The sequence below is a fragment of the Citrus clementina genome, unplaced genomic scaffold, assembly GCF_000493195.1.
Source record: "Citrus clementina cultivar Clemenules unplaced genomic scaffold, Citrus_clementina_v1.0 scaffold_5, whole genome shotgun sequence".
Lineage (NCBI taxonomy): Eukaryota > Viridiplantae > Streptophyta > Magnoliopsida > Sapindales > Rutaceae > Citrus > Citrus x clementina.
Genome location: NW_006262201.1, coordinates 22,888,067 through 23,016,664, shown reverse-complemented (window position 1 = coordinate 23,016,664; position 128,598 = coordinate 22,888,067). Strand labels below are relative to the sequence as shown.

At 33.5% G+C, this 128,598-nt stretch overlaps 3 protein-coding genes and 4 pseudogenes across 5 annotated transcripts; 6 read left to right on the top strand and 1 right to left on the bottom strand.

Annotated features, from left to right (window-relative positions):
* LOC18041797 overlaps window positions 1-3,397 on the top strand; it is a 10,745-nt pseudogene extending 7,348 nt beyond the window's left edge.
* A 10,579-nt stretch (window positions 3,398-13,976) lies between these two features.
* LOC112098240 (disease resistance protein At4g27190-like) lies at window positions 13,977-19,065 on the top strand. Its single transcript, XM_024183927.1, is given in 4 exon segments — window positions 13,977-16,859; window positions 17,043-17,504; window positions 18,006-18,842; window positions 19,003-19,065. Coding segments are annotated over 4 exon segments (4,221 nt in total). The 3' UTR covers window positions 19,042-19,065.
* Window positions 19,066-33,499: 14,434 nt separating this feature from the next.
* On the top strand, window positions 33,500-40,174 carry LOC112098036 (annotated as a pseudogene).
* A 15,589-nt stretch (window positions 40,175-55,763) lies between these two features.
* Window positions 55,764-62,721, top strand: LOC112097691 (probable disease resistance protein At4g27220). Of its 3 annotated transcripts, XM_024183017.1 has the most exons (6): window positions 55,764-59,078; window positions 59,333-59,812; window positions 60,283-61,116; window positions 61,248-61,343; window positions 62,074-62,100; window positions 62,413-62,721. In XM_024183017.1, exons 1-4 carry the CDS (start codon window positions 56,187-56,189, stop codon window positions 61,284-61,286), a joined length of 4,245 nt encoding a protein of 1,414 aa, XP_024038785.1. In that variant the 5' UTR covers window positions 55,764-56,186; the 3' UTR covers window positions 61,287-61,343; window positions 62,074-62,100; window positions 62,413-62,721. The 3 variants fall into 3 exon arrangements, with proteins under 3 accessions (XP_024038785.1, XP_024038787.1, XP_024038786.1); XM_024183019.1 differs by lacking the exon at window positions 62,074-62,100 and having other exon boundaries at window positions 62,437-62,721; XM_024183018.1 differs by lacking the exon at window positions 62,074-62,100 and having other exon boundaries at window positions 62,413-62,430.
* A 1,255-nt stretch (window positions 62,722-63,976) lies between these two features.
* Window positions 63,977-100,947, bottom strand: LOC18040971 (annotated as a pseudogene).
* Window positions 100,948-103,109: 2,162 nt separating this feature from the next.
* Window positions 103,110-108,198, top strand: LOC112098434 (annotated as a pseudogene).
* An 18,091-nt stretch (window positions 108,199-126,289) lies between these two features.
* Window positions 126,290-128,448, top strand: LOC18040969 (disease resistance protein RPS2). The gene is made up of 2 exons (XM_024183635.1): window positions 126,290-128,212; window positions 128,443-128,448. The coding sequence occupies exons 1-2, from the start codon at window positions 126,290-126,292 to the stop codon at window positions 128,446-128,448; spliced, it is 1,929 nt and encodes a 642-aa protein (XP_024039403.1).
* The last annotated feature ends 150 nt before the right edge of the window (window positions 128,449-128,598 follow it).

The following is a 128,598-nucleotide window of genomic DNA, read 5'->3' as shown; positions in this document are numbered from 1 at the left end:
TTTTACTGGAATGCGGTTATTGTCCTTCTTTTCCATCCTTCAATTGATCTTCTAGTAAATCTTCCACACCACTATGTCTGGATCAAAGTGCGTTGGGCGACATAGCAATCATTGGGAAGTTGAAGAATCTAGAAGTCCTTAGCTTTTTGATGTCTGATATTATGCAGTTGCCAGAAGAACTAGGTCAATTGAATAAGTTGAGATTGTTAGATTTAACCCAATTGTTTCCATCTAAAAGTTATTGCGCCCAATCTCATGCAAGCTTAACTCGACTAGAAGAGCTGTATATGGGTAATTGCTTCATTGAATGGGAGGTTGAAAGAGCCAACAGCAAAAGAAGTAATGCTAGCCTTGACGAATTGATGCATTTACCTCGGCTAACCACTCTAGAAATTGACGTTAAAAATGACAGTATTTTACCAGAAGGTTTTTTGGCCAGAAAGCTCGAAAGGTTCAAAATATCTATTGCAAATGAGTCGTTCATGCCTCCCAAGAGTGTTAGACAAAATTGGTTCAAAAGTCAGCTGCACTTTTCGATCAACAGTGATCGGAAGAGATTAAGAGCATTGAAGCTCAAGCTTGATTTTATGAACATTTGCTCCATGAAATTGCAGGGCATCAATAACGTTGAATACTTATGGTTGGACAAGCTGCAAGGCATCGAGGATGTTCTTTTCAATTTGGACACGGAGGGCTTTTCACAATTGAAGCTTCTCTGGGTTCAAAATAATCCTGACTTCTTTTGCATCGTCGATTCAAGGGCGATGGTCGCTTGTGATGCCTTTCCTCTTTTGGAGTCACTTATCCTTCACAATTTGATCAACATGGAGAGGATATGTATTGATCGGCTCAAAGTAGAGTCTTTCAACAAACTCAAAACCGTAGAAGCATATAATTGTGATAAGTTAAGCAATATCTTTTGGCTCTCCACTACAAAATGCCTTCCAAGACTTGAGAGAATTGCAGTTATTAATTGCAGCAAGATGAAAGAAATTTTTTCAATTGGGGATGAAGTTGATAATGCAATTGAGAAGATAGAGTTTGCTCAATTAAGATCTTTGAGTCTGGGGAATCTTCCAGAGGTTACAAATTTCTGCCGTGAAGTAAAGACTCCTTCAGCATCACCGAACAGACCAGCGTCGCAAGAGGAATCGACGACTACGTATTGCTCCAGCGAAATCACTTTGGATACTTCAACTCTGCTTTTCAACGAGAAGGTGCGTAGGCTAACATTTTCTTCATATATAACAGATTTTATTCATATATAACGTTCTCTTTTGACGTCATACGTGGAAATAATTAAATCATTTAAAGAATTGAAAGAAAATGGAAAAAAGGATAAAAAGAATCTCACGCGCTCACTAATTGAGCTCTTAACAAGTAGTATGAATTAGAATGCATACTCAGCTGTCAGTTGGAAATTGATTCAGACTTGCATTAATTTGTAATCAAAGAAGAAAATTTCAACAAGTGCTTCCCATTTGGATATTGGATCTAACGAGAAATTCTTATTTTTTTAGGTTGCGTTGCCCAACTTGGAGGCTTTGGAGATATCTGCAATTAATGTCGACAAGATTTGGCACTACAATCATCTTCCGGTCATGTTTCCTCGCTTTCAAAATTTAACACGATTGATTGTGTGGCGTTGTAACAAATTAAAATACATATTTTCAGCGTCTATGATCGGAAGCCTTAAGCAGCTCCAACACCTAGAAGTACGCTTCTGTGAGGATTTCCAGGAGATCATTTCTGAGAACAGAGCAGATGAAGTTATCCCTTATTTTGTCTTTCCACAGCTCACCACTCTGAGACTCGAAGGTCTACCAAAACTTAGATGTTTGTACCCTGGAATGCATACTTCGGAATGGCCCGCGCTAGAAATTCTTTTTGTGTATTTTTGTGACAAATTAAAGATATTCACTGCAGATTTATCGCAGAATGATCAACTTGGCATTCCTGCACAACAGCCCCCATTGCCGTTGGAAAAGGTATGAAACCATTTTCTAGATTTTTTGTCTATAGCTTATTTTTAACTTTGAAAAATATGACAAAGCATCGATAAATTAATACTCAATAAATTGAAAACTTTTATTATACAATAATCTTTGCTAGTCTAGATTAAGAGATCAATGTGGTAGATTAATAATTATATGAACTTTTTTTGGTATAGCATTTATAAAAAAATCCTTAGTCTTTCCATATAGAAGAACTTACAAAATAAATTAGTAATTTATTATTGTGCAATAAAATAATTTCGAGCCAGTATAAATCAACCTTTTTCTCTAATTTCTTTTTTACCTCTAAAATTAACATATAAAATAAATTTTATCAATAATTCAATTTTTTTAAAAATATAATATAAAACAAATACTATAAAGTCACTGTGTGTGACCGTAGATCATCAATTGACCTCATTAGTTATTATGATTGATGATGATCAGATCGTACCCAACTTGAAGGAACTATCACTAAGTGGAAAAGATGTGAAGATGATTTTGCAGGCCGATTTCCCACAACACCTTTTTGGCAGTCTTAGAGAACTAGAGATTGCTGCAGATGACTCAGCTGGTTTTCCAATCTGGAACGTACTGGAGAGATTTCACAATCTCGAAGCTTAGAGAAACATGTGGGGAAGTTGGCAATGATAAAAGAATTAAAGCTGCATCGGCACTATCATCTGAAGCAGCTGTGCAAACAAGATTCCAAACTTGGCCCCATTTTTCAGCATCTTGAAATTCTAAAAGTATATCATTGTCAAAGTCTGTTAATTCTATTGCCATCATCGTCGGTATCTTTTGGGAACCTAACAAAACTTGTAGCTTTCGATTGCAAGAAATTGATACACTTAGTAACATCCTCCACAGCAAAAACTCTAGTGCGACTCGTATCACTTTGTGTATACGGATGCAGAGCAATGTCAGACGTGGTAATAAATGACAAAGACGGGGTTGAAAAAGAAGAGATTGTTTTCCCCAAATTGAAGGCGTTGGACCTGCGTGATTTAGACAGCCTCACAAGTTTCTGCTCTGCCAATTACACCTTCAAATTCCCATCTTTGCAAGATTTGTGGGTGATTGGTTGTCCCAAGATGAAGATTTTCACTACAGGAGAATCAATCACGACTCTAAGAGTAAACGTCTGCTATGGAGAGACAGCGGATCAACGGCGTTGGGCTAATAATGATCTTAACACGACCATACAACAATTACATGCTGAGAAGGTACGGATATACATGTTACTCTCTATCTCCCATAGAAAAATTTTACAAAATTTGCTTTTTCTTTTTAAATAAAATATCGATAAGATATTTGTTATAAAGTTAGTTTAAATTGATGAATAAGAATTTTATTTTCAGCTGTTGGCGGGGTCGTCGTCATACTCTGTGGATTACGACTAATTTCATAGCCTTCTTATGACTTGGAGTTACGAATTTGAAGAAGAAAGTCCCAGCTGGTAATTAATTCTTATTTTATTTATTTGATCTCGTGGGTTGTTTCACAATTTCATCTCAATTGTTTAGAATGGGTCACTTGGTTTACTGTCAATATGGAATGCACTTTTCATGATTCGTTCAGGCTTTTATGGGCAGATTTTGCGTCATTGATTGTCTTTTGGTCTAATTTAATTTAATTTGAGTATTTTGTTTGAGAATTCGCTTGTTCTCTAAAATTTTATAATTCCTTGCAAGCATTTTATGATGAAATTTCATTAAAAGGGGCAACACTTGCATGTTGAATGTCTTCAGATATTATAATTCCTTGAAATCATGCGAACTTTTTTCTTTCTTTCTTTGCCAATCATTTATCGTCATCATTGCTGTTCCGTTATATTTGTTTCTGCTCTGTTTGTTCTTTGGAAACTTGGAAGCTGAATATCATTCAGCGGGTAAAATATATATATATATATATAATTAGCCCATTATGCCTACAACAAATCCTTACACCATCAAAGGTTAGCTATGAACAACTATATTGTGGAAATATTGTTTGAAAGCATTGGATAGAATTTTCAAAAATATCAAGTTTTCACAAACCAAAAAGGGAACTGATTTGGTCTAGTTCTGTGAAAAATATAGAAGCACAATATTTTGTCTGTTATTCTTGTTAAAATTCTCAGCACTGTGTTTGTAGAATGTCTGGATACTGATGGAGATTCAAGTCACTCTTCTTCTGTGCAACATTTGAAATGAAGCCTTTTTTTCCCCCTTTATTCAAATTTTATGTTGTGAGGGGTTCCGTTTCCATCTTCATGTGATTTACTTCATCGTGTCCCTACATATATGATAGTGTGTGTCATTTCCTGTCTGTTTCCTTTGTTTGACCATCGGAAGTTCAAAGACAGTTTATTCTAAATGTGTGTAAATTCATTTTCTGTATAAGCTCTTTGTATGCATTTTGACATTTTATTCTCAATATCTATGACTCAATGAGAGGTCTATTGTTATATATACGTCACGAATTTCTTGTGTATTTTTAGATTTGATGATGTATTTATTGCCTCATTGCAAAGGTCTTATAATCACTCTGATTCTTATTTCTTGTATATATATGTATATATGCGCAAGAAATTTGATAAATGATCTCGTCATTTTCTCAGCTAAACATCTAGTACTTTATATGTTGGAAGGGTACTAAGCAGCAGGCCAAGATTTATCAACTCAAAGATCGTCATCTCACTTTTTGAAAGTTGACCAAAAATTATTCCTAAAAGTAGCAAAAGTTGGTGGATTATTGTGGTTTTCCTACTTTATCGTTTTTGGTTGAATAAATTAATATAAAGCTGTCGATTCTGCATTAAAGCTTATGAATTGTGAAGATATGAATACCAAATCTTTCCAACTCCAACTCTTGAGTAATTATTAGGTTCCCACCCATGCAAACATATTTTCTTTCGAGAAAAAGGGATGCCTGATTCAGGGTATCCGTTGCCTCGGTTTATTTGATTTTGTTTGGTTCAATTGTGGTTCTGTTATTTAGTTTTTCCTCTGATGGTTCTGTTTCTCTGTATATTTCACTGGGTTTGCTTTGCTTCACATCTTTCTTTCAAAACTAAGAAGGCAAGGAAAGAGAGTACTTAATTAGAAAATGCAAGAAGCATATATGAAACCATGAATATGCTCATGCTCTTGCCTGTGAACACATAAAGAACAACTGAATATCCTTCGTCGGATAACAAAAAACAAAATCTAATCATCCATTATCCGTACAAGAAATGATACCATTACTTTTAGCAAATTGAAGGTGTTGTATCTTTTTTATTTAAAAAGTCTCTTAAGATTTTTACTTTTCCGGTTATTACACCTCCAAATTTCCACAGCTATAATGTCAATTCGTAAGTATTTGTCCCAAGATGAAGATTTTCACTGGAGGAGAATTAATAATTACGCTATTTCGGCCCAGAGGACCATGAAGCGCCTTGGGTTGTTGGCATTAACACCAGTGCGTTTACCAACCCAAACCTTCTGTTTGGTCAACAGCGTCTAAATTGAACCTATAGTGAATGGAGGAAAAAGAAAAAAAGGATTTATCAGAAACCTGCCGGTTTGGTGTATTCTCAGTTTGATAGATTGTATTTGTATATTTTCAAATACCTCCCCTGGTGCTTGCATACCTTTTCTTAATACCCCTAATTTAGAAAAAAAAATAATAATTTGTATACTGAAAATAAAATATTGTTGGTTAGTACCAGCTTATTTGTCTTAAAAAAACTAATTTGTACACTAAAAATAAAAAATTGTTGGTTAGTACCAGCATGTTTGTTTTGGTGCCAACGGATGTGAATACAATGAAAATATCAAATCACGCCTGCTACTTTCCAAAATGACTTTGATGAATGAAACAAACAAAAGATTTAAGTCAAATATCAGAGAATCAGAAGGAAGCTATTTTGCACTGGCCTAATTGCTATGCTTTCTGCATCAAATTTCGTTCAATCTTGGTGAAGATCTTGGTGTCCCTCTTTTATTCAATATAAGAAGAGTGAAAAAAAAATTGTTTGTTTTTTACACAAGTGATAGAAATACTTTTCAACTTTAGACAGTGTAACACTATACACATCAAAGAAATAAGATAATGAACCATTTCCCATACATAAAGCAAACAAAATTAGTATTTAGTACAGGAGATGCAACAAAATTTTAAATTTTATTCCTCAAGGGCTACAAGTGATACAAATGAGTACACAAATCAACCATCTCTAGCTTAACAAAAAGATGATGCGAATGCATAAACATGCAAAAAGTCTACGAATCTTATACATGGTAACTATGACTAAGTAAAATAACAATTCTGATTGATAATACCACCAGCAACAGGACCTTCATACCTTCTCTTTATTAATCACTAGTTGGTATGCTGTAGCTCAGCCAAGTGTCAAATGAATGGCAATCAAACTCTCGAGCCTCTGTATACCCTCCATAAGTTGTCTCCAACTACATCAAGGACTGCAATTATTTTAAGCAATAGAAAAATAATCGTGATACAATGAGTAACATATAGAGCATGCACCTGCTTTATACATATCCAAGAGTCTGAAGATAGGTACATGGAGCTTGATTTGCAGAATGATCTATCAAGAAAGCCTCAATGCAAAATCTTCATCCCTATTCCAAACAAAACCGGGCATATCGATCCTCCGCCCAGCGACAATCCCATATATGTAAAGCTTCTCAACAGGGAGCTCCGGCCTTGAATCTGGGGGTCCCTTCTCTTCAATAACTTGAACATTCAGCGTGATTATCCAAAGACACTTCAATTTTCATTTATAACTCAAACAAGTAAGACAGGGCTTATCTAAAGACACTGCAATTTTGGACATTGGCTAACAAGCTTGATTAGGTCAGGACTTTGTATAGTGGCATAGCTCAGATTCAAGGTTGTTAGGCTAGAGCAAACGGAATTGACAGATCACACTATTTGAGACCATAATCAGGTTGCATCTACGACTAATTTTCCAAAATTATACCAATCTCTATTCCAGTACATTGCTAATCAATGTTCCTGATTAATACGAGCAGCAATGACTATATAAACAATTATCTCCAGCGAACCAGGTATGTCAGATGCCAAATCTATAGTAGAGAAGGTTTGGTAGATCTCTTAAAAAATAATCTCATCTTTAATTTAATAAAAACTAGCATGAATCCCTGTTCAATAATCAGAATCAGTACCTTAAACAAATAAAAAAATTTCAGAGGCATTTTCAATGAGTCACATGGCAGCATAACAAATAACAAGTCATTTTCAATCAATCACAAGCGAACATGCGTTTGCAACAATCATTCACCTACAACTAACATTAATCGATGGAAAAAAATTTAAGCAACAGAAATACTCAAAAAAATTTCGAGACCCATTATTCTTTTTTTTAATCAAATCTCCTTACAAAACTGACACGCACGGAAATAATCTTATTCATACCTCATTGGCGGCTCGAAAACACTGGGATTGTTTGTGGGTCGACGGCGAAAGTCACTGGTCGGTATTCTTCCACATCGCCGGCGTGAATCAGTCATCTCAGGTATTTCTGTCTTCGGATTCAGTGTCATGGTCTCCCGTTCGTAAGCAAGTTTTTTAATCAAAGCATTAGAGAGAAGATGAAAGGGATATTGCGTTTCATGGCTTCAGTTCGAATGGAGGAAAGAGATGACCATTTTTCCTTTTCTTTTTTTGTGGGCATTACACATTACAAAGTTGAGACCAATTTCAGAACACAACTTAAAAATTAGGTAATGTTTAGGGATTTCCCCTGAAATTTTGTGTATTGACAGTCTCATGGAAAATATTCACGTAATTACAGGGAGCTGCTTGACATAACTGACGTTAGTATGCCATTTCATATATGTTAGTATATGAGGGTAAATTAGTAGTTTCATAATAAAAATCAAAGAAAAATAAAAAAAATTCCAAAGTTGTGTCGATGACCCAAATTTAGGCATTGACAATCAATTTATTACCCACAATACAAATTATCTTCAATTTATCTAAGATGAATGAAAACTCCATTTTCTCTCTCATTAAATGAAACTCTCAGCCATTTTCAAGCTTGAAAAGCTCTGAAGAAACTTTTGTAACTATAAAATCCCTGCTGCCTTCAAGTAATTTTAAGCTGAGTATGAACATGACAAGCTGCAATGGTGGCAAAAGGGTGTCGCCAAGCGAATTTCGTCGGCGGCTACTGTTTAAGACTACTAGAATTGGAACCTAAAAACGGTTAGTTTCCCAAAAAAAAACTTGCATGTTGGACTCAATGTTTTTTTTTTCTTTTTATTGTTGTGATGATGAAGAATGATAAAAATGTGTTGAAGAAGATGCTGAATGAGTTATATTGAACAAAAAAGAAATTGGGTTTTTTTTTTCTATTTTAGTTGATTTCAAACTTAAATGAATTGAAATCTTTGATTTATTAACTTGTTATTTTAGATTCAAAAGGTTGGTTTGGTGGTGTTGTGGTCTGGGGATGATAATTGATTTTTGTTTGTCTTGAAATTGACATGGCAGGTACCATTACCCATTGATCCAGGCTTTTACTGTGGCAGTAGCATTCGTTCTTATGCTCTGGTCTGCCTTCTTCATATGGCTTGTCTCCTGAAAAAAGAAGACTCATTTCTTTTCTTCCTTGGCTTCAATTGAAACGATTAAGGAATATTTTTTCAATTCCAACATCTGAATATTATAAATTCCTAGCTTTACACTTACTTTCATAATGAATGAACCATTGTTCATTTACTATCATTGAATTTGAAGCTAACACTGCCAGAAAGTAAAGCAAGCATCATGATTCATAAATCGCTCATTATCTTTCTAATAGCTATGGGGAAGGAGTATCTTAGCCATGTCAGTTCAATTTCCTGTTTGTTCTTATATTTCATTAGCAGGTGTGCGTATGTGATTCTATTGTGCGGGTTGTGTATTTTGAATGCTTTGAAGAGTGAATCATGGTTTATTGTCTTATTGAAGTAGTTTACTAATGGTGATATTTTAATTTGACGACGGTTGTATTTATAGCCACTGCTGCTGTAAATATTCTATACGTTGACAATTTTGTTGATTTTCTTAATTTATATTTTACTTTTTTTTTATATTATGTAAATGTCAATGATTTTTTTCCATGATTATTATAGACTTTTTAGTGCTCCGTGTTTACTATTTAACTCCAAATTGTTGCACTCATTTTTGTAGCCAATGGCATTTTTGACTTTTTATCAGTCCACTAACAGTCAAGTTAACTGTGTACTAACGTCAGGGGAGGTTCTTATAATTACATGAATACTTTCTATGAGATTTTTAATACACCGAATCTCAGGGGAGGTCCCGAAAAATTACCCCTTGAAAATTTCAAGTTTACTTGAATTTTTTTATCATTAATGTGTACTTTTATGATTTTATCCTCACCAACTTAATTTATACGAAGTGGTAAACTAAAAGGTATTTGAGAATACGCGAATACAATCTATCAAACTAAAAACATGCTAAATCTCAGTGGAGGTTTGTGATAATTAACCAATGGAAAAAACATGTAAATAAGAAACCCAACTTACGAAAATGCTAGATTGGGCAGGCTTTATTGTGAGAAATGTACCTAAAATAATATTTCTGTATGTGTACCCAGAAAATATATAAAGGAACGACCTATATAATATTTTTGTTGAAATGTTATACTCTATGATTACAGAATGCTTGAGTTCTAAAGAAGATTCAAGTCATTCCTCAGGTGCAGCATTCGAAATAAGGACATTGCCCTTGTGAAATTTGCATTACTTCTATTGAAAATCTACATAATGAGAGCTCTCCCGTTACATTTTTCGTTGTTTTGCTTGTGCTTTACTTCAATGTGTCGCCACATGAACAAGTATATTGCAACATATGTACCATCAATTTTGCTATGTCATATTCCCTAATATTATATAATACAGATGATTTTGAAATTATAATAACAACAATGGGGTCAAGCACATTTTGTGTCTTGAAGATTTGCGAGAGCTCCATCCTACAAAGTTAATATATTATTATTATTATTGATGATGATGACATTGTTGTTATTATTATTATTTGAGAGATGGTAGAATAAAGTTGTTCATTTTGAAGTTTAACAGTGGAAAATAAGAAAAACAAGAAAAAGTTTTTTTTTGTTATTTTAGGTTTCTAAAAATATTTTTGCTCCGTTTGTTCTGTTTTCTTTGCTGGGATTTGAGATAAAAAAAAATTATCTCAAATAATATAATATTCATCAATTGGTTGGAGAGATAATATAATTAATTCACTTAGATCTTGAAAGAATTACCAAGCACTCAATTAATAACACATTATCTAGGATTAAATTTGAGAGAAAAAATTTGGAATGTCTATCTTTACTCTAATTTAATTGAAAATAAGCCTATCATTGAATGATCAATTATAGTTTGCTTAATACTAAAATGTCACCCGTAAGTTTGTTCTCGATTTGTAATTGATTTATCTTAATTCATCAACTCGACAAAGGTTCGTTCATCTTGTTCTTGTACACTTAAAAGTCATGAAGATCAAAACCAAATCTGTAGTTACATTTTCTTGAAAAATAATTTTAGGCAATAGGTTCTCGTGTTTAAGCGATATTTTTAAAGGGTTATGATAGTAGTGGAGCACTAATGCACTTCATAACTATCAGATGGATTGTTGAAAAAAATAAAAAATGTTCGCATATTTTTTTAATATTTTGTATAATGGCTAAAAGATCAGATAGTTGACAGATAATTTTTTATCCTTTTTTTTTATTTTCATCATGTTTGAAAGACATCCTCTTTGGAAGTCAAGGTAAAAATAACAATTTTATCCTTACAACGTCAAGAAAATTCTAACAAAATTTAGATGACAGTGAACAATTGAAACACTTTGTAAATTTCAGGTGGATTTCTGCAAAGAAAAAAGTGTTTGTATATTTTTTAAAACGTCCAAAAGATCACATGGTCGGTGGATAATTGCCTATTTATTATTAACAATAAAAATTTTTCAATATTAATTGTTGTTGTTGTTATTATTATTATTATTATATGACAAATGTTATAATAAATAATAATTATCATAATACAAAATCAAAGGCATATTAGTAATTTGTAACAACTCATCGCAATTTTAAGATAAAACAAATACATCAATAACAATATAATTTATTATGATTCTAATTTCTCAATTTAAATAAATTAATTAATCTAATCGTCATTCCATATTTTAATTCCAAGTCATTCCATTCCAATCCATTCATATTTTAATCTATTTCGATTATTAATTGATAAAGGGGCCGTCAGTATATCAACTACCCCGAGTAACGCCTGAAAGACACTGGGGCAAGGGCCGCAGACTCACGTGTAGCGTTGATGTCCAGTTTCTTTAGCATTTTGAATTCATAAACGAAATTACAGTGGTTCTTCATCCATTGGCCATTCCGCTTGTTAATTATAATAGACCTGACAACAATTTATACGAATTCTGCCAATTGTTCACGCGCACCTATTTTAATCGAAAATATAATATGGCTCCATAAACAATGATTATCTCTCGACAGTTGTTCTGCACTCCCTAATTTAATTGAAAAAGACTTGATGATTATTTAATTGGAAATATTTTTTTTTTTGGGCTCTGCTTGGTTTAGTAATTTGTCTTTTATATTTGACTGACTCGACAAAGAGTTGATCACCTCGTTTTGACAAACTTAAATTACAGAGATGGAAACCAGATCTGTCATACATTAAAATAATCAAACCACTTTCTCTTTTTCACCTATTTTCACGGAGAAAAAATGCTAAAGAAACTGGGAGAATGCTAAATTCATTTAGGTAGACTTAGTGAAGGAAAATTCAAAGGTGGAAAGTCTACAGAGAGAGGAAGCGCGTGTTTAGAGAGAGAGGCCTCAAATATATGAGTTGGATTTCTCATAAAAGGTAGTAAGGTTTCTATAATTCTATTTCTATTTATGCTGAATTTCATGGGAACGAAGTTAATTTAGAGATTTGTATACTTTATTTATAGTTAAGTTTTCCAAAAAAAAGGGGTAAAGTTGCGCCAAAGCTAATTTTTATAATTGGTCGATTATTTTAGAAGCACAAGGGTACCAACAAGGAATTGTAGAGCCGGATACGTGTAGCCTTCATTGTTTTCCTGATTCGGTATGTATATAGTTATATGTATGTTTAGGTAGATTATGGTTGGTGATGATATTGTTAATAATATGAATGATTTGTTAGATATGAAAATTAAGTTATTGAGGGTGAAACATGAAACCAAATCCGTCACTGCATTTGCTTGAGAAATAATTTTACTAACAATAGGTCCTCGTGTTTTGACAACTTTCAATGTGGTTTAGTTACATGTATTTAGAACATAAATAATTGTTATGACTTTAGAAAATTTTGTTGTTTGTAATTTATATTTGAAATTTTGTTAACAATTGTTTGGCAGGAATATTTTTATTTAAGGAAAAGAGTGATCTCATTAATGAACTGGTTTAGATAACACAGATGAAAATAATAAATTGATTCATAATTAAGTCAATTACTTAATTAAAATGTACCTCAATATTTTTTTGGTAATGTTGTATCTTTTACAATAATTTCTGGTAGTTATGTTGTGGAAATAATCACTGTAAAGATAATCAGTTAAACATTTAGGAAAATTTACTTCTAAAAGTGCTATTAATGTAAATGACCGAATTGAACATAATGCTAAACAAAATTTATTTATACATTTATAAACATGTATATAAAAAAAATTTTATCTTGTACATATAATAATTGATAACAGAAATAAATATTTTATATTATTAATTTTATTTTTATTTTGTTATCTCAATGTAATTGTTAAAATATCTTTAAAATTAATAATTTTATTTCCTAAATAATAAGGATAATTTTTTATTTTTATAATATATATAAGGTTGTATATAGAATTATATTAAGTATAAAACTGGTTATCAAAATTAGATTTTGACAAACTATTCCTTTTTTACTTTCCGAAATTTGTTGTGGGATAAGTGATTTTACCAAAGGCGATTTTTAAAAATTTTACCAAATACCAAAATTAACATTTAACTTTAAAAAATGACTTTTGAGCCTTTAAAAATAATCTCAAACAGACCTATAATATATGTTTCATTTTTTTTTAAATTTTATATTTTATGACATAAAAATATAATTTTTATCATTGAAAAACTAATGACAGAGATCTTTTGAATAATTTAAAAAAAGAAACTCAGAGCTCAAGATAGTGCTGTAATTGGTTGAAGAAGAAGGCTAAAACTTGATGACAAATTTATTATACTAGTTTTAAGGTTTTATATTACTCTGCCCAATCTCAATACATTATTAGCTCATGTGTGAGTGAAAGTTGCTGGTTCTTATTTTAGTAATTTCTCTTTCTATTTGCTTGACTCGACAAAGAGTTGGTTCACCTCGTACTCATACACTTAAATTACAAACATGGAAACTAGATCTGTCGTTTCGTTAATTGGCCTCATAAATTAATCAATCACACCTTCTTATTAATTTACCATTACTCTTTTCATTCCCTTATTTTTATCTAACCATTTAGGATAGGATTTAAATTCAGTACCTAATTATTTTTTTAATAATTTTAAAAAACTATAATTAATAGTTATTGAATAAAAATATAAAATTAATTATATTATTTGTCATACGCGTGTGACAATAGGTTAAGAAAAATTTATTTACGTTTGCTCACTCCACAGTCTTATTAGCTCCCCCACTCTCTTAATCATTTCTTATTCTGTACTTAATTACATTATGTGACATCTTTGTCACTTCTTTACATTCATTCTTAATCTAAATAGAAACCCTTTTCTTGCTTCCTTCTTCTCATTCGAAAAACACTTTGCTTCTGTTTGTTTGTTAGTTATTTTTAGCTCCATAACTGCTTGTCGTATCGTTGTCTCTCTGTTCTTACTGTCCTTTGGCCTTCTTCATTTCTACATTGTTGTCAGGATTCAAGATGCTGGAAATCATTGTTACTCTCGTTTTGGAACTTGTAAAATGCTTGGCTCCTCCAACAGAACGCAAACTTGTTTATTTGCGCAAGCGGAACTACAATGCCAACCTTGAGAATCTCAAGGCGGAAATGGAGAAGTTGAAGGTTGAACGTACGAGCATTCAGCGCAGAGTTTCAGAGGCGAAAGAAAAAGGGGAAGAGATTGAAGAGAAGGTTGAGAAGTGGCTGGTTAATGCTAACGGCATCATTGACCGGGCAACCAAATTCGTTGAAGATGAAGAGTCAACAAATAAGCGCTGTCTCAAGGGCTTGTGTCCTAATTTGAAGACCCGCTATCAGCTTAGCAAGAAAGCAGAGACAGAGGTGAAGGCCCTTGTTGAACTTGGAGAAGAAGTTAAGAAGTTTGATATCGTTTCCCACCGTACCACTCCGGAGGAGATATGGCTTAAGTCGAACAAAGGTTACGAGGCCTTCGAATCAAGAGTTTCTACTTTGAAGTCCATACAAAATGCGTTGACTGATGTGAATGTCAGCATTATTGGGGTGTACGGCATGGGCGGCATTGGAAAGACGACACTGGTGAAGGAGTTTGCTAGGCAAGCCAGGGAAGACAAGCTGTTTGATCGGGTGGTTTTTTCAGAGGTTTCACAAACTCCAGACATAAAAAAGATTCAAGGGGAAATTGCAGAGAAGTTAGGTCTGTAGTTGTCCGATGAAGCTGAATATAGAAGAGCTAGCAGGCTGTATGAACGACTGAAGAATGAGAATAAGATTCTTGTGATTCTAGATAATATCTGGAAACATGTTGATTTGGAGACGGTTGGAATTCCCTTTGGAAATGATCATAAAGGATGTAGACTACTGCTGACAGCAAGAGACAATAATGTGCTATTAAGTATGGGCTCCAAAGATAACTTCTTGATTGGCAATCTAAATGAAGAAGAAGCTTGGAGATTGTTTAAGATAATGAATAGTGATGATCTTGAAAATTGTAAGTTCAAGTCTACAGCAATTAATGTAGCCCAGGCATGTGGAGGTTTGCCCATTGCCTTGACTACAGTAGCGAGGGCACTGAGAAACAAGAGTCTGCATGAGTGGAAGAATGCCTTGCGAGAACTCCAAACGCCTTCAGTGGTAAACTTCGAAGGTGTGCCTGCAGAGACTTATTCAAGTATTGAACTGAGTTTCAAGTATTTAAAAGGTGAGCAACTCAAGAAAATTTTTCTGCTCTGCAGTCTAATAGGTAACAGTTTTTGGTTTACAGACTTGTTTAAATACTCCATGGGTTTGGGCATATTTCAAGGAGTCAACAGGATGGTAGATGCACGAAACAAATTATATGCATTGGTCCATGAACTTAGAGACTCTTGTTTATTGCTTGAGGGTGATAGCAGTGAACAATTTTCCATGCATGATGTTGTCTACGATGTTGTCGTATCAATTGCATGTCGAGACCAACATGTTTTCTTGGTGAGAAATGAGGTTGTGTGGGAGTGGCCTGATGAGGATGCACTTAAAAAATGCTCTGCAATCTCTTTATTAAATAGTAGCATTCATGAAGTTTCTGAGGAATTTGAATGTCTGCAACTTGAATTTTTACATATTTCCCAAAACACTTTTGTTGAGGTCAATATTCCTGACAACATTTTCAAAGGGATGAAAACGCTTCGAGTTATAGATTTGACACGAATGCGATTATTTTCATTGCCATCTTCAATCGGTCTTCTAGCAAATCTTCAAACACTCTGTCTAGATCAAAGCATGTTGGGAGACATAGCCATAATTGGAAAGTTGAAGAATCTAGAAATCCTTAGCTTTTTAAATTCTGATATTGTACGGTTGCCTGGCGAACTAGGTCAACTGACTAAGTTAAGGCTGTTAGATTTAACAGATTGTTTGCAACTAAAATTTATTGTGCCCAACGTCTTATCAAGCTTCACTCGATTGGAAGAACTGTATATGGGTAATTCCCCTGTTGAATGGGAAGTTGAAAAGGCCAATAGTGAAAGAAGTAATGCCACCCTCGACGAATTGATGCATTTGAGGCGATTGACCACTTTAGAAATAGATGTTAAAAATGATAGCATTTTACCGGATGGGTTTTTTTCCAAAAAGCTGGAAAGGTTTGATATATCAATAGGAGATGCATCATTCGACTCTACCCTGGTTATTGAGAATGATTGGTTTGAAAGTCGGCAGCACTTTATGATCAGTAATCATGAGAGTTTAAGAACATTGAAGCTCAAGCTTGATTCTATGGCCATTTGCTCCGAGAAGTTGCAGCTCATCAATAACGTTGAATACTTATGTTTGGATAAGTTGCAAGGAATCAAGAATGTGGTTTTAGAATTGGACACTGAGGGCTTTTCACAATTGAAGCATCTCCATGTTCAAAATAATCCAGACTTCCTGTGTATCGTCGATTCAATGGAGAGAGAACCATGTGTCGCCTTTCCTCTTTTGGAGTCCCTTACTCTTCACAATTTGATCAATACGGAGAGGATATGTATTGATCGACTCAAAATAGAGTCCTTCAATGAACTCAAAACCATAAAAGTAGAAAATTGTGATGAGTTGAGTAATATCTTCTGGCTCTCTAGTAGTACAAAATGCCTTCCAAGACTGGAGAGGATTGCAGTTATCAATTGCAGCAGCATGGAAGAGATTTTTGCAACTGGAGGAGAAGCTGATGTTGATGTTGATGAGAAGATAGAGTTTGTTCAATTAAGATCTTTGAGTCTGGGAAAGCTTCCAAAGGTTACAAGGTTTTGCGGTGAAGTGAAGACTCCTTCCACATCACCAAACAGACAAGAGTCGCAAGAGGAATTGACAGCCAGTTCCAACGAGATCAGTTCGGAAACGTCAACTCTGCTTTTCAACGAGAAGGTACGTAGGCTAATGCTTCTTTTTTTTTCTTTAGTTCTATCATGCACTCTAATTTGAAAAAAAAAAAAAAAGTCTCATACACTCGCTAATTAAGCTCTTAATTAGGTGCTTCTTATATGGATATTGTGTCAAAACAAGTGCTTTCCATACGGATATTGGATCTAAAGAGAAAATTATCTTTAGGTAGTGTTGCCAAATTTGGAGGCTTTGGAGCTGAATGCTATTAATGTCGACGAGATTTGGAATGACAATCAACTTGCGGCCATGATTACTTACTTTCAAAGTTTGACACGATTGATAGTGTGGGGCTGTGACAAATTAAAATACATATTTTCAGCTTCTATGATCCAAAGCCTTAAGCACCTCCAACACCTGGAGATACGGATATGTATGGGTTTACAAGAGATCATCTCCAAAGACAGAGCAGATCAAGTGACCCCATATTTTGTCTTTCCACAAGTGACCACTCTGAATCTCGAAGGTCTACCAGAACTCAGATGTTTATACCCTGGAATGCATACTTCAGAATGGCCAGCACTAAAACATTTGGAGGCCTGTAATTGTGATAAAATAACGTTGTCCCAGAATAACGAGAATGATCAATTTGGTATTCCGGCACAACAACCCCTGCTCTCGTTCAAGAAGGTATGAAACCAAATTTTAGATTTTTTTTATCAATTATCTTTGTTGTTCCTCACTCACAGGTTTAATAAATACCTATATGGAGTTTTTTTCAAGTGGGAATGCCCTTATTTTTTACTTTTTTCATGCGGAGAAGCTTTCAAATCCCACAGTTTAAGAGCGTGTGTATATATATATATATAATCATTCTCAGGTGTGGGGGGTTCGTATTTTTTTTAATGTGGACACGCTTTTAAACCGTACGGTTTAAGAGAGTTAGTTTTTTAATGAATTATGAAGCCATGCGGTTTTAGAGAGTTAAAAATTAACTTTTTTAAACCATGGGGTCTAAAAATTGGTCCACAAGAAAAAAAAATGAGGATGTCCGCATTAGAGAAGGAATATATATATATATATATATATATTAGTTAGATCATTGAAAACTTTGATTACACAATGAATTTTGCCAGTCTTGAATTATGGATCAATGTGCTAAGTTAATAATTTGAGCTCGATGATGATCAGATCTTACCCAACTTGGAGGAACTGGCATTAAGTGGAAAAGACATCACGATGATTTTGCAAGGCGATTTCCCACAACACCTCTTTGGCAGTCTTAAACTACTACATGTTGGGGATGATGACTTAGCTTGCTTTCAACTTGGTTTACTTGAGAGGTTTAACAATCTGAAACTTCTCTTCCTGTCGGATTGTTCGTATGAAGTGGTATTTTCAAATGAAGGATATTTGGAGAAACATGGGAGGAAGTTGGCACTGATAAAAAAGTTAAACCTGACCAGACTTAATCGTCTGCAGCAACTGTGGAAACGTGACTCCAAACAGCTGGACTTCATTTTTCAACATCTTGAAATTCTAAGAGCATATCACTGTCAAAATCTGTTAAGTCTATTGCCATCATCATCGGTATCTTTTCGGAATCTCGCACATCTGCAAGCTTTTGCTTGCAAGAAATTGATGAACTTAGGAACATGCTCCACAGCAAAAAGTCTGGAGCGACTCTTATCATTGAAGGTATTTGGATGCACAGCAATGACAGAAGTCGTAGTATGTGACGAAGATGAAACAGCAAATATAAAAGAAGAGATTGTTTTCAGCAAATTGATTACATTGTCCCTGTTTGATTTAGATAGTCTCACAAGCTTCTCCTCTGCCAATTACACCTTCAAATTCCCATGTTTGCAAGATTTGTCGGTGATTGGTTGTCCCAAGATGAAGATTTTCACCAAAGGAGAATCAACCACGCCTCTGAGAGTAAACGTCCGGTACGGAAGGAGTGAGGACAAAGTGCGTTGGTCTAATAATGACCTTAACACAATCATACAACAATTACATCAAGAAAAGGTACGGGTAACTGTTAGAATATTTGTTATTAATGAGTGAATTTTTAATCACGTTTATATATGAGAATCTTATTAAATTCCTCGAAAATTCATTAATCATTAGTTTTAATTTCATAATATGAATTTTAATTTAAATTCATGAATGCGAATTTTATTTTCAGCTGTTGGAGGGTTCGTCTCCTTACTCGTCGCAGTACTGATCTCATACGCCTTCAGTACTTGGCGAGCTGTCAATTTGAAGAATAAGGTATTTTATTTTTAGAAAAGGAATTTTATTCTCCTTGAAAATATCATTCAAAGTGACAACATTTTCATGTGGAAAGCCTTCAGATCTTTTTTTTTTTTCCCCTGTTTTAATCGAGGGGTCTGTCAAATTTAGTTTTTAAATGAGAATAATTTTTATGGGCCATTTCACATTGAGAAATTAGTTTTTTCCTAAAGTGATCACAGTAAGAACATAAAAAATAATGACCCAATACATTACCACAAAATTAATCTCGGTTAGTCAGGTTATATGAAAATTTTTCAAAATAAATATGAAGAAGATTGAGGTCACTTCTCTGTGTTTGCAGCATCAGAAATAAGAGCTACTTTTCTGTGAAACTCGTGCTCCGTCCTTTGAAGTTAAGCTTACATTCTGAGGGTATTCACTCTACTGTATCACTACATGCAGCTTTGAAAGTGTTACATTAACCCGCCGCTATTAAGTTCAAAAACGATGTATCAATTTACCATTGGTCTGCACTGCTTCTTGTAATATGTGAAATAAATTTCCAGTTTATTTTGACATTTTGAATATAAATTCTTCTGAATTTTCAGCCAAAGGTTTGGTAGTTGTTCTGATTTATCTTCAGTTTCATTTTGTGATCACAGAAACGTTAGGATTTGCATGCATGAAAGCACATTAAATCATAGAAATTTTGTCAGACATCCATGCAAATGAAATTTTATCAGCAATCTTATAATTTTCTGTTATTGTTGTCGTTGTCATTATTCTATTGCTGGTACTGTTTGAAATTTCTAGTATTTTAGATGTGAAATTTATTATATTAGGTATTCAAGGTATATATATGATGCTGAATACAGGGCTTCTGTTGTCTAAATTTGTTTTATTTTGTTTGCTTCACATCTAATTTTCAAAAACTATTGAAGAATGCTGAGAGAATGAACAATTGGTCTAAAGAATCAAATGCAATATTGCTATTAGTTTGTTGATTGCCATCATTGCTGTTCTGTTATTTTAATTTTTGCCCTGTTTGTTCTGTTTCCCTGTTTGCTTCACATCTATCTTCCCTAACTTAGAAGGCAAGGAATTTGTACTCGAAAACGAATAGCAGTTGCACAAAATGTGGCAACCACACCAAATAATCAATTTGTTGAGAAATTTTGAAAGCTTTACTTGATAAAAATTTGAAAGTTTTGAAAAGGATTCAGGTCGCTCTTTTGTGCGGCCTCTGGAATAAGAGCTGTGTCGCTGTTGAAAAGTTTACATGCTGACTTGCTGAGGGGCTTCCATCATCACCGTTTCACTACAAGGTTAAGGCAGCTTCAAGTTGTTGGGTTTGGTGAACCAAGTTGTGTACAGGATTCACTTATGAGGGCCTACGTGATTGCAGACGAGCCTAAGCTTTTGTCTCTCCCTCTTCCATCTCAACACACACAATCTTCATGTGGCTTTTGTTAGGAAATTAGTGGGTGAAGTAGGACCGCAGCTAAAATGAAATTGTAAGAAAATAAAGAACAAGCACAATAGAGATATCAGAAATTACGTGGTTCAGCTTTTAGCCTACGTCCACGGGCGAAAACAGAAGGAAATATTTTACTAGTGAAAAGGAGTTACAAGTATTGTAGTATTTTACCTCACTACCCAAAACCCCAATACACCCAAACTCTCAAATCACTAAGCACACGAAATTCTTTGCTCTTGCAAGAATCATTTCTCATAACTCTCAACTCTCTCTACAAAATTGGATGCTAAAAACCAAATGAAGAGCTCTCTTTTTATAGCCAAAATTGGCTATTAAAATAATAATTAATTTTTTTTCTTGTCAAAATCGTTCCCCCTTTTCTTCTTCAAACTTCTTCTTTTTCCATTTTCTTCATTCCAAATTTACTGCTGCCAAATTCTTCTGCTTCTTCTTTGAACAAAATTGTGCTGACAATCTAGATGGCTGCTTTATACCATCTAGATGGCCACCTTATTTGACATTTCTCCCACTTGGAGATTTAAATGAGAATTAATTAATTTCCACACCATCCTTTCTGCTTCGCCATAATCATGTTGTCTACGTTTCTGCTAGGCCACAAGAGGATCTACTCTAGACAAATTTATCAGTATTTATCGGCTTGGTCAAAATATCTGCTAGGTTCTCCTTCGTATGGATTTTCTGTAAATCTACACTTCCATCTTCCACTACTTCTCGAACGAAGTGATACTGAACTCCTATGTGCTTTGTCCTGGAATGAAAGGTTGGATTCCTTGCAATGTGCAAGGCACTCTGACTGTCACAAAACACAGGAATTTTCTGTTGTTTGTGCCCGAGCTCCTTCAATAACCTTTGTATCCAAATAGCTTCCTTGCAAGCTTGTGTAGCTGCCATGTATTCTGCTTCTGTTGTAGATAAAGCCACAACAGTCTGCAGTTTCGAAACCCAGCTTACAGCTGCTCCCGCAAGTGTAAACACATAACCAGTAGTAGATTTTCTTTTATCAAGGTCTCCTGCAAAATCTGAATCCACATAGCTGCTGACAGTAAACTCTGATCCTCCATAACATAATACAACATCTGAGGTTCCTCTGATGTATCTCAGAATCCTCTTTACAGCTATCCAATGCTCTCCACCAGGATTTGCCATGTATCGACTGATTACTCCCACTGCTTGTGCAATGTCCGGTCTAGTACATATCATAGCGAACATCAAACTTCCCACTGCTGATGCATATGGTACTCGAGACATCTCCCTCCTCTCTGCTTCATTGGTAGGACACATACTTGAGGATAATTTGAAATTAACAGGAAGTGAGGTAGAAATTGACTTATAATCTTGCATGTTGAAGCGCCGCAAGATTTTCTTCAAGTAATTCTTCTGCGAAAGCCAAATCTTCCTGCTATTTCTGTCTCGGTAAATTTGCATCCCTAGAAGCTTGTTTGCTGGTCCCAAGTCCTTCATTTCAAACTCTCTAGCCAACTGTGCCTTTAATTCTTGGACTCGATCTTTGTTGGGACCTGCTACCAACATGTCATCCACATACAACAGCAAAATAATGAAATCATTATCTTCAAACCTCTTGTAATATGCACAATGGTCTAAACTGAGTCTGTTGTATCCAAGGCTCATGATGAAGGAATCAAATCTCTTATACCAACACCTCGGCACCTGTTTGAGACCGCATAGAGATTTGTTCAACCTGCAAACCAAGTTCTCCTTTCCTGTTTCTGCAAAACCTTCTGGTTGGAGCATATATATTTTTTCTTTAAGTTCTCCATGAAGAAATGCAGTTTTCACATCTAACTGCTCTATATGTAAGTCAAATGTAGCACACATCGCCAAAACTACTCTGACTGTTGTGAGTCGAACCAGCGGAGAAAATATCTCGTTGAAGTCAATACCTTCTTTCTGAGCATATCCTTTCACCACCAATCTTGCACGATACCGCTCCACTTGGTCATTGCCATCACGTTTGATCTTGTAGACCCATTTGTTACCAACGGCTTTTCTTCCACGTGGTAGTGGTACAAGTTTCCATGTCTTGTTCTTGTGTAGAGCTTCAATTTTTTCCTGCATTGCCGTCATCCACAAAGCAACATCTGAGTTGTTTAAAGTTTCATGGAAAGTTGAAGGCTCTCCATCCTCTGTTAGAAGACAGTATGCAACGTTGATCTCTGTGACATAGTATGCAACATTGATCTCTGTGACATACTCCGAGTGCCACGTTGGTGGTCGTCTCTCACGAGTTGACCGACGAACTTCTGGAGCCTCAGACTCGACTGGTTCTTATTCCTCGTGCTCTGGTGCTGCTTCAGAAGAATCTGAATCTTCTAGATTATTTTTCACATATACTGGCACAGTCTCTGACTTTTCTTTTACAGTGCCATCACCTCCATCTTTCATTTGCAGTTGATCTTCTACAAAAATAACATCTCTGCTGATGACGATTTTGTGGGCAGTGGGGTCCCACAAACGATACCCCTTTACTCCATCAGCATATCCCAAGAAGATACATCTTCTAGATTTTGCATCTAGTTTTGTTCTTTCTTGGACATTGTACATTACGTACACAAGACATCCAAATGCATGTAGGTAGGAATAATCAGCTGGCTTTCCAGTCCACATCTCCATCACTGTCTTCAGCCCAATAGCTGTAGATGGCGATCGATTTACTATATAACAAGCAATTTTGGCTGCTTCTGCCCAGAATGAATTGGGTAGACCAGCAATCCTCAACATAGCTCTTATTCTTTCTGTAAGAGTTCTGTTCATCCGCTCTGCCACTCCATTTTGTTGAGGAGTGTATGCCACCGTGAACTGCCTCTGGATACCTTCTTACTTACAGAAAGCAAGAAACTCGCCGTCTGTATACTCTCCACCATTATCCGTCCTCAAGCACTTGATTTTTTACCAAATTCAAGTTCCACCCGCGCTTTGTATTCTTTAAACACTGGAAATACATCTGACTTTTTCTTAATTGGATACACCCAACATCTTCTGGAATAATCATCAATGAAAGTCACCATGTACTTTGCATCTCCCATGGATATATCCGGTGATTCCCAAACATTAGAATGAATCAAGTCTAGAATGCATTTACTTCTAGCAATAGATCTACTGAATTTTAATCTATGCTGCTTACTTGTAACATAATGCTCGCAAAATGGTAAACTTACCGATTTGAGCCCCGGAAGCAATTTTCGCTCAGAGAGAATCTTCAAGCCTTATTCTGACACGTGACCAAGTTTGAGATGCCACATCATCGTTGACTCTTCTCCATTTGATGCGACACACGCATCAGCCTCCTGTAGTGTTTCTCCTTTAAACATGAATAGATTAGCACCGATCTTTTCTGCCTTCATCAATACAAGCGCTCCTTTAACGATCTTCATAATTCCATTCTCCACATGAGTTTTATACCCATGACTATCCATTTGTCCCAAAGACAAAAGATTTTTCTTCAGGCCGTTGACATGTCGTACCTCCCCAATTGTGCGAATTGTACCATCAAACATTTTTATTTTGATAGTACCAATACCAGCGATCTCCAAGGCATGATCATTACCTATATATACAGATCCTCCTGAGATAGGTTCATATGTGTGGAACCACTCTCTCCGAGAGGTCATGTGCCAGGTAGCTCCTGAGTCTATAAGCCAGACATCAGAAAGTCATTTTCTGCCTTCTGAAACAGTTGTTGCTTCGCTGTAGAGAATTTCGACATCATCTGAGGTACTTGCTACACACCCCTGAGCATTTGATGACTCAGGTTCTTTACCCTCTCTTCTCTTCTGGTTACTCCAACACTCCTTTTTGACGTACCCTTTCTTACCACAGTTGTAGCATTTAACATTCTTCTTACTTATGGATTTTGATCTACCATGATTTTGACTCCCACTGGGGCCACGTTCCGTTGATCTCCTTCTCGTCACCGATAGCGCCTCCGCTTGCTGCGAACTTGCTTGTCTGTTTTCCTTATTTTTTCGCCTGCTCTCCTCATTTAATATGGAGGCTGCAATATCGTCGAAAACTAGACTGTCCACTAGATTGTTCTTCGTCAGGTTGATGATGAGCTGATCATACGAATCTGGTAGACTTTGAAGTAGAAGCTCTGCACGTTCATTCTTCTCTATATTATGACCCAACGTTGTGAGTTGTAAAAATAGAGTCTTCAAGGTGTTGATGTGGTTGGTTACCATTGTAGATTCCGTCATTCGAAGAGTATAGAGTTTCCTCTTCAAGAAGATTTTGTTGTGTAGTGACTTGGCCTCGTACAATTTTGTAAGAGTATTCCATATTTCCTTCGCTGTATTTTTCTCTGCCACACTGGATAATACTCCATCTACAAGTGCCAAGTGTAGATCTGAAATGGCGGTGCCATCTATCTCGTTCCACTTGTCATCAGTTATCTCCATGGGCCTTTCTCCAATTCCTGCCAAGCAATTATTTTTCCTCAATACAGCTTTCATCTTAATTTTCCACAACGAAAAGTTATTTCCGTTAAATTTCTCAATTTCATACTTTGTCGCCATTTTGTTGATAAATATTGTACACAAACTAGTGTATCACCTTGAATAGTTGTGAGTATGTGTGAATATGCACACTAAGAAAGTTCCTAGGAAAAACTGGAGGGGTCACAAAGATCCCACTTAAAACCCAAACTCCTTAAGCTGTTATCACCTTTGTGACGGAACTTTCCTAGACATGTACAAAACCACACAGTTGTTTTACTCACACCACTATTCCCTGCTTAACACCGTAAAATTCTTGGATCGCTCCCACCGTTTTACATGAATAGTACCGGATACGTGAATAGTACCGTATACGTGAACAGCATCGTACACGTGAATAGTACCGTATATGTGAATAGTACCCTTACGTGAATAGTACCCGACTCCAAAAATACAACCAATAGCTCTGATACCACTGTTAGGAAATTGGTGGGTGAAGCAGGATCGCAGCTAAAATGAAATTGTAAGAAAATAAAGAACAAGCACAATAGAGGACACCAGAAATTACGTGGTTCAGCTTTTAGCCTACGTCCATAGGCAAAAACAAAAAGAAATATTTTACTAGTGAAAAGGAGTTACAAGTATTGTAGTATTTTAGCTCACTACCCAAAATCCCAATACACCCAAACTCTCAAATCACTAAGTACACAAAATTCTTTGCTCTTGCAAGAATCACTTCTCACAACTCTCAACTCTCTCTACAAAATTAGATGCTGAAAACTAAATGAAGAGCTCCCTTTATATAGCCAAAATTGGCTATTAAAATAATAATTAATTTTTTTTCTTGTCAAAATCGTTCCCCTTTTTCTTCTTCAAACTTCTTCTTTTTCCATTTTCTTCATTCCAAATTTACTGCTGCCAAATTCTTCTTCGTCTTCTTTGAACAAAATTGTGCTGACCATCTAGATGGCTGCTTTATACCATCTAGATGGACACCTTATTTGACAGCTTTTGCCCGTCAATCCGCTTGCTCCAGCTTGCTGAATTTGTAAAACAACTACTAGAATTATGATCAGTGATCACTGTCAGATTGATTGGATTAATTATAATTACAGATCAAACGGTTGAAATTCAATTTAACAGATACACACGCCTTGACGCGTTCCCAAGTTTCGGCAACGGTGAGAGGACAGTGTTCCTTGACTATGGCAAACATAACCCTCGTAATTCATCTTTGGTTTTGGCTTCGTTGACAAAAATCTCACAAACAATCTGCCTTCAAGCAACAACACAACTCCCACTAAATGTATTTTTTACACTCTCAAACGCACCGTTTTTATTTTTGTTATAAATTTGACGCTGCCATTTTTTTTTTTTGACGGGCATGGCTTTTCCTTTTAAGCCTTTCCTTTTATCTTTTATAGCCATCTTCCATATTATTAGGAGGAGTCGTTTTCACTTTTTTTAAGAAATTTTGATCACATTAAACTTTTGATCTGAATTCATAACAAAAATTAAAACAGTGCATGATATCAAGATCATGGTGAATACGGTAGTTCATAAAAAATGTTGTTCTTCTTCCAAGTAATCTTATCATTTCTCTCATTTTATTCGTTTTCCTCTTTTGAAGTCTTCAATCTTATACTCAGTAAGTATATTAAACTGCTTTTTCACTTCAGTTCCAGACAATCGAGAGGGTGCTTTGCCCTACTCTCTAGTTTTATCAAAAGACACTATATTTTCGAAACCTATGATTTGTTGGTAAAAATCGACGGTGATCCATGTGACAAAATTTTCTACTATGTATTAGATCTAGTGTTTTGCTGGCAAACAAGACATGCTTAATTGCTTATTTACCTTTAATACTCCACCCAGACAAGTTGGCAATGCTAGAAAGTTGACTGATAGTCCATAACAATGTTGCGTGTAACTTGAACATTTGATTACGTGATGCAGTGTATCATTCCAACCATATCATCATCAGCCACTTCCCTTATAACGAAATATAGATTACAACACTTCTTAAAAGGACAATAAATTCTTGTGCCACCAACAACATTCTCAAATGTAAAATCTATAAATTTTTCAACCCCATCAGTAGGGGTGGGCATGGGTTGGTTTGGGTTGGATTTTAAGTCAACCCAAACCAAACCATAAAAATTAAGATCCAATCCAAACCAACCCAAACCAAATCATTTGGGTTTGGTTTGGGTTTGGTTTGAATTTTATTATCAAAATAATTTTTATTTTAATAAAATTTAATTATATCAAAATTATAATAATTATTAATTGTTATTAATTATTAAATTGATATTAAAATATAAAAAAATATAGTGGATAAAAATTATAAATTTTACAATAACTTAATCCTTAAATTAAAGAATACTAGAAAATTAAAATAAAGTTTAACACACAAAAATTATTATTTCTCAATAAATAAGAACATACACTTTAATAATAAACTTTCACAAACATGACATTAACAATCTAATAATAAATTTTGCCACTTATTATTTATTTAATTATGCAATATTTGATTTTATTTATCGTTTTGGTAGTTTTGCGTTATGTTGTCTACTTATATGCATAAATTTAGGGAGATATATCATTTTTCCCCCTTATGTTTTTATAATGGCCAAAAACCCCTCTAATAGCATAAGTTTACAATATTACCCTTATTTTCAACTACTCTTTTATTTATATTTATTATAAATTAAATAAATCACATGAATAGAAACTAAATAAAAAATAAAGCATTAAAAATAAGAAATATATGTTTTGATATGAACAAAAAAATTAATAATAAAATTTTTTTATACTTAATCACATGAATAGAAACTAAATAAAAAATAAAGCATTAAAAATAAGAAATATATATTTTGATATGAACAAAAAAATTAATAATAAATTTTTTTTATACTTATTTATTTTGTGAAAATTTTCTTATAATAAATATATAAGAAAAATATTAGTAAAATGATAAAAAAATTATTATAAGAAAACTTGAATGACAAATAAAAATTTATTATAAGATAAATAATAAAATATTTTACCTATTTGTGTTCATTTATTTTGTTTTCATTTATTTCATTTGAAAAATTTGAGTGTTGGGGTTTTATTCATAACACATGGGTAAACCATACCCAACCCATAATGAAATGGTTTTCTATATAAAACCCACATCTAACCCATTTTCATAATTTACCCAACCCAAACCATTTAATTTGGTTTGGGTTTGGGTAAACCCATGGGTTGTGGGTTTATGCCCACCCCTACCCATCAGTATATGACTTGGATTTCTATTTGGCAAACCAACCCAACACTTGTCCATGACTGTCTCCTTTTAATGCGCTACAAATATTAGTTAAATAAATCATTTTAGTTCTTGATTTCTACCAGGGGTGGGCATTTTACCCGACCCGATCCGAAAAATTTCAGGTTCGGGTCGGATCGGGTTGTTACTAAAACCCGATCGGGTGAAAAAGTTAACCCGATCGGGTCACCCGAACCAGAATACCCAATCGGGTCACCTAAAAAAAAAAACAGATTACACACACCACAACCACTCACTCACAGTCACACGCACAGAATCACAACTGTGAATTCATAGTCTAAGTCTCAACTCTCACACACAAAGTCACAAGATTCACAACTCACACACTCACAAGTCACGGACTCACGGCCTCACACACAGTCACACACACAGGCCAACCGCCACACCACAACCACTCCACTCTCCAGTCTCCACGGAACATAGAGCACACATAGCAGCCACTCACGCACACAGGCCATAGCCAATCAGCCACGTCGCGATCTGCTGCCTAGTGCCCACTGCCGCGATCTGCTGCCCACATCCTGCTGCTGCGATCTGCCCACTTCTTGCTGCAGTGATCTGCTGCCTCGATCTGCCCACTTCCTACAGCCGTGATCTGTTGCCTCGATCTGCTGCCGCCTGCCGTGTTCCACCGTCGGCCGATCTGCTGCTCCAAGCCTCCAAGCCCAAGGCCGAAGCTTCCAAGTTCCAACCGGACCAACCCGACTCGAGTTTCTCCCACTCTCACCCGAACCGATTTGAAGCTTTGACTTTCAAGTTTCACTTTCAAGTTTCAATTTCAATCTTTCATGGTATATTATATAGTTATATATGCTTCTTAGTTATTGCTTAATTGGTTATTTATTATGTAATTGATTATTGTTTAATTGTTGTAAATTTGTAATTATGTATTTTTAAATGTTAGTAATAAAATCAAAAAAATTGATGTTTTTATGATTTTGTTATGAATAAATTTTTATTAATTGTTAATAAATAACAAAAATTTTGTTAATTATTAAGATTTATATCAATGTTAATTGATAATTGTTAATAATTGTTAATAACAATTAATAATTTTTTTTAATGAATAAATTAGGAGATTAGGTAGATAGATTAAATATTAAAATTAAATATGATGTTACATATATTTTCTAATTATAATGTGTTATTGTGTTATGTGATTATGTGCACTTGTGCAATCGCTTTAAACCTTCAACCTTAAAAAATTAATTAATTCAATTAATATTTTACTGTATGTTAATCAATTTGGACTTGAAATTAAAGGGTTTATAATAAGAATTAGGACATAGATAGACAAATAATATCATATTATTATGGGAAATGGGTAATTGGATATTATAAATTAATTATTTAATCATGAATTTCTTGCTTTTGATTTATGGATATGAACAATTTGAATTGAAATTACCAATTAGATTATTTTTGAATTAATGATTATTAATTATTATTTTGTATATTCAGATGCTTGGACACTTTAATTATGTTTCCGAAAAATTTAATTATGTTTAAATTTTTTGATTTTATATTTCAAACTTTCAAAGACTAGTATTTAGAAATTGTGCTTTGAATGGAGACTAATAGCCTATTAACTTTAGATTTTGTAAGTTTGTAATAGCCTATTAACTTTAGATTTTGTAAGTTTGTATTAAACTATTAATTTTAACTTTTATTAGGTTTGGACTTTGTTGGTTGAGCAAATAATAATCCTAATCCCTTCCAAGACAATAGGCAAATAATCATATTCTTGCATTTTAACTTTATTCATTTGATTTCATAATATTTTCTTTTCTTTTTTTGGTTGAAAATTAGTAAAAAGGATTACAATTAAGAAAATGTTTTAAAACACCCTAAAACTACAAAAATAGGAAAAAAAAAGAGCTAAAAAGTGCATTAACCGGATTTGACCCGAACCAACCCGAAATGACCCGAATGACCCGACCCGATTTAAACCCGAACCCAATTTAACCCGAATTCAACCCGAATTACTGACCCGACCCGACCCGAATTAATTCGGGTCGGTTCCCGTCGGGTCAGTAATTCGGGTTGAATTCGGGTTAATTTTCACCCGACCCAAAAAACTTGATCGGGTTGACCTGAACCCGACCCGAACCCGCTTTGACCCACCCCTAATTTCTACTACTAAACAAGATATTTTCGTGTGAGCACAGTCTTGCAATATAATAAAAAGATCATTTTACAATTTTATGGTTAATTTCATTAGAATTTACATACATGAAAGCAAGCAAAGCCACAAGAATCAGAGAAAAAGATGTGAAAATCAAAGTATATATACAAGTACAACAAATGTGAAAATCAAAGTATATATACAAGTACAACAATAATTAATGTGAAAAACAGTTTCCAATACCTTCTGTAAAGAAATATCCTCGCCAAGTGCTGAGAACTTCACTTGGCCATCAATTACAGATATATAAAGCCTGTAACCTAGAAACAAAAAATTAGGTCAGCAAGTCCTGAAACATATTTATAAACCAACACTGGAGATAGCACTCCATTTACAAGCTCAAAACCAAGGTCAGCTCAGCAAAATCATCACCAATTACATTCATCCAACTCAGCTCCTACACTATCCTCAATATATCCAACATTCCCTTCATATTTACAAAAGGTAAGTAATCCTACATATCCCACTCAAGAATACATAAGTTTCTTCAATCTCAAGTACCGAAAGTTTTCTTCTACGTTTATAAAAATTTCGGCACCATCTCCCTAATAATTCTCCAAGCACTAGACATAGCTATATACGTGTTTATGCGTTTTGCCAAAACAACACATGACACCCATCCACCTAGTACGTACCCAGAGAACACGAGGAGCAGCTACCGAAAAACCCATTTTTACGTGGGAAAAAAACTTCAGCCACTAGCTACCAGAGAGAACTATGCATTCCCAAACTGTCCAAGCCTGGACAATTCAAGAATTATTAATAGACATACGATCCTCACTATCATCCAAGGATGACACTAATAAAACATGTGTCTATTAATAATTTCTTAAAACAAGTCTAAGCTTTCAATGCACGTATCAAAAGTTTAAAATTGAATCTGAAATTTGAATAACACATAAATATCATAAATCTCTTCAATTTATTCCTGATACAATGTAACATTATTTCACATATCATTTCTTAAGCAAAACCATAAAAAATCAAACGATAAATACATTTTCGCACTGATGCAGATTCTGTTTACTGAGCAATAAGTTTTAAGTCATTCATGTTGAAATACTTCTTCCTATTTTTTCAACATATAACTAGTACGTACGCACAATTAATAAATTAAAAAAAACCTGGTGGTGAATCTTGCAAAATCTTCCTATTTGTGTTTTTTTTTTTTTTTGGGGGTTGGGGGGCACTATGAATCTTGCAAATCCTCGGGAGGCCATGTTAAGACAAGGCCAGCTTACTATTAGGGTATGAAAGATAAAACCTTTTATTTCCTTTTCAGAATAAAAAGAACATCAACAGTGTTAAAAAAAAAAATCTTGAGGATTTCAGGCCTCCAGATCCTTACAAATCAAGGATATTAAAAAAATTTACTTAGAGGAGATAGGTTATGCTCATTTGTATCTTGTTAGAAGAAATTGATCCAAAGCCTCAGTTTTAATTAGCTTCATATAGCCAATGATTAGGTTTTTAAAAACCAATGAATATTTTTATAAGAAATCAACAATATTGCTGAAAGAAAAACCAAATAAAAATAATAAAGCCAATGAATAGCTCAAGGCTCTTTATGGTCTAATAACTAATCAAACTAAGTGGTGGACAAAGGCGAATATGTTTGTTTGGTCATTAATAAGCTCAACAAATCACTAATAATCACCTAATCACTATTCCTTATGCTATGCAATATAATGGCCTGGGTAATGGCGCCAAGGCAGACAATAACTAGCTAGCCAGTTATGATAGTTGATTAACTTAACCTACTGGAAATCTGAAGACCAAAACGAATAAGCTTTGCCTAGAACTAGAATAGGAACATTCATACCCAAAACTGATATACACGATTAAGAAACTTGATTATACGGATATGTCTGTTGGCCACACTTAAAGAGAATTTTCAAAAGATGCTAAGGTACACCAAATCCCACTATTTCATACTCATAAACACAAAAGACCATGGCAAAAATTAATGACTATATCAAATAAAATCAGTCATAGGACATTGAGATTAGGACAACTTGATTTGTATACCGTAAATCTGCATAGTGAACTATATTTCTGTTAGAACTCTGAAGTTTTTCTATTAAAATTTTTTCCTCTGCTAGGAAAACCACTTTAACTGAAATGCTTAAGTCAATATTGACAATCATAGACATAAAAGTATTAATAGGCTCATTCAAGTGAAATGAGCATTATTTCACACATCCTTTAGGTTTTTAAGTCATTTAGAAGTCATTCATGTTAAAAAAAAAAAAATTCATATACTTTCAATATAATTAGTACATGCACAATTAATTAATTAAATAAATCTGTTTCAGCTAATATAGGAACTTAATTTATCAAAGCTAGTAGTTATAGCTAGGACTTGAACGAGGCACCTTTCAAAGTTCAAGAAGAGCATCTGAACAGAATGAAAGCACTTTGTAGAAATGGTAATGATGCTTTACATCTACATGCTCTTACACAATATGAACTTTCATTTACGCCATTATAAAAACTTTTGTATTATAATTTCTGAAAATAGAACGTACCATTACTAATATAGAATCAGCAATGTATATTACTTATCAGACAATATAACAAGCACTTGGTGAGCATACAAGATAAACTAAAACAAGTTATCTAGAAAATGAAACTAAAACCCAAGCTCCGCTATTCATTGTAGAAGCTTTAAACATAAAATTAAACTAAATATAATAGCAAAACATTAGAATGGATGTTGGAATTAAATCTAAATTCAATAGTAATTCAAATGAATCCATTTGAACTTTGTAAATTCTGCAGAACAAAATTAATTTGAGTGAGCAAACTCACCAATGGAACAAGAACACAGGGGCTTCAACTTGTAGGAATAAAAAAATATTGCTGGCGGGACAAAAATTGACAATAACGGCTACAATACGAATTAAAAAAAAAAATCAAAATCTATAATTACAAGCTAAGTAAGAGAAGAAACTTATAATCACAAGCTTAACTCAAAAGATGAAGGGAGAATACGATGAAGAAGAAGATGGCCAGTGTTTTACGCCGTTCGCCGGCAACCAGTTAGGTTTACGATGGTGGCTAGTAACACGGAGTCCAGCGAATAGTAGCATACCGAACGGCTCTTTACCGTCACGTGGTTAGTAACATATGTGACCGCAGTGTGGCCGTCACATAAAAGGTATCGGGGTTACAAAGTTAGTGATATACGTAATGGCTGCTTTTGCCTTCTAGGGGTCACATATACCATATTTTCTTGTAGTACATGGTAAATTCTATTTGAAAATTGCTAAGTATTTTAGATTTGTACGAATTCATTTGTGTGTACTCGTTGGATAATAATATATAATAAATAAAATTTTTGTTGTAATTTTCACAATATTGTGTTATAAATATGTCTCATTGAAAAGTTTTGAAATCGTTTTGATTGATCATAATTGATATTTCCACAGTTGCAAAAGATGCCAGAGAAAATTTGATTATCTTAAGAAATGGCTGCAAGAGATATGAAATCAACCATACAATAAAATCAAATTTTATGGTTTCATCCTAATAGGTCCCAGTCAGAATTAGTAGAAATAATAAGTGAATAATTTGTTCTTCTTAAAGTGAGAACTACCACAATTGCTAGTAGTGTTTGGATAAAAGTCTGATGATGATTTTATTCACTGATGGAGCTTATTTATAGTTGTAATGCAAAACTAATTATTATGCTTTGTAGCGTGTAGTTAGGCTTAATCAAAGCTTACAAGATCAAGTTGTTAATATTGATTTAAACAAGTTTTTATTATTTTGGAATAAATATCAAATCAAAGAAAAGAACAACTCATGCGTGAGATCCTTTCCAAATCAGCAACAACTTTTGAAAAGGTCAGCTCCAAATCATCAATTATCCAGCTCCCAATTAATAGCAAATCAATTCTCACGTGCCTTACACTACTCATGCACGTGTTGCATGGCGTGGACGTCGAGCCGCATGTGTCCATGCATATTCCTCCAATCTGCTGCTAGGCTTAGGCAATCGATTGGTGTGCCTCAGCTTCTTATCATCACTCCATTTGATTTTCTGACCTGAGCTACTGTTTAGTTCTAAGTTTTGGCAATTACCCGGGACTGCTCTATTTGGTGTATCATGGACACAATAAGGCTTAGCATTTAAAAGTCAGCAGCCACGCAACTTCTTGGAATCTTCGTGCAAGTGTTGGATATCGACTGTTCGATAATGATGGTAGCATTGGACTGGAGTGTAATTGACGCAGTGGAATAAGGATCACAAATAATGGGTATTGGATGAGGATCACATTGGAGCGTTGTAATGCAACGCATATTCACGAAAGCGTTGTTGATGAAGTCTATTCTCCGCTTAGCTTAAACGTGGTGAGCTTGTCTAGTACTCTAATGCTACTTTATTATGAAGTTTATTCTTCATTGATTAACAATTGTCCAGTCGTTTCCCCTGTTCTTTTTCTGTTTCTTTCACTTCAGATCAATCCATCCTCCCACAACCCCCCCCTCCCAAAAAAAAAAAAAGATTGAAGGTGTTGGAATGCATTGTTACTGTCGTTTTAGAAGTTGCAGAATGCTTGGCTCCTCCAACACAACAACAACTTCGTTATTTGCGTAGCTCCAATGCCAACTTTGAGAATCTCAAGGCTGAAATCGAGAATCTCAAGGATAAAAGTAGGAGCATTCAGCGCAGAGTTTCAGAGGCTGAAAGAAAAGGAGAAAAGATTGAAGAGGAGGTTGAGAAATGGCTGGTTAATGCGAACAAGATCATTGACCATGCAGACAAATTCATTGACGACGAGGAGGCAACAAATAAGCGATGTCTCAAGGGTCTGTGTCCTAATCTGAAGACCCGCTATCAGCTTAGCAGGAAAGCAGAGGCAGAGGTAAAGGCGCTTGTCGAACTCCGAGAAGAAGCTGGGAGATTTGATGATAGAATTTCCTACCGTACCATTCCGAAGGAGATTTGGCTCAAGTCTCACAAAGGCTACGAGGCCTTCGAATCAAGACGTTCTACTTTGGAGGCTATAAAAAAAGCATTGATCGATGTTAGTGTCAGCATCATTGGGGTGTACGGCATGGGCGGCACTGGAAAGACGACACTGGTGAAGAAGGTCGCCAGGCAAGCTATGGAAGACGAGCTCTTTGATATGGTGGTCTTTTCAGAGGTTTCCCAAATTCCAGACATAAAAAGGATTCAACAGGAAATTGCCGAGAAGTTGGGCCTGGAGTTGCACGAGGAAGTTGAATCTAGAAGAGCATGTAGACTATTTGAGCGATTGAGAAATGAGAAGAAGATCCTTGTGGTTTTAGATAACATCTGGAAGCACCTTGACTTGGAGACAGTTGGAATTCCTTTTGGAGAAGATCATAAAGGCTGCAAACTACTGCTGACAGCAAGAGATCGTGGCGTCCTCTTAAAAATGGGATCTAAAGACAACTTCTTGATTAACAATTTAAATGAAGAAGAACCTGGAGATTGTTTAAGATGATGGCCGGTGATGATGTTGAAAATCGTGAGTTGAAATCTACAGCAATAGACGTCGCCAGGGCATGTGGAGGTTTGCCCATTGCCTTGACTACAGTAGCAAAGGCACTGAGAGGCAAGAGTCTGCATGAATGGAAGAATTCCTTGAGAGAACTCCAAACGCCTTCAATGGTAAACTTCGAAGGAGTATCTGCAGAGACTTATTCAAGTATTGAGCTGAGTTTCAACCATTTAAAAGGTGAGCAACTCAAGAAAATTTTTCTGCTCTGTAGTCTAATGGATAACCGTATTCTTACTTCGGACTTGTTTAAGTACTCCATGGGTTTGGGTATATTTAAAGGAGTCAATAAGATGGAAGATGCGCGAGACAAATTATATGCATTGGTCCATGAACTTAGACACTCTTGTTTGTTGCTTGAGGGTGAGAGCAATGAAGAATTTTCAATGCATGATGTTGTTCGTGATGTCGCAATATCAATTGCATGCCGCCACCAACATGTGTTTTTGGTGAGAAATAAGGATGTGTGGGACTGGCCAGATGAGGATGCACTTCGAAAATGCAATGCGATCTCTTTAAGAAATAATAGTAATCGTGAATTTCCTGAAGGATTAGAATGCCCAAACCTTGAATTTTTATTTATCTCTATCAAATATTCTTCTCTTGAAATCAATATTCCTGAGAACTTTTTTGTAGGGATGAAAAAGCTTAGAGTTCTAGATTTTACTCGAATGCAGTTTTCTTCTTTTCCATCTTCAATTGATCTTCTACCAAATCTTCACACACTATGTCTGGATCAAAGTGCGTTGGGGGACATAGCAATCATTGGGAAGTTGAAGAATCTAGAAGTCCTTAGCTTTTTGAAGTCTGATATTATGCAGTTGCCCGAAGAACTAGGTCAATTGAATAAGTTGAGATTGTTAGATTTAACAAATTGTTTCCAACTGAAAGTTATTGCGCCCAATCTCATATCAAGCTTAACTCGACTAGAAGAGCTGTATATGGGTAATTGCTTCATTGAATGGGAGGTTGAAAGAGCCAACAGCAAAAGAAGTAATGCTAGCCTTGACGAATTGATGCATTTACCTCGGCTAACCACTCTAGAAATTGACGTTAAAAGTGACAATATTTTACCAGAAGGTTTTTTGGCCAGAAAGCTCGAAAGGTTCAAAATATCTATTGGAAATGGGTTATTCATGCATCCCATGAGTGTTGGACAACATTGGTTTAAAAGTCGGCCGCGCTTTTCGATCAACAGTGATCGCAAGAGTTTAAGATCATTGAAGCTCAAGCTTGATTTTATGGACATTTGCTCCATGAAATTGCAGGGCATCAATAACGTTGAATACTTATGGTTGGACAAGCTGCAAGGCATCGAGAATGTTCTTTTCAATTTGGACACGGAGGGCTTTTCACAATTGAAGCTTCTCTGGGTTCAAAATAATCCTGACGTCTTTTGTATCGTCGATTCAAGGGAGATGGTCGCTTGTGATGCCTTTCCTCTTTTGGAGTCACTTACCATTCACAATTTGATCAACATGGAGAGGATATGTATTGATCGGCTCAAAGTAGAGTCTTTCAACAAACTCAAAAACATAGAAGCATATAATTGTGATAAATTGAGTAATATCTTTTGGCTCTGTACTACAAAATGCCTTCCAAGACTTGAGAGAATTGCAGTTATTAATTGCAGCAAGATGAAAGAGATTTTTGCAATTGGGGAAGAAGTTGATAATGCAATTGAGAAGATAGAGTTTGCTCAATTAAGATCTTTGAGTCTGGGGAATCTTCCAGAGGTTACAAGTTTTTGCTGTGAGGTGGAGACTCCTTCAGCATCACCGAACAGACAAGTGTCACAACACGAATCGACGACTATGTTTTGCTCCAGCGAAATCACTTTGGATATTTCAACTCTGCTTTTCAACGAGAAGGTGCGTAGGCTAACATTTTCTTTATATATATATATATATATATATATAACAGACTTTATTCTATCATACGTTCTCTTTTGATGTCATACGTGGAAAATAAATACATCATTTAAAGAATTGAAAGAAAATGGAAAAAAAGGATAAAAAGAATCTCACGCGCTCACTAATTAAGCTCTTAACAAGTAGTATGAATTAGAATGCATTCTCAGCTGTCAGTTGGAAATTGATTCTGACTTGCATTATTTTGTAATCAAAGAAGAAAATTTCAACAAGTGCTTCCCATATGGATGGATCTAACGAGAAATTCTTATTTTTTTAGGTTGCGTTGCCTAACTTGGAGGCTTTGGAGATATCTGCAATTAATGTCGACAAGATTTGGCACTACAATCAAATTCCGGCGGCCGTGTTTCCTCACTTTCAAAGTTTAACACGATTAGTTGTGTGGTACTGTGACAAACTGAAATACATATTTTCAGCGTCTATGATCGGAAACCTCAAGCAGCTCCAACACCTAGAAGTACGCTTCTGTGAGGATTTCTGAGAACAGAGCAGATGAAGTGATCCCTTATTTTGTCTTTCCACAGCTCACCACTTTGAGACTCCAAGGTCTACCAAAACTTAGATGTTTGTACCCTGGAATGCATACTTCGGAATGGCCCGCGCTAGAAATTCTTTCAGTGCATCGTTGTGACAAATTAAAGATATTCACTGAAGATTTATCGCAGAATAATGAGAACGATCAACTTGGCATTCCTGCACAACAGCCCCCATTGCCGTTGGAAAAGGTATGAAGCCATTTTCTAGATTTTTTGTCTACAGCTTATTTTTAACTTTGAAAAATATGGCAAAGCATCGATAAATTAATACTCAATAAATTGAAAACTTTTATTATACAATAATCTTTGTTAGTCTAGATTAAGAGATCAATGTGGTAGATTAATAATTATATGAACTTTTTTTGGTAGAGCATTTATAAAAGAATCCTTAGTCTTTCCATATAGAAGAACTTACAAAATAAATTAGTAATTTATTATTGTGCAATAAAATAATTTCGAGCCAGTATAAATCAACCTTTTTCCCTAATTTCTTTTTTACCTCTAAAATTAACATATAAAATAAATTTTATCAATAATTCAATTTTTTTTAAATATAATATAAAACAAATATTATAAAGTCACTGCGTGTGACCGTAGATCATCAATTGACCTCATTAGTTATTATGATTGATGATGATCAGATCGTACCCAACTTGAAGGAACTATCACTAAGTGGAAAAGATGTGAAGATGATTTTGCAGGCCGATTTCCCACAACACCTTTTTGGCAGTCTTAGAGAACTAGAGATTGCTGCAGATGACACAGCTTGTTTTCCAATCTGGAACGTACTGGAGAGATTTCACAATCTCGAAATACTCACACTGTCTTTTTTTTCATTCGACGAAGAGGTATTTTCGAAGGAAGGATGCTTGGAGAAACATTTGGGGAAGTTGGCAATGATAAAAGAATTAAAGCTGTACCGGCCCTATCATCTGAAGCAGCTGTGCAAACAAGATTCCAAACTTGGCCCCATTTTTCAGTATCTTGAAATTCTAGGAGTATATCATAGTCAAAGTCTGTTAATTCTATTGCCATCATCATCGGTATCTTTTCGGAACCTAGCAAAACTTGTAGCTTTCGGTTGCAAGGAATTGATACACTTAGTAACATCCTCCACAGCAAAAACTCTAGTGCGACTGGTCAAAGTGCAAGTATATGGATGCAGAGCAATGACAGAGGTGGTAATAAATGACAAAGATGGAGTTGAAAAAGAAGAGATTGTTTTCTGCAAATTGAAGACGTTGCAACTGTTTGATTTAGATAGCCTCACAAGTTTCTGCTCTGCCAATTACACCTTCAAATTCCCATCTTTGCAAGAGTTGTGGGTGATTGGTTGTCCCAAGATGAAGACTTTCACTACAGGAGAATCAATCACGCCTCTAAGAGTAAACGTCTGCTATGGAGAGACATCGAATCAACGGCGTTGGGCTAATAATGATCTAAACACAACCATACAACAATTACATGCTGAGAAGGTACGTATATACATATTACTCTCTATCTCCCATGATAATTTTTTACAAAATTTGCTTTCTTAAATACAATATAGATAAGATATTTGATGAATAAGAATTTTACTTTCAGCTGTTGGCGGTGTCGTCGTCATACTCTACGCAGTACGACTAATTTCATAGGCTTCTTATGACTTGGAGTTGCAAATTTTTAGAAGAAAGTCTCAACTGGTAATTAATTTTTATTTCATTTATTTAATCCCATGGCTTGTTTCGCAATTTCATCTGAATTATTTAGAATGGGTCCCTCGGTTTACTGTTAAATTTGCAATGCAATTTTAATGATCCTTTCAGACTTTTATGGACAGATTTTGCATAGTTGAATGTCTTTTTAGTCTACTTTAATTTGAGTTTTTCATTTTTTTTTTAGAGCTCCCCTTGTTTTCTAAAATTTTATAATTCCTTGCATACTTTTTATGATAAAATTTCATTAAAAGCCTTCATATTTTATAATTCATTGAAAACGTGCATACTTTTTCCTTTTTTTCTTTGCCAATTATTTATTGTCATCATTGCTGTTCTTTTATTTTAGTTTGTGCTCTGTTTGTTTATTGGGTTTGCTTTTCGGAAAGTTAGAAGGCAAGGAAAGTACTTAGAAAATGTTCTTCCCTATGAACACATAATTCACAGCTGAATATCATTCATTGGATTCAAAAAAATTAAAATAAAAAAAAAAAGTAATCAGCCCATTATTCCCAGAACAAATCCTTAAACCATCAAACGTTAGCTATGAACAAGTATATTGGTCTATAGCATATTCATAATATTTTTTCTGCTGTTCTGGTTAAAATTTCTCTACTCTGTGATTGCAGAATGTCTGGATACTGATGAAGATTTAAGTCACTCTTCTTCTGTGAATAAGGTCGTTTTTCTTTTTTCCTCTATTCAAAATTTCCATTCTGAGGGGTTCCCATTTCCATCTTCGTGATCTTCTTGTGATAGTATGAGTTACAACCTGTCTGTTTCCTTTATTTGATCATCGCAAGTTCAAAGACATTTTATTCTAGCTAAGCTCTTTGTATGTATTATAACATTTTTATTCTCAATATATAGAACTCAATGAGAGGTCTTTTATTATACATGTGTCATGAATTTCTATTGTATTTTGAGATTTGATGGTGTGTTATCGTCCCATTGCAAGGTCTTGTAATCACTCTGATTCTCATTTGAGGAGGTTGGTCTCGTCTATGTGTATGTATTTATATCCACAAGAAATTTGATAAATGGTCTTGTCATTTTCTCATTAAAACATCTAGTGCTTCATATGTTGGAGGGCTACCAGGCATCAGGGCCAGATTTTTAAACTCTTCTTCGTGTCATTTTTTAACAATAATAAGGAAGCCCAAGAGAAAATCTAGAAGTCCTAATAAGGACCGCTTCTGTATTGTTCATTTTCTTAATTACCTTCATTATTATTTTCGTTTTCAGTTGATCAAACTTCAGTTCCTTAGCATTAATCTAATTATGTACTTCATCTAGAAATCCTTAATTTACTCATCAAAATGTGAACGCTTAGAAAACTAAGGCAATAAATATAAAGGTACTACCTAAGTTTATCATCACATATGATCACCACTTGATAATCAAATAATCATAAAAGCATATAAATTCAAATTAGTGTATCATTTACACTATAAGAAATAGTTGTATTACCGACCAGACATTTCCACAATATACTTTTTACACTATAAATGCTTTTGATGGGCTTCATCTTTGGTTTCGGCTTCGCCGACAAATATCTCACAAACATTCTGCCTTCAAGCAACAACACAACTCCCACTCTAAATGTATTTTATACACTCTCAAACGCACCGTTTTGATTTGTGTTATAAATTTGACGCTGCCATTGTTTTTTTGTTTTTGACAGGCATGGCTTTTCTTTTTAAGCCTTTCCTTTTATCTTTTATAGCCATCTTCCACATCATTTCTCTTCCAAGTAATCTTAAGAAATATTTCTGTTCTTCTTCCAAGTAATCTTATCATTTCTCTCATTTTATTCGTTCTTCTCTTTTCAAGTCTTCAATCTTATACTCAGTAAATATATTAAACTGCTTTTTCACTTCAGTTCCAGACAACTGAGAAGGTGTTTGTCCCTACTCTCTAGTTTTATTCAAAGACACTATATTTTCGAAACCTATGATTTGTTGGGAAAAATCGACGGTGACCCACGTGACAAAATTTTCTACTATGTATCAACCAATTAGATCCAGTGCTTTGTTGGCAAACAAGACATGCTTATTTACCTTTAATACTCCACCCAGACAAGTTGCCACTGATAGTTCATAACAATGCTGCGTGTAACTTGAACATTTGATTACGTGATGTACTGTATCATTCCAACCATATCATCATCAGCCACTTCCCTTATAACGAAATATAGATTACAACACTTATCAAGAAGGACAATAAATTCTTGTACCACCAACAACATTCTCAAATACAAAATCTATAAATTTTTCAACGCCATCAGTATATGACTTGGATATCTATTTGGCAAACCAACCCAACACTTGTCCATGACTATCTCCTTTTAATGCGCTAAAAAAATTAGTTCTTCATTTCTACTACTAAACAAGATATTTTCGTGTGTGCACAGTTTTGCAATATAATAAAAAGATCATTTTACAATTTTATGGTTAATTTCATTAGAATTTACATATATGAAAGCAAACAAAGCCACAAGAATCAGAGAAAAAGATGTGACAATCAAAGTATATAATCAACGATAATTAATGTAAAAAACAGTTTCCAATACCTTCTGTAAAGAAATATCCTTGCCAAGTGCTGAGAACTTCACTTGGCTATCAATTACAGATATATAAAGCCTGTAACCTAGAAACAAAAAATTAGGTCAGCAAGTCCTGAAACATTTTTATAAACCAACATTGGAGATAGCACTCCATTTACAAACAAAATTACAAGCTCAAAACCAAGGTCAACTCAGCAAAATCATCACCAATTACATTCATCCAACTCAGCTCCTACACTACCCTCAATATATCCAACATTCCCTTCATATTTACCAACCGTAAGTAATCCTACATATCCCACTCAAGAATGCGTAAGTTTTTTCAATCTCAAGTACCTAAAGTTTTATTCTACATTTATAAAAATTTCAGCACCATCTCCCTATAATTCTCCAAGCACGCGACATAGCTATATAAGTGTTTATGCGTTATGCCAAAACAACACAACACCCATTCACCTAGTACGTTCCCAGAGAACACGAGGAGCAGCTACTGAAAAACCCATTTTTACGTGGGAAGAAACTTCAGCTACTAGCTACCAGAGAGAAGTATGCATTCCCAAACTGTCCAAGCCCGGACAATTCAAGAATTATTAATAGACATATGATCCTCACTATCATCCAAATATGACACTAATAAAACATGTGTCTATTAATAATTTCTTAAACAAGTCTAAGCTTTTAATGCACGTATCAAAAGTTTAAAATTGAATCTGAAATTTGAATAACACATAAATATCATAAATCTTTTCAAGTTATTCCTGATACAATGTAGGCATGTAGCATTATTTCACATATCATTTCTTAAGCAAAACCATAAAAAAATACAAATGATAAATACATTTTCGTACTGATGCAGATTATGTTTACTGAGCAATAAGTTTTAAGTCATTCATGTTGAAATACTTCTTCCTATTCTTTCAACATATAACTAGTACGTACACACAATTAATAAATAAATAAATAACCTGGTGGTGAATCTTGCAAAATCTTCCTTTTTTTTGTGGGGGGGGGGGGGGGGGGGGGGGGGTTGGGGGCGCTATGAATCTTGCAAATCCTCGGGAAGCCATGTTAAGACAAGGCCAGCTTACTATTAGGGTATGAAAGATAAAACCTTTTATTTCCTTTTCAGAATAAAAAGGACATTGACAGTGTTAAAAAAAATCTAGAGGATTTCAGGCCTCCAGATCCTTACAAATCAAGGATATTAAAAAAAATTACTTAGAGGAGAAAGGTTATGCTCATTTGTATCTTGTTAGAAGAAATTGATCCAAAGCCTCAGTTTTAATTTGCTTCATACAGCCAATGACTAGGTGTTTAAAAACCAATGAATATTTTTATAAGAAATCAACAATATTGTTGAAAGAAAAACCAAATAAAAATAATAAAGCCAATGAATAGATCAAGGCTCTTTATGGTCTAATAACTAATCAAACTAAGTTGTGGGCAAAGGCGAATATGTTTGTTTGGTCGAAAATAAGCTCAACAAATCACTAATAATCACCTAATCACTATTCTTTATGCTATGCAATATAATGGCCTGGGTAATGGCGCCAAGGCAGAAAATAACTAGCTAGCCAGTTATGATAGTTGATTAACTTAACCTACTGGAAATCCGAAGACCAAAACGAAGAAGCTTTGCCTAGAACTAGAATAGGAACATTCATACCCAAAACTAATATACACGATTAAGAAACTTGATTATATGTATATTTCTGTTGGCCACACTGAAAGAGAATTTTCAAAAGATGCTAAGGTACACCAAATCCCACTATTTCATACTCATAAACACAAAAAACCAAGGAAAAAATTAATGACTATATAAAATAAAATCGGTCATAGGACATTGAGATTAGGACAACTTGATTTGTATACCGTAAAATAACTATATCTGCATAGTGAACTATATTTCTGTTAGAACTCTGAAGTTTTCTATTAAATTTTTTTCTCTGTTAGGTAAACCACTTAACTGAAATGCTTAAGCCAATATTGACAATCATAGACATAAAAGTATTAATAGGCTCATTCAAGTGAAATGAGCATTATTTTACACATCCTTTAGGATTTTAAGTCATTTAGAAGTCATTCATGTTAAAAAAAAAAAAAATTCATATACTTTCAATATAATTAGTACATACACAATTAATTAATTAAATAAATCTGTTTCAGCTAGTATAGGAACTTAATTAATCAAAGCTAGTAGTTATAGCTAGGACTTGAACGAGGCACCTTTCAAAGTTCAAGAAGAGCATCTGAACAGAATGAAAGCACTTTGTAGAAATGATAATGATGCTTTACACAATATGAACTTTCATTTATTCAAGAACATAACACTACTCCAAGCTCTTATTCTACGAGTCAATCCAGTTTGTAGATGCACGCCATTGTAAAAGCTTTTGTATTATAATTTCTGAAAATAGAACATAACATTATTAATATAGAATCAGCAATGTATATAACTTATCAGACAATATAACAAGCACTTGGTGAGCATACAAGATAAACCAAAACAAGTTATCTAGAAAATGAAACTAAAACCCAAGCTCCGCTATTCATTGTAGATGCTTTAAACATAAAATTAAACTAAATCTAATAGCAAAACATTAGAATGGATGTTGGAATTAAAGCTAAATTCAATAGTAATTCAAATGAATCCATTTGAACTTTGTAAATTCCGCAGAACAAAATTAATTTGAGTGAGCAAACTCACCAATGGAACAAGAACGCAGGGGCTTCAACTTGTACGAATAAAAAAATATTGCTGGCGGGACAAAAATTGACAATAACGGCTACAATACGAATTAAAAAAAATCAAAGTCTATAATTACAAGTTAAGTAAGAGAAGAAACTCATAATCACAAGCTTACCTCAAAAGATGAAGGGAGAATACGATGAAGAAGAAGATGCCCGGCGTTTTACGCCGTTCGCTGGCAACCAGTTATGTTTACGATGGTGGCCAGTAACACGGACTCCAGCGAATACTTTTCTAACTGGAAATAAATTTAAAATTCTAAAATATTAGTATACCGAACGGCTCTTCACCGTCACGCAGTTCGTAACATATGTGACAGCAGTGTGGCCGTCACATAAAGGGTAACAAAAGCAACTCGGGGTTACAGAGTTAGAAGTTAGTGATATGCGTAATGGCTGCTTTTGCATTCACATTAGGGGTCACATATACCCTATTTTCTTGTAGTACATGGTAAATTCTATTTGAAAATTGCTCAGTATTTTAGATTTGTACGAAATCATTTTTGTGTGCTCGTTGGATAATAATATATAATAAATTAAAATTTTAGTGTAATTTTCACAATATTGTATTAGAAATATGTCTCGTTGAAAGGTTTTGAAATCGTTTGATTGATCATAATTGTTATTTCGACAGTTGCAAAAGATGCCAGAGAAAATTTGATTATCTTAAGAAATGAGTGCATGAGATATGAAATCAACCATACCATAAAATCAAATTTTATCGTTTCATTCTTCCTGGTTCAAATTTATGGAAACAATAATCAAATGCACCCATGAACTAGTATATTCCGACATATGTACCATCAAATTTTTGCTATATCATACTTATATATGTATATTGAAATTTTAATAACAACAATTGGGCCAAGCGTATGTTGGTACTTGAAGATTTATAAGCTCCATCCTTGAAAAAATAAGGCTTGATTGTTCTCAATCTAATTCTTTTTGTTTTAAGTTCTTAATTAAGCTTTCTTGCTTGTTTTCAAGAGCCAGTTTTGTAGTGATCGAAAAACATGATTTGCATGTAATGCACTTGGCATTTATGCGTCACTTATTAATTAGATTTAAATTTTATAAATTAGTTAAGCTGATTAATACTGTGCATGTGCACTAAATGATAAATACTACATAAATTGGTAGGAGTGGGCAAAACCGGGTTCGGGTCGGGTCGGGTTCGGATCAACCCGATCAGATTTCGGGTTGTTCGGGTTTAACAAAAATTAATCCGAATACAACCCGAACTTCCCATCCGACCCGATCCGATCCGATTTATATTCGGATTGGGTCAGGTCGGGTTGTGAATTCAGGTTGAAATCGGGTAGGATCGGGTTGACCAATTTCCTTGATTTTGTTACTACCATTTAAAAACACATAATTACAACAATTAAATACTAAATATTAATTGTTTAATTTAACCATATGCACCATCAATTCAAATCTTTAAAAAAAAAAGCTTAAAAAAAGCGTGAAAACTCAAGATTCAAAGTCAAAGGTGAGAAGCTCGGGTTGAAGGATTGGAGCAGCAGAAGCACCTTGCAGCAGATTCGCGGCACTTGCAGTAGATCGGTGGCCGCGGCACTTGTAGCAGCAGACCGACGGACGCGTAGTAGCATATTGGCGGCACTTGCAGCAAATCGGGCATGGAGACGCGCGGCAAATCGGCCATGGAGATGCGGGTGAGGCTGTGACTTGTGCAGCGACCTCCGTTGGCGGCTTGGCGTTGGCCCAACGCCGTTGGGGGTGACTGTGTATGTGTTTTGTGTATTGAGATTGGGGATTGTGTAATGAGATTGGGGATTGAGGAGAGTTGTGAGTGTTTGTGTAAGTAACCGTGTGTTGTGAAAATGGGAATTGTGATTTGTGTGTGCTGCGTGTGTGTGGCTGTTTGCTTTAGGTTTAGTTTTTTTTTTTTATAGCAACCCGATCGGGTTTCGGATCGGATCGAACCCAATCCGATCATAACCCGATCGGGTTTCATTGTTTTGATCCGATCGGGTTTTCTGCACAACCCCATCCGATCCGAACCTGAAATTTTTCGGGTCGGGTCGAGTCGGATCGGGTAATTTGCCCACCCCTATAAATTGGGACACTAGTAACTATGCATCCCAACCATGTAATATTTATTTGTCACGAAACCAACCACGACATGATATTCTTAATATTATTTAGGATACCATTTCAAGCCCCATGAGGGCTCCTTCCGTTAAATAAAAAAAAAAGGTATGAAATAGGTGTAGATTTTACTTTAGATATTATTAGTGAGAGTACCTTTGGTGGCAATGGTCCGAGATGATTTGGGATTTGACCATTCTACTCTCATCTTAATTATCAAATGGAATGTAAGTATGGATAAACTCGTCCTGTTTATATATTTGTGATCAAAATTAGGACCAATCTCAAACCCCTCACAATCATTTATATTATTGCACCAGTTTAACAATAAGATTTACGAAACACATACGACTGTTTTTATAACTAAAAGTATTTTTAAGCTACAAGATTACCAAAATGACCCTAAATCAAACCAATAAAAATGTTTTAAAGTAATAATAATAAACCAGAGTAAACGTACAAAAATTCATGCATAAATTGATAATCAACAAAAACATCCAAAAGTTTAACTCCAAGTTTTCTATTCAATTGACATAACCCTTAAATTTCAAAAGGTATAATCAATTTTGTGTCTAATCCTATAAAATTAGAAAATTAAAGAATATTATATATTGATAATTAAATAATATGCAATTAATAATGTTTAAAAAAATAATGTTAAACATATTGTCAACTAAAATAATTGGGAGAATTGGAGTTCCAAGATAAATTCTTATCTAGTCCCAAATCAACAATTGTGATTAATTTCAATCTTAAACTTTGAAACTCGGACTGCTTTTAAAATTGGTCCTAATAATATGGACAAATCCCATTCTGATCAATATGGAATCCCAATCCATACCTTTGGATTTCGATGGTGTTTAGTTGGAGGGAGGAGAGGAAGGAAATGAATTCAAATTCCTTTCACTTTCCTGTTGTTTGGTTTTCACTAATAAATGGGAATTCAATTTCTATTGAAATTTAATTTTCATCAAATTGTGCATTTTGGATTCCTCACCGAAGGCTGTAAAATTCAAATTCCCTTTCTATTAGAAATCGAATCTTCCAAAATTGCTCCAATCAAATTTTTATCAATTATTTTAATTATTATCAAATAATTCTTATTTATGATTTTATTTTTTCAATTTAAATTGTCACTAAGGAGTCGGACTTACTACCACAGAAAAGAAAAAAAATAATTTAGTCAGCTGAACTAATTTTTGTTTTTTTTTTTTGATTAACTTTGAAATATTGCATACATGACGAGCTGCTATTGAAATTAGTGTTAAAAAAAAAATAGATGCAAAAGGAGAAACAAGCATCATGTGCAGTACCCACTGTGAAATATTCACATTGGAATAAGTCGTTGGCAGCTGGTCTGTTTGGCCATTAATATTTTGACATTCAATGTTCATTATGATCCTAGTAAATTAAGCCATAAAAAATCTATTGAAATTACTCACCGTACAATGATGGTTGGAGCTGCATGTATCATTTATTGTTAACAACAAACTTATGAAATGCTTTGAATGTACCTCCGAGGTTGTATTTACTATACTAGTTAGGAGAAATTACGAAGTTAAATTATTTGATAAATATTTATTATAATTTGAAAAATATGTTAATTTTGTCCTCCACTTTATGATAAAAAATTTATAATATATATAAATCATTCATTCTATAATCTTGAATTTTATTAAAGTTAGAAAAACTATTACTCTACATGATATAATAGTGTGATGTTATTACACTATTATACCATATAAAATATATTTACTTTCTTAAATTTTAATAAAGTCTAGGTCTTGGAGAGAAGCACTTTATATATATATGTATATATGATTATTGTCTAGTGACAACATTCTCATTTTAACAAAGTGATGATATATCTAACTAAAAAACGCATATTTCAATACACCAATAGATTAAAAAAAATACAGTTTTTAATATGTTAAAATCTATATATTTTGTATTATTAATATTTTCACTTTAACAAAGTGGGGTCTCCTCACTATAGAAGTACTTTATAAATATTCTTTATATTTTTGTGAAAATTATTATTTAAAAGTCATATTTTCCTAAAAACTAATAACTTTTATTTTATTACTATGCTGTACTTTTCAAGACATAACACCTCAATACCATGACGTTAATTATTGAACTCTGCTGTACAAAGTTGTTGGCTGGTCTATTTAGCTTAGTCTTTCAATTATTTGTCGTTTGAACTGAGATGATTTGAATAAAGCTGTATATCAATAATTTCCTAGTGAAACTTCGAGAAAAAATAAAAATCATGTCATACAGTAGCATTATTTTTATTTTCAGCTTGATTATGTTTTGAGTTAACTTATAGATTATTTGAAATAAAAAGAATATAATTTATTTTTTCTAACTAAATATTTTTAAATAATTTTGTTAATTTAATGAGTAATTATACACTTACAAAGTTATGATATAAAATTATATCCCTGAATCCCAATCATATGACACCAATTAACTACTGCTATGTGTTTCTTAGTATTTAACTTTTTATACTATTATTAATGAGATAATTATCTTCAACACCAATAAATAAATTTTATATTAATACATCCTCTGACTTTATTATCAAATGATTATAAATCATAATCAAACCAAGCTACCAAAGCCTACTACTAAGAGATTGATTAAAGGGTTTTCCAAGATTTCAAATTGGATGAAACTATGGTGCAACGGTTGCACCGTACTACTCAATTTTGTCTTTTTCAATTAATTACATCTCAATACCTATATTTTATAAAAAAGTTGAATAGACACTAGAAGTTACAATTTTTTATATATGAGTCCTCTTTTGGGATAAAAATGGATTTTAAAAAAATTTAACTGTTACTATTATTAATATTTATAAATTTCATTATTATTATATTAATATTATTGTTATTATTATTAAAATTTATTATTTTAATTATTGTCATGTATTATTATTACTACCATAAATGTCATCATTATTAATATTATTATTATCATTAAAATTTATTATTTTATTATTTTAATTATTATGTATTATTATTACTGTCATTAGTTATTATTATTATGAAATTAATTTATTTTATTATTTTATTGTTACAATTACTTTAATTAAGTCATTATTATTATTTTATTAATTTTATTACTATTATTAAATATATTAACTTTATTATTTTAATCATGATTAATTATTGTTATTATTATTTTATTAATAGTAATATTATTAAAATTATTAATTTTAATATTTTAATTATTGTCATGTATTATTATTACTACCATAAATGTCATCATTATTAATATTAATAATAATATTATTATTATCATTAAAATTTATTATTTTATTATTTTAATTATTATGTATTATTACTAGGGGTGGGCACGGTTCGGTTCGGTTTGGTTCGGTTCGGATCGAAATTAAGTAGAACCGATTTAAATCGGTTATTTTATAAAAAGAACCGAATAAGAACCGAACTCAAACGGATCTTTTCGGATCGGTTCGGTTCGGTTCGGTTTTTTGGTTCTAGGTCTATTGGGCCTATTTTAAAATTTCAAATTTTTAGCCCATTGGACCTCATAAATGTAATAATTGTTTTCAACAATTAGTTCATCCTAATTTCATTACAAATATTAACAATAAATACAAAGTATTCAAAACACATTTTATCACTAATATCTTATTAACTACTAATAAGGTACTCACAAAATATGAAATATTAAAATTTCAAAATACATAACCAAACTCCAATACTCCATCTACATAAACATAATCATAATGTTGTAAAGACAAATAAAAATAACAACAATTACAACTTACAACACAAAATAAAAAGAAAATTTAGAAACAAACGCCAACAACATTCTCCCATCTTCACCCAAAAAAAAAAATTGCAAACAAATGCCAACAACATTCTCCCATCTTCATGAATATCAACATCAACTTTAGGCATTTTCGACTCAATATTTGGATTTATAAAAAAAAATTTAACACATGTCGATTTGAATAAAATATAAAATTAATTCGGTTTTTCGGTTCAGCTGAGTGAACCGAATACCGAACCGACATTTCGGTTTTTTTTTACAAATGATATATTTCGGTTTTTTTTAAAATAAAAACCGATCCAAATTCGAAAAAACCGCCGGTTCGGTTCGGTGTTTTTAAGACCACGGTTTTTTTGCCCACCCCTAATTATTACTGTCATTAATTATTATTATTATTATGAAATTAATTAATTTTATTATTTTATTGTTACAATTACTTTAATTAAGTCATTATTAATTATTAATTTTATTACTATTATTAAAAATATATTGGCTTTATTATTTTAATCATTATTAATTATTGTTATTATTATTTTATTAATAGTAATATTATTAAAATTATTTAATTTTAATATTTTAATTATTGTCATGTATTATTATTACTACCATAAATGTCATCATTATTAATATTATTATGAAATTACTTATTTTACTCATTATTAATTATTATTATCATTAAAATTTATTATTTATTATTTTAATTATTATGCATTATTATTGCTGTCATTAATTATTATTATTATGAAATTAATTAATTTTATTATTTTAATTGTTACAATTACTTTAATTAAGTTATTATTATTTATTAATTTTATTACTATTATTAAAATATATTAACTTTATTATTATTATTATTATTATTATCATTAAAATTTATTATTTATTATTTTAATTATTATGCATTATTATTGCTGTCATTAATTAATATTATTATTATTATAAAATTAATTAATTTTATTATTTTAATTGTTACAATTACTTTAATTAAGTTATTATTATTTATTAATTTTATTACTATTATTAAAATATATTAACTTTATTATTATTATTATTATTATCATTAAAATTTATTATTTATTATTTTAATTATTATGCATTATTATTGCTGTCATTAATTAATATTATTATTATTATAAAATTAATTAATTTTATTATTTTAATTGTTACAATTACTTTAATTAAGTTATTTTTATTTATTAATTTTATTACTATTATTAAAATATATTAACTTTATCATTTTAATTATTATTATTATTTTATTAATAGTAATATTATTAAAATTTATTATTCTAATTATTATATTATTATTAATGTTGTCAACATCATCATCATCAACATTATTAAAGTTTACAGATTTTTTTGTTTTAAGTAATATTATTGTCATTATTATTATTTTACCTTAAGTAAATATTTAAAAACTTTTAGTTTTTATGATTTTGTAACTTACGGTCAGACTGTGAAATAGTTAGATAATCATTAATTATTATTATTATTAACAATTTAATAAAAATATTATTAATTATTGTTAATAGATTAATTAATTATAATGTTTTTTATTCTTGTATTAATAATAAAAATAATCTATTTAAAAAATATTTATGATTATAATAAAATAACAATTATAATTATAATTCATTTAACAATAATTATATTTTTTAAATAATGGAGGTTATTTGGAAAATTTAAAATTATAGGGGCAAATTCATACTCTAGGGTTTTAATAAAATAAAATTGAGTATAAGGGGTTAAACGAAATTTTATATTTCAAAAAGTTTATAATATTCATGAATAAAATATAAATAACATAGAATATGGGGGGTTATATAAAATTTCACAGGCTGACGGTAAGTTACGTTAAATGTATAACTTAGGCGGACCTTTAGTGAAATGCACAAATGGCACAAGGGACCCCGCCAACCGTTAAGTCACATCATTTATTTATTTGTGAATGAAAAATAAGGTCCTTATGCTAGTTTGACGATTATAAGTTATCATCACAAGGTTGTTGGGCGCATGCATACTGAGTCACAGCACTGAGATTCAACTTTTCTGTACAATAAGAGTTTATTTGTCTTTTTGTATTGGGATAAAATGGATCTCCCTCCAACTTTAAGTAAGGCTTAATATTCAGGCTGTGCTGTAATAGAATTATTGAGGAGAGTTTCATTTTTTATTGTAAATATCAGTAGAGCTCTCATTGTAATATATCAGTCTATCAAAAAAAAGTTATCATCCCAATAACTTTGGACTTTGATATTAATTTTACTAATTATGAAATTCATTATCTAATAAAAAAAATAACACATAACAATTGGGTCTCAAATTAGAATTCTACTATCGAAATTCCTAGCATTATTCTAATATTAAAAATTCATCAAAATAATATCTATTATCTAAAAAAATAAAATAAAAATCTAAAGCCATAGATTTACTTTTCAATCTTCCTGATTTGGCTGATTTCTTTTAAAGCTTTGGTTTCTTTATATTTTTATCGATCATTTTAGCGGTGCTGGCATTTGATTTTTTTGACTAAGCTACTGTTTAGTTCTAAGTTTTGGCAATTGCCCGGACTGCTCTGTTTTGTGTATCTTCGACACAACAAGGCTTAGCATCTAAATGTCGGCAGCCACGCAACTTCTTGGAATCTTCGTGCAAGTGTTGGATATCGACTGTTCGATAATGATGGCAGCATGGGACTGGAGTGTAATTGACGCAGTGGAATAAAGATCACATGTCTCAAACTTTTGGCGAAGATATTGTCAGATATTTTATTGATTAAGGATCACAAATAATGGATATTGGATGAGAATCACATGCTTTACCACAATCGTAATGTTACTAATGTAAGTCAAGCAATTATTTTTAAATAATGATATTATAATTAAAAAATAAATAAATATTTATAATATTTAAAAGAGTAATTCCGATTATTAATTTTTTTATATTACTTAATTATTAGCTGACAAATAATTAAAAGGTTATAGAACAGGACTCAGCTACCTTACAACAGTTGCAAGGTACCACCAAATTTTGACTTTTCTTAATTTCAGTTTTTTATCATTAGATTTAATGAAAAGGTGGTTTCAATGGTAGAGATTTGTTCATTTAAATATTAACATTACACTCCTTGATATTTATTAAAGACACAAACAAGTTAAAGAGTTTAAAATTTTAACACATAAGTCCGGATTGTTTACAATTTATATTGTTTAATTAGTAGTGAGTATTAAAAAATAAATATTATTTTTAATATTATATATTTTATTTAAAAGAATAAATAAATATTATTTAATATTATTTATTCCATTTTATTTAATATTATTTAGTCATATACTTATTATTATATTTATTCTTTCAAAAAACTAAATAACATTAAATAAAATAAAATAATCATTAGGGCGCTTTAAAAATAAATATTATTTTTATTTTTGTTTTATTTAATCATTGGCTTATTATTATATTTATTATTTTAAAAAATAAATAATATTAAGTAAAATAAAATAATCAATAATGACTGTTAAAATTAATATTATTTTTACTTAGTCATAGGCTTATAATTATATTTATTCTTTAAAAACTGAATAATATTAAAAAATCAATAGTGTCTTAAAAATAATATCATTTTTAATATTATTTATTTTATTTAAGTTAAATTTTAATATTATTTATTTTATTTAAGTTAAAATTTTAATATTATTTATTTAATTTAAATTTTTTAATATTATTTATTTTATTTAATATTATTTAGTCATAGGCTTATTATTATATTTATTCTTTTTTATAAAGATAAATAATGTTAAATAAAATAAAATTACATTTTATAAAAGTTACCAGCGAAAGCATACAAAATTATAAATAAATGTAAAAAAATAAATAATATTAAATAAAATAAAATTACATTTTAAAATGTCACTAGCTAAAACATATAAACTTATAAATAAAATGTAAATAAGAAAGAAAGTAAGGTATTAAATGAAATGTAACGTCACATAAAACAAAAATAAGTGGCACATTACAACTGTTGCAAGATAGCTGGACTCATAAAACAATATTTTTAGGTCAAATTTTTATTCTGATACGACACAACTTGTACTTTCATTCCTATGCTAAAATATATCTAACCTACTAATAGTCAAGAAATATATCTATTCAACACATATTTGTTAGAAAGATTATCTACTAATTAATCATTGAGACGAGATTACGAGCCTCAACATAAATTAGGATAAAAATTAATATATTGAAATTCATAATTTTTTTTTTCCTTCAGCAGTTTAAAATGGAGTCGCCCACTAGTACTGAAATAATTTTATCAGATTCGCTTGAAAGTAGTTTTACAAGCAAGCAGTTTTTCCCTCTTGATCCCCGTAATCGTCAGCTCCTACTCTTTGCCTTCAATTCTCAGTCAAGAAAACCTCTCCTGATTTTCGTCTTTTGATCTCATACACACTTTGCTTCTGTTCATCGTGGTCGCTGCTCGTGCTAGCCGTTTTCTTATTTAGCTTTGTTCCCTTTTGCCATCAGCTCTTCGCATTTTCATTGGATCAAGCAACCCTTTTCTTGATTCAATTGTCTGATCTCAAAAACACTTTGATTCTCTTCTGTTACACTGATTTTCCCTTGTTTTGTACAAATATCATTTCTTTTTTCAACTTTGCCTTGTTTTGCTTCTGCTTGATTATCAATTGCGCGGCCGTTGACCCTGTTCTATTTCTATTTCGTTCACTTCCCCAAAAAATAAAAAATGGACATTTTGAAAAGCATTGTTCCAGGAGTTGTGAACTGCTTGTCTCCTCACGCACAACGCGAATTTAGTTATTGGTATAACTCCGCTGCCAACTTTGAGAATCTCAAGGCAGAACTCGATAGGCTCAAGGATGAAAGAGAAAGCATTCAGCGCAGAGTTTCTGAGGCTGAAAGAAAAGGTGAAAAGATTGAAGAGAAGGTTGAGAAATGGCTGGTTAATGCGAACAAGAGCATTGAGGAGGCAGCCAAATTCATTCAAGACGAAGAGAAAGCAAATGAACGATGTCTCATGGGGCTGTTTCCAAATTGGATTACTCGCTATCAGCATGGAAAGAAAGCAGAAACAGAGAAGGAGGCCCTTTTTAAACTCCGAGAAGAAGCTGGGAGATTTGATGATAGAATTTCCTACCGTACCGTTCCGGAGGATATATGGCTCAAGTCTCACAAAGGCTACGAGGCCTTCGAATCAAGACTTTCTACTTTGAAGGCCATACAAAATGCATTGATCGATGTTGATGTCAGCATCATTGGGGTGTACGGCATGGGCGGCGTTGGAAAGACGACACTGGTGAAGAAGGTCGCCAGGCAAGCTATGGAAGACAAGCTCTTTGATATGGTGGTCTTTTCAGAGGTTTCGCAAACTCCAGACATAAAAAAGATTCAACAGGAAATTGCCGAGAAGTTGGGCCTGGAGTTGCACGAGGAAGTTGAATCTAGAAGAGCTAGTAGGCTATGTGAGCGATTGAGAAATGAGAAGAAGATCCTTGTGATTCTGGATAACATCTGGAAACACCTTGATTTGGAGACCGTTGGAATTCCTTTTGGAGAAGATCATAAAGGATGCAAACTACTGCTGACGACAAGAGATCGTAGTGTCCTCTTGAAAATGGGATCTGAAGACAACTTTTTGATAAACAATTTAAATGAAGAAGAAGCCGGGAGATTGTTTAAGATGATGGCCGGTGATGATGTTGAAAATCGTGAGTTGAAATCTACAGCAATAGACGTCGCCAGGGCATGTGGAGGTTTGCCCATTGCCTTGACTACAGTAGCAAAGGCATTGAGAGGCAAGAGTCTGCATGAATGGAAGAATTCCTTGCGAGAACTCCGAACGCCTTCAATGGTAAACTTCGAAGGAGTGTCTGCAGAGACTTATTCAAGTATTGAACTGAGTTTCAAGTATTTAAAAGGTGGGCAACTCAAGGAACTTTTTCAGCTCTGCAGTCTAATGGGTAACAGTATCCCTACTTTGAAATTGCTTAAATACTCCATAGGTTTGGGTATATTTCAAGGAGTCAATAAGATGGAAGATGCACGAAACAAGTTATATGCGTTGGTACATGAACTTAGAGACTCTTGTTTGTTGCTTGAGGGTGATAGCAATAAACTAATTTCAATGCATGATGTTGTTCGCGATGTCGCCAGATCAATTGCATGCCGAGACCAACATGTATTTGTGGTGGAAAACGAGGATGTGTGGGAGTTGCCAGATAAGGAATCACTAAAAAAATGCTATGCAATCTCTATAAGATATTGTTGCATTCATGAGCTTCCCAATGCATTGGAATGTCCACAACTTGAGTTCTTGTGCATGTCTCCCGAAGATTCTTCTCTTGAAGTGAGTATTCCTGAAAATTTTTTTGTAGGGATGAGAAAGCTTAAAGTTGTAGATTTTACTGGAATGCAGTTATTTTCATTGCCTTCTTCAATTGATCTCTTAGTAAAACTTAAAACACTTTGTCTTGATGAAAGCATTTTGAGAGACATCGACATAGCCATTATTGGAAAGTTGGAAAATCTAGAAATCCTCAGCTTCGTGCGGTCTGATACGGTGCAATTGCCCAAAGCACTAGGTCAACTGACTAAGCTAAGGCTGTTAGATTTAACAGACTGTTTCCATCTAAAAGTTATTGCTCCAAATGTCATATCAAGCTTAATCCGATTAGAAGAATTGTATATGTGTAATTGCTCCATTGAATGGGAGGTTGAAAGAGCCAACAGCAAAAGAAGTAATGCTAGCCTTGACGAATTGATGCATTTACGTTGGCTAACCACTCTAGAAATTGATGTTAAAAATGAGAGTATGTTACCAGCAGGCTTTTTGGCCAGAAAGCTCGAAAGGTTCAAAATATCTATTGGAAATGGGTTATTCATGCATCCCATGCTTTTTGGACAACATTGGTTTAAAAGTCAGCTGCACTTTTTGATCGACAGTAATCGCAAGATTTCAAGAGAATTGGAGCTCAAGCTTGATTTTATGGACATTTGCTCCATGAAATTGCAGGGCATCAATAACGTTGAATACTTACGGTTGGACAAGCTGCAAGGCATCGAGAATGTTCTTTTCAATTTGGACACGGAGGGCTTTTCACAATTGAAGGTCCTCTGCGTCCAAAATAATCCTGACTTCTTTTGTATCGTCGATTCAAGGGAGATGGTCGCTTGTGATGCCTTTCCTCTTTTGGAGTCACTTGCCCTTCACAATTTGATCAACATGGAGAGGATATGTGTTGATCGGCTCAAAGTAGAGTCTTTCAACGAACTCAAAAATGTAGAAGTATATAATTGTGATAAGTTGAGTAATATCTTTTGGCTCTCTACTTCAAAATGCCTTCCAAGACTTGAGAGAATTGCAGTTATTAATTGCAGCAAGATGAAAGAGATTTTTGCAATTGGGGAAGAAGTTGATAATGCAATTGAGAAGATAGAGTTTGTTCAATTAAGATCTTTGAGTCTGGGGAATCTTCCAGAGGTTACAAGTTTTTGCCGCCGTGAGGTGGAGACTCCTTCAGCATCACCGAACAGACAAGTGTCGCAAGAGGAATCGACGACTACGTATTGCTCCAGCGAAATCACTTTGGATACTTCAACTCTGCTTTTCAACGAGAAGGTGCGTAGGCTAACATTTTCTTTATATATATATAATTAAATCATTTAAAGAATTGAAAGAAAATGGAAAAAGGATAAAAAGAATCTCACGCGCTCACTAATTGAGCTCTTAACAAGTAGTATGAATTAGAATGCATACTCAGCTGTCAGTTGGAAATTGATTCAGACTTGATTAATTTGTAATCAAAGAAGAAAATTTCAACAAGTGCTTCCCCTATAGATATTGGATCTAACGAGAAATTCTTATTTTTTTAGGTTGCGTTGCCTAACTTGGAGGCTTTGGAGATATCTGAAATTAATGTCGACAAGATTTGGCACTACAATCAAATTCCGGCGGCCGTGTTTCCTCACTTTCAAAGTTTAACAAGATTGATTGTGTGGCGTTGTCACAAATTAAAATACATATTTTCAGCGTCTATGATCGGAAGCCTCAAGCAGCTCCAACACCTAGATATACGAGACTGTAAGGATTTACAGGAGATCATTTCTGAAAACAGAGCAGATCAAGTGATCCCTTATTTTGTCTTTCCACAGCTCACCACTCTGAGACTCCAAGATCTACCAAAACTTAGATGTTTGTACCCTGGAATGCATACTCCGGAATGGCTTGCGCTTGAAATGCTTTTTGTGTATCGCTGTGACAAATTAAAGATATTCGCTGCAGATTTATTGCAGAAAAATGAGAATGATCAACTTGGTATTCCTGTACAACAGCCCCCATTGCCGTTGGAAAAGGTATGAAGCCATTTTCTAGATTTTTTTTATCAATAACTTATTTTTAACTTTGAAAAATATGACAAAGCAATGATAAATTAATACTCAATAAATTGAAAACTTTTATTATACAATAATCTTTGCTAGTCTAGACTAAGGGATCAATGTGGTAGATTAATAATTATATGAACTTTTTTAGGTATAGCATTTATAAAAGAATCCTTAGTCTTTCCTATAGAAGAACTTACAAAATAAATTAGTAATTTATTATCGTGCAATAAAATAATTTCTTTTTTTCCCTAATTTCTTTTTTACCTCTAAAATTAATATATAAAAAATCATTTAATAAAATTTATCAATAATTCAATTTGTTTTTGTAAAATATAATATAAAACAAATACTATAAAGTCACTGCATGTGATTGGATTACTCAAAATCATTTGAGAGAACACCAATTGACCTTGTCAGTTATTATGATTGATGATGATCAGATCTTACCCAACTTGACGGAACTATCACTAAGCGGAAAAGACGCGAAGATGATTTTGCAGGCCGATTTCCCACAACACCTTTTTGGCAGTCTTAAACGACTAGTGATTGCTGAAGATGACTCAGCTGGTTTTCCAATCTGGAACGTACTTGAGAGATTTCACAATCTCGAAATACTCACACTGTTTAATTTTTCATTCCACGAAGAGGTATTTTCGATGGAAGGATGCTTAGAGAAACATGTGGGGAAGTTGGCAACGATAAAAGAATTAGAGCTGTACCGGCACTATCATCTGAAGCAGCTGTGCAAACAAGACTCCAAACTTGGCCCCATTTTTCAGTATCTTGAAATTCTAAAAGTATATCATTGTCAAAGTCTGTTAATTCTATTGCCATCATCATCGGTATCTTTTGGGAACCTAACAAAACTTGTAGCTAGCGGTTGCAAGGAATTGATGCACTTGGTAACATCCTCCACAGCAAAAACTCTAGTGCGACTCGTATCACTTGGTGTATACGGATGCAGAGCAATGACAGAGGTGGTAATAAATGACAAAGACGGGGTTGAAAAAGAAGAGATTGTTTTCCGCAAATTGAAGACGTTGGAACTGTGTGATTTAGACAGCCTCACAAGTTTCTGCTCTGCCAATTACACCTTTGAATTCCCATCTTTGCAAGAGTTGGGGGTGATTTGTTGTCCCAAGATGAAGATTTTCACTACAGGAGAATCAATCACGCCTCCGGGAGTATACGTCTGGTATGGAGAGACAGCGGATCAACGGTGCTGGGCTAATAATGATCTAAACGCAACCATACAACAATTACATGCTGAGAAGGTACGGATATACATATTACTCTCTATCTCCCATGATAAATTTTTATAAAATTTGCTTTTTAAAATACAATATAGATAAGATATTTGTTTAAAGTAAAAGTTTAAATTGATGAATAAGAATTTTATTTTCAGCTGTTGGCGGTGCCGTCGTCGTTCTCCACCCGGTACTAATTTCATAGGCTTCTTATGACTTGGGAGTTGTGAATTTTTAGAAGAAAGTCTCAACTGGTAATTAATTTTTATTTCATTTATTTGATCTCATGGCTTCTTTCGCAATTTCATCTGAATTATTTAGAATGGGTCACTCGATTTACTGTTAAATTTGGAATGCCATTTTAATGATTCGTTCAGACTTTTATGGACAGATTTTGCATCATTGAATGTCTTTCAGTCTAGTTTAATTTTATTTTTTTTTTGGAGAGTTTCCCTTGTTTTCTAAAATTGTATAATTCCTTGCATACTTTTTATGATAAAATTTCATTAAAAGCCTTCATATTTTATAATTCCATGAAATCGTGCGTACTTTTTTCCTATCTTTCTTCGCCAATTATTTGTTTTCATCATTGCTGTTCTGTTATTTTAGCTTGTGCTCTGTTTGTTCATTTGGTTTGGTTTGCTTCACACCTATCTTTCTTTGGAAACTTAGAAGGCAAAGGAAGTACTTAGAAAATGCTCTTCCCTATGAACACATAATTAAGAACAGCTGAAAATCATTCATCGGATAAAAAAATTAAAAAAAATTAAAAATAAACAAAATCTAATCAGAGCATTATGCCTGGAACAAATCCTTAAGCCATCAAAGCAAAACTCTTCGCTATGAAAAACTATATTGTGGAAATATTGTTTGAAAACGTTGGATACCAAGAAAGGGACTAATCTGGTCTAGTTTTATGAGAAGTGCAGAAGAACAGTATTTTCTCTGTTGTTCCTATTAAAATTCTTTACTCTGTGATTGTAGAATGTCTGGATACTCATGAAGATTCAGGTAACTCTTCTTCTGTGCATCATTTGAAATAAGGTCTTTTTTTTTTTTTTTTTTTTTTTTTTTTGGGAATATCTCCTACTGGGTTTATAGCTCATACAAAGAGATATTCTCAAATGAAGCCGGATACTGGTAGAAACAAGGGAGGAAGTTGGCGCTGATAAAATGGTTAATCCTGTCCAGACTTAATCATCTGAAGCAACTCCAAACTGGACTCCATTTTCAATATCTTGAAATTCTAAGGCTATATTAATGCTTGTAAAAATCTTTTAAGTCTATTCCCATGATCATCTGTAACTTTTGGGAATCTAACAGAACTGGTGGTTTTCCATTGCAAAGAATTGTAACATCCATCCACTACAGCAGAAAGTCGAGTGCGGCTCGTATCAATGAAGGTAACTGGATGCAGGCCAATGACAGAGGTGTTTGACAGAGGTGTTAATAGGTGACGGAGAAGAAGATGGAGCACCAAATTTAATTTCAAAACAAGAGATTGTTTTCAGCAAATTGAAGACGTCGAGTCTGTGTGATTTAGATAGTCTCACAAGTTTCTGCTTTGCAAATTACGCTTTCAGATAAAGATTCTTGAAACTGTCCTATTTAGAGCTGACATTTCCACTAGATTTAAGAGAATATAAAAAATTCATTAATCGTTAGTTTTTAATTTCATTATTCAATGAAAGTCCTGTCAAATTAAATTGCCGCTATTGAATCTCTCGCTCCCCTTGCAAATCTCTATGTGCAAGTACCTAAATTTACAAATTTTACTTCAAATTAATGAATGACATAATTTATTTTCAGCAGTACGATATGTTCTGATCCCATAGGCTTTTTAATTTATTACATGGTGTTGTCAAATTTGAAGAACAAGGTCCGAGGTAACAATCGTTTTCATTTCATTTTGTTTGATCTCTAAGTTTATTTCATCGTTTCATCTAAATTATTTGCAATGCGTCGGTTGGTTTCTTGTTAATTTTGGAACAAAGTTGATGCAACCAATGGTTGCATATGATGAGTAGGATATCGCTCTGAGATCATAACTTGAGTTATAGATATCTATCTAGGGCGTATAATATATCATTAATCTATTACTATAACATTGTATTGGTCTCGTGGTCCAGCTAGAAATTCTATTTGTTTCATAGTTATTTTACAAGTTTAAGATATTTTCTTATTTTTCTTATTATTTTCAAGATTTTTATTTTTTTTCTACAAATATAAGATTTAAGTACGATTTATTTTATTTTTATTAGAAGAATGTTATTATATAATAATATTTTAGGTTTGCTTATTTTGGTAAATTCGTAATATTTAGAATTAGTATAAAGAGGGTCCAAAATCCAAATTTTGTTATTCAGACCTATCTATTAATAAAATTTCAGACTTTTCAAAAACTTGTGTTTCTCTATATTTTCAATCTCAACGTCCAATTTTCCGTCATCATAAATTCTAATGCCTGGTTCCATCAGGTCTCTCTTCTGTGAAGCCCCTGGAGTAAAAGCTCCGAATGTGTTACCATTGAAATCATGGCAGAAAACTTTAGTACTTAATTAAGGCTCTTGAATAAGACTCTTTATGGCTTCAATATTTTACTTGATATGAAAATTTCTTTCTAGATAGAATCATTGTGAAGATAAATTGTGGTATTACTGACAATGAATAAGTTGAAACATCAACAGAGATAAATATTGAGCAATTAATGTTACCAGCAATCAATTTGTGAGCACCAACAACCATTTTCATATTTAAGCCGTTAGAACAGTAACACAAAATATGGCGAGTGGCAACCACACAAATAATCAAATTCCTGATAGATTTTGAAAACTTTAATTTGCTAGATATGTATTTTAATATTTCAACAGGTGCATCTTTTCTCTACTCATGTGGCACGTTGAATCAGAAACGGTTTGAATGTCAATATTACTCCAAGTGCCTCAACCAAATTCAGAATGAAGAAAATCATCTGGTTACCTGCACTTTAGTTTAAGCAGCTGATTAAGTTAATTAGCACCAAGTAATTCACATACTAGTGAGAAATTTCATTAGTAAATTCATACCTGGGAGGAAACCAGCACCTTGACGCTTTTGTGACTAAGAAAATCTGCCAGAACCCCAATTAATGAAAAAAAATTATAACATCATTTACATATAATTTTACAAAATCAATAGGACACTTACAGAGCACCTCCTACAGCTGGACCGGCAGTTTTGGTAAGCGACACCACAGTCATAGCAAGTCCATTATGGTATAATGCTGTTCCTGTTATTATACCATAAACCAAAAAAATAATTTAAACTTTTGACACATACAAAGCATGAAAAAGCTGAAAGCATGGAAATGTACTAAACAAACAAAAGAAAATATATTTACCACTGCTCTGTTTTGCAGAAGGAACAATCCAGTCATTATAGACACCTGATGTTATAATTCAGGAAAAGTGAAAGAGAATTACAACATTTCTGATAAAGAAGATATAAAATAATTTTTATACATTCTTGCTAATGGGTAATATAACCTAAGTATATGGATCAATGATTAGGATATCCACTTACAGATAAAACATTCTTCATCACAGAAGCACAGTTTATCAATAAGGCAAGGCTGAACCCAGATAACATTGCTATGTAAGTGTAACTTGTCAAAAGCGGTATCGATAAAACCTGTATATACATAGAAAATTACGTCACCAAATCCATGAAGAAAAGTATTTTATAAACAAATATGTTTGAAACAAACTATCAAATGATCTAAATGCCACATGGTTTGTTCAAAATTTTACCCCTGCAATGCGTGTTATTATTATTGGCCCGATCATCCTCTCAACGTAAGGGTATAGAGTAAGTTGAAAAACAAGGAGGCTGAATCCTGCAGTAAGTTCAAAATGAGGAGTTGAGGACAATCAATAAGCAGTTTTGTGGGGTTGATGCATGAGAAAAGAAGTTAAGAGGAACGAGTAACATTTTCAGTTTCGTAATAAGTATAAATGGGCAACAAGAGTATTGGTTTTGCACCTGAGATGGCAAGAACTTGGCCAGCATTTTCGGTTGAGTAACTCAGACCCCCGTACTTCCACGGGCTGATAGCCCACAGTGAAAATATCTAACAGAATAGTTGCAATATTATGATTTAAAAAAATTACATAGATAAGAAATTCTTAGGATCAGTAATAGCCATATGTCTTCTTTATGTATAAAACTCAAAACAATCCCATCAACAGCAATAGCACCCTCTGTTTCAGGTAGAAGTTAAGAGATAACTTTGCAAATATCTAACAGAAAGCGATCTGATCCAGGATCCTGGACTTTATTCAAGTTCGGGAAAGCCATTGGTCATTGGACTATTAAACCATGTGGCTTAATAACTGGTTGAGCAGATCATCTCGACCAGGATATTATAGTTCACATCGACCAGAATAATATGTGGTGACCTCGAGCAGATCACCTCGACCAGGATATTATTGGTCACCTCGACCAGGATGTTATTGGTCACCTCAAGCAGATCACCTCGACCAGAATAATATGTAGTGACCTCGAGCAGATCACCTCGACCAGGATATTATTGATCACCTCGACCAGGATAATATGTGATGACCTCGACCAGAATAATATGTGGTGACCTCAAGCACATCACCTCGACCAGGATGTTATTGGTCACCTCGACTAGGAAGTTACCAGAAAACACGATTCAGTCAAAACATTTTCTCCGAAATATTAGGGACCATATTCTTAGTGGGCTGAAAATTAGTAGTTTTCTTGAGAATCCTATGGGAGAGGATAAAAACCGCTATATTTTCATATAAAAACCCTAAGGGGGGATTCTTCTAGCTCTCTCTCTCTCTCTCTCTCTCTCTCTAAGCAACTGAACCCATTGGACCTTTTTCTTCCTCTACTACTGAGAAATTTCTCTTTCGCCTGTGATTTCTTTAAGATTGATTATTGTGAATTTTTTTCCTTTAAATTTACTTAAAAGCTTTTTGTTTAAAGCAATCATAATTAAGCCACATGAATTGTGGTATGGGTTTTTCCAAGTAAGACCCGAATCGCTGACTTGAGCGTCGGAGAGTTCTCGCCGGAAAAACTTCCGGCACCTCCTGACTGTTGGTTGTGTTCACAGGCTCACAGGTTATCTGCTCATGGATTGTCTGCTCATGGGTTCTCTGCTCATGGATCGTCTGCTCACGGGTTATCTGCTCATGGATTGTCTGCTCATGAGTTCTCTGCTCATGGATCGTCTGCTCATGGATTGTCTGCTCATGGGTTGTCTGCTCATGGATTGTCTGCTCATGGGTTCTCTGTTCATGGATCGTCTGCTCATGGATTGTCTGCTCATGGGTTCTCTGCTCATGGATCGTCTGCTCATGGGTTGTTTGCTCACAGAACATCTGCTCATAGAAAATCTGCTCATGGTGCTAACTAATCATCAGCTTCCCACCAAACAAATTTAATGCTGATGCAGGGATCTGAGATTTGACCAACTCATCCAGATTTCGGCATCAACAATAACTTTTCCGAACATTAAAATAGTTTAGATTTTGGATTGGAACATTTTTATGTCATAATAAAGTAGAATATATATATATATATATATATATATATATATATATATAAACAATCAAACTCAGGTAGAGATGTTTATACCTCGGTGTAAGCGATATCATGAAGCGAGAAAACACAATAAACAATAGTAGAAGAAATAAAGGGCCAATTCTTCATGAGGCTTTTCTTAGCAGTGGCCTCCTCACTTCCTTCATCTTGTTTAAATTCTGCATTGGACCCACAGGCGGATTCCAAAGCATCACATGATACATCAAGTGATACACCATCTTCATTGTGTTTGTGCAATGTCTCCTGCATCAAAAAGCATGTGATGGTGTCAATGTAGTCATTATAAGAGAAGCGAAAGTTATATTTTATAGTCTCACCCATAAGAAAATTTGAAGTTATGGGAGAGTTGCTATTACATGTACAATTCAGCTTGAAAAGAGAGCTAAAGGCTACGTACCGGAATCCAGCAAGAAGCAATAGTTACCGCAAAAGCAAAGAGTGACATACAGAGACAGGGAAGGAAGTAAGGAAACCTGCATAAATTTGTTTTTCAAAATACCATCATATTGAAAGTATTACAGAAAAAGATAAGGCTAATGGCAGTAAAAATTCACTTACTTTCCAAACATAGATTCTTTGGAAAATGCCTTTGGATATTTCTCTGCTGGCTGGATTGCAAAATTATCCACGAATATATATAAGAATAATATTTATCAAGCCAAACTACTAAAAATTCAAAAAAAAAAAAAAGCGCATAATAATCAAGTAAAAATTGCCGAACCTGGGCCAAAAAGCCACCCACTGCAGGGCCAATAATCAATCCTGTGCCCCATGCTGTACTGAGCTGAAATTATATCGTAGTTCTCAAGGTAAATGATGCTATAAAATTTTCTCAAGAACTTTGCAATCATTCACGAACTGATAAGCTCACCGTTGACAGTCCTAAAGTTTTGTGTTGATCGCGCAATATTTCACATGCATATGCCTGGTGGTGCAAGAGAAGTTTGAGTACAAATATTTACAGGAGTTAAATTGGAATTATCAACAAATACCCCCAATCAATACCTTAATTGGTCCAAGTAAACCATTCAAAGCCCCAAGGAGAAACCTTGTAGCTATGGCCATCCAGAAACTAACACTAAGCCCAAAGAGAGTGTTAAAAATAACCCTGTGAGCATTTTAAGACAAATAAGAAACCCAGAAATTGCCAAAATATCATCAATTTCAAGCTTGATCATTTGAAAATAGAGGTCACTAACACTGTGATGCATCCTATTATTATTACAGGCTTTCGACCACAGCGGTCAGCCACCATTCCCCACAAAACAGATGTTAGAGCTCTGCCAAGCATGTATGAAGACCATTCAATTTCATCATGGTATTAAGAGGTTTGTCAGATGCATCCTATTATTACTTCTCGAGGAATTTGAACTGTTATATTGGTCGTACATACATACATACATACATACATACATACATACATATACACATACTGAATATTGTCTAAGTGGTTTATTTACAGGTATTCAAAATATAAATTATTGCTATGATTTTAGAAAATATTGTCTTTTTTTTGTAATTTATATTAAAATTTTGCGACAATTGTTTGGCTGGAATTTTTTTTTTTTATAAGAAAAATAGTGATCTCACACTGATCCATAGTTGAGCCAATTACCTAGTTAAAAGCTACCTCCATATTTTTTATTTTTTACCCTAATGCATGTCTGATTCTTTTAAAATTTTACGTTATATATATTAAACAAAAATTATAATTTTAATCATTGAAAAATTAATGACAGACATCTTTTGAATAATATTTTTTAAAAAAAATACAGAGCTAGAGATAATGCTATAATTGATTGAATAAGAAGGCTACAACTTGATGATAACTTTATTGCAATGTTGCGTGATCCCAATATATTATTGGCTTTTGTGTGAGTAAAAGTTGCCGGCTCGTGTTTTACTAATTTGGGTTTGTATTTGACTGGCTCGACAAAGAATCGATTTACCTCATATTCAAATTACAAACATCGAAACCGGATCTGTCATTACGTTAATTGGCCTCCTAAAATAATCAATCACTTTCTCTTTAGTCTACTATCCACTCTTTCCAGTCGCTTAGTTTCATTCTAATCATCTAAACGGCTCTTTGGTACTGTTTCTTCTATTCGTCATTGTTCTTGTTCTGTTATTATTTAGCTTTGTTCACTCCTCAGTCTCATTTCTAATTCTGTACCCATCAGCTCTTTTAGCTCTTTACGTCGTGATAGAAACCCTTTTCTTGTTTCCTTCATCTCATCTGAAAAACACAATTGCTTGTCCTATCGCTGTCTCTTTGTTTTTACTTTCCTTTGGCCTTCTTCGCTTCTACGTTTTTGTCAGGCTTCGAGATGCTGGAAATCATTGTGACTATCGTCTTGGAACTTGTAAAATGCTTGGCTCCTCCAACTGCACGCCAACTTGTTTATTTGCGAAAGCGGAACTACAATGCCAACTTTGAGAATATCAAGGCGGAAATGGAGAAGTTGAAGGTTGAACGTACGAGCATTCAGCGCAGGGTTTCAGAGGCGAAAGAAAAAGGGGAAGAGATTGAAGAGAAGGTTGAAAAGTGGCTGGTTAGTGCGAAGTACGAACGGCATCATTGACCGGGCAGCCAAATTCATTGAAGATGAGGAGTCAACGAATAAGCGCTGTGTCAAGGGCTTGAGTCCTATTTGGAAGAGTCGCTATCAGCTTAGCAAGAAAGCAGAGACGGAGGTGAAGGCCATTATTGAACTTGGAGAAGAAGTTAAGAAGTTTGATACTGTTTCCCACGGTACCATTCCGGAGCAGATATGGCTTAACTCTAGCAATGGTTACGAGGCCTTCGAATCAAGACTTTCTACTTTGCAATCTATAAAAAATGCATTGACTGAGGCGAATGTCAGCATTATTGGGGTGTACGGCATCGGCGGCATTGGAAAGACCACACTGGTGAAGGAGTTTGCTAGGCAAGCCAGGGAAAAGAAGTTGTTTTATCGGGTGGTTTTATCAGAGGTTTCATAAACTCCAGAGATAAAAAAAGATTCAAGGGGAAATTACAGAGAAGTTAGGTCTGGAGTTGTCCCATGAAGCTGAATATAGAAGAGCTAGCAAGCTGAATGAACGATTGAAGAGTGAGAATAAGATTCTTGTGATTCTAGATAATATCTGGAAACATCTTGATTTGGAGACCGTTGGAATTCTTTTTGGAAATAATCATAAAGGATGTAGACTTTGATAGACAACCAAGGAGATCAGCTAGAGTTTCAAAGCCAAGCAGCAAGCTTGTGGACTTTGTTTGACCATGCAAACCATGCCCATGCAAGCCATGCAATTGATCTCCCACATAACACTTTCATGCGAGTTAGTTGGAATAAGAGCACGTGAGGAATTGATATTGAAGTAAAAGTGATGGTTGTCGAAGCCAGTAAAAATAAATACCTACTCTAAATAAATTATGTATAGTGATTGAGTAAGGTCGTGTCCACAGAGATCGGTAATTATTTAAATTCTTTTAAAAAGTAAATTGCAAAATGGGGGGATTGTTGACAATAATAAAAATCAAATAAAAATAACAAGAATGCAAATTAAAATTTTAATTCAAATTGGAAAAAGCTCTGGTTGAAGGAATTAACTCAGCTTGATTTGATTACTGATCATTGATTCAATTATAAATCACTACTACTTATGAATAGATCGGTTATAGCTACTGAGACCCTCTAATAGTCAATCTCTTCTTAACTAATCGATAACCAAAGTACGACCGTTGGTTATTTCCCTAATCAATAGACAACCTAGATACGATCATAGGATTTAATCAATTGACAGCCTGAAAATCCAGAGAGACCCAAATTCTAATAAATAAACGCATACAATGGTTCATTTAAATTAGATTGTTTATTCTCATAACACAATGCACTGCTATGCTATTTGTCACAAACATTAAAATCTTCATACGATAAATCATTTAATTGACAACATATTAAGTTGATAATTAAATAGTGGTCAATTATCTAATTAACAAACATAATCATGACAATAATTCAGAGAATAAACAAATACCCAAAAAATAATAAAATAATTAAAGCATAAGAAAGATCTCACAGTAGTGATGAATCAAACCTTCATTAACCTTCAACCAGAATAATAGGTTTAGTTCCTCATAGAGAAAAGAGAAAAATTTAGATCTAGGGTTTTTCTCTTTTCAAAAATCTCTCCTTTTCACAATACATTCCTCCCTTAAATTCTCTTCTCCCTCTTCTCCTCTAAAGTTCTTTTTACAATAAAATACTGATATCTAAAGTATTATCTAAATATTAAATTCATAATTACAAAAATAACCAAAAATATAAAATACGTTAAACTAAAAACTGTAGGTCCGCAGTTGACGGCACGTGCCCACACCTTATCAACACAGTTTTTCTGAAGCTCATAATTTCTCCAAGAAATCAATGATCCTCAAATATCATCTTGTAGCTCAATTTTAGCACCAATCAATAGAATTGCACCTACAAAAATAAAACACAAGTTAATCATTATTATTAAGTGCAAAACATCGATATTAAAGGAAGTAAATAATGCAAAACTAGTGCATAAATTGTACTCTAACAAAAAGACTACATCAAAGTTGTTGCCAAGAATCAAGTTAATTTATTTTCTGTTTTGTTTTTATCTAGTTGTTAATATTGATTTGATTTGGCTGGATTTGAGCCAAGGTTTTAGGCTACAAATCAGTAGTATACTTTATGTTTATCTGGATAAATAAGCAGCAACCATGACGATTAAAAGGAAGGAAATTAGTCAAAACAAATACTGGTTGTTCATACCATAAATTGAACGAATATCAGGCACTGCTTTTCTGTATTTGATCGGGACCTATCAGACTATTGCTGACAGCAAGAGATAATAATGTGCTTTTAAGTATGGGCTCCAAAGATAACTTTTTGATTGGCAATCTAACTGAACAAGAAGCCTGGCGATTGTTTAAGATAATGAATGGTGATGATGTTGAAAGTTGTAAGTTCAAGTCTACAGCAATTAATGTGGCTAAGGCATGTGGAGGTTTGCCCATGCGTTGACTACTGTAGCGAGGGCACTGAGAAACAAGAGTCTCCATGAATGGAAGAATGCCTTGCGAGAGCCTTCAATGGTAAACTTCGAAGGGGTGCCTGCAGAGACTTATTCAAGTATTGAGCTGAGTTTCAATTATTTAAAAGGTGAGCAAGTCAAGAAAATTTTTCTGCTTTGTCGTCTAGTAGGTAACAGTGTTTGGTTTTCAGACTTATTTAGATACTCCATGGGTTTGGGCATATTTCAAGGAGTCAACATTCCCTTCCTATTTACCAAAGGTAAGTGATAAATCCTACATATCCCACTCAAGAATGCATAAGTTTCTTCAATCTCAAGTACCTAAAGTTTTCTTCTACGTTTATAAAAATTTCAGCACCATCTCCCTATAATTCTCCAAGCTCACGACGTAGCTATATAAGTGTTTATGCGTTATGCCAAAACAACACATGACACCCATTCACCTAGTACGTACCCAGAGAACACGAGGAGCAGCTACCGAAAAACCCATTTTTACGTGGGAAAAAAACTTCAGCTACTAGCTACCAGAGAGAACTATGCATTCCCAAACTGTCCAAGCTTGGACAATTCAAGAATTATTAATAGACATATGATCCTCACTATCATCCAAAGATGACACTAATAAAACATGTGTCTATTAATAATTTCTTAAACAAGTCTAAGCTTTCAATGCACGTATCAAAAGTTTAAAATTGAATCTGAAATTTGAATAACACATAAATATCATAAATCTCTTCAATTTATTCCTGATACAATGTAGCATTATTTCACATATCATTTCTTAAGCAAAACCATAAAAAATACAAACGATAAATACATTTTCGCACTGATGCAGATTATGTTTACTGAGCAATAAGTTTTAAGTCATTCATGTTGAAATACTTCTTCCTATTCTTTCAACATATAACTAGTACGTACACACAATTAATAAATTAAAAAAAAACCTGGTAGTGAATCTTGGAAAATCTTCCTTCTTTCTTTTTTTTTTGGTGGGAGGGGGGGGGGGGTGGTGGTTGGGGGAACTATGAATCTTGCAAATCCTCGGGAAGCCATGTTAAGACAAGGCCAGCTTACTATTAGGGTATGAAAGATAAAACCTTTTATTTCCTTTTCAGAATAAAAAGAATATTGACAATGTTAAAAAACATCTAGAGGATTTCAGGTCTCCAGATCCTTACAAATCAAGGATATTAAAAAAATTTACTTAGAGGAGAAAGGTTATGCTCATTTGTATCTTGTTAGAAGAAATTGATCCAAAGCCTCATTTTTAATTAGCTTCATATAGCCAATGATTAGGTGTTTAAAAACCAATGAATATTTTTATAAGAAATCAACAATATTGTTGAAAGAAAAACCAAATAAAAATAATAAAGCCAATGAATAGATCAAGGCTCTTTGTGGTCTAATAACTAATCAAACTAAGTTGTGGGCAAAGGCGAATATGTTTGTTTGGTCAATAATAAGCTCAACAAATCACTAATAATCACCTAATCACTATTCCTTATGCTATGCAATATAATGGCCTGGGTAATGGCGCCAAGGCAGACAATAACTAGCTAGCCAGTTATGATAGTTGATTAACTTAACCTACTGGAAATCTGAAGACCAAAACGAAGAAGCTTTGCCTAGAACTACAATAGGAACATTCATACCCAAAACTAATATACACGATTAAGAAACTTGATTATATGTATATTTCTGTTGGCCACACTTAAAGAGAATTTTCAAAAGATGCTAAGGTACACCAAATCCCACTATTTCAAACTCATAAACACAAAAAACCATGGCAAAAATTAATGACTATATAAAATAAAATCGGTCATGGGGCATTGAGATTAGGACAACTTGATTTGTATACCGTAAAATAACTATATCTGCATAGTGAACTATATTTCTGTTAGAACTCTGAAGTTTTCTATTAAATTTTTTTCTCTGTTAGGTAAACCACTTAACTGAAATGCTTTAGCCAATATTGAAAATCATAGACATAAAAGTATTAATGGGCTCATTCAAGTGAAATGAGCATTATTTCACACATCCTTTAGGTTTTTAAGTCATTTAGAAGTCATTCATGTTAAAAAAAAATTCATATACTTTCAATATAATTAGTACATACACAATTAATTAATTAAATAAATCTGTTTCAGCTAGTATAGGAACTTAATTAATCAAAGCTAGTAGTTATAGCTAGGACTTGAACGAGGCACCTTTCAAAGTTCAAGAAGAGCATATGAACAGAATGAAAGCACTTTGTAGAAATGGTAATGATGCTTTACATCTACATGCTCTTACACAATATGAACTTTCAATTATTCAAGAACATAACACTACTCCGAGCTCTTATTCTACAAGTCAATTCAGTTTGTAGATGCACGCCATTGCAAAAACTTTTGTATTATAATTTCTGAAAATACAACGTAACATTATTAATATAAAATCAGCAATGTTTATAACTTATCAGACAATATAACAAGCACTTGGTGAGCATACAGGATAAACAAGTTATCTAGAAAATGAAACTAAAACCCAAGCTCCGCTATTCACTGTAGAAGCTTTAAACATAAAATTAAAGTAAATCTAATAGCAAAACATTAGAATGGATGTTGAAATTAAAGCTAAATTCAATAGTAATTCAAACGAATCCATTTGAACGTTGCAAATTCCGCAGAACAAAATTAATTTGAGTGAGCAAACTCACCAATGGAACAAGAAAACAGGGGCTTCAACTTGAAGCAATAAAAATATATTGCTGGCGGGACAAAAATTGACAATAACGGCTACAATGCCAATTAAAAAAAAATCAAAGTCTATAATTACAAGCTAAGTAAGAGAAGAAACACATAATCACAAGCTTACCTCAAAAGATGAAGGGAGAAGACGATGAAAAAGAAGATGGCCAGTGTTTTACGCAGTTCGCCGGCAACCAGTTAGGCTTACGATGGTGGCTAGTAACACGGAGTCCAGCGAATAGTTTTAAATTTAAAATTATAAAATAGTAATATACCGAACGGCTCTTTACCGTCACGCGGGTAGTAACTAACATATGTGATAGCGGTGTGGCCGTCACATAAAGGGTAACAAAAGCAAGTCGGGGTACAAAGCTAGAGCCTAGGAGTTAGTGATATACATAATGGCTTCTTTTGCATTCACATTAGGGGTCACTTATACCCTAGTTTCTTGTAGTACATGGTAAACTCTATTTGTACGAATTCATTTTTGTGTGCTCGTTGGATAATAATATATAATAAATTAAAATTTGGTGTAATTTTCACAACATTGTATTATAAATATGTCTCGTTGAGAGGTTTTGAAATCGTTTTGATTGATCATAATTGATATTTCCACAGTTGCAAAAGATGCCAGAGAAAATTTGATTATCTTAAGAAATGAGTGCATGAGATATGAAATCAACCATACCATAAAATCAAATTTTATCGTGTTATCCTTCCTGGTTCAAATTTATGGAAACAATAATCAAATGCATCCATGAACTAGTATATTCCGACATATGTACCATCAAATTTTTGCTATGTCATACTTATATATATATATTGAATTTTTAATAACAATAATTGGGCCAAGCATATGTTGGTACTTGAAGATTTATAAGCTCCATCCTTGAAAAAAATAAGGCTTGACTGTTCTCAATCTAAATTTCTTTTTGTTTTAAGTTCTTAATTAAGCTTTCTTGCTTGTTTTCAAGAGCCAGCTTTGTAATGATCGACAAACATGACTTGCATATATTGCACTTGGCTTTTATGTGTCACTTATTAATTAGATTTAGATTTTATAAATTAATTAAGCTGATTAATACTTTATATGTGCATTAAATGATAGATACTACATAAATTGGGACATTATAACTACGTATCCCAACTATGTAGTATTTGTTTGTCACAAACCCAATCATGACCTGATATTCTCAATATTATTTAGGATACCATTTCAAGCCCCATGAGGGCTCTTTCCATTAAAAAAAAGTATGAAATAGATGTAGATTTTTCTTTAGATATTATTAGTGAGGGTACCTTTGATGGCAAGGGTCCGGGATGATTTGGGATTTGACGATTCCACTCTCATCTTAATTATCAAATGGAATGTAAGTAGAGATAAACTCGTCCTGTTTATATATTTGTGATCAAAATTAGGACCAATATCTAACCGCTCACAATCATGTCCCATCCTAACTATCCTGAATGTCTCAATTGCCTCCCTTAATTATCTTTTTAATTCTCATTAACATATTAGCAAAATTTCCATATTAAAAATATTAGGGTCCGACTATCTATACTTTAAAAATCATTATGAACACTCAATTATTTATGCAGTAAGCTAATAAATTTAAAAAATTAAGTTTTACTTTCCACACTTTTTTTTAGGAGTACTTTCTACACTTTTTAAAATAACAAAAACATCTTTACATGAACCTAATAAGTTTCTTTAAAAAAATTAAATCAATTATTTTTATTTAATCAAAATACTAATAAAAATATTTAGCAGACCGTGAAAGAAAATTTTTAAGAAATTTAACACGATTTTAGTTATTACTTATTGTTTATTAAAGAATGTGTTCACTATTGTTTTTTTATTTTGTTAGTCAAAAAGAAGAAGAAGAAGTTTGGGTTTAAGATACAATTAATTTTTAGGTAACAATTGTATCAAACCAATAAAAACTAAAAGATCCAAAAGTCACAAGTTCTAACACCACCCAAATAAAAAGGTCCGTTAGGATTATTTTTGGGAAGTTCAAAAGTAATTTTAAAAATTAAAAACTAATTTTTAGTAATTACTTTTGGCAAAATCATCTCATTGTATAGTAGATTTTGAAAAAGTATGGAATGAATAAATTTTCAAAATCTGATTTTGAGAATCACTTTTATATTTAATCAAATTCTATATATTTATTTACATATCCTCATTATATAATAAAAATTCAAAATTATCTTTATTAATTAAGAAATAAAATGATTAACTTTAAAGAGATTATTACTATTACCAATTATATTGAGATAACAAAATAGAGAATAAAATTTAATAATATAAAATATTTATTTTAGTTATCAATAATTATATGTACGTAATAAAAATATTTTATATACGTGTTTATAAATGTATAAATAAATTTTATTTAGCATTATGTCCAATTCAGTCATTTACATTTTTGCACCAGTTTAACAATAAGATTTACGAAACACATGCGACACTTTTAAAACTAAAAGTACTTTTAAAAATAAATTTTACTAAATGTTCAGCTGATTCTCTTGACGATTGATCAATTTCTACATCATAGCTAACTGTAATTATTTTAAAAGCTATAGGATTACCAAACTGACCCTAAATCAAACCAATAAAAATGTTTAAAAGTAATAATAATAAACCAAATAAACGTACAAAAATCCATGCATAAATTGATAATCAACAAAAACATCCACAAGTTTAACTCCAAGTTTTCTATTCAATTGACATAACCCTTAAATTTCAAAAGGTATAATCAATTTTGTGTCTAATCCTATAAAATTAGAAAATTAAAGAATATTATATATTGATAATTAAATAATATGCAATTAATAATGTTAAAAAAAATAACAATAATGCTACACATCCCAAATTTTTTATCCCAAAAAGTTATCCCAAATGATGTGGCATTTATCAATTGGTTGGTGAGATAATACAATTAATTCACTTGGATATTGTAAATAATTATCAACCACTCAATTAATGACACATCATTTGGGATAACTTTTTGGGATAAGAAATTTGGGATGTGTAGCATTACTGAAAAAATAATGTTAAACATATTGTCAACTAAAATAATTGGGAGAATTGGAGTTCCAAGATAAATTCTTATCTAGTCCCAAATCAACAATTGGGATTAACGAGCTGCTATTGAAATTAATGTTAACAACAAAAATAGATGCAAAAGGAGAAACAAGCATCATGTGCAGTACCCACCGTGAACTACTCACATTGGAATAAGTTGTTGGCAGCTGGTCTGTTTGGCCATTAACATTTTGACATTCAATGTTGATTTTGATCCCACAAAATTAAGCCATCAAAAATTGCTGGGAAGGGAGTAATATCTATTTATAACTGGAAATTATTCACCGTACAATGATGATTAATTGGAGCTGCATATATCATTTATTATTAACAACTAACTTATGAAATGCTTTGAATGTACCTCCTAGGTCGTATTATTTACTATACTAGTTAGGAGAAATTGCAATGTTAAATTATTTGATAAATACTTATTATAATTTGAAAATATGTTAATTTTCTCCTCCATTTATGATAAAAAAATTCTAATTTATATAAATCATTCATTCTATAATCTTGAATTTTATTAAAGTTCCAAAAAACTATTACTCTATATGATATAATAGTGTGATGTTATTACACTATTATACCATATAAAATATATTTGCTTTCTTAAATTTTAATAAAGTCTAGGTCTTGGATAGAAGCACTTTATATATGTATATATAATGATTCTCTAGTAACGACATTCTCATTTTAACAAAGTGATTATATCACTAACAAACTAAATAACACATATTTCAATACACCAATAGATTAAAAAAATCCATACACTATTAATTGTATACGTACTATAAATAAAGCAATTCAATAATTTTATTAATGTTTGAAAAAAATATAAATATTCTCTAGTAACTATGAAAAGATTTTGTTGCAAGCTTAGTGGGTTTGACTCATTCATATTAATCAATGTTCGTGCAATAGGATATATGATATAGTCTTAAACCTAAATGATCAAAAAGTTTCACGCAAATGAACCTAGTGAAAGAACTCTCTCTCTCTCTCTCTATACACACACACACACACACACACACACAAATATACACACACACATACACACACACGTATATGTTTGTGGCTAAAGTTTTGATTTGGTTTTCTTCTTGGATATGCAGCCTGGCTAGTCTTGAATGCGTTTGGAATCCAAGGTTATTTGAATTCGAATAATAATAATAAGGAATAAATGTTGTTATTTTTTTAGTAGAACTTCTCATTCCATTTGAACCGATTTTATTTTAAATATCTTAATATAATGTATTGATTAAATTAGATCGTTGATCAATTTAATTGTATTGCATTAGATTTTCAATTATTTTGAGAAAGAAAGAAAGAAGGAGAGAAAGGAAGAAAAGCTCCAATGCTGAAGATGTTGTGTTACCTAATGGCAAATGAGATCCCCACTTGCCTTTTTTGTCATTGTAATTAAGACATTAATTTCTCATAACTAGACTGTTGGCTAATCACCATCCAGGGACCCGAATCTCATTATTAAAAAGAAAATGCCCAAATCTCATTATTAAAAAGAAAATGATAAGTGATAACAACTAATAAATAAAATAAATTCGAGCACTCAAAGCTACATACATGCAATCGAATATTGACGGGAATCACTTGAACTTGTTGCGTTAATTGAAGCTTACCTTGCCATTCAAAATGGGCTAAACGAAACTTTTGAAAAAGATGGGAGTTGGAGGCTAAAATGATTAAAAGGAAAGATAGATCCAAGCTTATCTCTTATGGGAAACAATAAGTCTTTAAATAAAATAAAACATACAAAGGAGCAAGATCGTTTTCCCATTCAACCTTTGAATTCATGTGATTTTGGGTATGATATTTCAACAGCTAGCTTTGATAGAGGGGTCCCCTTTGTCTCCATGATGGGAAGCAATATGTGACTAGCAATGCAATCACCAACGCGTACATAGCAATTTCCATCATTATTATCACCACGCAACAAAAAGAAATTAATTGGTCTTCTAGTCTTCTACCCATCAAAGCAAAGCTATAAATAATTTTTTTTTTCAAAAAGAAAAAAGAAGGGGGAAAAAATTGCCACAATATCATTCCCTTGTGTGATTCATGCCTAAACCCTAAAGTTGATTGGCAATCAATAAAGTTGATAAAATGATAAAGGTAAAGGGAGAAGTTTACACAAATGCATATAAGAGAATGAAATCTTACCGCGCTAAGATTCAAATAACCAAAGGAGAATTTATTTGGGATTGAAACATGTGAATTGAAATCATTATACATTAGTTATAAATCTAGAATTTATTTTTAAGATATATAATTTTTGTCAACCACTTTATTTATCCTACAATGGTAAGTACAAACAAACAAGAAATTAATGTTTTTATTTTTTTTAATATTTATTTCTTTTTAAAATAGAGTAATTGATAAAGTGTAAATCAATTTTTAACTCCCACTCTTTTTCAAAATCCAAATTCGAGTGTGAAACAAATAAAACTATTTTTAAAATCATTCAACCAAACTTAAGTAGACAATTTTTGTGTCCATTTTTGTATTGATTGCATGAGTGTCTCGATCATGGGAGTGATTTTCGCCGGAATGTCTACTTAAAATTAGTTTCTTCTCGATCCAACCCTTTAGTCTTTGGATTCAATTAATTGTAGTTTAAATAGTAAAAAAGAAAAGATAATAATCACAACCAACTTGCCAACTTTTGAATTTATTGAAAAATTAAAGCTGCTTTGTACCATTATGCCAACTTAATTCATCTTTATAGATTGGTTTCCAAATCATAAAAATAAATAGTTCTCGTGTACAAGAAGCTTGTTTTGTATCACCAGGATAGAATTCACATATTTCAAATTCACAAATATTTACTACAAGAAATCACTATTAATCTAATCTAACGGTAGGTCACTTGGGTTCAACTCTTAATGAGCAAATTTTCTAAATCCAAAAGCAGACCCCACATATCTTAAATCAAATTTAAATCCTCTGGTTGTAATATAACCCACCTGATTAATATGTCCCTAGTGCAGTGGCGAAGCTAGCGTATTTTTTTTGGAGAATTGGAGTTCCAAGATAAATTCTTATCTAGTCCCAAATCAACAATTGTGATTAATTGGACAATTTCAATCTTAAACTTCGAAACTCCGACTGCTTTTAAAATTGGTCCTACTAATATGGACAAATCCCATTCTGATCAATATGGAATCCCAATCCATACCTTTGGATTTCGATGGTGTTTAGTTGGAGGGAGGAGAGGAAGGAAATGAATTCAAATTCCTTTCACTTTTCTGTTGTTTGGTTTTCACTAATAAATGGGAATTCAATTTCTATTGAAATTTAATTTTCATCAAATTGTGCATTTTGGATTCCTCACCGAAGGCTGTAAAATTCACCCTTTCTATTAGAAATCGAATCTTCCAAAATTGCTCCTCTCAAATTTTTATCAATTATTTTAATTCTTATCAAATAATTCTAATTTATGATTTTATTTTTTCAATTTAAATTGTCACTAAGGAGTCGGACTTACTACCACAGAAAAGCAAAAAAATAAGGGCCCGTTTGGTAGCGTTTTTTACCCATTGTTTTCATTTTTGTTTTCATAATACAAACATAATATATGTTTGGTGGGATGGATTCAAAAAACAAATCACGAAATAACAAATTCAGATCTAGTGTTATAACTACAAACATGAAAACGTGTTTAACATGTTTCCTAAATATTACAAACTAAACTCAAAAATAGATTAAGAAACAAAACCCATTCTCTTCGGCAGCAACCTTCTCCCCCCTCTCATCGTTCTCGATCTGGTCAACCCCCCCCCCCCCACGGCTATCCTCGATCTAGTCACGGCAGCAGTGCTTTCTCCTTTTCTCCCTCAAACAACATTTTCTCTGCCGCCGCTGCAACTTCGTCTCTACCGCGGCTGTCCTTTGGTGTGCCGTAAAATACGAACGCCGGCCTGCCCAGTTCCAAATGACAGCCCAGTTCTAGGGCTGCTCACAACTAGGATCAAAGATGTCACATCCCTCACCTCACCAAAGTTGAAGCGAAAAGGATTGGAATTGCCGGAATCACCATTTGAGCTTTCATCAGATGAATTCTCATCCTTCGACTTGCCAAGCTGAAATGGAGGGAACGGTCCAACTTTCTTGGCAAACACACTGAATCTTGGGTTCTTGACGATGAGCCTTGAACGGGGTGTTGTATTGAGCAGAAATGAATTGGAGGATATTAGAATTAATAAGAGTGTTTGGCATAAGAGAAAGAGAAAGAGAACTTTAACTGAGAGAAATTCTTATTGATTAAAATCTGAAAATCATACATTGTAATCGTGTTGACTATTATTTATAGTTACACTGAAAACTGATAACAGAAACAGAGCTCAAAGCTGCCGAATTAACAAACCATTTCATCTTCCAATCATAACATGCCAGCTGGACAAATCGTTACAACTTAATCAACCATATAACCACCTAATCCAGCTCAGCAGCTCACAACATCTTCAGTCAGCTCAGCAGCTTCAACTTATATACTTAACATCCCCCCTCAAGCTCAACCTGGTGAAGTCAGGGTGAGCTTGTCTCTCAAATAATGAAAAGGATGATAGGCTAAAGCTTTGGTGAGGATATCAGCTGAGTTATGGGAACTAGGAACATAACTAACTTCAAAGCTCTTATTAGCAATCTTTTCACGCAAGAAATGCACATCAAGTTCTATGTGTTTAGTTCGAGAGTGAAATTTTGGATTGCTTGCTAAAGCAGCAGCACTTTGGTTATCACACCAAATGACAGGAGTAGAGACAAGAGAAATACCAATTTCAGTCAACAAGGACTTAAGCCATAAAACCTCAGATGCAGCCATTGCTAAAGCTCGATACTCTGATTCAGTGCTGGACCTGGACACCACTCCTTGTTTCTTTGAACACCAAGAAACCAGATTAGGACCAAAATAAACACAATATCCAGCAATCGATTTTCTGTCATCCCTATCAGCTGCCCAGTCTGCATCACTGAAGCAATCTATGTGTAAGGGACCTTGATTTGAATATTGTAATCCCATGTGCATTGTACCTTTTAGATATCTAAGGATCCTTTTGCATGCTTGCCAGTGATTATTTGTTGGTGCAGCTAGAAACTGGCTGAGCTTGTTGACAGGAAATGCTATCTCAGGTCTGGTCAAGGTAGCATACTGAAGAGCTCCAATTGTGCTTCTATACAAAGTTGCATCAGTAAATGATTCACTGTCAGTTTTGGTAAGTGGAACATTGGCAGCCATTGGAGTAGAGCAAGGGGTACAGTCGTGCATCTTAACTTTGTTGAGGAGATCAGCTATATACTTTGTCTGAGAGAGATGTAAGCCTGTTTCAGATTTGGTGACCTGAATACCAAGAAAATAATGCAGTTCTCCAAGATCTTTAAGAGCAAAAGTTGACTGCAGATTATTGATAACTTGCTGAATCTGAATAGAATCTGAACCTGTTACAATGATATCATCCACATAAACTAATACCAGCAAGAGATGACCTTGAGTCCTCTGAAAAAACAGAGAATTATCAGACTTGGAATTCTTGAAACCCCATTGAGTAGTTAACACTGTTTTTAATCTATCAAACCAAGCTCTAGGAGCTTGTTTGAGACCATATAATGCCTTCTGCAGTTTACAGATGTGAGTAGGTTTAGCTGGATCCACAAAGCCTTCAGGCTGCTGCATATACACTTCTTCAGTAAGATAACCATGGAGGAAGGCATTATTTATGTCAACTTGTCTCAATGACCAGTGATTAAGAACAGCCAAGCTCAAAATAAGTTTAACTGTAGAAGCCTTCACCACTGGACTAAAAGTCTCATTATAATCAATGCCTTGAGTTTGATGGAAACCCTTTGCTACAAGTCTGGCTTTGTACCTTGAGACACTACCATCTGCATTGTGTTTAATTCTAAATACCATTTGTTTCCTACAACTTTGACAGGAGATGTCGGCTGAACAAGTGTCCAGGTCTGATTTTTAACTAAGGCTTGATATTCTTCTTGCATTGCTTGAAGCCACTTTGGATCATTTAGAGCAGCTGAAACTGTAAGTGGTTCTGTTGGCTTAGGATTACATTCAACTAGATAGGCCTTTTTTGGTTTGAATATTCCCATTTTGGATCGGGTAGTCATAGGATGACCAATTATGGGTTGTGAAGGTGGAGATAGGTGATGAAGAGGTTGAGAAGATGATTGCTGATTTATAGGACTAGGAGTATGAGACAACAAATGATTTTCTGAACTGGACAGGTTTGAAGTTGATGGTAAATCAGTTGCTGGAGGTGTAGATTGAGAGAGAGATCTATCAAGTTGTTCAGCAGTCTGTGATAATGTGAATGAGACAAGAGGATTTGAAGAAGTAGACTCATGTAAAGAATCAGAACATGACTTTGTAGAGAACTTGTCAGCTGATTGGAAGGGAAAAGATGATTCATCAAAGGTGACATGATTACTTATATAGACTCTTCCAGAAGGATGAAGACATTGATATCCTTTGTGAAGTGAGCTATAGCCAAGAAAGACACATCTTTCACTTCTAAACTGAAGCTTATGATGATTATAAGGTCTAAGATAAGGGTAACAAGAGCAGCCAAAAATTTTCATCATTGTATAATCTGGGAGCTTGTGAAATAATTTTTCAAATGGTGATTTATTGTTGAGAATAGGTGTAGGAAGTCTGTTAATGAGATAGGTGGCTGTATGAAATGCATTCCACCAGAATTTGAGTGGCAAGTGAGCTTGGGCAAGAAGTGTGAGACCTGTTTCAACAATATGTCTATGTTTTCTCTCTATTTTCCCATTTTGGTGATGTATATAAGGGCATGGATGTCTAAATTGTATGCCTTGTTCAGAGAGATATGACACAAAAGGCCTGAACTCCCCACCCCAATCAGTTTGTAAGCACTTGATTCTCAAGTTTAGACAATTTTCTATCATGTTTTTGAAGTCAATAAAGGCTGATAGAGTTTTGGATTTTGCTGTAAGGGGAAATATCCAAGTGTATCGGGTATAGTCATCAAGGATAGATAGATAGTAGGAGTATCCTTGGGAGGAGGTAATGGGAGCTGGTCCCCAGAGATCAGCATGTAACAATTCAAGGGGCTGAGTGGTTGATGTTTCTATTGAAGGAAAATGCTGCATATGACACTTGCCTAGTTGACAGGCATCACAAAACTGTGGTTTTGAGTTTTTGGAAAGAACAAAGGTTGAATCCAGGCACTTCATGATTTGTTTTAAGGCATGAGTTGTTGGATGACCCATTCTTTTGTGCAACAAGTTATAATCAACAGTCTTATTACACGAAGCAAAAGGAGCTACAGAGGCATTTTTATTGATTTGAGGATTATTTACAAGCATAAGAGGATAAGTCTCAGTATCAAGGGAATTCAATTGTGTAAACATAGACACTGGAACTACTGACAATTGATTTATTGGATTAAAAACAGACTCTGAAGAGTTGAACACTGGAACAACAGAACTTGAGTTATCACAGACTGCATTCAAACTTGGAACTTGATAAAGACCTCCTCTAGCAATCCCCTTGAGCAATGTGATCCTTGAGTTCTTGTCCTTAACAAAACAGACATGATTGTAAAACTCAATGAAAACATTGTTATCAGCAAGCAATTTGGAAACACTGATAAGGTTTTTAGTAATTGAGGGTACATGTAAAACATGATTCAGGTAAATAGGTTTTGTAGACAGGGTTTTAATAGCAACAGATCCAACATTGTGAATAGGCAATCCCATACCATTTCCTACATGCAGTTTCTCACAGCCACGGTAAGTTGAGTATTTAAATAGCATACCTGCATCTTGAGCAATGTGATTAGTTGCTCCAGAGTCAAGATACCAAGCTGGATCAGCTACACTGCTGTAATTTGCCAATTGTGCAGAGGGATGTACATTGTGAGGAATACCAACATTTCCAGCATACATGCTTGCTGTTTGAACCCCATTATATGCACCATTTACACCTTGAAAATCAAAAACACCTTGAGAATTCATGACACCTGGATTCTGATAGGCAACATAACCAAAGTAAGGTCCAGCTTGTCTAGGAAAGTTAGACCTGAATCCAGACCCAAAACCAGAAGCATTGTACCCATAACCTCTGCCAAAATAATTTTGATTATTTCCAGGAGGTCCTCTATAATTCTGACCTCCACCTCTTGGCCTAAAAGCATCAAAACCTCTGTTTCTAGGAATAAAGCCCTGATTGAACCTGTGTTTACACTTATAAGCTACATGACCTGGGATGAAACAAATTTGACATACAACATCTCTTCCAGGACCTGTATTGCTATTCTGACTGTTATCATAACCACCTGAATTACCAGCACCTGTATTCTTCTGATTATATCCAGATCTATTGTATCCTTGACTTTTCTGAGCAAAATTTGCTGTCATTTCATGCTGAGGTTCATTGTGATATTTTCCTTTGTTCATTTCCAACCTAGTTTCATGACTAAGCATCATAGAATACACCTCCTCAATAGTGAGTTTCTCTTTTTCCAGTCTAGTAAGTATATTTGTAACTAAAGATTCATAGTTATCATCCAATCCAGTAAGCAAATGCATAATCAATTCATTTGAAGTGACTGGATTACCTCCAATGGCCAAACTATCAGCAATTTTTTTCATCTTATTAAAATAATCACTTACTGAAAGTGATCCTTTCTTTGTTGATTGAATTTGCATCTTCAAAGGTAGATACCTTGCTTTAGATTGTGACATGAAGATTTCGGCAAGCATCTCCCAGAGCTCAAGTGATGTTTCGCAGTTGATCACCATGATTAAAACGTTATCCACCATTGATGATAGCATCCAGCTCTGCAGAAGTTTATCGGTTTTCATCCATAAAGCATAATCTGGATTTTCTTGTTTTTGTGAAGCTTCAGCTCCAGATCTTCGAGATTCTTGAGTTGATTCCACGAGATAGCGTTCTGGACACACATTCTCACCATTGATGAAGCTTTCGAGTCCATTAGCAATGATTGATGTTCTCACTTGAGCCTTCCAAACTAGATAGTTTGATCTGTCGAGCTTTACAGGTTGAACAAAATGAAATGAGAGTGAAGAGGAAGCTATATGATTAGATCCAGACATAGTTGATGGCTCTGATACCATATTAGAATTAATAAGAGTGTTTGGCATAAGAGAAAGAGAAAGAGAACTTTAACTGAGAGAAATTCTTATTGATTAAAATCTGAAAATCATACATTGTAATCGTGTTGACTATTATTTATAGTTACACTGAAAACTGATAACAGAAACAGAGCTCAAAGCTGCCGAATTAACAAACCATTTCATCTTCCAATCATAACATGCCAGCTGGACAAATCGTTACAACTTAATCAACCATATAACCACCTAATCCAGCTCAGCAGCTCACAACATCTTCAGTCAGCTCAGCAGCTTCAACTTATATACTTAACAGAGGAAGTAAGCGTCGGGGCCATGAATTTTGGATATACAAACAGAGGATAACAATCAGAAGGACACTCTCCTTCTTCGATGCAGTTGCAGTTAAGTGTTTTGTTGTATATACAACAAATCTTTGGATTGCGTACAATCGAATTTGGCATTCATTGGGTTTTAATTTGCTTGGGAATCTTTGTTATGTGAGTTGCTGAACGTGTAATGTAATTTTCCTGCTAGTGCTGATGATTATTGATTATTGTGGAATTTATGATTGAAAGTGGAGGAGTGGATTGGTGAGTCAATGTGAAGTAGTTTTTTTTTTTCTTTTGGCAGAGCAAATATTGTTTCTAGAAAGCAGTTAAACAGCTTTCTAATTCCGTGTCTAATGTGTTTTCAGAATGAATATTCTTAAAAAAAAAAATGGCACTTACTTCACAAAAAGTTGTTCCAAGAAGATGTGTAATTGGATTTACATTTATTGTTGTGTTTGGGAGCATGGAATCAGAACCTTGGAATTGGAAATTGAAACTGCAAATGCTATATAAAATAATTTTGCACGAGCAAGCTTCATGTTAAATTGCACTAACTCTAGTTCATACCATGCATGCTTTCAGTTTATTATCAAACTTTTCTTTAATTAATGTTAATTTTAAAACTTTATCATCATGTAATTTTTTAATAATAAATTTGTTTAAATTATTTTGTTGTATTTATGTATGTATTAGCTAAATAATTATTTTATGACTACAAATATAATGTAAATGCTTAGTAAAAACTGTTTTTGAAAAAAGTATTACCAAACACATATTTTTTGTTTTATCATTTTCAACTGTGTCTACCAAACGCATATTATTGTTTTCAGTTTTAAAATATAGGATACAGAAAATGATACCAGACGCATATTTAAATTCAAAATACAGCAACTGCAAAACACCATTTTCATTTTCATTTTTATTCTCAAAAAATATAAATTCAAAAACAATACCAAACGAGCCCTAATTTATAGATTATGATAATTCTATGTATTGTATGAAAATTGCAATCCAAAATTTTTCCCTACAAAACGATTTTTAATCGACGGCAAATCCATGCTTTCAAATTTAGTCAGCTGAACTAATTTTTGTCTTTTTTTTTTTGGATTAACTTTGAAATGTTGTATACATAATAACGAGCTGCTATTGAAATTAATGTTAACAACAAAAATAGATGCAAAAGGAGAAACAAGCATCATGTGCAGTACCCACTGTGAACTACTCACATTGGAATAAGCATCATGGCCATTAATATTTTGACTATTCAATGTTGATTTTGATCCCAATAAATTGCCATCAAAAATTGCTGGGAAGGGAGTAATATCTATTTATAACTGGAAATTACTCGCCGTAAAATGATGATTGGAGCTGCATGTATCATTTATTATTAACAATTAACTTATGAAATGCTTTGAATGTACCTCCTAGGTCGTATTTACTACTCTAGTTAGGAGAAATCACGATGTTAAATTAAAATATCTATTTATTATAATTTGAAAAATATGTTACTTTTGTCCTCCACTTTATGATAAAAAATTTAAAATATATATAAATCATTCATTCTATAATCTTGAACTTTATTAAAGTTCCAAAAACTATTACTCTATATGATATACTCGGGTGATGTTATTACACTATTATACCGTACAAAAATATATTTACTTTCTTATATATAATGGTTCTGACATCCTTATTTTAACAAAGTGATGATATCACTAACAAATTAAATAACACATATTTCAATACACCAATAGATTAAAAAGATACAATTCTTAATGTGTTAAAATGTATGTTTCTTGTATATTATTGATATTTTCACTTTAACAAAGCGAGGGTCTCCTCACTATAGAAGTACTTCATTATAGAAGTACTTCATAAATATTCTTTGTATTTTTGTGAAAATTATTATTTAAAAGTCATATCTTACTAAAGACTAATAGTTTTTATTTTGTCACTATGCCGTATGTTTCAGGACAGAACACCTCAATATCATGACCTTAATTTTTGAACTCTGCTGTACAAAGTTGTTGGCTGGTCTATTTAGTTTAGTCTTTCAATTATTTGTCGTTTGAACTGAGATGATCCGAATAAAGCTATATATCAATAATTTCCTAGTGAAACTTCGGGAAAAAAAATAAAAATCCTCTCATACAGTGGCATTATTTTAATTCTCAGCTTGATTATGTTTTGAGTTAACTTATAGATTATTTGAAATAAAAAGAATATAATTTATTTTTCTAACTAAATATTTTAAAATAATTTTGTTAATTTAATGAGTAATTATACACTTACAAAGTTATGATATAAAAATTAATCTAATTTAGCTAAGATGTCCAATTTAATACTAAGAGCAATGTTAAGGATCCCAATAATTGAGTCTCAGCTGATATGATAGTCATTTATTAGATAATCGAAATATTAATTTTATTAGTTATGAAATTTATTATCTAATAAAAAAATGACACATAACAATTGGGTCTCAAGTTAGAATTCTACTATCGAAATTCCTAACATTATTCTAATATTAAAAATTCATCAAAATAATATCTATTATCTAAAAATAAAAATATAAATATAAAACCATAGATTTACTCTTCAATCTTCGTGATTTGGCCGATTTCTCTTAAAGCTTTGGTTTCTTTATAAGTGCAACGAGAAATAGTAATAAGATTAAAAAAGCAATAAAGTAAAACTTTAAAATTTTTATTTCTTTATATTTTTATCGGTCATTTGACCGGTACTGGCGTTTGATTTTCTGACCGAGCTACTGTTTAGTTCTAAGTTTTGGCAATTAGAACTGGTGGATGTCGACTGTTTGATAATGATGGCAGCATTGTACTGGAGTGTAATTGACGCAGTGGAATAAGGATCACATATCTCAAACTTTAGGTGATGATATTGTTAGATATTTCATTGATTGAGGATCACATGTTTTATGACAACTATTGTTAGATATTTTATTGACTTACTATGTAAGTCAAGCAATTATTTTTAAATAATGATATTATAATTAAAAATCAAGAAATATTTATAATACTTAAAGACTAATTCAGATTTTTTTTTTTTATATGACTTAATTATTAACTGACAAATAATTAAAAGGTCATAGAACAATATTTTTAGGTCAAATTTGTATTCTAATATGACACAACTTGTACTATCATTCCTATGCTAAAATATATCTAACCTACTAATAGTCAAGAAATATATCTATTCATCACATACTTGTTAGAAAGATTATCTACTAATTAATCATTGAGACGAGATTACGAGTCTCAACATAAATTAGGATAAAAATTAATACATTGAAATTCAGAACATTTCTTTTTTCTCCTTCTGCAGTTTAAAAGGGAGTCGCCCACCAGTATTGAAATAATTTTATCAGATTCGCTTGAAAGTAGTTTTACGAGCAAGCAGTTTTTCCCTCTTGATCCCCGTATTCGTCAGCTCCTACTCTTTGCCTTCAATTCCCAATCAAGTAGTATCAGTTTTTGTTGTCAGCTCTCTTGAATTTCACTGGATCAAGTTTTCTCTTGGCATCTGTTTTGTTGTAATCTCCAGTCTTTGTTAATTAGTTTCTCTCCATTCCCAATCTTGTTGTGGTCTGCTGTTGTCTCTGTTTGGTTCCATATCTACCCTTTGTACTTCTACCGTGTCAAGATATCTTCATTTTTTCCATCTCTATTACCAGTCAATATTTTTTCCGTCTTTCTGCTGGTCAATACTTCAGTTATTCTGATTGGTTCCCTTCGCCTCTATTATCTAAATCATTCCTTATATTAATTCAATCAGTTCTCGAACTAGAAACCTTTTCCTTGTTTCCATCTTCTCACCAGATCCATAACAGCTTTTACTCTTTCTTTCATTTCTCCGCTTCCACAACCGGATAAACTGTCCATCTTCGTTGTTTCGTTTTTTCTTTTTTTCACTCTCTCTGTGTTTCGCTCGTTGTCTATTTTCTTGTCAGAACTTTGAAAAAAAAAAAAAAAAGGGATCCAGGATGGTGGAAAGCATTGTTACTGTTGTTTTAGAATTTTTGAAGTGCTTGGCTCCTCCAACAGAACGCCGATTTGGTTATTTGCGTAACTATAAAGCCAACGTTGAGAATCTCAAGGCAGAAATAGACAAGCTCAAGGATGAAAGGAGAAGCATTCAGCACAGGGTTTCTGAGGCTGAAAGAAAAGGGGAAAAGATTGAAGAGAAGGTTGAGAAGTGGCTGGTTCGTGCGAACAACACCATTGAGCAGTCAGCCAAATTCATTGACGATGAGGAGACAACAAATAAACGATGTCTCATGGGCTTGTGTCCTAATTTGAAGTCCGGCTATCAGCTTAGCAAGGAAGCAGAAACAAAGGTGAAGGCCATTGTTGAACTCAAAGAAGAAGCTAGGAAATTTGATGATAGAATTTCCTACCGTACCATTCCGGAGGATATATGGCTCAAGTCTCACAAAGGCTGCGAGGCCTTCGAATCAAGACTTTCTACTTTGAAGGCCATACAAAATGCATTGATCGATGTTGATGTCGGCATCATTGGGGTCTACGGCATGGGCGGCATTGGAAAGACGACACTGGTGAAGGAGTTTGCAAGGCGAGCCATTGAAGACAAGCTTTACGATATGGTGGCTTTTTCGGAGGTTACCCAAAGTCCAGACATAAAAAAGGTCCAAGAGGACATTGCGGAAACGTTAGGCCTACAGTTGTCCGAGGAAGCTGAGTCTAGAAGAGCTAGTAGACTATATGAAAGATTGAAGAATGAGAAGAAGATCCTTGTGATTCTGGATAACATCTGGAAACCTCTTGATTTGGGGACTATTGGAATTCCTTTTGGAGTTGAGCACAGAGGATGCAAATTATTATTCACAACATGAGATCTCGATGTGCTGTTAAGGATGGAATCTGAAAAAAACTTCTCGATTGGCATTTTAAATGAACAAGAAGCCTGGAGATTGTTCAAGATAATGGCAGGTGATTATGTGGAAAATCGTGAATTAGAATCTACAGCAACAAGTGTAGCCAAGGCATGCGGAGGTTTGCCTATTGCCCTAACCACAGTAGCAAAGGCACTGAGAAAAAAAGAGCTGCCTGTGTGGAAGAATGCCTTGCAAGAACTCCAAACGCCTTCAGAGGCAAGCTTCGACGAAGGAGTACCAGCAGAGGCATACTCAACAATTGAGCTGAGTTACAAGTACTTAACAGGTGAGCCAGCACCAATTATGGACTTGTTCAAATATAGCATGGGCTTGGGTGTATTATGGACTTGTTCAAATATAGCATGGGCTTGGGTGTATTTAAAAGTGTCCATAAGCTAGAAGATGCACATAACAAATTAGATGCATGGGTCCATCAACTAAGGGACTCTTGTTTGTTGCTTGAGGATGGTGGCAGTAAATACTTTTCTATGCACGACGTTGTTCGCGATGTTGCCATTTCAATTGCATGTCGTGACAAAATTGGATTTGTGGTGAGAAATGAGGATGATTGGAAATGGCCAAATGCAGATGAATTAAAAAAATATCTTGCAATTTCTTTAAAAGATAGTATTATTAATGACATTCCTGAAGGGTCCGAATCTCTACAACTTGAACTTCTAGTCATGTCTCCCAAGAACTCTTTTGCTGTGCCTAATATTCCTGAGAAGTTCTTCAAAAGCACGAAAAAGCTTCGGGTTTTGGATTTTACTGGAATGCGGTTATTGTCATTGCCATCTTCAATTGGTCTTATAGTAAATCTTCAGGCACTCTGTCTTAATCAAAGCATTTTGGGAGGCATAGACATAGCCATTATTGGAAAGTTGGAAAATCTAGAAATCCTCAGCTTTTTGGAATCTGATATTGTAGAGTTGCCTAAAGCACTGGGTCAACTGACTAAGCTAAGGCTGTTAGATTTAACAGACTGTTTCCGTCTGAAAGTTATTGCCCCAAATGTCATATCAAGCTTAATCCGATTAGAAGAATTGTATATGGGTAATTGCTCCATTGAATGGGAGGTTGAAAGAGCCAACAGCAAAAGAAGTAATGCTAGCCTTGATGAATTGATGCATTTACCTCGGCTAACCACTCTAGAAATTGATGTAAAAAATGAGAGTATGTTACCAGAAGGCTTTTTGGCCAGAAAGCTCGAAAGGTTCAAAATACATATTGGAAATGGGTTATTCACACATCCCATGATTGCTGGACAAAATTGGTTTAAAAGTCGGCAGCACTTTTTGATCGACAGAGATCGTAAGATTTCAAGAGCATTGAAGCTCAAGCTTGATTTTATGGACATTTGCTCCATGAAATTGCAGGGCATCAATAACGTTGAATGCTTATGGTTGGACAAGCTGCAAGGCATCGAGAATGTTCTTTTCAATTTGGACACGGAGGGCTTTTCACAATTGAAGATTCTCTGGGTTCAAAATAATCCAGACTTCTTTTGCATCGTCGATTCAAGGGAGATGGTCGCTTGTGATGCCTTTCCTCTTTTGGAGTCACTTATCCTTCACAATTTGATCAACATGGAGAGGATATGTGTTGATCGGCTCAAAGTAGAGTCTTTCAACGAACTCAAAACCGTAGAAGCATATAATTGTGATAAGTTGAGTAATATCTTTTGGCTCTCTACTGCAAAATGCCTTCCAAGACTTGAGAGAATTGCAGTTATTAATTGCAGCAAGATGAAAGAGATTTTTGCAATTGGGGAAGAAGTTGATAATGCAATTGAGAAGATAGAGTTTGCTCAATTAAGATCTTTGAGTGTGGGAAATCTTCCAGAGGTTACAAGTTTTTGCCGCCGTGAGGTGGAGACTCCTTCTGCATCACCGAACAGACAAGTGTCACAAGAGGAATCGACGACTATGTATTGCTCCAGCGAAATCACTTTGGACATTTCAACTCTGCTTTTCAACGAGAAGGTGCGTAGGCTAACATTTTCTATATATATATATATATAACAGACTTTATTCTATCATGCGTTCTGTTTTGATGTCATACGTGGAAAATAATTAAATCATTTAAAGATTTGAAAGAAAATGGAAAAAAGGATAAAAAGAATCTCACGCGCTCACTAATTGAGCTCTTAACAAGTAGTATGAATTAGAATGCATTCTCAGCTGTCAGTTGGAAATTGATTCGGACTTGCATTAATTTGTAATCAAAGAAGAAAATTTCAACAAGTGCTTCCCATATGGATATTGGATCTAACGAGAAATTCTTATTTTTTTAGGTTGCGTTGCCTAACTTGGAGGCTTTGGAGATATCTGATATTAATGTCGACAAGATTTGGCACTACAATCAAATTCCGGCGGCCATGTTTCCTCACTTTCAAAGTTTAACACGATTAGTTGTGTGGTGGTGTCACAAACTGAAATACATATTTTCAGCGTCTATGATCGGAAGCCTTAAGCAGCTCCAACGCCTAGAAATACGCTCCTGTGAGGATTTACAGGAGATCATTTCTGAAAACAGAGCAGATCAAGTGATCCCTCATTTTGTCTTTCCACAGCTCACCACTTTGATGCTCCATGATCTACCAAAACTTAGATTTTTGTACCCTGGAATGCATACTTGGGAATGGCCCGCACTAGAAACTCTTGTAGTGTATGGTTGTGACAAATTAAAGATATTCGCTGCAGATTTATCGCAGAATAATGGGAATGATCAACTTGGTATTCCTGCACAACAGCCCCTATTGCCATTGGAAAAGGTATGAAGCCATTTTCTAGATTTTTTATCTATTGCTTATTTTTAACTTTGAAAAATATGACAAAATATCGATAAATTAATGCTCAATAAATTGAAAACTTTTATTATACAATAATCTTTGCTAGTCTAGACTAACGGATCAATGTGGTAGATTAATAATTATATAAACTTTTTTAGGTTTAGCATTTGTAAAAGAATCTTGAGTCTTTCCATATAGAAGAACTTACAAAATAAATTAGTAATTTATTATTGTGCAATAAAATAATTTCGAGTCAGTATAAATCAACCTTTTTTCCCTAATTTCTTTTTTACCTCTAAAATTAACATATAAAAAATCATTTAATACTCAATAAATTAAAAAACTTTTATTATACAATAATCTTTGCTAGTCTAGACTAAGGGATCAATATGGTAGATTCATAATTATATGAACTTTTTTAGGTATAGCATTTATAAAAGAATCCTCAGTCTTTCCATTTAGAAGAACTTACAAAATAAATTAGTAATTTATTATTGTGCAATAAAATAATTTTGAGCCAATATAAATCAACTATTTTTCCCTAATTTCTTGCTTTACCTCTAAAATTAACATACAAAATAAATTTTATCAATAATTCAATTTTTTTTAACATATAATATAAAACAAATACTATAAAGTCACTGCGTGTTACCATAGATCATCAATTGACCTCATTAGTTATTATGATTAATGATGATCAGATCGTACCCAACTTGAAGGAACTATCACTAAGTGGAAAAGATGTGAAGATGATTTTGCAGGCCGATTTCCCACAACACCTTTTTGGCAGTCTTAGACAGCTAGAGATTGCTGCAGATGACTCAGCTTGTTTTCCAATCTGGAACGTACTTGAGAGATTTCACAATCTCGAAATGCTCTCACTGCTTTTTTTTCCATCCCACGAAGAGCTATTTTCGATGGAAGGATGCTTAGAGAAACATGCGGGGAAGTTGGCAATGATAAAAGAATTACAGCTGTACTGGCACTATCATCTGGAGCAGCTGTGCAAACAAGACTCCAAACTTGGCCCCATTTTTCAGTATCTTGAAATTCTAAAAGTAATTCATTGTCAAAGTCTGTTAATTCTATTGCCATCATCATCGGTATCTTTTCGGAACCTAACAAAACTTGTAGCTTTCGGTTGCAAGGAATTGATACACTTGGTAACATCCTCCACAGCAAAAACTCTGGTGCGACTCGTAGCAATAGAAATATATGGATGCAGAGCAATGACAGAGGTGGTAACAAATGACAAAGATGGAGTTGAAAAAGAAGAGATTGTTTTCCGCAAATTGAAGACGTTGGAACTGTTTGATTTAGATAGCCTCACAAGTTTTTGCTCTGCCAATTACACCTTCAAATACCCATCTTTACAAGATTTGCATGTGATTGGTTGTCCCAAGATGAAGATTTTTACTACAGGAGAATCAATCACGCCTCCAAGAGTAAATGTCTGGTATGGAGAGACAGAGGATCGATTGCTTTGGACCAATAATGATCTAAACACAACCATACAACAATTACATGCTGAAAAGGTACGGATATACATAGTACTCTCTATCTCCCATGGAAACATTTTACAAAATTTTTATTTTAATAAAATATAGATAAGATATTTGTTATAAAGTAAAAGTTTAAATTGATGAATAAGAATTTTATTTTCAGCTGTTGGCGGTGCAGTCGGCGATCTCTACCCATTACTAATTTCATAGGCTTCTTATGACTTGGGAGTTGTGAATTTTTAGAAGAAAGCCTCAGCTGGTAATTAATTTTTATTTCATTTATTTGATCTCATGGCTTGTTTCGCAATTTCATCTGAATTATTTAGAATGGGTCAATCGGCTTTACTGTTAAATTTGGAATGCAATTTTAATGATTCGTTCAGACTTTTGTGGACAGATTTTGCATCATTGAATGTCTTCTAGTCTAGTTTAATTTGAGTATTTTTTTTCTTTTTTTCTTTTTTTGAGAGTTCCCCTTGTTTTCTAAAATTTTATAATTCCTTGCATCCTTTGTATGATAAAATTTCATTAAAAGCCTTCATATTTTATAATTCCTTGAAAACATCATTGCTGTTCTGTTATTTTAGTTTGTTCATTTAGTTTGGTTTGCTTCACACCTATCTTTCTTTGGAATTTTTTTTTTTTTTTTTTGATGATCTTTCCAAATGCTCTTCCCTATGAACACATAATTAAGAACAGCTGAAAATCATTCATCGGATAAAAAATTAAAAATAAACAAAATCTAATCAGAGCATTATGCCCAGAACAAATCCTTAAACCATCAAAGCAAAACTCTTCGCTATGAAAAACTATATTGTGGAAATATTGTTTGAAAACGTTGGATACCAAGAAAGGGACTAATTTGGACTAGTTTTATGAGAAGTATAGAAGAACGTTGTTTTCTTTGTTTTTCCTGTTAGAACTCTCTACTCTGTGATTGTAGAATGTCTGGATACTGATGAAGATTCAGGTAACTCTTCTCCTGTGCATCATTTGAAATAAGTTTTTTTTTTTTTTTTTTGGTAATATCTCCTACTGGGTTATAGTTCATACAAAGAGAAATTCTTAAATCAAGCCGGATACTGCTAGAAACAAGTGGGGAAGTAGGCACTGATAAAATGGTTAATCCTGTCCAGACTTAATCATTGAAGCAACTCCAAACTGGACTCCATTTTAAATATTTTGACGTTCTAAGACTATTTTACAAGCATTTAAGTCTATTCCCATGATCATCTATATCTTTTGGGAATCTAACAGAACTGTTGGTTTTCCATTGCAAGGAATTGTAACATCCGTCCACTACAGCAGAAAGTCTAGTGCGGCTCGTATCAATGAAGGTAGCTGGATGCAGGGCAATGACAGAGGTGGTAATAGGTGACGGAGAAGAAGACGGAGCACCAAATTTAAATTCAAAACAAGAGATTGTTTTCAGCAAATTGAAGACATCGAGTCTGTGTAATTTAGATAGTCTCACAAGTTTCTGCTCTGCCAATTACGCTTTCAGATAAAGATTCATGAAATTGTCCTATTTACAGCTGACATTTCCACAAGAGTTAGAGAATATAAAAAATTCTTTAATCGTTAGTTTTTAATTTCATTATTCAATGAAAAGTCCTGTCAAATTAAATTGCAAATCTCAATGTGCAAGTACCTAAATTTACAAAATTTACTTTAAATTAATGAATGAAAGAATTTATTTTCTGCTGTTGGAGGAGTCGTCATCTCTCTCGACATAGTACGATATGTTTTTCTCTAAATATAAGATTTCAAGTATGATTTATTTTATTTTTCTTATTTCAGTTAGGAGAACGTTATTATGTAATAATATTTCAAGTTTGCCTGTTTTGATAAATACATAATATTTAGAATTTGTATAAAAAGGGTCCAATACCCTAATTTTGTTATTCAAACTTCTAGTAATAAAATTTCAGACTTTTTAAAAAAATTTCTCTATGTTTTCAATCTCAACATCTATGTTTCCCTTTCATCATAAGTTCTAATGTCTGGTTCTGAGCTAGCTTTTTGTGCATATTATACATCATTGAAGGTCTTTTGATCTGAGTTATGATCAAAAAATAATGCTCGCTTCTGTCTGGGTATGAAAATTGTACAAAATAATATTCTTATATAATTTTTATCCTCCATTGTTACAGAATCCCAAGCTTCGAATTTGTAACTTTGAAAGCATGGCAGAAAACTCAGTACTTAATAAGGCTCTGGAATAAGACTCTTTATGGCTTCAATATTTTACTTAACATGAAATTTTCTTTCTATCTAGCATCATTGTGAAGATAAATTGTGGTAGTTCTGACAAGTACTGCACAATTAATGTTACCAGCAATCAATTGGCGTGAGCACCAACAACCATTTTCATATTTAAGCCTTTAGAAAAGTAACACAAAATATGGCAAGTGGCAACCACATCAAACAATCAAATTGTTGAAAGATTTTGAAAGCTTTAATTTGCTTGACATATATTTGAATATTTCAACAGACGCATCTTTTCTCCACTCACGGGGCACGTTGAGTTAGAAACGGTTTGAATGTCAATATTACTCCAAGTGCCTCCACCGAATTCAGGATGAAAAAAATCACCTGGTTACCTGCACTTTAGTTTAAGCAGCTAACTAATCTGATTAGCACCAAGTAATTCACAAACTAGTGAGAAATTTCATTAGTAAATTATCGTACCTGTTATTATACCATAAACCAACCAATTAATTTAAACTTTGGCACATACAAAATTTGAAAAAGCTGAAAGCATGGAAATGTACTAAACAAACAAAAGAAAATATATTTACCACTGCTCTGTTTTGCAGAAGGAACAATCCAGTTATTATAGACACCTGATGTTACAATTCAGGAAAAGTAAAAAAGAATTACAACAATTCTAATAAATAAGACATAAAATAATTTATACATACTTGCTGGTGGATAATATAACCTAAGTATATGGATCAATGATTAGGATATCCACTTACAGATAAAACATTCTTCATCACAGAAGCACAGTTTATCAAAAAGGCAAGGCTGAACCCGATAACATTGCTATGTAAGTGTAACTTGTCAAAAGCGGTATCGATAAAACCTGTACATACATAGAAAGTTATGGGACCAAAACCATGAAGAAAAGTATTTTATAAACAGATATGTTTCAAACAAACTATCAAATGGTCCAAATGCCGCATGAGGTGCTCAAAATTTTACCCCCTGCAATTCGTGTTATGATTATTGGCCCAATAATCCTTAAGGGTACAGAGTAAGTTGAAAAACAAGGAGACTGAAACCTATAGTAAGTTCAAAATGAGGACAATCGTCAAGCAGTTTTGTGGGGGTGATGCATGCGAAAGCAAGTACAGAAAACAAGTAACATTTTTAGTTTCGTAATAAGTTTGGTGCTGATCGCACAATATTTCACATGCATATGCCTCGTGGTGTAAGAGAAGTTTGAGCACAATTATTTGCAGGAATTAAATTGGAATTATCAACAAATACCCCCAATCAATACCTTTATTGGTCCAAGGAAACCATTCAAAGCCCCAAGGAGAAACCTTGTAGCTATGGCCATCCAGAAATTCACACTAAGCCCAAAAAGAGTGTTAAAAATAACCCTGTGAGCATTTTAAGACAGACAAGAAATCCAGAAATTGCCGAAGTATCATCAATTTCAAGCTTGATCATATGAAAATAGAAGTCACTAACACTGTGATGCTTCCTATTATTATTACAGGCTTTCGACCACGGTGGTCAGCCACCATTCCCCACAAAACAGATGTTAGAGCTCTGCCAAGCATGTATGAAGACCCTTCAATTTCATCAAGGTATTAAGATGTTTGTTAGGATAACTTCTTGAGGAATTTGAACTGTTTTATTGGTCGTACATACATACACACACACACACACATACATACATACATATATATACACACATACACACATATATACATATATACATACATATGTAAATCGTTTCCAGGTGCGAACATATGTACTTTTTAAAGCATGGACTTGGCCCTTTAAAGTTGTAAAGACGCGGGTCCGCATTGTAAAGCTCTTGTACAGTGCGTTTACAGTGATGTAAAGTCTCGGTAGAATGTCTTCCCAGAGTTGTAAAGGCGTGAGTCAGCACTTTATAAGGTGCGGACATTCGTACCCGAGACAGACTCCATACTGTGTGTCATTTATTAAATACAATAAAAAAACATAGAATAACTCACCCACGTAACCAGCATAGAATCCAATATCTTGATCCTTTTTCGCAATGTGAAAATCCCTAAACTGAAAAGAAATCATAAATGACTGCTGTGAAAAAGCAATGAATTATTTGACATATAAAACTTGTCTTTTCTTATATTTCTCAGAAAATCACCAAGCATGATAGGAAAATATAAATTTTCTTACTAATAACCACTACGCTGAAGGCAATAATAATCCACTCACCATAAAATAAAGGAAGGGAAAGAAAGATGCGACCGGCAAAACGGAAAAAAAAAATCACAAAAGAATTGAAAATCATTGTAAATGGTTCTCTCCAAAATCATTATATCGAGTTGAAGTTGAAAAATTTACCAGTTGCAAGCACAACAATCCAAATAATTAAAAGCTTACGAATTGGTAAGCCTCGTTCCGACTTAAATTATCAACCTTACAGCCTGAGCAGTTCTTATAATATTTCTTCTTCAATAGCGGCTCTCTCACTTTCCCCTCCGCCATACTTGAAAAATTTTCAGCTCAAGTAATCGTCTTTGTCTATTCAATCCTATTTCAATGCTTAAATATAAGTACTTAGAAAAGAAGTAACAAAATCAATACAAAAGAATCAATGAGCTTAAGGATATAATCGAACTAGAGATATAGTGATCATTTAAAGAATTTTCAACAGAATTCTAAAATCAGTTGATTTTCCAGCTGGGTCTGTCACCACCATGTTAATTAAAATTATTGGATCCCATGCAAAACAAAAATTTTTCATTACGTGCCCTCATTGCTGACGTCCAATTAATCATTACTCTTATGAGAATAATTTTTGGTGACAAGAACAGCGGCATCCTTGGACGTGGCAAAATAATCACAAAAATCCCTTATTTTAAAAAAGGATCATGAAAATTTATTGAGGAACACACCAATTCAGGATCTGTGTAACTATTTTTAAATACAAAAAAAGGTCTACATGCATTAAAAAAGAGTTTGTATGTTCATTTTTTAAAAATAAGGGATATTCATGATTACCATGTTAAGCCACGAGATGTCGTGCTGTTTTCTAATTTTTCATTAAATCGTTGTTACACAATTCGACATGTAAAAAATAATTATTTTTTTTTTGAGAGATGGTAACAAACATAGTGACAAAACTATCATAGTACCGTCTAATGATGAAACTAATTGTTAATTAATTAATAAAAATACTTTTTATCGAATTTTCTTAGTATGAATTTATTTTGTAGTAGAATTTTACAATGAAATTTGCTCTCAGGGATTTTGGTATCATTAGTTTAGGGTTTCTTTCTATTGGGTTTTATTTATTTTGGTGGGATTATTGGACTTATTTTGTAATGTACTGATGAATGTGTGTTTGATTTTTTTCTTTCACATTGGAATCATGCTTTGCCTTTGATTTTGTAATTGACTAGATTATAATCTTGGGTTCCTAATCCGGAAAAAAATTGTTTCCATATAATTTTAAAAATATTATAATTAATTTTTACTTTTTGATTTAAATTTTATTAGTTGTAAGGGTATTTTAGTACTTATATACCCAATTCATTTCAAAATAGGGGTAGTATAGTCTTTTAAATTTATAACAGCCTAAATAGTTAGATTAGTTGATTTTTTAATAGAAATAGGGGGAGGTGCACATGGTCAAAAGATGTGGGTGCGCTGTGTGAAATACTGAACAATTGGGGGCTGATGCTTAACTATCCTTAAATAAATTATTAGTTTAATGGAAGGAACAAAATTCAGGAAAAGAGGAATCAAACTGCGAAAGGAATTAGGATACCTGAAAAGAAAGAATGAAAATAACTTTTTTTAAAAATTATTTATTTGGACATTGTGACAAACAAGTGATGTGCATTGTTAATTCTGATTACCCCAAAATGTCAAGTCTTTAAAAACGACAACATTACATGATTCATGAGAAGCCTATCACTTTGAGATTAATTTAATTTAAAAAAAGTTCCGTTTGCTTAATACTAAAATGTCACACTGATCCATAGTTGAGCCAATTACTTAGTTAAAAGCTACCTCCATATTTTTTATTTTTACCCTAATGCATGTCTGATTCTTTTAAAATTTTACGTTATATATATTAAACAAAAATTATAATTTTAATCATTGAAGAATTAATGACAGACATCTTTTGAATAATTTTTTTTTGAAAAATACAGAGCTAGAGATAATGCTATATTATTGGCTTTTGTGTGAGTAAAAGTTGCTGGCTCGTGTTTTACTAATTTGCCTTTGTATTTGACTGGCTCGACAAAGAATCGATTTACCTCATACTCAAATTACAAACATCGAAACCGGATCTGTCATTACGTTAATTGGCCTCCTAAAATAATCAATCACTTTCTGTTTAGTCTACCATCCACTCTTTCCAGTCGCTTAGTTTCATTCTAATCATCTAAATGGCTCTTTGCTACTGTTTATTCTATTCGTCATTGTTCTTGTTCTGTTATTATTTAGCTTTGCTCACTCCTCAGTCTCATTTCTTATTCTGTACCCATCAGCTCTTTTAGCTCTTTACGTCGTGATAGAAACCCTTTTCTTGTTTCCTTCATCTCATCTGAAAAACACAATTGCTTGTCCTATCGCTGTCTCTTTGTTTTTACTTTCCTTTGGCCTTCTTCGCTTCTACGTTTTTGTCAGGCTTCGAGATGCTGGAAATCATTGTGACTATCGTCTTGGAACTTGTAAAATGCTTGGCTCCTCCAACTGCACGCCAACTTGTTTATTTGCGAAAGCGGAACTACAATGCCAACTTTGAGAATATCAAGGCGGAAATGGAGAAGTTGAAGGTTGAACGTACGAGCATTCAGCGCAGAGTTTCAGAGGCGAAAGAAAAAGGGGAAGAGATTGAAGAGAAGGTTGAAAAGTGGCTGGTTAGTGCGAAGTGCGAACGGCATCATTGCGGGCAGCCAAATTCATTGAAGATGAGGAGTCAACGAATAAGCGCTGTGTCAAGGGCTTGAGTCCTATTTGGAAGAGTCGCTATCAGCTTAGCAAGAAAGCAGAGACGGAGGTGAAGGCCATTATTGAACTTGGAGAAGAAGTTAAGAAGTTTGATACTGTTTCCCACCGTACCATTCGGGAGCAGATACGGCTTAAGTCTAGCAATGGTTACGAGGCCTTCAAATCAAGACTTTCTACTTTGTAGTCTATAAAAAATGCATTGACGGAGGCGAATGTCAGCATTATTGGGGTGTACGGCATAGGTGGCATTGGAAAGACCACACTGGTGAAGGAGTTTGCTAGGCAAGCCAGGGAAAAGAAGCTGTTTTATCGGGTGGTTTTATCAGAGGTTTCATAAACTCCAGAGATAAAAAAGATTCAAGGGGAAATTGCAGAGAAGTTAGGTCTGGAGTTGTCCGATGAAGCTGAATATAGAAGAGCTAGCAGGCTGTATGAACGACTGAAGAATGAGAATAAGATTCTTGTGATTCTAGATAATATCTGGAAACATGTTGATTTGGAGACGGTTGGAATTCCCTTCGGAAATGATCATAAAGGATGTAGACTACTGCTGACAGCAAGAGACAATAATGTACTATTAAGTATGGGCTCCAAAGATAACTTCTTGATTGGCAATCTAAATGAAGAAGAAGCTTGGAGATTGTTTAAGATAATGAATGGTGATGATGTTGAAAAATGTAAGTTCAAGTCTACAGCAATTAATGTAGACCAGGCATGTGGAGGTTTGCCCATTGCCCTGACTACAGTAGCAAGGGCACTGAGAAACAAGAGTCTGCATGAGTGGAAGAATGCCTTGCGAGAACTCCAAACGCCTTCAGTGGTAAACTTCGAAGGTGTGCCTTCAGAGACTTATTCAAGTATTGAACTGAGTTTCAAGTATTTAAAAGGTGAGCAACTCAAGAAAATTTTTCTGCTCTGCAGTCTAATAGGCAACAGTTTTTGTCTTTTAGACTTGCTTAAATACTCTATGGGTTTAGGCATATTTCATGGAGTCAATAAGATGGAAGATGCACGAAACAAATTATATGCACTGGTCCATGAACTTAGAGACTGTTGTTTGTTGCTTGAGGGTGATAGTACTGAACAATTCTCTATGCATGATGTTGTCTGCGATGTTGCCATATCAATTGCATGTCGAGACCAGCATGCTTTCTTGGTGAGAAATGACGCTGCGTGGGAGTGGCCAGATGAGGATGCACTTAAAAAATGCTATGCAATCTCTTTACTAAGTAGTAGCATTCATGAAGTTTCCGAGGAACTTGAATTTTTACATATTGATCCCGAAGACTCTTTTGTCGAGGTCAATATTCCTGACAACTTTTTCAACGGGATGAAAAAGCTTCGAGTCGTAGATTTGACAAGAGTGCGATTATTTTCATTGCCATCATCAATCGGTCTTCTAGCAAATCTTCAAACACTCTGTCTTGATCAAAGCATGTTGGGAGACATAGCCATAGTTGGAAAGTTGAAGAATCTAGAAATCCTTAGCTTTTTAAAGTCTGATATTGTACGGTTGCATGACGAACTAGGTCAACTGACTAAGTTAAGGATGCTAGATTTAACAGATTGCTTGCAACTAAAATTTATTGTGCCCAATATCTTATCAAGCTTCACTCGATTGGAAGAACTGTATATGAGTAACTGCTCTATTGAATGGGAAGTGAGAAAAGCCAACTGTGAAAGAAGTAATGCCAGCCTCGATGAATTGATGCATTTGCAGCGACTGACCGCCTTAAAAATAGATGTTAAAGATGATAGCATTTTACCAGATGGCTTTTTTACCAAAAAGCTGGAAAGGTTTGATATATCAATAGGAGATGGATCTTTCGACTCTACCAAGGTTATTTGGAAAGACTGGTTTCAAAGTCGGCCGCAGTTTATGATCAGTAATCTTGAGAGTTTAAGAACATTGAAGCTCAAGCTTGATTCTATGGCCATTTCCTCCAAGAAGTTGCAGGGAATAAATAACGTTGAATACTTATGTTTGGATAAGTTGCAAGGAATCAAGAATGTTGTTTTAGAATTGGACACTGAGGGATTTTCACAATTGAAGCATCTCCATGTTCAAAATAATCCAGACATCCTGTGTATCGTCGATTCAATGAAGAGAGAACCTTGTGTCGCCTTTCCTCTTTTGGAGTCCCTTACTCTTCACAATTTGATCAATACGGAGAGGATATGTATTGATCGACTCAAAATAGAGTCCTTCAATGAACTCAAAACCATAAAAGTAGAAAATTGTGATGAGTTGAGTAATATCTTCTGGCTCTCTAGTAGTACAAAATGCCTTCCAAGACTGGAGAGGATTGCAGTTATCAATTGCAGCGGCATGGAAGAGATTTTTGCAACTGGAGGAGAAGCTGATTTTGATGTTGATGAGAAGATAGAGTTTGGTCAATTAAGATCTTTGAGTCTGGGAAAGCTTCCAAAGGTTACAAGGTTTTGCGGTGAAGTGAAGACTCCTTCCACATCACCAAACAGACAAGAGTCGCAAGAGGAATTGACAGCCAGTTCCAACGAGATCAGTTCGAAAACGTCAACTCTGCTTTTCAACGAGAAGGTACGTAGGCTAATGCTTCTTTTTTTTTTTTTTTTCAGTTCTATCATGCACCCGCATTTGAAAAAAAAAAGAGTCTCATACACTCGCTAATTAAGCTCTTAATTAAGTGCTTCTCATATGGATATTGTGTCAAAACAAGTGCTTTTCATACGGATATTGGATCTAAAGAGAAAATTATCTTTAGGTAGTGTTGCCAAATTTGGAGGCTTTGGAGCTGAATGCTATTAATGTCGACGAGATTTGGCATGACAATCAACTTACGGCCATGATTACTTGCTTTCAAAGTTTGACACGATTGATAGTGTGGGGCTGTGACAAATTAAAATACATATTTTCAGCTTCTATGATCCAAAGCCTTAAGCACCTCCAACACCTGGAGATACGGATATGTATGGGTTTACAAGAGATCATCTCCAAAGACAGAGCATATCAAGTGACCCCATATTTTGTCTTTCCACAAGTGACCACTCTGAATCTCGAAGGTCTACCAGAACTCAGATGTTTATACCCTGGAATGCATACTTCAGAATGGCCAGCACTAAAAAAATTGGAGGCCTGTAATTGTGATAAAATAACGTTGTCCCAGAATAACGAGAATGATCAATTTGGTATTCCGGCACAACAACCCCTGCTCTCGTTCAAGAAGGTATGAAACCAAATTTTAGATTTTTTTTTATCAATTATCTTTGTTGTTCCTCACTCACAGATTAGGAAGTTTAATAAATACCTATATGGAGTTTTTTTCTAGTGGAAATGCTCTCATTTTTTCCTTTTTTCATGCGGAGAAGCTTTCAAGTCCCACGGTTTAAGAGCGTGTATGTCTATATAATCATTTTCAAGTGTGGGGGTTCGCATTTTTTTTAATATAGACACGCTTTTAAACCGTGCGGTTTAAAAGAGTTATTTTTAAATGAATTATGAAGTCATGCGGTTTTAGAGAGTTAAAAACTAACTCTTTTAAATCATGGGGTCTAAAAACTGGTCCGCATGAAAAAGAAAATGAGAACGTCCGCACTAGAGAAGAAATATACATACATACATACATACATATATATATATATATATATATATATAATCATTGAAAACTTTGATTACACAATGAATTTTGCCAGTCTTGAATTATGGATCAATGTGCTGAGTTAATAATTTGAGCTCGATGATGATCAGATCTTACCCAACTTGGAGGAACTGGCATTAAGTGGAAAAGACATCACGATGATTTTGCAAGGCGATTTCCCACAACACCTCTTTGGCAGTCTTAAAGTACAACAGGTTGGGGATGATGACTTAGCTTGCTTTCAACTTGGTTTACTTGAGAGGTTTAACAATCTGGAACTTCTCTTCCTGTCGGATTGTTCGTATGAAGTGGTATTTTCAAATGAAGGATATTTGGAGAAACATGGGAGGAAGTTGGCACTGATAAAAATGTTAGACCTGACCAGACTAAATCGTCTGCAGCAACTGTGGAAACATGACTCCAAACAGCTGAACTTCATTTTTCAACATCTTGAAATTATAAGAGCATATCACTGTCAAAATCTGTTAAGTCTATTGCCATCATCATCGGTATCTTTCCGGAATCTCACACGCCTGCAAGCTTTTGCTTGCAAGAAATTGATGAACTTAGGAACATGCTCCACAGCAAAAAGTCTGGAGCGACTCTTATCATTGAAGGTATTTGGATGCACAGCAATGACAGAAGTCGTAGTATGTGACGAATATGAAACAGCAAATATAAAAGAAGAGATTGTTTTCAGCAAATTGATTACATTGTCCCTGTATGATTTAGATAGTCTCACAAGCTTCTCCTCTGCCAATTACACCTTCAAATTCCCATCTTTGCAAGATTTGTCGGTGATTGGTTGTCCCAAGATGAAGATTTTCACCAAAGGAGAATCAACCACGCCTCCGAGAGTAAACGTCTGGTACGGAAGGAGTGAGGACAAACTGCGTTGGTCTAATAATGACCTTAACACAACCATACAACAATTACAGAAAGAAAAGGTACGAGTAACTTAGAATATTTGTTATTGATGAGAGAATTTTATATCCCGTTTTTATATGAGAATCTTATTAAATTCCTTGAAAATTCATTAATCATTAGTTTTGATTTCATAATATGAATTTTAATTTAAATTGATGAATGCAAATTTTATTTTCAGCTGTTGGAGGGTTCGTCTCCTTACTCGTCGCAGTACTGATCTCATACGCCTTTAGTACTTGGTGAGCTGTCAATTTGAAGAATAAGGTATTTAATTTTTAGAATGAAATCCTTTGAAAATATCATTCAAAGTGACAACATTTTCATGTGGAAAGCCTTCAGATCTCTTTTTTTTTTTTGCCCTGCTTTAATCGAGGGGTCCGTCAAATTTAGTTTTTAAATGAGAATACTTTTTATGGGTTATTTCACATTGAGAAATTAGTTTTTTTTCTAAAGTGATGACTGTAAAAACATATGAATTAATGACCCAATCCATTACCACAAAATTAATCTTGGGTAGTCAGGTTACATGAAAATTGTAGAAAATAAATTTATTATTATTTTTTAGTTCATGCTCAATGTCGTGCTCTATAATTGCAGAATTCCCAAGTTATGAAGAAGATTGAGAACACTCCTCTGTGTTTGCAGCATCAGGAATAAGAGCTACTTTTCTGTAAAACTTGTGCTCCGTCCTTTGAAGTTAAGTTTACATGCTGAGGGTTTTCACTTTACTGTATTACATTAACCCTCCGTTGTGTTTCTTTCATTTTACTATCTTAAGTTCAAAGACGATGAATCAATTTACCATTGGTGTGTACTGCTTCTTGTAATATGTGTTGAAAATAGCAACTGTGAGAATTCAACAGCTGACTCTGATGACAAGCTGGCATGCCATCTCAGCTACACTCATTTGTTTCCAGAATGTGCAGAAGATTTACTGAGCTGGCAAAATGGAGCTACTGAAGAATCTAAGCAAATAAGCATGCAAGGATTACGTTTCTAGAAGCTGAAAATGATTGGCTAACATTTGTCATATTCACAGGTTGTTATTTGTTCATTTACAAATCTTACCCCCTAGGCCAGCTGTCTCTTTATTCTTCTCTCTGTGTATAAATGAACCTATGCTTGTAATCATTTATTCAAGTCGTTATCTTTTATAAAGCTTTTGTGATTTATGCTCCGCTTTCTGTTCATAAGCAATTTATAGCAAATTTAACTTGGTATCAAAGCAAGTTTGAGCTATGGCAAGCAGCAGCAGCAACACACACACAAACACGAATCAGTCACAAATGAATCCAAATAACCAAGAAGATAACGAGAATCAAAATCAAAACTCAAGGCACAATGCCACAAACTCAGCAGTAATTAATCACTCACCCACACAACACATTACTAGCAACACATATGTCTTTACAACTCCCATGAAGCTCACCCAAAACAATTTTATGCTCTGGAGATCACAAGTGATCTCTAGCATCAGGGCTAATGAGCTTGAATGTTTTGTTGATGGCAGCCATGTCTGCCCTCCAAGACATTTCACAAACCCAGGACCAAATGGAACCACCATAAATACACCTAACCTTGAGCATCAAATCTGGAAAAAGCAAGACCACATTTTACTAAGTTGGTTACTGTCATCCCTGAGTGAAGGGGTTCTAGGCACAGTGATTGATTATTATACTTCGTATGAGGTTTGGACAAATCTCACAAACCAATTTGGTGCTAGAACTAGAGCCAGGATATTACACCTCAGAACCCAAATCCAAACAACCAAAAAGGGTTCACTCAACATCCATGACTACTACTCTAGAATGAAGTCCATGTTGAATCAGCTTAGAGCAGTAGGTAACCACATGAGTGATGACGACTTTGTCATGTGTGTGTTGGCTGGACTAGGGGCTAAATACGACTCAATAGTCACCAACATAAACTCTATGCCAGAGAGCCCCTCACTCTCAGAAGTGTATGGCATGCTGCTCAACCAAGAGAACAGAACTGAACAAAATTTAAGTTCAGGGGCTGTTGAGGCAAACTACAATCAAATGAGAAATGGAAGGAGAAACTGGGGTAACAATGACAGAACTGGAAATCAATATCAACCTGGAATAGTGTTTAGAAACCCTAGTGGTGGAACTGGAAACAATCAGGGAAGTCAAAATCCTCAAGATAAGGGAAAAGGCAAAGCAATAGCAAATGATGATGGTTCAGAATCCAAAGGGCCATGTCAAATCTGTTTGAAAATGGGACATACAGCTGCTGAGTGTTGGCATAGATTTAAGAAGAATTTTGTACCCTAGCCAAACAGAAGGAGAGAAACAAGAGGTGCCTATGTAGCCTCAACTGATGGGCAAAGTAGTGGAGCATGGTATCTGGACAGTGGTGCTACTAACCATGTCACAAATGCACTTGGAAATATCAACATCAACTCTGAGTATTAAGGTAATGACCAACTTGCTGTTGGCAATGGTGAGAAACTTGTGATATCTCATATTGGCTGTTCTGTTTTACCTACTTTTAACCCTAAAAAACACATCACATTAAACCATATGTTGCATGTTCCTGACATTACTAAGAATCTTATTAGCATTTCCAGATTGCTGCATGATAATGACATTCATGTTGAGTTTCACAAATTTGCCTGTTTTGTCAAGGACAAGAAGCAAGGGAAAATTCTGATGAAAGGAGTGGCTAGAGAGGGACTGTATGAGCTGCTATGCTTACCTGTTCACTTGAGCAAAAGCAAAAATTTACACACTACTTTCCTATCAGCATCTTTAATACCTGTGTCAATAAGGTCCATTAGTGATCCAGTATCTATGTTGTCCTTTAGTTCTAATAGTAATGAGTCTTTCAGTGTTAATGAGTCTAGTGTAACTGATGAATTAAACAGCAGTGTTTCAAAAGCTACAAAAGAGATTGATCTTTGGCATCTTAGACTAGGGCATCCTAATGTATTTGCTTTGAAAAACACTTTGCTATAAATAAAAATATCATCCCTTCATTTTGTTGTGCATGCCAATATGGAAAGCAATCAAAAATGCAATTCAAGAACATTGAGACCAGAACCAAAACAACCTTAGAATTGATCCATACAGACTTATAGGGACCAGCACCAATCCCCTCAACAAAAGGATATAGATATTATATATCTTTTGTTGATGACAGAACCAGATACACATGGCTCTTCCCTATAACAACAAAATCTCAAGCTCTTGACACATTCATTGCTTTCAAAAGGCAAATAGAAAATCAACTAAACTTGAAAATCAAAGCACTGCAAACTGACATGGGGGGGGGGGGGATTCAAAGCCTTTGAACCATATCTTAAAAGAGAGGGAATAGCTCTAAGACATTCTTGCCCTTACTTACATGAACAAAATGGCAAAGTTGAGAGGAAACACAGACACATTGTGGAAACTGGACTCACACTGCTAGCTCAAGCTAAAATGCCATTGAAATATTGGCAAGAAGCTTTTACATATCCTATATACCATTCGAGAACCAAATATTTCGAGATTGACCTTCACTTCATCAGAGATAAAGTTATGAAAGGTGAAATTGAAATAACTTATGTTGCCAGCAAGGATCAAACTGCAGATGTTCTAACCAAGCCTCTGCCATACTATAAATTTGACTACTTCAGAAGCAAACTCAATGTCTTTGACAAGACCTTGTGTTTGAGAGAGGGTGATGAAAATAGCAGCTGTGAGAATTCAACAGCTGACTCTGATGACAAGCTGGCATGCCATCTCAAGCTACACTCATTTGTTTCCAGAATGTGCAGAAGATTTACTGAGCTGGCAAAATGGAGCTACTGAAGAATCTCAGCAAATTAGCATGCAAGGATTACGTTTCTAGAAGCTGAAAATGATTGGCTAACATTTGTCATATTCACGGGTTGTTATTTGTTCATTTACAAATCTTACCCCTTAGGCCTGCTGTCTCTTTATTCTTCTCTCCGTATATAAATGAACCTGAGCTTGTAATCATTTATTCAAGTCGTTATCTTTTATAAAGCTTTTGTGATTTATGCTCTGCTTGCTGTTCATAAGCAATTTATAGCAAATTTAACTATATGTGCCATAAATTTCCAGTTTACTTTGACATCTTGAATATAAATTCTTCTGAATTTTCAGCCAAAGGTTTGGTAGGTGTTCTGATTTATCTCCAGTTTCATTTTGTGATCACAGAAACGTTAGGATTTGCGTGCATGAAGGCACATTAAATCACGGAAATTTTGTCAGACATGCATGCAAATGAAATTTTATCAGCAGTCTTGTAATTTTCTATTTTTGTTGTTGTCGTCATTTTTTTACTACTAGTACTGTTTGAAATTCTAGTCTTCGAGATATATATGATGCTGAATGCAGGGCATGTGTTGTCTAAATTTATTTTATTTTGTTTGCTTCACTTCCAATTTTCAAAAACTTTGAAGAATGCTAAGAGAAGGAACAAAGGGCTAAAGAGTCAAATGTAACGTTGCTATTAATTTGTTAATTGCCATCATTTTTAATTTTCGCCCTGTTTGTTCTGTTTACCCATTTATTTCATTTGGTTTGCTTCACATCTATCTTTTCTAACTTAGGAAGGCAAGGATTTTGTACTTGAGAACAAATCGCAGTTACTCAAAATGCCGCAACCACACCAAATAATCAATTTGTTGAGAAATTTTGAAAGCTTTGCTTAATAAAATTTGAAAGTTCTGAAGAAGATTCAGGTCACTCGTGTGCAGCCTCTGGAATAAAAGATGTGTTACTGTTTAAAAGTTTTCATGCTGTGGGGCTTCCAACTTCATTATTCTACTACTGCTTTACTTCATCTTCATCGTGTCACTACATTGACAGCGTTGAAAGTGTAACTAAAACCCTTGCGTTCACAAGCAAGCATCAATGAATGAGAAAGAAAGTCTCTCTTAAAGGTAATTGACAGAGGAGCAATCTTCTTACTCTTTAACTAAATATCAGAGATACAAGGTTAAGGCAGCTAGGGTTGTGAAGGGGAAGGGTCATTCCCTGACTTTGCCTGCTTCAAGTTGTTGGGCTTGGTAAGCCTAGCTGTGTACAGGAGTTGCTAATGAGGGCCCACATGGTTGCAGACGAGCCTGAGCTTTTGTCTCTCCCTCATCCATCTCTACACGATCTTCATGTGGCTTTTGCCCGTCAATCCACTCACTCCAGCTTGTTGAAAATGTAAAACAACTACTAGTATTATGATCAATCATCACTGTCAGATCGATAGGATTAATTATAATTACAGACCAAACGGTTGAAATTCAATTTAACAGATACACACACCTTGACGCGTTCCCAAGAATCGGCGACGGTGAGAGGACCGTCTTCCTTGACTATGTCAAATATAACCCTCGTAATTGTCTGAATTTGCTCCGGTGGAGTTTTGAGCTCTATGGGCTTCATCTTTGGTTTTGGCTTCGTCGACAAAAATCTCACAAACATTCTGCCTTCAAGAAACAACGCAACTCCCGCTCTAAATGTATTTTATACACTTTCAAACGCACCGTTTTGATTTTTGTTATAAACTTGATGCCGCCATTTTTTTTTTTGAAACAGGCGTAGCTTTTCTTTTTAATCCTTTCCTTTTATCTTTTATAGCCATCTTCAATGTTATTAGGAGGAGTCGTTGTCACTATTTTTAAGAAGTTTTGATCACATTAAACTTTTGATCTGAGTTCATAACAAAAATCAAAGCAGTGCCTGATATCAAGATCATGATATCAAAAACCAATACGTTAGTTCATAAAAAATGCTGTTCTTCTTCCAGGTAATCTTATCATTTCTCTCATTTAATTCGTTCTCCTCTTTTCAAGTCTTCAATCGTATGCTCAGTAAGTATATTAAACTGCTTTTTCACTTCAGTTCCAGACAACCGAGAAGGTGCTGGTCCCTACTCTCTAGTTTTATCAAAAGACACTATATTTTCGAAACCTATGATTTGTTGGTAAAAATCGACGGTGACCCACGTGACAAAATTTTCTACTATGTATCAACCAATTAGATCTAGTGTTTTGTTGGCAAACAAGACGTGTTTATTTACCTTTAATACTCCACCCAGACAAGTTGCCAATGCTAGAAAGTCACTGATAGTCCATAACAATGCTGCGTGTAAGCACGTGATGCAGGGTATCATTCCAACCATATCATCATCAGCCACTTCCCTTATAACGAAATATAGATTACAACACTTCTTAAAAGGACAATAAATTCTTGTACCACCAATAACATTCTCAAATGCAAAATCTATAAAATTTTCAACCCCATCAGTATATGACTTGGATATCTATTTGGCAAACCAACCCAACACTTGTCCATGACTTTCTCCTTTTAATGCACTACAAAATTTAGTTAAATAAATCATTTTAGTTCTTCATTTCTACTACTAAACAAGATATTTTCGTGTTTGCAGAGTTTCGCAATATAAAAAAAAGATCATTTTACAATTTTATCGTTAATTTCATTAGAATTTACACATATGAAAGCAAGCAAAGCCACAAGAATCAGAGAAAAAGATGTGAAAATCAAAGTACACATACAACAATAATTTATGTAAAAAAACAGTTTCCAATACCGTCTGTAAAGAAATATCCTCGCCAAGTGCTGAGAACTTCACTTGGCCATCAATTACAGATATATAAAGCCTGTAACCTAGAAACAAAAAGTTAGGTCAGCAAGTCCTGAAACATTTTTATAAACCAACATTGGAGATAGCACTCCATTTACAAACAAAATTACAAGCTCAAAACCAAGGTCAGCTCAGCAAAATCATCAATTACATTCATCCAACTCAGCTCCTACACTATCCTCATCCAACATTCCATTCATATTTACAAAAGGTAAGTAATCCTACATATCCCACTCAAGAATGCATAAGTTTCTTCATTCTCGGGTACCTAAAGTTTTCTTCTACGTTTATAAAAATTTTGGCACCATCTTCCTATAATTCTCCAAGCACACGACATAGCTATATAAGTATTTATGCGTTATGCCAAAACAACACATGACACCCATTCACCTAGTACGTACCCAGAGAGAGCAGCTACCAAAATCCCATTTTTATGTGGGAAAAAAATTTCAGCTACTAGCTACCAGAGAGAACTATGCATTCCCAAACTGTCCAAGCCTGGACAATTCAAGAATTATTAATAGACGTATGATCCTCACTATCATCCAAAGATGACACTAATAAAACATGTGTCTATTAATAATTTCTTAAACAAGTCTGAGCTTTCAATGCATGTATCAAAAGTTTAAAATTGAATCTGAAATTTGAATAACACATAAATATCATAAATTTCTTCAATTTATTCCTGATACAATGTAGCATTATTTCACATATCATTTCTTAAGCAAAACCATAAAAAATACAAACGATAAATACATTTTCGCACTGATGCAGATTATGTTTACTGAGCAATAAGTTTTAAGTCATTCATGTTGAAATACTTCTCCCTATTCTTTCAACATATAACTAGTACGTACACACAATTAATAAATTAAAAAAAAACTGGTGGTGAATCTTCCCAAGTCTTCCTTCCTATTTGTGTGTGTGTGTGTTTTTTTTTTTTGTTTGGGGGGGGGGGGGGGGGGGGCACCATGAATCTTGCAAATCCTCGGGAAGCCATGTTAAGACAAGGGCAGCTTACTATTAGGGCATGAAAGATAAAACCTTTTATTTCCTTTTCAGAATAAAAAGAACATTGACAGTGTTAAAAAAAAATCTAGAGGATTTCAGGCCTCCAGATCCTTACAAATCAAGGATATTAAAAAAATTTACTTAGAGGAGATAGGTTATACTCATTTGTATCTTGTTAGAAGAAATTGATCCAAAGCCTCAGTTTTAATTAGCTTCGTATGGCCAATGATCAGGTGTTTAAAAACCAATGAATATTTTTATAAGAAATCAACAATATTGTTGAAAGAAAAACCACATAAAAATAATAAAGCCAATGAATAGATCAAGGCTCTTTGTGGTCTAATAACTAATCAAACTAAGTTGTGGGCAAAGGCGAATATGTTTGTTTGGCCAATAACAAGCTCAACAAATCACTAATAATCACCTAATCACTATTCCTTATGCTATGCAATATAATGGCCTGGGTAATGGCGCCAAGGCAGACAATAACTAGCTAGCCAGTTATGATAGTTGATTAACTTAATCTACTGGAAATCTGAAGACCAAAACGAAGAAGCTTTCCCTAGAACTAGAATAGGAACATTCATACCCAAAACTAATATATAGGATTAAGAAACTTGATTATATGTATATTTCTGTTGGCCACACTTAAAGAGAATTTCCAAAAGATGCTAAGGTACACCAAATCCCACTATTTCATACTCATAAACACAAAAAACCATGGCAAACACTAATGACCATATCAAATAAAATCGGTCATAGGACATTAAGATTAGGACAACTTGAATTCTATTCTGTAAAATAACTATATCTGCATGGTGAACTATATTTGTGTTAGAACTCTGAAGTTTTCTATTAAATTTTTTTCTCTGTTAGGTAAAACACTTAACTGAAATGCTTATGCCAATATTGACAATCATAGACATAAAAGTAGTAATACGCTCATTCAAGTGAAATGAGCATTATTTCACATATCCTTTAGGTTTTTAAGTCATTTAGAAGTCATTCATGTTAAAAAAAAAAAAATTCATATACTTTCAATATAATTAGTACATACATAATTAATTAATTAATTAAATCTGTTTCAGCTAGTATAGGAACTTAATTAGTCAAAGCTAGTAGTTATAGCCAGGACTTGAACGAGGCACCTTTCAAAGTTCAAGAAGAGAATCCGAACAGAATGAAAGCACTTTGCAGAAATGGTAACGATGCCTTACATCTACATGCTCTTACACATTATGAACTTTCATTTATTCAAGAACATAACACTACTCCAAGCTCTTATTCTACCAGTCAATTCAGTTTGTAGATGCACGCCACTGTAAAAACTTTTGTATTATAATTTCTGAAAATAGAACATAACACTATTAATATAGAATCAGCAATGTATATAACTTATCAGACAATATAACAAGCACTTGGTGAGCATGCAAGATAAACTAAAACAAGTTATCTAGAAAATGAAACTAAAACCCAAGCTCCGCTATTCACTGTAGAAGCTTTAAACATAAAATTAAAGTAAATCTAATAGCAAAACATTAGAATGGATATTGAAATTAAAGCTAAATTCAATAGTAATTCAAATGAATCCATTTGAACATTGTAAATTCCGCAGAAAAAAATTAATTTGAGTGAGCAAACTCACCAATGGAACAAGAACACGGGGGCTTCAACTTGTAAGAATAAAAAAATATTGCTGGCGGGACACAAATTGACAAAACGGTTACAATACGAATTAAAAAAAAATCAAAATCTATAATTACACGCTAAGTAAGAGAAGAGACTCATAATCACAAGCTTACCTCAAAAGATAAAGGGAGAATACGATGAAGAAGATGGCCTGTGTTTTACGCCGTTCGCCGGCAACCAGTTAGGTTTGCGATGGTGGCTGGTAACACGCAGTCCAGCGAACAGTTTTCTAACTGGAATACTCAGCAATTTTCAAATAGAATAGTATACCGAACGGCTCTTTACGGTCTTGTGGTTAGTAATAGGGATGATAATGGGGTAGGGGAGGTGACTGATATCCCGTATGTCTCTATCCTTTTTTCGTCTCCATCAGTATTTTTAAAAGAATTCTTATTCATTTCCTAAATAATAAAAAGGGATCTTAATATTCTCGATCCCAAAAAATCCTTAAATAACTAATATATTTTGGTTTATAAATTTGATTTAATTTATTAAAATAAAAAATTTAAATAAAAATAAAATTTGACAATATATATTGGTAAAGTTTGAATATTATACCTTTAGTTTTTAGTATAATTTTTGTTTTATTAGATAAAAGTTAAAAATAAAAAAATTTAGACAAAGGCCTTTTAAATAAGACCTAATCAAATAGTAATATAGAACTCCAATTTGTTAGTTGGGTCTGAAAATTTCATAGTATATTTGTATAAATATTTTTATATTTGTTATTTATACTAATATTTAATATTTTATAATTTATAATTTATAATTTATTCATTACTATTTCTAAAAATTAAAATTAGAATTAAAAATCAAATTGGAAAAATGGGGAATTAAGGAGGGGATGGGGATTCAGGCTCATCCCCGTCCCTTTCCTGAAAAAGAAATTGGGTAAAAAATCATTCTCATCCCTTCCCCGAATAAGAAATTATGTATAAAATCGTCCACATACCCTCCTCAAATGAAAAAAATTCCTGAGAGGCCACCCCATGAGAATTTCTGCCATCCCTAGTTAGGAACATATGTGATAACAGTGTAGCCGTGACATAAAGGGTAACAAAAGCAACTCGGGGTTACAAAGTTAGAAGTTAGTGATATACGCAAGGGTTGCTTTTGCATTCACATTAGGGGTCACATATACCCTATTCTCTTGCATTACTTAGTAAATTCTATTTGAAAATTGCCAAGTATTTTAGATTTGTACGAATTCATTTTTGTGTGCTCATTGGATAATAATATATAATAAATTAAATTTTTGGTGTAATTTTAACAATATTGTATTATAAATATGTCTCGTTGAAAGATTTTGAAATCATTTTTATTGATCATAATTGATATATCCACAGTTGCAAAAGATGCTAGAGAAAATTTGATTATCGTAAGAAATGAGTGCATGAGATATGAAATCAACCATACAATAAAATCAAATTTTATCGTATCACCCTTCCTGGTTCAAATTTATGGAAACAATAATCAAACAATAATCCGACATATGTACCATCAAATTGTTGCTATGTCATACTTATATATATATATATATATATATATATATATTGAAATTTTAATAACAACAATTGGGCCAAGCATATGTTGGTACTTGAAGATTTATAAGCTCCATCCTTGAAAAAATAAGGCTTGATTGTTATCAATCTAATTCTTTTTGTTTTAAGTTCTTAATTAAGCTTCCTTTCTTGTTTTCAAGAGCCAGATTTGTAGTGATCGACAACATGATTTGCATATAATGCACTTGGCATTTATGCGTCACTTATTAATTAGATTTAAATTTTATAAATTAGTTAAGCTGATTAATACTTTGTATGTGCACTAAATGATAAATACTACATAAATTGGGACACTAGTAACTATGTATCCCAACCATGTGATATTTGTTTGTCACGAAACCAATCATGACATGATATTCTTAATATTATTTAGGATACCATTTCAAGCCCCATGAGGGCTCCTTCCATTAAATAAAAAAAAAAAAAGGCATGAAACAGATGTAGATTTTTCTTTAGATATTATTAGTGAGAGTACCTTTGGTGGCAATGGTCCGGGATGATTTGGGATTTGAAAATTCCACTCTCATCTTAATTATCAAATGGAATGTAAGTATGGATAAACTCCTCCTGTTTATATATTTGTGATCAAAATTAGGACCAATCTCAAACCCCTCACAATCATGTCCCATCCTAACTATCTTGAATGTCTCAAATGCCTCTCTTAATTATCATTTTAATTCTCATTAACATATTAGCAAAATTCCCGTATATGAAAAATATTAGGGTCTGACTATCTATACTTTAAAAATTACTATGAACACTTAATTATTTTATGCACACATCTAATACATTTAAAAAGTAAGTTTTACTTCGTACACTTTTTAAAATAACAAAAAAAATCTTTACATGAACCTAATAAGTTTCTTTAAAAAAATTAAATCAATTATTTTTATTTATTCAAAATACTAATAAAAGTATTTAGCGAAAGAAAATTTTTAAGAAATTTAGCATATACAACATTGAAATCAATTTATGTATCAACTAAATTCTTTAACACAATTGTAGTTATTACTTATTGTTTATTAAAGAATGTGTTCACTATTGTTTTTAATTTTGTGCAATAAAAAAAGAATAAGAAGAAGAAGTTTGGGGTTTAAGATACATTTAATTTTTAGTGTAACAGTTGTATCAAACCAATAAAAACTAAAAGATCCAAAAGTTACAAGTTCCAACACCACCCAAATGAAGGTCAGAAGGTCCATTAGGATTGTTTTTGGGATGCTCAAAGTGATTTTAAAAAATAAAAGTTAATTTTTAGTGTTTTATAAATTTTTTTAGTAATTACTTTTGACAAAATCATCTTATCATACAGTAGATTTTAAAAAGTAGGGAAAGAATAGTTTTTCAAATTTTGATTTTGAGAATAACTTTTATACGTAATCCAATTCTATATATATATCCTCATTTTATAATAAAAAAATTATCTTTATTAATTAAGAAATAAATCGTTAACTTTAAAAAATTATTATAATTACCAATTATATTGAGATAACAAAATAGAGAATAAAATTTAATAATATAAAATCTTTATTTTAGTTCTCAATAATTATATGTACATAATAAAAATATGTTATATACATGTTCATAAATTTGTAAATAAATTTTATTTAGCATTATGTCCAATTCAATCATTTATATTCTTGCACCAGTTTAACAATAAGATTTATGAAACACATACGACTGCTTTTATAACTAAAAGTATTTTTAAAAATAAATTTTACTAAATGTTCAGCCGATTCTCTTCACGATTGATCAATTCTACAGCATAACTGATGGTTGTCGAAGCCAACAAAAATAAATTCCTACTCTAAATAAATTGTGTATAGTGATTGAGCAGGGTCGTGTCCACAGAGATCGGTAATTATTTAAATCCTTTTGAAACGTAAAACGTAAAATGGGGGAATTGTTGACAATAATAAAAATCAAATCAAAATAACAAGAATACAAATTAAAGTTGTAATTCAAATTGGAGAAAGCTCTGGTTGAAGGAATTAACTCAGCTTGATTCAACTACTAATCATTGATTCAAATATAGATTATTATTACTTATGAATAGATCAGTTATAGCTATTGAGACCCTCTAATAGCCAATCTCTCCTTAACTAGTCGATAACCAAGGTACGACCGTTGGTTATTTCCCTAATCAATGGACAACCCTAGATACGATCATAGGATTTAATCAATTGACAGCCTGAAAAACCAGAGAGACTCAAATCCTAATCAACACATATGATGATTCATTTAAATTAGATTGTTTATTCTCACAACACAACTCTCTGCTATGTTATTTGTCACAAACATTAAATTCTTCATACGATGAATCCTTTAATTGACAATAGATTAAGTTGATAATTAAATAGTGGCCAATTACCTAATTAACAAACATAATCATGAAACTAATTCAGAGAATAAACAAATACCCAAAAAGTAATAAAACAATTAAAGCATAAGAAAGATCTCACAGTAGTGATGAATCAAAGCTTCATTATCCTTCAACCAGAAAAATAGGTTTAGCTCTTCATAGAGAGAAGAGAAAAATTAGATCTAGGGTTTCTTTCTTTTTCTCCAATCCAAATCCCCCTTTTTCACAATAGATTCCTCCCTTAAATACTCTCTCTCTCTTCTCTTTTAGAATTCTATTTAAAATAAAATCCTAATATCTGAAATATTAAATTCGTAATTACAAAAATAACCAAAAATATAAAACACGTTAAACTAAAAACTGCAGGTCCGCAGTTGACAGCACGCGCCCACGCCTTATCAACAAAGTTCTTCTGACGCTCATAATTTCTCCAAGAGAACAATCATCCTTAAACATCATCTTATAACTCAATTTTATCATCAATCAATAGAATTGCACCTACAAAAGTAAAACACAAGTAAATCACTATTATTAAGTGCAAAACATTGATATTAAGGGAAGTAAATAATGCAAAACTAGTGCATAAATTGCACTCTAACAATAACTAATTGTAATTACTTTAAAAGCTACAGGATTACCAAACTGACCCTAAATCAAACTAATAAAAATGTTTTAGTAATAAAAATAAACCAAAGTAAACGTACAAAAATTCATGCATAAATTGATCATCAACAAAAACATCCAAAAGTTTAACTCCAAGTTTTCTATTCAATTGACATAACCCTTAAATTTCAAAAGGTACAATCAATTTTGTGTCTAATCCTATAAAATTAGAAAATTAAAGAATATTATATATTGATAATTAAATAATATGCAATTAATAATGTTAAAAAAATAATGTTAAACATATTGCCAACTAAAATAATTGGGAGAATTGGAGTTCCAAGATAAATTCTTATCTAGTCCGAAATCAACAATTGGGATTAATTTCAATCATAAACTCTGCTTTTAAAATTGGTCCTAATAATATGGACAAATCCCATTCTGATCAATATGGAATCCCAAACCCATACCTTTGGATTTCGATGGTGTTTAGTTAGAGGGAGGGGAGAGAAAGGAAATGAATTCAAATTCCATTCACTTTTCTATTGCTTGGTTTTCACTAATATGTGGGAATTCAATTTCTATTGAAATTTAATTTTCATCAAATTGTGCATTTTGGATTCCTCACCGAAGGCTGTAAAATTCAAATTCCCTTTCTATTAGAAATCGAATCTTCCAAAATTGCTCCTCTCAAATTTTTATCAATTATTTTAATTCTTATCAAATAATTCTTATTTATGATTTTATTTTTTCAATTTAAATTGTCACTAAGGAGTCGGACTTACTACCACAGAAAAGCAAAAAAATAATTAATAGATTATGATAATTCTATGTATTGTATGAAAATTGCAATCCAAAAATTTTCCCTACAAAACGATTTTTAATCGACGGCAAATCCATGCTTTCAAATTTAGTCAGCTGAACTAATTTTTGTTTTTTGTTTTTGGATTAACTTTGAAATGTTGCGTACAGAATAAGAAATGAGACTGAGGAATAAGTCGTTGGCAGCTGGTCTGTTTGGCCATTAATATTTTGACATTCAAGTTCATTATTATTAAGCCATAAAAAATCTATTGAAATTACTCACCGTACAATGATGGTTGGAGCTGCATGTATCATTTATTATTAACAATTAACTTATGAAATGCTTTGAATGTACCTCCTAGGTCGTATTTACTACACTAGTTAGGAGAAATTACGATGTTAAATTATTTGATAAATACTTATTATAATTTGAAAAATATGTTACTTTTGTCTTCCACTTTATGATAAAAAATTTAATATCTATATATAAATCATTCATTCTATAATCTTGAACTTTATTAAAGTTCCAAAAACTATTACTTTATATGATATATTCGGGTGATGTTATTACACTATTATACCATACAAAATATATTTGCTTTCTTAAATTTTAATAAAGTCTAAATTTTGGAGAGAAGCACTTTATATATATGTATATATAATGGTTCTGACATCATTATTTTAACAAAGTGATGATATCACTAACAAACTAAATAACACATATTTCAATACACCAATCGATTAAAAAGATACAGTTCTTAATGTGTTAAAATATATGTTTCTTGTATATTATTGATATTTTCACTTTAACAAAGTGAGGGACTCCTCACTATAGAAGTACTTTATAAATATTCCTTGTATTTTTGTGAAATTATTATTTAAAAGTCATATCTTACCAAAGACTAATAATTTTTATTTTATCATTATGCCGTACTTTTCAAGACAGAACACCTCAATACGATGACCTTAATTTTTGAACTCTACTGTACAAAGTTGTTGGCTGGTCTATTTACTTTAGTCTTTCAATTATTTGTCGTTTGAACTGAGATGATCCGAATAAAGCTATATATCAATAATTTCCTTGTGAAACTTCGGGAAAAAATAAAAATCCTCTCATACAGTAGCATTATTTTAATTCTCAGCTTGATTATGTTTTGAGTTAACTTATAGATTATTTGAAATAAAAAGAATATAATTTATTTTTTCTAACTAAATATTTTAAAATAATTTTGTTAATTTAATGAGTAATTATACACTTACAAAGTTATGATATAAAATTATATCCCAGAATACTACTATGTGTTTCTTAGTAATTAACTTTTTATACTATTATTAATGAGATAATTAACTTCAACACCAATAAACAAATTTTATATTAATACATCCTCTAACTTTATTATCAAATAATCATATGTCATAATCAAACCAAGCTACCAGAGCCTACCACTAAAAGCTTGATTGAAGGGTTTTCCAAGTTTGAAAATGTTAGTAGCATTGGCAAATGGCAACTTCCAGGAATCTTTCGATCAGAATAGTTGAATCAACTATTCAGTGAAATACACAAATGGCACAAAGGACCCCACCACCCGTTAAGTCACGTCATTTATTTATTTGTAAATGAAAAATAAGGTTCCGATCGGAAGAAATCACCACCTTATAATGCATGATTACCCGTATGTCAAGTTTGGCGATTATAAGTTATCATCACAATAACTTTGGACTTTAATATTTAAGTCTCCATTTGGGACCAATGTATGGCAGTTGGACAACACATCACTCAATTATGGAGTGTGAAATATTGATATTGTTCTTATTATTTTATGTAATGTATAAACTTTTCCTTTTATTTTTGTTTGTTTATTTATTTTTTATACTTAATAAATATAAATTTATTTTTTTAATATTTAACAAATAGTCACGACCAGACAATATTGCCAGAAAATAACGAACGATGACCCAAATCCTTTTATTTTACAAAAATAATTTCAATTCACAACAACATTTTTAGGTCAATTGATAATTATAATATGACACAACTTGTACTTTCATTCCTATGCTAAAATATATCTAGCCTGCTCATAGTCAAGAAATATATCTATTCAACACATATTTGTTGGAAAAATTATCTACTAATTAATTATTTAAGACGAGATTACGAGTCCTAACATAAATTAGGATAAAAAATAATATATTGAAATTCAGAATATTTTTTTTTCCTTCTGCAGTTTAAAAAGGAGTCGCCCACGAGTATTGAAATAATTTTATCAGATTCGCTTAAAAGTAGTTTTACGAGCAAGCAGTTTTTCCCTCTTGATCCCCGTATTCGTCAGCTCCTACTATTTGCCTTCAATTCTCAGTCAAGAAAACCTCTCCTGATTTTCGTCTTTTGATCTCATACACACTTTGCTTCTGTTTATCGTGGTCACTGCTCGTGCTAGCCGTTTTCTTATTTATCTTTGTTCCCTTTTTCCATCAGCTCTTTGCATTTTCATTGGATCAAGCAACCCTTTTCTTGATTCAATTTTCTGATCTCAAAAACACTTTGATTCTCTTCTGTTACACTGATTTTCCCTTTTTTCAATTTTGCCTTGTTTTGCTTCTACTTGATTATCAATTGCGCGGCCGTTGACTCTGTTCTATTTCTATTTCGTTCCCTCCCCCCCCCCCCCCCAACCCAAAAAAAAAATGGACATTTTGAAAAGCATTGTTCCAGGAGTTGTAAACTGCTTGTCTCCTCACGCACAACGCGAATTTAGTTATTGGTATAACTCCGCCGCCAACTTTGAGAATCTCAAGGCAGAACTCGATGGGCTCAAGGATGAAAGAGAAAGCATTCAGCGCAGAGTTTCTGAGGCTGAAAGAAAAAGTGAAAAGATTGAAGAGAAGGTTGAGAAATGGCTGGTTAATGCGAACAAGAGCATTGAGGAGGCAGCCAAATTCATTCTAGACGAAGAGAAAGCAAATGAACGATGTCTCATGGGGCTGTTTCCTAATTGGATTACTCGCTATCAGCATGGAAAGAAAGCAGAAACAGAGAAGGAGGCCCTTTTTAAACTCCGAGAAGAAGCTGGGAGATTTGATGATAGAATTTCCTACCGTACCATTCCGGAGGAGATTTGGCTCAAGTCTCACAAAGGCTACGAGGCCTTCGAATCAAGAAGTTCTACTTTGGAGGCTATAAAAAACGCATTGATCGATGTTAGTGTCAGCATCATTGGGGTGTACGGCATGGGCGGCATTGGAAAGACGACACTGGTGAAGAAGGTTGCCAGGCAAGCTATGGAAGACAAGCTCTTTGATATGGTGGTCTTTTCAGAGGTTTCCCAAATCCCAGACATAAAAAGGATTCAACAGGAAATTGCCGAGAAGTTGGGCCTGGAGTTGCGCGAGGAAGTTGAATCTAGCAGAGCAAGTAGAATATTTGAGCGATTGAGAAATGAGAAGAAGATCCTTGTGGTTTTAGATAACATCTGGAAACACCTTGACTTGGAGACTGTTGGAATTCCTTTTGGAGAAGATCATAAAGGCTGCAAACTACTGCTTACAGCAAGAGATCGTAGTGTCCTCTTAAAAATGGGATCTAAAGACAACTTCTTGATTACAACTTCTTGATTAACAATTTAAATGAAGAAGAAGCTTGGCGATTGTTTAAGATGATGGTCGGTGATGATGTTGAAAATCGTGAGTTGAAATCTACAGCAATAGACGTCGCCAGGGCATGTGGAGGTTTGCCCATTGCCTTGACTACAGTGGCAATGGCACTGAGAAGCAAGAGTCTGCATGGATGGAAGGTTTCCTTGGGAGAACTCCGAACGCCTTCAATGGACAACTTCGAAGGAGTATCTGCAGAGACTTATTCAAGTATTGAGCTGAGTTTCAACCATTTAAAAGATGAGCAACTCAAGAAAATATTTCTGCTCTGTAGTCAAATGGAAACCCGTATTCTTACTTTGGACTTGTTTAAGTACTCCATGGGTTTGGGTATATTTAAAAGAGTCAATAAGATGGAAGATGCGCGAGACAAATTATATGCATTGGTCCATGAACTTAGGAACTCTTGTTTGTTGATTGAGGATAGCAATGAACAATTTTCAATGCATGATGTTGTTCGCGATGTCGCAATATCAATTGGATGCCGAGACCAACATGGGATTTTGGTAGGAAATGAGGATGTGTGGGACTGGCGAAATGAGGATGCACTTCGAAAATGCAAAGCTATCACTTTAAGATATGATAGTAATCGTCATTTTCCTGAAGGATTAGAATGCCCAAACCTTGAATTTTTATGTATCTCTCTCAAAGATTCTTCTCTTGAAATCAATATTCCTGGGAACTTTTTTATCGGGATGAAAAAGCTTAGAGTTCTGGATTTTACTCGAATGCAGTTTTCTTCTTTTCCATCTTCAATTGATCTTCTAGTAAATCTTCACACACTATGTCTGGATCAAAGTGCGTTGGGGGACATAGCAATCATTGGGAAGTTGAAGAATCTAGAAGTCCTTAGCTTTTTGATGTCTGATATTATGCAGTTGCCAGAAGAACTTGGTCAATTGAATAAGTTGAGATTGTTAGATTTAACCAATTGTTTCCATCTAAAAGTTATTGCGCCCAATCTCATATCAAGCTTAACTCGACTAGAAGAGCTGTATATGGGTAATTGCTTCATTGAATGGGAGGTTGAAAGAGCAAACAGCAAAAGAAGTAATGCTAGCCTTGACGAATTGATGCATTTACCTCGGCTAACCACTCTAGAAATTGACGTTAAAAATGACAGTATTTTACCAGAAGGTTTTTTGGCCAGAAAGCTCGAAAGGTTCAAAATATCTATTGGAAATGAGTCATTCATGCCTCCCAAGTGTGTTAGACAAGATTGGTTCCAAAGTCAGCCGCACTTTTCGATCAACAGTGATCGCAAGAGTTTAAGAGCATTGAAGCTCAAGCTTGATTTTATGGACATTTGCTCCATGAAATTGCAGGGCATCAATAACGTAGAATGCTTATGGTTGGACAAGCTGCAAGGCATCGGGGATGTTCTTTTCAATTTGGACACGGAGGGCTTTTCACAATTGAAGCTTCTCTGGGTTCAAAATAATCCTGACATCTTTTGTATCGTCGATTCAAGGGAGATGGTCGCTTGTGATGCCTTTCCTCTTTTGGAGTCACTTATCCTTCACAATTTGATCAACATGGAGAGGGTATGTATTGATCGGCTCAAAGTAGAGTCTTTCAACCAACTCAAAAACATAGAAGCATATAATTGTGATAAGTTGAGTAATATCTTTTGGCTCTCTACAACAAAATGCCTTCCAAGACTTGAGAGAATTGCAGTTGTTAATTGCAGCAAGATGAAAGAGATTTTTGCAATTGGGGAAGAAGTTGATAATGCAATTGAGAAGATAGAGTTTGCTCAATTAAGATCTTTGAGCCTGGGGAATCTTCCAGAGGTTACAAGTTTCTGCCGTGAAGTGAAGACTCCTTCAGCATCACCAAACAGACCAGTGTCGCAAGAGGAATCGACGACTATGTATGGCTCCAGCGAAATCACTTTGGATACTTCAACCCTGCTTTTCAACGAGAAGGTGCGTAAGCTTACATTTTCTTTATATATATATATAAAGGTATGAAACCATTTTCTAGATTTTTTTTCAATAGCTTACTTTTAAGTTTGAAAAATATGACAAAGCATCGATAAATTAATACTTAATAAATTGAAAACTTTTGTTATACAATAATCTTTGCTAGTCTAGACTAAGGGACCACAGACTAAAGTATCAATGTGGTAAATTAATAATTATATGAACCTTTTTAGGTATAGCATTTATAAAAGAATCCTTAGTCTTTCCATATAAAAGAACTTACAAAATAAATTAGTAATTTACTATCATGCAATAAAATAATTTCATTTTTTCCCTAATTTCTTTATTACCTCTAAAACTAACATATAAAAAAAATCATATAATGAATT

What these genes read in the sequence shown, in the direction of transcription:
- LOC112097691 (XM_024183019.1), top strand. Translation starts at nt 56,187, where the DNA reads ATGGACATTTTGAAAAGCATTGTTCCAGGAGTTGTGAACTGCTTGTCT. An exon ending in CTCTGCTTTTCAACGAGAAG is followed by an intron (nt 59,079 to 59,332) that starts GTGCGTAGGCTA and finishes TTATTTTTTTAG; the next exon opens with GTTGCGTTGCCTAACTTGGA. An exon ending in CCCCATTGCCGTTGGAAAAG is followed by an intron (nt 59,813 to 60,282) that starts GTATGAAGCCAT and finishes GATGATGATCAG; the next exon opens with ATCTTACCCAACTTGACGGA.
- LOC18040969 (XM_024183635.1), top strand. Translation starts at nt 126,290, where the DNA reads ATGGTCGGTGATGATGTTGAAAATCGTGAGTTGAAATCTACAGCAATA.